The following is a 139776-nucleotide window of genomic DNA, read 5'->3' on the forward strand; positions in this document are numbered from 1 at the left end:
TGTTGTGATATTCTTGAATAACATGGAAAGTCCTACTTAAACTGATAGTTGTGTTTTGGAATATGGTAGCTGCTTTTCAGCTGTTCATTCACTGGTCCAAGTGGGTAGACCATAATGGAACAAACAAGCTGCCAGTATAGGTCATACAAGATTGGAGACAGTCAAGCTGTTTTTTGGATCATTATTGGCTGGTCAACCAGCTAATAACCATGTACCATATTCCAAAATATAGCTACAACGCTATGAGCTAAGGAGACACCAGCTGTTTTAGTTTTATTTTTAGTTTCGGTGGAAGGATTCAGGTGTTGATAGATGTGATCATAAACTAAGAGGACTCAAGGAAGTTGGTGAACTTTAATCATAATCCAGTAACACTGATGTCCCTTAGAGGGATATTAGGTGTTCAGTGTTGGTTGAAAATCACCAGAACTCATATAATAATAAATAGTTACAATGTTATACTATTGTGTGTTATCATTGAGAGCTTCAGTTTTGACCGCCACAATATCTATTGCAGATATTGTTGCACACTTGGGTCATTATTACATTAAAAAAAACATAGGCAGATTTTCAGTCAGTCAGATCATTCTCTGTGCCTTAACCCTTGTGATGCATTAAAAAATGTATACAACTGTTGCATTCCCCAAAAACTAAAACTACCCAATCTTTTTGTAACAAAGCAACAACAAAACATCAATATTACTCTGAAATGTTTTCAAACAAAATATATAAATTTTACTTGCAAAAAACATTTACTTTTAGATGAAAAAAGATGATAAACAATGGTTCATCAATATGTGGCAGCAGAGTTTTTTTAAATTTAGACTTTTTGATCAATGAACTTTTGATCTACAAACAGACATTAATTTAATTAGAATGTGTGCACGTGTTTTTGTGACATATCAGGACACAAATTTGTATAATGACATGGGTATGACATAGGTATTACAAGGAGAGGGTGACTTATGAGGACATTACCCCATGTCCCCATTTTTCAAAAGGCTTTTAAATAATACAGAATTAGTTTTTTTTTTTTTTTTTGAGAAAGTAAAAACGTGCACCATTTCCTGTGATGGTTTAGGTGTAGGGTTGGTGTAGTAGGGCGATAGAAAATACGGTTTGTGCAGTATAAAAACCATTACGCCTATGGAATGTCCTCACAATTCACAAAAACAAGCCTGTGTGTTTGTGAGCATGCATGAACATGTTTATAAACAATGTGCACTCAAAAAAATGAATTGTTGGATTTACTTAAAAAATAAGCGTCAAGTGGTTCCACGCAACAATATTGAGTAATTTGTACAAAAAAACGTTGAATGTTTTAGTTGAATGAACTAAAGAAATTCAAGTAAAGCTGACAAAATTTAAATACAAATCATTTGAATGTCACTGTTACATAACGTTTATATGTGCAGTTTACTTAATAATGTTATGTTGATTACGTAAGGTGAACACATTTTTTTTTTTAATAATCATTTAAAAAAAAGGATACAACGTATCAGAATGCAGCTCCTCACCCCAAAATGCACTCAAAAAATAACTTATTGAACAAACTCAATTGAATTGAGAGCAGGAATTTCATCCTATAATAAAGAATGCATATATGAGTGCGTACAGCCTAAACACAGGCGACACTTTTCTGCATGATGGTAACCACAAAATTCAAAAACATTACAGAAACTACTCTAAATGTCCAACATAACTGAACATTAAACACTAACATAAACTAACAACATCTTTCCCTTTACTGAAAAACACATAAAATAACACTTTAATCCCTAAATTTACTCTCCTAATGCAGTCCCTTGCAAAGCATGCTGGGAACTACGGACACACTGCACAGTTAGTTATGTCAACAATAATGTGTGCGTTTCAAACAGCAATGTTAAGTTGACTGAACAAACACTTACTAAGTAAAGCTGACAATACTCAGTTTTAGTAGAAAGAACGCAGTTAAATTACGTTCATGTAGTTACATGAGTTTTTTAAGTTATGTGAATAAGGCTGGAGTGAAACTAACAACAGTGAAAGTTCATTTTTTTGAGTGTGTGTTTGAGTGTAGGAAAGAAGCTAAATTGATGTTTATTTAATAAAACAGCATAATTTCATGTGTAAAGCCACAGTTCACTTCTGGGCCAAAACTGACCAAACACAAAAGATGTAAGAATCTAGTTTAAATGGTTAAAACAAACAAACAAAAAACGGAAAAATTAATTTTTCAGTCCTAGCACATATCCAAATATTTATCTTTGTACTAAAAACTACAGATTTCATTGGAAATGTGTATTTGCCACATTTGGGTCAAAATGGACCTGAATGCATTAGGTCTGACACACTAGACTGCTAGGGTGTTCTGTATGTGGTTGCTAAGACATTGCTGGTTGAGTGGGTCTCTATGCCTCAAGATCACCAGCTGGATTGCCCCTGGTTGTCCACCAGAGGACACTCCCCTCTTGTTCATTGACATTTACACATGAACTACATTTCCCATAAGTCTCTTCCTGGACTCATCATGCCTGATTGTTTCCACTAGTGGTTCATAAGCTTGTTTGTCTTTGGAACTGTGTTCTCCTTTGCTTTTGTTGCGTAATCTTGGTAATGTTACCACTGCGTTTCTGAGCACTTGTATTCTTGTTCCCTGTTCCAGTGTTTCTTGTTCTCTGCCTGTGTCCTTGGATTCTGCTAGTTTGGAATGCTGTGTGTATTTCACCATTTGCCTATTTTTTGACTACTCTTATAGATTGTCCTAAATAAATGCTGCACTTGGAGCTTCGCTCGAGTCTTGGAGCAGTGAGTTCATAACACTATGACATTTCATCCCCTATATGGCTGTGGGATTTTTTTCTTCTGTTTTACCATCAGGTGAAAATCATGTCCCATCAGCAATAGCACACCTCTTCTCAATAAGCTGCATGATTCAAGACTTTGGTAATACTGATAGTACAAACATGGAACAAGTTATGCTTCCAGGTCTATTAATCATCACTAGGGGTTTGTTCGCAAATATAATAGTAATGCTTGTCTTATATTATTAGTATAGTAGTAGTGGTAGTAATAGATTATGTTTTATTCACACTCTCAAAGAAAGATAAACTATTTCACTCCAAAACTTCCCCTTGGAATTATAAAGTTCTAATAGATAATAGGTCAGATAGAACCTTATAATTCCAAGGGGATGAAACAGCTAAAGGTGAAAATTGTAGCTTTTTATCAGTGATGGACAAAATGAATCAAATATAGTTGCATTCTAGCATATTCTTAATATATTAAAGAAATATGATTTTGTAAGTATGGACATTAAAGAGTCTAATTCTTATGTTCATGTCAGAGCGGGACTGTGGGGCTCATCAGTGGTCATTACACAGGAGTTCAATGCACATGTGAACATTGACCTTTCGGGTGTTTAAATAAATACATTAAATCATGTTTACATTAATGTTACCCTTGTTTTACTTTTGGGCTACAGTACACATTCTACTTAATCACACCCAAAACCAGGGTTTGCATTTTCCAGAGGTTTTTTATTTAGAATGATTCTTGTTTCTTTATGAGGCACACAAAATCACATAATTCCTAATCTATTAATGCTGGACCGGATGTTATTTTTTCCTGCACTAAACAGAACAGTATCAAATACACAGATACAGTATATACATGCAAAAAAAAACTGTACTGACATAATGACTGTGCTGGACACACAGCTGTCAGATAGTTTTAGATTTGGATCCATTATTGAAGCAAAGAAAATGCATGTTTTTTGGGTTGAAGAGTCAGTGGTTGACAAGCAGTGGACTCTAACCATCAGAAGGCAGGACGGTATCCAGCACTGGCTTGATGTTGGTGATTGCTGTGTCCAGGTGTTCGCCAATGTAGGGCCGGAGATAATGGCCATAAGCACCGAGAAGAGCCAAGCGAGCTTTGTCCACGACAGGCTCGAGCTCACCGGCCAGACCGCTGGAAGAAGCACACAAAGCGCAATAGATTTACTCACATGGAATAACTGGTATGAATAATGTGAGAAAGATGCAGTAAGAGCAAGGATGAATAGTTTGAGGAGGCCCTCACCTGATAATTTTGACAGTGCTCTCCACTCTTGGGCTTTTCTTTATTTCTTCAAAAATCTCCTTGGCTCTATCTCCTGTTGGTGAGCCCTCTAGCAGTGGCTGAGCAGCGTCTTTGGCCTTTTCCCAAGCATTGACGACCCTCTTAAGGAAAACTTCCTTCAGCCCAGTATATTTATCAACTAACTCCTTGTCAGGCTCGGGCCAATCCTGTGCCCAGACACACACTGACACTACAAGAGGAAGAAAAGACCTTTAGAATAATATAAAAGAGCACCACGCTCACCTAAAATAGTATTCTCAACCAAATTTATTGAAGAAGAATCCCTGGTTTGTATGTGTCTGAAATCTTGTTTTATCATGGAGATGCAGAGTTTAGACCAGATAAATTCTGCACAAGTACGCGCACCTAGTATCTTAACATGTCTATATGCTGAGTAGCCACTTACAGGTAACATGTCAGTCATTCATTTATACAATTAAATCTGCCTAAATCTTCCTTCAGGGCCATAATCTTGCCTGATGAGCAAATTGAGATGAACAGGCTCCAGGCCTTCTCTTCTAAAATGTCTTTTTCTTTTTCCAGTTGTGCACCAGTTAACAAAGAGATCCAATTTTTCAAGAACTTTACCTTGGAGTGCAAGGATGAGAGCAAATGTCAGCTTCATCTAGGAGAGGAGACAGAAATGTAGATGATACGCTTGGAATATATGTGAATATCACCAATTTTCTCTTAAAGTAGTAGGTTTTATATGCATTGTATTGCATTTGCAAAAAACTTAGATGCATTTAAATTCTCTTGAAAATAATGAGGCATTTTAAGTAGTTTATGCCCATTTTAATGTATGCATGCATGTATAAATAAAAGCAACATAGTGAAGACTCACTTTACCTTGTGCTGGTGAGATTCCTGTAGAGAGAAATAAAGGACTAGAGTCAACTGCACCAGCTGAGTCTGCAGTTATATTGTCTGCCGTCCATCCCTATATCTGCCTGACTGCTTGACCAAACAAACGTCATCACACACACACACACACATACAATCAATCACACACTCTTGCTGCATGCATACACACACACACACACCCACGCGGGTGGACCTACTGTTCCTACAGGGCAAACGTACACCATGGATTGCCCACTCAAAGTTCACTGTTCCCTCTGTGTGTATTAATAAGGCATGAGAAGATACTTATGAAATCACTAATTGAAGATGTTCATGGGTTCTCTGTGTTTAAAGATGCATTAAGGATAAATGTATACACTTAGCAGGCACTTTTATACAAAGCAGCTTAAGGTTCATTCAAAGCATTTTCAAAAGATCACCTTGCAAAAGACCCCCTTCCTAAAAGCTTCTATATTTTTAGGATATAGTATTGTGTATACTATTTTAAACATGACATGTAAATGTGATACTGTTATTATAGTTTTAAGATATCTGAAATATTTCGCTGGTTTTCCATTGACCCCCTAGAAACAACCTCTTGGGTTACAACCATATCCAAGTTTCAAAAAGTCGTTTTTCGTAACAGCTGCAATGATATATTTTAAATTGCACATGATGGCTTTTTTTAATAAAAAGAAATTCATATTAATATATTAAATATTTGAATATTCTTCTCAACACAGAAGTCTCTAAGCAATCTGAAAGGCTCAGTAATGCAGTTTTATAGCTTTTAGACATTTTTCTTACACTTTTTCTTAACCTATTTAGCACTAAATTTACTGATTGTGCTTGGACAGCAGTTGCATTTTTTTATTGAATGAATGCCAGGATCAATATTCCTGACTTTAATGCACATAAACTCATAAGGGTTGAGCAAAGGCTGTCCAAAGGTTGTGAAAAGCTGTCCACATGCCAAAATGACAGCACCAGACCCAGCGAACTTTCCACTTTGGAACATAACGTGTCTAATCTACAACCTGTGGACCTTTTTCTTCCCCCTTTCCTTTTTATTGAATTAATTAGATTAAAGTTTTTGGCAAATCACTTCTCTTCATTTTGCTTTTCCTTTTTTTTCTCATGCAAAGATTCCACAATTCCATCCATACTTCCTTTTATTATCCAGCATGTTTATTAGTTTGGTGTAAAAAGGAAACATTCTTCTTTCGTCTTATTTCTAGTTGCACAGTTTAGTTACACTTTCTCTTTTTAAGTAATGTTTGCATTATTGCAATGGAATGACTAAGTTGGAGGTTTAATTCAGTGTTTTAATTCCACAATATCAGTATACTTAAAACTTATGAGGTTTGATCGTCCTTGAAGGTCTGTTCTGCTTATTTATCTTGGGTTGATCTGAAGGTGGGCACTTTGCTTTTCACTCTCTCCCAAAGTGAACTTGCACTGTCTTTAGCCCACTCCATGTAAGAGTCAGCTACAGGTTTGAGATGTTCCTCATAGTACATGCCAGCAAAACCAGCCACTGTGCTGCCAACATTTAGAACTTTAGTCTTTGTGTCCCTGTATCAGACACACAAGCAAACACAGAAGTAGAACAGCATGTTCACGCACTACATTTAAGCAGTGAATAAACAATATATATTAGCTGTACCTGTACACCTGCTGTGCTCTTTCGAAAATTCCAGCATTGTCTGGAGCAGTAGAAGGCAGTGGGTTGGATGATGTCAAACACACTAGGGGGTCATAGATTTACAGATTTAGAAATAAGTTGCATGATTGACTTTTTTTTTTTTTTTTTTTTTTTTTGAGGGGGATCTATATCATCTTTAGTCTTTCATATCAAAAGCAGCGATAAATTAAAAAAAAATAATATATATATATGCATATGTAACGCCAGACCTTGCAACATCACAACCAGAACAAAGATCACCAATCTGGACATCTGGCAAAACAATCAGTTAAGTTAATCAGCATGTTAATCAACATGATAGATTTGGAATTGCTTACATATACATTATTACAGTCTGATGGTAACTTTATCATATATAATAAATATGTACCTTTAGAGTTAATGTAGTAGAAGTGCAGAAGTAGATGTAGTCTTTTTTTCTTCAGAAGAACTGTAAGCTCACTGTTGTTTTTCTGAGGTTTTTGCAATGAGGTTGTCTTTGGTTCAGTGTTTTCTTTGAAGAGTGCCGACTTGATCCAGCAATGCTGTATTTGTATCAATCAATTCAAATTCTGAGAAACAGATCACACAATTTCTGAGCAGGCACTGTCCACTGTTTACTTAGATGAAGAGCAAAAACAAGCATTTATGGAGTTTCGGGTATATATATATATTTATATATATATATACACTTATTTATATACATTTATACACTCAAGTGAATAAATAAAAATCGCATTAATATTTAAAATAGTTGTTTTTGCTGGGGTGGGGTCGGGGTGTGTACATTAATCTTACCATATTTTAATCAGTTTTGGCCAAAGAAATTGCACAACCAATTGCATTGGTTTTAGTATATGTATGTATATATTCCTGTTATGCACAGCAAAGCCTTCTACAAAAGGTCTATAAATATTAAATTATTATATAAGCATGATTCCTGTTATCAGTTACTATTTTTTTGATCAATGACTGTTAGCACATATGGCTGATGTTTCAACCTTGATCCTTTGAGGCAATGAACAGAAAAACAAGTTTACCTTTGTTGCATTTAGGCCAGAGAAATTCAATAGTGGGATGTAATTCAAAGAAAAGGGGTCAGTAGTCAGTCCTCTTGACTGCTGAACTGCATGGGATGATATCAATCATAGGAGTGTAATGATCATTAACTGAGGACAAACAGTGACTTTAGCCTCATGTGGTCTGATGCTAGAAGTCCTTTGACCTATGATTTGCAACTTTGCATACTGGCTTATATATTTTATATTGATTGACCCTTTATTGATTGATGTCATGTTGATGATGTGACTTCATTTATGTATGCCTGTATTTTGCCCTTTATCTGTTATCGCTTTTAGAAATAATTGATTTATAATTTATGTAGTATATTCCTGTTATCTAGGTTGATACAAATAATTAAAAAAACAAAACAAATTTTATTCAAAATAATTCAATATTTAATTGTTATTGTGAACAAATTTCAAATGATGCAAAAACAAACTGGTTCTTTTTTCACTGTTTATTGTTTTGAAAAAATTCAGAATGCATTTTTAGATTTCAAATTTTTCCATAATATTTAACAGCATCCCACAAAATTGTAAACTATTTTACAGATTACACAAATGACGAGCAGATCATCACAGTTAGAAGTTGTTTTGAACTGTAACAAATGCACCAGTCGGCACAACAGGGTGGGGGTGATATCACATATCACAAAATAATTGCAGGGTTGCAGAGATGAAGGGTATAAGGTCATCGGTTTTTAGTTTAATTGAAGGTTTCAGACAGCTTCTGCTTCATCTTCTCATACTGCTCATTAAACCAGCTCCTGCCAAGACAAAAAACAATTCATGTTAGGAAAAAGCCACAGAAATGTGAAGCCAGCTTCTATGCCAGTACATAAGCATCATGAAAATCTTAATAATGCATTTTTAGTAATGCATTTCAGTGCATAAATATAACATGTAAAGTTAATACATTTCATTTCACAAAAAAAAAAATAAAAAAAAAAAAATGTTGAATTATAATGATCTTACTTGGTTTTAACAGCAAACTCGCTCTTATCAAGCTGTTCAAATGTGGTCTTGGTCTTCTCTGTCAGGTCGTCTGCAATCTCCTTCACCTGAGTCTGGAATTTGGCGAAACGCTCTTCCAGTGTGGGCTCATCTTGGGCCTCTGTTTAAATATCAGGAAAACGTTGTAAATGCATAGATCTTATTTGTACTGATGTGAAATAGCAACTGTTGTTTAACATGTCCTGAAGTTGAGAATATTTTATCTTGAGAATAAAATAACAGTTAGTATATCTAAGTAGATGGATCAGATGGGACTATTTTACCTGTCTGTACAGCAAGTACAAGCATCAGCACGGCTGCAGCCAGGTACAGTTTCATCTTTTCAGTCTTTCCTGAAACACACAGAAAATAAAACTAGTTTAGACAGCCATCGATTACAGACAGTTGTCATTTCATCTGATTTAGGATACAATTATTTGATGAATAGGCTACGTCACAAATGAACGTAACCCATACGTCACAACCAGTGCATAGACGTGTTTTTTTTTTTTTTTTTTTTTCGTTTGATATTGGGAACTGTTCTAAATGTTTTAAGCGAAATATATTTTACAATATAATATATTTATTTATGTTATAATGTTAAGAACCGTCTGCTTCGACGAGAAGAGTTAAATTAGCACGATCATTTATGTGCTGAAGACACGAAGACGTTCGCTTTTGGAAACTAAAGCAATAGTGATACAAATAAAGATAACAATACTACATAAATAATAAAATATATATATATTATCTTTCTTACTTTTATTCCCATGCTTGTTTTCCATAATTTCTAAGCATTGTAATTGTTAAATACTGTTTTTAATTAACTAGGAGCAGATGATGGCACGCAATGACGCCTAGATGTCGCCAATATACTGTTTATTTACTTACTGAACGTAAGAAAAGAACGTCTATTGCTTGACTGAAAAGCTCGCTGGATTCGCTGCCTATTTCTGTTTAGAAGTTTGGGAAGTTGTTACGACAAGAATAAGTTTAATGTAAGTTGTCATACCTTCCTTGCAGTCCTCAAGAGAATTGTGTTGAGATTGTGATGACCCACAGATGGCTTGGCTCTTTATAGCAGAACTGAGCTGACGTATGTGATAACGCCACCTCTGACCTATCAAGACCTCCTGTGATCATTCACTGTTCGCGTACATCTCTTTGTTGTTTCCGTTTTGCCATGTTGCAAATGGCTATAGTAAACATCTTAGAAATGAGTAAACTTCGGCTGCACTCCCAGAGATTGTTCAGTTATTCCTGATACATAACATTAATGACTATCAGTGCCATTTGAAACAGTCACAGATGAAATAACGTTACAAAACAGTGAGTATTTTCTTTATCTGGTACTCTGGTGCCCTGTATGGTACAACGTTCATTCATTATCAGGGATTTTACAATTGGTTATGTGCTCTTCTCAACACTTGCATATTTTCTAAACTCTTCTGAAAGTCAAAACAACAGTGGATGTGGACTAAATTTATTAAATCTTTCATCAGTGTCTACAGCCCCATTTTGCACAAAACTCAAAATATATTCTCAAAAAATAATAGTTAACTAAATTAGTATTGTGCTTCATTGGTATAGTAATTCCTTACTGAATAGCCTACACAATATTTAAAAAAAGGATCTAAAGCTTTAGTTCCCATTGTAGCTGAGAGCAGATATTTTGATATTAGTTTCATTAATATCTATTCAAAGTGGTCAATAATGATCATGTTACTCTATTGTATGTATGCTGAATTTGGAACTAGTGATTTGAGGAACCTCAGATCGGTATTGGGGAATGCACAATTCTTTGTGTCTGTCTGGAGGCTTTGTACCAGGTGCGGAAAGAGAGGAAGTGGGCAAAATGCCACCATTTGGGAAATGAAAACAGATTGAATGTCACGTCATTCTAGCATGGCATACCCTCACCATCCACTTTACTGTCCATTCCCTAATGATCACTGACCATACGATGATGTATCTTCCGGGACATGCTGGAGGTCTGAACAAATCTGCAAAGAGATTCTTCCTGAATGTAAAGCAAACATAGTGCTGTAATCTTAGCCTTAGTTGTTTATCAGCAATTAAAAACTTCTGTCAGTCTAACAGTAGCCTATAGTGTATTTGTATCTGGAGGCGTATATCTTTGTTGTTTGATGTAAGGACACACTGTTTTACTCCATAGCTCTTTAACCTTTTAGCCACATCATAAAATGAGATAGAGAGATTGGATTTGGACTAGAGTAAATTGAAGTTGTTTATCTCAGTGTAGTTGCATAACCTTGCTTCATTCCTGAAGCATAACAAAGATGTAGGATTGCCTGCATTGAAACCACCTTTGGATTTTAGGTCAGCAAGATGATTAGATCTCTTATCTTTATTGATCTAGTTTCATATACTAGCCTTCTTAATTACATTAAATTAAAGTATTGCATGTTTAGTGCTGTAGAGTATTTATGCCATATACCGTGCTTAAATGTCCAAAAACATCACATTCTTATATGCCAAGTTATTGAATAGCCTTCATTTATTTACTACATTTTCATGAAGCTACAGGTCTGGAAATGTATTTTATTTATTTATTTATGCTACATACTTGCATATTACATACTAATGTGTCCCTTTTACTGTGTAATTATAAATATAAGTACTGAGTAATATTAATTAAGTTCATGTACTTACTTTAGGGTTAGGGTAAGATAGGGTTAGTTGCATGTAATTATGCCTAATTTATAGTTATTACTATAGTAAATACATGTAATGTGTAACAAGGGCACATTAAAATAAAGTGTTACCAATACTTTTATTTAAAATGCATTTAATTAATCAAAAGTAACAGTTAAGTCAAAATTGTTGGAAAAAACATAAATGCTGCTAACTTTGTTCATCAAATAATCCTAAAAAATTCTTTTTTTAGTTTCCTCAAAAATATTAAATAATATTTCAACATTTACAATAATAAGAAATGTTTCATGAATGAATCATTTCTGAAAGATCATGTGACACTTTCCATGTTTTATGGGGACTTCCCATAGACATAACGATTTTTATAATGTACAAACTGTGTATTCTATCCCCCTAAACTAACCCTATTCCAAAACCTACCCATCACAGAAAACTTTCTGCATTTTTTATATTTTCAAAACACTTAATTTAGTATGATTTATAAGCTATTTTCCTCATGGGGACCAAAAAAAAAAATGTCTCCATAAGGTCAAAATTTACTGGTATTACTATCCGTATGGGGACATTTGTTCCCCATAACATACCAGGCACACACACACACACACACACACACACACACACACACACACACACACACACACACACACACACACACACACACACACACACACACACACACACAAACTCAGCAGTTCTTGCTGATCAATGGCCAATGACCTGTTTATTTTTTATTCTCTTGGTCAAGAAGATCTATCTGCCCATTTATTGATTTTTTTTTTTTTTTTTTTTTTTTGCGAAATAACATGCTTTCTTGTACTATGGTACATCTATTAAAAGACTTGATCATGATAGAAAATGCTGATGGTGAAAAGTTTACAACATGTAAAGTGTTGAAAGCGTCTAGACTCAAAAGAGGGGAAGTGGGGCTCTGTGCAAATGAGGACATAATGTTTATGCTGGATCACACCAAGAGGCAGTGATCTGCAGTAACCTCTGCTCACATCTGATCAGTCATATAGTCTTTGGAAGGGGAGACTTAAAAGGGTTCTATTGTTAGTGAACCGCAATCTTTGCAGCACCTTTTAGACCAAAGCCACTCAGACACAGTCTTGCTAACTGCTTACAGCTTTCCTTGTCATGCATGCATAATTTGCCACTTCTTTTTCTTTGTTTCACATATTCAATGGACCATAGTCTTTCATTAAATGTGAGAATGGGAGGATTTATCACCGTGTCTAGTCGGCGACATGCTGTGCCATCTCAGGTTCATTGTTTGACTTTTGAGTCAAAAGGTATGTTTCAGAGCTAGTGACTCTTATAATTTAAGAAAGATTGTATTAAACTGCCATGTGGTTTTGCTTGACATGAAAACTCCTCAAAGACTTACATTTAATTGTATAAACCTGAAAAAAAAATTATTTATTAAAAGGGAGTTAGTTGGTGTTTCTAATATACAGGAAACGGAAAGGCCTGGGCTTGGCTTTTTACAGATTGTTCTGATTTTTTTCTTCTTCTGCCAGACTACCTGCATGAAAGCTAAAAGCTTCAGATCAGGACACAGTTTGCAACTTAAGAAATGTTGTGGTATTTCTGTTTCACCACAAGCTAATTAGGAGATCCATCCATCTATAGTGAAGAAAGGGACTTTTTTTCTTTGGAAAAGGGGGAGTAACCAAGATCTTTTCAGGAGTGATGCTGAATGACCTGGTTATGTAATCTTTTCTTTCTTAGTAATTTTATTACTTAAACTGCCTTTGAGGAACAAATTAAGAAAAAATGCAATAACAAAAGTAGGTTACAAAGACTGAAACTGTGAATCTGTCTAAAATTATGATGATATAAATAAAACTGTAAAAAAGAGAAAAAAAAAGATAGAGAGTGAAATGAAGGGGGGAATCTATAATGTACGTCCAACTAGACAGATGAAACTGTTTGGTAGTGCATTGTTTGCAGTCTCAATGCATGTGTTCTGTGTTGCTTATCCAGATGTGAGTACAAGATAGCAGAGATTAAAAAGGAAAGGAAAAACAAAGACAGTGAACATAACCAGGGGCACAGCATGTTCCTTTATGCTGCAGTCCCGCAGGCAAACAAATGGAATTTGGCAACAGATCTCAACATGTCTTTCTTGAGATTCAAAGCAGCAGAAGAGAGAGAGAGAGACAGAGAGATAGAAAGACAGGATAGCGTTTTGAGAACAGACCCTTTGATCATGAGACTCTCAAAGCTGAGAAACTTGCATCTGACAGTGAAAAGTTCTGTGCATGTGCAAGAGTTTATCAGAAAAGAGAAAAAGGGTGACAGAAAAAGTGTTTATAATTTTTGTTTGTATTTCATAAAGGACAATGTAAAACATCAAATTCTTCTGATTAGGTTTGCAGAATTCCATATATTCTAGTCCTAAATATTCCCCTTGGATGCAAATTTAGGGTTTACCTTAGAGTGTTATAAGTTGTGTTCACATTTTAACCCATGTCTACACACACACACACATTTTTTTTTTTAAAGAAATTCAACTAAATAGGAGGATTACAAAATGATTTTGATTCTAATTCTGCACAGACAAAAATGATTTAAAAATCCAACATTAGCAGACCTTTCCTTGAACTCCAGAACTGAGGAATGGTTTAAATCTCCGGTTTCTGTATGAAGAAGGAAAGGTGTGACCAGTAGATTGGTCTTGTCCACACAAGTCCCATTGAAACCCCAGGAGGCGGAAGAGAGATGCGTGACAGTGAGCTGAAGTTAGAAATGGGGAAAGAAGGGGGTGAATAGAATCCAAAGTTTACATCATAATTGCGAACACAGATAAAAAAAAAAAAAGTGGATCAGTCAAGTCTAAACATACAAAACCCTGAAATGTGAGACTTTTTGCAAGGCTAAATGTATGTATGTGCTGTTCTCTGACTCTTGTTACAGGCCTAATAGTTGTGTGCATGTTTTAGCCTGACTGATTTCTTAGCCTGTTATTAAGATTTCAGTAATTCAGATTACAGACCAAAACAATATACTGCAAAACAACCTCAATACATTAGGCACCAGCATTACCCAGTTTTTGTAAGATACACAGGGGTCAGCAAGATTTTTTTAAATGTTTTTGAATATGTTCATCAAGGCTGCTGTAAAAACTGCAATAATGTGAAATATTATTACATTTTAAAATAACTGTTTTCTATTTTATGTATTTTTAAGAATGTAATTTATACCTGTGATGGAATTTTCAGCATCATTACTCCAGTTTTCAGTGTCACATGATCCTTCAGAAATCATTCTAATATGCTGATTTGATCTTATTATTATCAATGTTGAAAACTGTTGCGCTGCTTAATATTTTTATAGAAAAAGTGATATATTTTCATGATTTTTTTTTTTGATGAATAAAAAGAATAGCATTTATTTGAAATATAAATATTTTTTGTAACATTAAAAATGTCTTTTGCCTTTTGTTCAATTTAATGCATCGTTGCTAAATAAAAAATAAATAAATCTTATTGACCCAAACATTTGAATGCTAGTGTTGGGGATGCATGTATTTGTGTGGGGGATTGTTAAGATGAGTGTGGTGGGAACAGAAATGTACTTTGCAATACTCTTAACAAAAATCAAATGAGAAACTAGTTAGTGTAGTAGGTCGCACATTTATTGCAAACAAATTCAAACACAGCAGTGCACAAACATATGGAGTAAACGAGCATTTATATGTGGATTTGTGGCTACCAAAGCTCATCTTTGCATATATTCTGATTTAGTACAGTAGCTGAAGGCACTTTTTTTTACTGTTTATTTTGAGTGGCCCCAATAACTACAAAAAAAATCTCTTAGATAACTTCCATGACAAGTTGATTGATCTTAAAATTGCTCTACTATATGCAAACAAAAGACATTATGGAAAGTATATCCTCAGACAGTGGGTTAATACTGAGAAAGTAAACATGGTGAGTACATGGTATTCTTTTGTCCAATAATGGACAGTGCTAGTCCAATGGAGTCTGGTTGTTAACCACTTATCAACCTCTCACAGAATGAGAAAAGCACATTTCAGTAACACAAAACCTCCCTTCTTGTTTATGTTTGGTGTTAACACTAGATAAGTGTGGAGCTCTTAAACTGGAGTGGGAAGAGCTGCTGAGGCCTCCTTGATCTTATCCATGACAATCTGCAGCTGTTCACGGATCTTCTCGGAGTAAGGGGCGAGGAGGCTGGTCAGCTCATCCACGCGGCCCTCTAGGGAGGTGCGCAGCTCCTCAGCGGTCTGTTCCAGCTTCTCCTTCAGAGCTCCAGCCTGGACCTCCAATTGGTCGCTCACCTCCCGTGCCTGGGACGCCATCAGCTCGGTGATGGCCCCCAATTTCTGGTTGGCACCATCCTTGGCCTGGGTGAGGTATGGCTCTAAACGGTCCTTCACGGCATCAGCGTTTTGGGAAGCACGAGACTGCAGCTCACCCATGTAGGTTGCCACGGTGCTGCAGGGAATGAAAGTAAAGATTAATATCTTTAAAAATGACCTAAATTTTCATTAGTTGAATGCTTTACCCAATTTGTTGAGCTTGCATTTGACTTGCAATTCTTTCAAACCATCCAGACTTACTTGCGGATCTCCTCAGTGTCCTTGTTCAGGCGTTTCTTCAGTTTGCGTGTGTAGGTGTTGACGCGGTTCTTCACTTCATCTGCGTTCTGCTCCACCATGGTCTTCAGCTCTTGCAGGTACTGAGTGGAGCGTTCCTTAGCATCGGTCATGTCAGTTTGCAGTTTGCCCGCCAGGAGCTGGAGATCTTTGCTCAGCTGACCAGCAGCGTCAGAGGCGTATGGTGTCAGCTGGGTTTGAAGACTGTCACTGTATGAGCTCAGCTCAGCCATGGTGTCAGTAATTAGGGTGCTGCAAAAAACAAAAAAACATTGGTCACGTACAATTTTTCAGCAGCACGTGTGCCATTTGATAATGAGAGGATGAGTGCTGTAGATAGATGTTAAAAGGGCTGCTGAACTTACTCAAGCTCTCTGCTGACCTGGGAGTCCTTGATGTTCTGCACCACACCGTCAGCATGTGTGTTAATTTCGGACACATACTGCCAGAAGCGGTCCACCATCTCCTCCCACCTGGGTTGAGGGGCATCAGCCTGGAACAGGGTACGAGCATGGCAGCCTACAAGGGGTGTGAAGAGGCCGTTAACTTTATGCCATATTAAGTTATTCACATAAGAGTGAGCTAGATTATTTACAGTGATTACAAAGCTTAGCAGATGACCTGTATAAATTGTGATGTAGCAGTTGATAAAGATGCATTATAAAACATATCATTGTGCACTGATATTCAAAACAGATAGAAAAACTAAACCATGAGTGAGTTTTTCCCCCTTACCAGTAAAAACTGCCAGAACACAGATCAACACAAGAGACCTCATTTTGATGGACAGACAAGTACACCTGAGGAAAGATCAACACAGAAGAAAAAAAAAATCAATACATCTTAAAACCACTGGCACAAAACGTATAAGATCTTTAAAGAGAAACAAATTAGATCAAAGTTATAAACGTTGGAAATGGGAACTTTAAACTTATTAATTCGCAGGTATTAAAATAATTTAAATCCAAACAGTATTTTTAAAGCCCCTTCTGAAAATGCACCGAAACAAAGCAAAACAGAAAACAGCATCTGAAGGTACGAGTATGCAGGATTTGCTTCACTCATACGCGTTTAATACTAGTGACCGTTAGCTGGAAGTGTAATAAGCAATAGTTTTACTAACAAACTGGTTATTCTGCATATAAACTATATGATAATAAGCTGTTGAATACTTCATGAGTAAAGAGAGAGCGTTACTCACCTGAGAAGTGTGATTTTCCTAAGTGTAGAGGGACTGGGGATGTTAGGTCTTTTATACAGTCCCAGGACGCACCCGCTGTCTTCACAATCACTGCCACGTGATTTTGCCTTTGTTCGGGGCTCGCGCATCATCCCACGCGTCACTGACTGTAGCAAGTGTGCGAAGTCCGCAACTTTTCGCACAGGTGGAGATAAATTGCGCAATTTATATAATTTCTTTTTGCACATCTCCTTTCATATTGTGTTGAGGAATTGCTCATGTATGTTCTGACTATTACAATACAGCAACTTTGCGTCCCCAGCTTAGCCTATATAATTTATTACTCTGTTAAATAGCTTAGCCAGATATTTAAAAAAAGCATATCGCTGGCTATAAATACCGTGAATGTATAATCTTTATGCTTGTCTTTACTAACAAGTATTTAATAATAGCATATTATTGTTTTATTATATTTTTATTTAATTAGCTATGTAGTTTCAGTAGCTATTGCTGCGTAGATCAAAAAGTTGTTATCCTTAAATAGACAGTTTAAAAAGTCAAACAACTGTAAATGTTGCTGTGGGACAAATTCTAAGTGATTAAAGAGACAATTGAGCCTAAAGGAAAACTTTTTTTTTTTTTTTTTTTTTGCTGGCGCCACATTGTTGCTAGAAAGTTTTACTGCAATGGCCTATCAACATGGATGAGCCTATTAGCATGTCTATAGAGGCATATTGGCCATACTATTGCTCACTTTAGCATTCACATATGCAATGGCAATGGTGGTAACAACAACAATAGTGCATTTTATATTATATATAATAAGTAAAAACAAATGTTTCATTATAAAATCTAGTGGATTCCTTGTAATTTTCTTTAGTAAGTTATGTAATAATGTCACAAATTTCAAACTACTGCTGATTGCAGCATGTTTGATCACAATGCCCTTCCACGTTTGAATGGCCATAGTGTTTATCTTTAAAGATAAGACATTCATTAGTATTCCCTGTAAGATTTAACATAATGAATACAGCCCTATATTTGCTTCAGCAATTCTATTCCGAACATAACACCACTAAACAAGATCGCGTTTCTTTTGTAAAACTAATCTTTTTTTTCCGGCCAAAAAGCCTTGGGTAATTATGTTTTTTTCCGTGACAACACAACAAACCCTTATCACCCACAATTTGATTCCACCTATTCAGTGATCTTTAGCCTCTTGTCCCAACTTGTCCTTTTCTCCTGGCTCAGCTCTGTCTGATTCACCCCATGCAGCTGATGAAAACAAACATGGCTTTAGTATGCAGAGGGCCCAGTATGATCACTGCACATGCAGACGTCCACTATTATTTATACTCCTCTGTACGTTCAATTCACTGTTAATCCTTCTGCAAATAGATTTTGAGACATTTATACTAAACCCAAACTTATAAAAAATATTTTATGGTAAATTTTGAAACTATTTTTTGTATTCTTGGATGTTTCTGCCTCCTAAGGATGAATCAGGTTGTCACACCTCATATGACAAAAGCATCTGCTAAATGGATTATTGTAAATGTAAGATAATTTTGAGCAATGACATTTATTCTGTGTACCAAAATGACCACTGACACTGATGAAACGTCTAAGCGTTGACATCAAAATGCTGATGCATTATATCAAAATAGATACTTCCCATTTTTTGAAATAGAGAGTACAGGGCAAGATTTAAATATTGCAAACTACAATGCCCTACAGTGTATACAAAAGACATTTTAACTGACTACAAAAGAAAAACAAAAAAGACAAGATTAAGAAAGAATTATGACTGTTTTGATTGCTTCCCATGCTTTTGTATTACCCTCTTAATGGATTAGATGAAAGCATTGCAAACAGAGCTCTCTCTCTAATTCCTTTTTCTGTTTTTGATAACAGTTCTTTCATAAGGGGAAGATCAGTGCCAATTGTTGGACAAAAAGTGTTGGATCAGTGCCAAGTGTTGGATTTACAATTAGGTAGTGGTGAACACATTTTTTTTGTACTGAATTGTCCTGATGAAGTATTTGACTTGTGGTTTCACCAGAGTGATTATTTAATTATTTGGTGTTGCATCTAATAAATAATGAAACTGGAGAAAATGTGTCTTAAAAATTGACTATACTGTTTAAAAAAACAACAACAAAAATAAATTCAGCGTGATGATTTAATTATAAGCTCATGAAAGGACTTGGTTGTTTATGTCCCATGTGGTTTTTGGATAAATGTGTGAAAGGTGAACAGTAAGTAATGAACGCATGTAACCTCGGCCAACTCATCATTTTGCAGAATAGGGCTGCTAGGTCCAGTGTACCGTGTGAGAGGGTCTATGTGCTGATAGCATCTATTCTTCATCACAGCCACGACTCAAGCAGATATGCACTGACTGGATTTATCCAACACAAACACAGCACAAGTGCTCTACAGTGAGAGCTGATGAACTCTAGTGACTCTGACTCTTTGTTTTTCTCTTCTTGCTTTCTGTGGTGTGTGATTCAGTCCTTAGTTGTGTCATTTGGGAAGGTTGTCTACATTAGTCATTGTTTTCAACAGTCAGGCATTCCAGGTCAAAGGGCTATCAGCTGCTTTGTGTCAGAGAAATCAGTCATCTGCATCTTAATCTGTGTCTCGACCCCCTCGTCTCTGTGCAAAAAGTGATTTGGTCAAACTTTGTATTAGGCCTGGGACACACTAGACGATTTTCAAATCTTAACCGATTTTAAAACTGTGGTCTTAAACTGCATGTTTAATCAGATTTTATTTAATGATTTGTTAGTGCATCATTGTGTCATGACTACTTTGAGGGGCCCAATCAGTACTAACTCATTATTAACTTACATTAACTCATGCTTTGTTAATGCATTACTTTGTAATGACTTTACTTGAGAGGGCCCAATCATAATTAATTCACTGTTAACAATTTACTAAATTCAGCACATTATTTATCATAAACTTACTATCAAATACACATTCAGGCCAGTAAAGTGATATTGTGTGGCTTTTCAAGAAGTCAGAGAGTCAAGGTCCAGTATCATTATACGGCCTGCGTCTGGATAGAGACTGAACTGTACTGATCCCAGCAATGTTCAGTTTGATTGTTTCTTTGGGAACTGTTCCATAAATGTTCTTTGTGGGTTTTGAATTTTATTTTTATTTAGCTGTGCATAAGTTGCAGTAGGGTGAGTTTGAAGGGAAACTGAACAACACAAAACAGATAAAGACCTTTTAAGATCAGTTATTTAGTGTTTTCTACATTTGATGAGGAGGATCAATTCTGTGTTACTCAGTAATGTTTTTGACAAAGTTAAAACTGATAGTATTATTTAAATTTGTTTCAAAGTCAGATTACGTCTTATTCCTTCTTAAAGAGGCTGTTTGATTTGGTTTATCCATAAAAGTTAATTATGCATTAACTATCAAACATGTACTAACATGTAGTTAAGGCTGCCGTTATTAATGCATGAATCCATATGACTCCTGTCGTATTAAGGTTAGTTAAGGTTAGCTCTTCATTAGTTCATGCTGAATTAAGTATTAATTCAGGTATTCATTATTCATGTACCCTTTTTGTAAAGTGTTAACCAATTTTTTTTACTGTGACCTCGGACTGAGCTTGTACACACATGTACATATTCGGTGAAAATAACTCATTGCAATCAAGAGATATAACATTTTATTTAAAGGCAACTGCTACTTCAAACCTTTGGCGGTCTCTAGATGATGTATACCAAGTTTCAGGTGAATTGGACAAACGGCCTCTGATGAGTTTGAAAAAGTAGATTTTTCAGAAAATTCAAAATTGTGGGAACATTTGAATGGCTGAAATGAAATTGTATTTACTTTTTTTGTTCATCTTGAGCCAAGGATTCCAATGATATAAGACACTTGAGTCTACAACAAACTATCTAGGAGTTATGAGCAGTTTTGCACTTGTTGATTGCTGTAATGCCCTCTATTGGCCAATCAGGGTCATACCTTGTCAGGCTCTCCTCAAATTGAGACCTGTTATCTGGTTAAAGGTGCTCTAAGCGATCCTGGGTGGAGTAACTTTCTCTTGATGTTCGAAGTGTTGTCAAACAAAACAGAGGCTAGCTAGACCCCCCCCCCCCCCCCTCCCCTCCGTGCTTCCTGAAACAGTCATGAACGTGCATTTAAAATCATTCTTGTCGGTTATTGGCTGGAGCATGTTTATTATGTTTCGTGGTCCAGGCTGCACCAGGTAGTTTTTATTGCCGTTTTTGGAGCTTGTGGCGACTACAGAGATTGCGTTTTTTTTACAGTGTGTTCAGGGGACAGGCACCTAGCGGATAGTGAGGAGATGTTTGCTGTATGTGACAAAAAATGTTTTGGCCTAAAAATGCGTGACATCGCTTAGAGCACCTTTGAGTTTTAAGCCTTATGGTTTGGTCTGCACAATCAGTTTTACAGCGGAAGAAAAATGATAAATAATTCTTACAATTACAATAGGGTTTCAGATGCAGGTATTTTTAAATAATGTAAAAACATGTATGTGCTAAATAAGTGCAGTGTATCAAATGATTAATTTAAAAGTTAGTACATTACACTTAATATAAAATGGGACCAGTTATTTTGTGCTGCTAAAGTACAAATAACCAGGCCAACATGCAGAAAACAGCAGAACTGGAGCATTCACAAACTTCTACAATCAAGAGAAATCACTTGCATGCTTTTAAAATGAAACATTTTGGCAAATTTGATCATGCTTCCAGTTACCAATAAGAATGCAGTACTCTCAGTCATGTTTAACAATTTATTTTACTATTTTCAAATCAGTTTGTTTCCTCCAACATCAGTGTGGAAAAATGCAAAATTGTGTCTATTCTGCTGTGTAGTTCAGCTGTCTGCAAATAACCCACAAAAATAAGAATACAAGTAAACAGACCACCCTATATCATCAGACTTTGAGTAGAACTACTATTAAAATTCAGTCAACTTAAATGTAAAAGTGAACCAACAGTAATGCAAATGAAACAAGAGTTTTAGTTCACAGTATCAGGTTCCTGTTTTAAGGTCAATTCAGTTTACACATTTAGCAGCTGCATTTTAAAGAGTCCGTGTATGCCTTTTCTGGGAATTAAACCTAAAACCTTGGCGTCGCACCATCTCCGCTGCTGAAAAACACACTTTAAACCATCCTAAGATGCTCAGGCTAGTCTAGTTTTTTGGTTTATTAGTGCACTTGTCAGCTGTGCAGGCTGGGAGACCAGCTTAGGCTGGTTACAGCTGTTTTTCCAGGAAGACAGTGTCTTGATAATGATGACATGCTTGAATGAACTCTTGGAAATGCCAGGATTAGCTTCTGTGTGTATAGGTAAAAGACGAAGGTTGTTTTTTTGTGTTTGTTTTTTTGTTCTGATGGAAGTGTGTGGGAGACTCTTGGAAGTCTTGGCAGAACAGGTACTTTTGCCTGCAAGGACAGCTCCCGACATGTTGCTGCTGGCATTTATGTGGGATTTTCATGTGTTGATCTTGCTGTGGGTGTTAATGAATGTTCTGGCAGCATGTGTTTTCACGCATCCATTAAAAAGGAACCGGCAATCAGTTAATAACAAATGCATTGCCTGACCTGCAAATCTTAATCATCTTATTTTTGTAGTGACTTGAAATAATAGTGGGTGTAGCCAGTTGACTATTGACTATTGTTTTTGTTTTTTTCATTTCCAATGAGAAATGTACAGCAGTTAACTTAAGCAAAACCTGTATTAAATGATATTTTCAATGTTTCCGATCGGGAGTTCCTAATCAATTGTTGTAGGTGGGGCTTTAATTAGTGGGACACTGAAGTGTTCGCTCTCAGATGCACGGTGTATGTATACGAACGGAGCAGCAGAGGTAGTTTTTCTCTCTCATCTTACATTTACTAGTGACGGTAAACCGAGGCTTTCCAAGTGTTTGAGGCTTTCATCAAACTGTGCCGAAAAATGGTTCATTATTTGAAGCTTTTCAACACCGTGCACACTAACGACACCTTGTGGTCAAAAGGTGGAAAAGCTGCCTTTGCGTCCCATAGAGACAGAGCGCATTTAGGCCACGCCCACACTGGGGAAAACAATCCAACTTTCTCCAATGACAATGTGAAGCTGCCTCCTTGTCATTTCTTGCTTGTAACAAAAGACAGAACAATGTCTAAAAGCTGCTGTGTGACAGGCTGTACAGCAAACAAGCTAAAATAAAACAACAACAACAAAAAAAACAGAACTAAGTTTTCATAAAATACCGAACCGTAAAAGCCAGACTTTGAGGCAAAAGTGGATACAGGCAATAAGACGTGAGGCATCAGCAGGAAGAATGGGTAAATTGTGGGATCCTGACACTATGCCTATGCCTATGTGTGCAGTAAACATTTTGTCAGTAAACTTTTTTGTCATTTTTTGGTTAAAAATAATGAATATTTTTAGCATTACCTGTCGGCGATTGCGTTTCCCTCCAGTGGGTGTAGTTTTCAGTGTAATATGCACGCTGCGCTCTGTCTCAATTGCCTGTATTCACTTTTGTGTCCTTAAATGCAGTAACTTAGTGTGATTTCTCCCGAGGGGGACCCCCCAGTGATGAAATCTACGTGTAGGCAGGTATATGCCATATACCCACTAGAAAAGGTCAAGGATTTCCGTATACCCACTTAAATAAAGTATACGGATTTGGCGCTCTTTAATGTGGCGTGACAGATCGCTGTAGCCTCAGTTCAAGAGAAGCAGCAGCCTGCCCTGAAGCCCATGTTTACTGATCCTCTCCTCCGCTTTAATACCAGTTACAGCTCGAAATAAACACAAATGAACATCTAAAGGTATGTTAAAAGATACAGTACAACTTACCGAAATCCGTATCATGTCTCGTGTAATCGCTTAATCAGTGTTTCAACCGTGGAAAGACGTTAAAAAAGTTTGTACACAAATGTCACATTTACCTCAGAACAAACATATTCAGTGATCATAAACTCGTTAGTCAGCTAAAAAAAAATTAACTATAGAGAGGAGCATTTAACTAAATATATGCACCATATTAGTAATTAATTATAATTTTTAATGTTCTTTAATAGCCTATTTAGCCTAATCTTAATGCATGTTTGAATAAATCCATCAAGTTGACAGCCACCATTTAAATGTTTATATTTCAAAAATGAATTGGAGTAGAAATAATTTTAAAGTTAGTAGGCCTATTATAACTTTATTATTATTAAGACATTCCTTAAGTTTGTATACAAATCAGTTAATTTTAACCTTCAATATTAATGTAGTAGGCTACCAAAACTGATTCACATGTATATTATACAGCATTAGTTGAGAGATTTTTTTTTTTCTTCAGAAACTGTGCCATGTACTGTATCTGATATACAGTTTATCCAAAATAACTGATATCGAATCGAAATGCATAAATGATGACAGACTGGCAGGAAATGGTGCAAAACAGAAAACAAACAGGGTGATATTGTGACATACGGATAAGCCTTATCTTTCAATTATTGTTAATAATAGTTGCAACTTGCACTCTTAAATGTGCATTGAAAATTGCCAGCTGATAAAAGTTAGATGGTGATTGACACTAAACAGTAGAAAATTAGTCCAGATCTCCAGCTATAAATGTCATTGGCTGTTAAAGTCTTGTGTTGCTTATAATGAATTGACATGTTAACTTTTACAAATGTTATGTATTTACCATTTACATTTATTATTTGTGCTGTCATGTTATGTGAGATAATTAATCACTGCATTTACTTGTGTTAAATATTATATATTGCTTCTTTATATATCATTCTTAAAGCTTTCACGCTCAGATGCATGGTATATGTGAATGGAGAAGCAGAAGGATGAGAGAGTAGGCCCTCTGATGTCTGTGTATTCTAATCTTGCCTCACTACTTTGTTTAAGGAAAAAAATCTGCATGTCCATCATCCCATTTATGGTGTGGTTGTGTTTCTGTGGTGTCCGGAGGTTACCACTTGAAGTCTGCTACATGGGCATCCACTTGGTGGCATGTGTGATGCACAAAACTAGGACATAATTGCAGCACATTTGTCCACATAATAGCTCAGTGATTGGATAGAAATTAGGTGTCTTGACTAAATTTCTAATGACCCATAGTTCAAGAAGTCCCTCATCAGATATCCAAATTTGTTGAGTTCGGACACAAACTCCCAGAAGCCATCCACCATATCCTCCCACATGGGTTCATCAGCCTGGAACAGGGTATGAGCATGGCAGCCTATACAAGGGATGTGAAGAGACTTTTAACTTTGTGCTATATTAATTGATTCACAAATGAGTGAGCTAGATAATTTACAGTGATTACAAAGCTTAGCAGATGACCTGTATAAACTGTGATGTAGTTAATGAGATACATTATAAAACATATTCAAAACAGAAAAACTAAACCATGAGTGAATGGAGTTTTTTATCCCTTATCAGTAAAAAATGCCAGAACACAGATCAACACAAGAGACCTCATTTTGATGGACAGACAAGTACACCTGAGGAAAGATCAACACAGAAAAGAAAAAAAAATCATTACATCTTAAACCACTGGCACAAAAAGTATAAGATCTTCAAAGAGAAACAAATTAGATCAAAGTCAACAAAAAGTATTAACTTTGGAAATGGGAACTTTAATCTTATTAACTCACAGCATTAAAATAATGTCAATCTAAACAGTATTTTTAAAAGCCCCTTCTGAAAATGCACGGACACAAAGCAAAACAGAAAACGGCATCTGAAGGTTACCCCCAGGGCATCCAAGATGAAGGTGACTATGTTTCTTCAGTTGAACACAAATAATGATTTTTAACTCCAACCGTTGCGGTCTGTCAGTCTTATAATGCATGTCAATGGAAACAAAATCTATGAGAGTAAAAAAAAAACATGCACAGACAAATCCAAATTAAACCCTGCGGCTCGTGAAGACACATTGATGTCCTATGACACGAAACGATTGGTTTGTGTGAGAAACCAAACAGTATTTATATCATTTTTTACCTCTATTACACCACTATGTCCAACTATCTTGAGCGCACACACGGCATCCGGTGCGTGAGGTGTGTACGCACTCTGGCATAGTTTAAAGGATTAGTCCACTTTCAAATAAAATTTTCCTGATAATTTACTCACCCCCATGTCATCCAAGATGTTCATGTCTTTCTTTAGTCGGTCGAAAAAGAAATGAAGGTTTTTGATGAAAACATTGCAGGATTATTCTCCTTATAGTGGACTTCAATGGCCTCCAAACAAAAGAATGTTTACTACAAAAGAAAACCAAAAAAGGCAAGATTAAGTAAGAATTATGACTGTTTTGATTGCTTCGGGCCCTTCCCATGCTTTTGTATACCCTCTTAATGGATTAGTTAGACGAAAGCATTGCAAACAGAGCTCTCTCTCTAATTCCTTTTTCTGTTTTTGATAACAGTTCTTTCATAAGGAGAAGATTAGTGCCAGTTGTTGGACAAAATGTTTTTTGTGGGTTTTCAATTAGGTAGTGGTGAACTTTTTTTTGTACTGAATTTTCCTGATGAAGATTGCATCTAATGAATAATGAAAATGTGGCAGAAAAATTATGACTACACTGTCTTCGAAAACAAACAAAAATAAATTCAGCGTGATGATTTAATTATAAGCTCATGAAAGAACTTGGTTGTTTATGTCCCATGTGGTTTTGGATAAATGTGTGAAAGGTGAACAGTAAGTAATGAACGCATGTAACCTCGGCCAACTCATCATTTTGCAGAATAGGGCTGCTAGGTCCAGTGTACCGTGTGAGAGGGTCTATGTGCTGATAGCATCTATTCTTCATCACAGCCACGACTCAAGCAGATATGCACTGACTGGATTTATCCAACACAAACACAGCACAAGTGCTCTACAGTGAGAGCTGATGAACTCTAGTGACTCTGACTCTTTGTTTTTCTCTTTTTTTGCTTTCTGTGGTGTGTGATTCAGTCCTTAGTTGTGTCATTTGGTTAGGGGAAGGTTGTCTACATTAGTCATTGTTTTAAACAGTCAGGCATTCCAGGTCAAAGGGCTATCAGCTGCTTTGTGTCAGAGAAATCAGTCATCTGCATCTTAATCTGTGTCTCGACCCCCTCGTCTCTGTGCAAAAAGTGATTTGGTCTTTACTATGTACTTACATCAGTGCGGAAAATGCAAATGACCCACAAAAATAAGAAAACAGGTGAACCACCCTATATCCCTAGAAAATGCCCTAGAAAATTCAGTCAACTTAAATGTAAAGGTTGAACAGTAATGCAAATGAAACAAGAGTTTTAGTTCACAGTATCAGGTTCCTGTTTAAGTTCACTTCAGTTTACACATTTAGCAGCTGCATTTAGAATCCGTTTATGCCTTCCCTGGGAGTTAAACCTAAAACATTGGTGTCACACCATCTCTGCTGCTGAAAAACACTCTTTAAACCATCCTAAGATGTTCAGGGTAGTCTAGTTTTCTGGTTTAATTGTGCAGTCGTCAGCTGTGCAGGCTAGGAGACCAGCTAGAGCATCTAGAAACCAGCTTAGGCTGGTTACAGCTGTTTTCCCAGGAAGGCAGTGTCTTGATAATGATGACATGCTTGAATGAACTCTTGGAAATGTCAGGATTAGCTTCTTTGTGTATAGGTAAAAAAATTGTTTTTGTTTTTTTTGTTCTGATGGAAGTGTGTGGGAGACTCTTGGAAGTCTTGGCAGGACAGGTACTTTTGCCTGCAAGGACAGCTCCGACATGTTGCCGCTGGCATTTTTTTGGGGATTTTTATGTGTTGATCTTGCTGTGGGTGTTTATGAATGTTCTGGCAGCACACGTGTCTTCATGAGACACCTGACCTGTAAATCTTAATTATCTTTTTTTTCTTCTTTTTGTTTTTTTGTAGTGAGTTGAAATGATAGTGGGCATCCTCTAGGTGGCATGTGTGATGCACAAAACTAGTACACAGTACATGGCAGCACCTTTGTCCACATAACTCAGTGATTGGATAGAAATTAAGTGTCTGATTAAATGTCCAGCCCTTATTTTATAAATAGGCTATTATTCCAATGACCTATAGTTCCAGAGGTCCATTATCAAATAGGCCAGGGGTGTCCAATCCTGCTCCTGGAGGGTCACTGTCCTCGAGAGTTTAGCTCCAACCCCAATTAAACACACCTGAACCAGCTAATCAAGGTTTTTAGGCATACAGGAAACGTCCAGGCAGGTGTGTTGTGGTAAGTTGGAGCTACAGTAAACTCTGCAGGACAGTGGCCCTCCAGGACAGAGTGAAATAGGCCTTAAAAAATAATTTATTGTGGAATAATGCTTATTGTTTTTTCACTTATTTTGAAAGACTGTATTATTTGACTGTATCATGCATAACTGATTATCTTATGCTATAAAATTATCCAGTCATTTCACTGTTAAGACAAATACTGTCCCATCCTAACTTGACACAACAAATTAAGTACTTTACACTCATGAATTTAAAGGTGCAATGTGTACATTTTAGGTGGATCTATTGATGGAAATGCAATATAATATACATAACTATGTTTTCAGTGGTGTATAAAGACCTTACATAATGAATCGTTATGTTTTTATTACCTTAGAATGAGCCATTTCTATCTACATACACCACGGGTCCCCTTACATGTTAAGGCACCATTTTGCGCCATGTTTCTACAGTAGCTCTAAACAGACAAACTGCTCTACAGAGTGTGTTTGATTGACTAGATACTCTCTGCTGTCTCAGACATTATATTTATATCTTTATATTCATTAAAAAAACTCCATCTTAGTTTCCAAAAATATTAAGCAGCACAGCTGTTTTTAACATTGATAATAATAAGAAAACAGAGCAATGACTACTAATAATTCAGCTTTGCCATGACAGGAATAAATTATGTTTAAATGTAATAATGTAATAATATCTGGCAATATTTACTGTATTTCTGATCAAATAAATGCATCCTTGGTGAGCGTAAGAGGCTTCTTCAAAAAGGTTTAAAATGTTTACCGATCCAAAAGTTTTGAATGGAATAGCATATATATCCAAACCTCAACAAAACTTAAGAAGTTTGTTGCTGTCTTCAAAAGGTAATATCTGAAATACTACTGTATTTGACATCATGAAGAGTTTTCTTATTTTGTGTGGAAATTAAGCAAAAAGTAAAATACATTTAAAAGTATGCATTTAGCATGTATGCATGTTTATAATTTCTCTAAGCATATGCAGGTATAAAAGCAAGCATCAAAAGATTAGACATACCTTGAAACCAAGTTTATTTCTTAACAAATGATATTTGACATCATTTACCTTTCCATATATATTTATTTGAAAATGATAGAGTCAATATAACTGGATATCTGTCACCCTGTAAAGAAACATTTGAGACTCATTTCTGTTAACAAAATATTTATTTCATTTAAATTAAAAGTAATCTTTCAAATATTACATAAAAATCATTGTGTAAATGTGGCTGCGCGTTTTTCATTGGACCTTTGTGTTTTGTTTCATGGCTGTGAATAAATACTTCCATCAGGTCACTGTAATGTCAGCAGCAGTTGTTAATGTTAACCACAGACAGTGAAGAAACCACTTTGACATTGAACTGTATCTAAGATCTAATTACATTAGCAGCAATTGGCAAAAGTCTGTTGGTGGCATCTAATTTCTCTTAATGAAGGATTCGTACAGGGAGGTGAGCTGGTCCTTCAGGTCCTGTGCATAGGGGTCCAGCTTTTCCTTCAGGTCTTCAGCGTAGGGTGTGAGACTCTGCTGGACCATCTGGGCTCTCTCTCTAATCTGGGTCTGAAGATCCTCAGCCAGAGGGCTCACGGTCTTCTGGAACTCCTGCAGACGCTGGTCAACCTTCTCCTTGATTTCAGCAGTGTAGGGCTCCAGCTGAGTCTGCAGCTCCTTCACACTCTGCTCCAGGTTTCCTCTCAGCTCCTCACTCTTCTGGAGCAGAGTGGCCTTCAGGGTCTCAGAATCCAGGGATTCTGCATATGGAGCTATGGCCGTCCTGAGCTCCTCCACTCTCTGCTGGATCTGGCTCTTGAGGTTGTCAGCATAGGGCTCCAGCTGGTCTCTCACAGTGATCAGGTCCTGGCCCAAACGCTCCCTCAACACTTCAGCTTCCTTGGTGATTTTGGTCATCAGCTCTTCAGCCAGAGGATCCATCTGTTTCTTGAGGGTGACAGCATATTCGCTGGCCATGTCGGCACTCTGGGTCAGTCTAGCACTGTTAAATGGAGAAGGATGTTTGAGTTTCATATCAGGACATAAGAACTAGTCTAAATAACAGTGTTCTGCGGGTAAATATTCTTGACTTACTTGACTTCCTGTCCCAGTTGGGAAGACCTGATCATCTTGACGGTTTCCTCTGCGGTTTGTGTTGCCTTGGAAACATAGCTCCAGAATGCATCAGTCAGCTGCTCCAGCTGTGGCTTGGGCTCATCAGCATAGAAAAGGTTGGCCTGGCAACCTGTTGATGGAGCATTTCAGTTTGATCAAATGGTTTTGTTAATAGACTATAAATTTATCAAGCCTTAAAACATTTTCATATTGTAATTTTATGAATTCCTCACCTGTAAATACAGCAAGTGCAAGTACCACAAGAACCTTCATGGTGTTCAGTTTTAGTCTAGAAGTAAAAAACACTTTCAATGAATGTCTCTGTCTTTTACATAAACGTAAAAAGTGTTGTATTTTGAATTTACTAAAAAGTGTGAAAGTTCTTACCTTTGTCAGAGTGTTTTAATTGACGCTGTCCTGTCTGAAGAACCAGTGTGAAGGTGGCTCGTTCACATCTGTATTTATATAGCATGGGGAAATGACTGCTGTAGTGGAAACCCAAAGTCCAGTGGGTAGTGCCTTGCTGTCACTATATCATTATGCCCTGACTGTACTTATTATCACCAAAGAGTCCTGAATTCATTACAGACTATGATAACTCTTGGACAATAAACTGTACTAAATGCCAATATTGTTTTAGATGAACACATAAGACTATTCAGTAAAATAGTCTTCTTAATAAAGGAATGATAGTATTTCTGGAAGTGTTTCTGTAGACTCATAATTGATTTTGTTTTTTAACATGGACAATCTCATTGTAAAATAATTAATTTTAATATAAAGATATTATGAATAATGCCATTTACTTAATCTATAAAACCAGACAGAAGCTGATTTTGAACCTTTGAACTAATAACAGTAACAAATGATACCAGACTTTGTTCGCTTCCTGATAAGATTTGACACATCACTCAAATAGATATGTTTTTTGATCCTGGATGAATTGTTGAGCTCTGTTCTAAGAAGAAGGATATATTTCCTACTCTTATGTCTTAAAAGTCTTTTCAGTTCATTGTATTTTTATTAACCTGTCCAGAGCTGTAAACGGACTTAAATTGATTCTTAGGAGGAGTTATTATCAGAGTCAGGGAGCATACATGTAATAATCTGTCCATGTTATACATGCCTGCTAAACGTCTCGGTTACGTATGTAACCCTCGTTCCCTGAAGGAGGGAACGGAGACGTACGTCAGTAGTGACCGACGAATCGGGATATCGCTTAGAGAGCCCTATCATCTTCGTGTAAACTAAAACAAGCCAATGGAATTGGCGTGCGATATTTGCATAATGCGCACCGCCCCCGACAGGTGTATATAAATAGGAAGCAGATGCAATCGCACTCTGTTTTTCGCTGAGGAGACAACTGGTGTCCGCACTACAGCGAGGGTACAGAAACTGTGGCGACGGGACGTACGTCTCCGTTCCCTCCTTCAGGGAACGAGGGTTACATACGTAACCGAGACGTTCCCCTTCAGTCGGTCACGTTCGACGTACGTCAGTAGTGACCGACGAATTGGGATCCCAACTAAAGCGCCACAGTTACGAAACCCCTTCCAGTGCCCAGCGCAAGCTCAGCCGCCCATAGCACCGGCTGGCGGTGAAGGGGCGAGCTTACACCGAGAGAGTCTACTGCTGTCTACCACTACCCACTAAGTAAACTAGACACACTGGGAAAGCGAACCCGAAGGGACGCTGCGGAGACCACTACCTACCCAATGGGGGAGGAGTTTACGTGGGAATACACATATGGACTGGCCCGGGGGCAGTACGCATATGGAGTCCCTGGGATGGCTCCACCTGGTTAGGGGGAGACTCATCTGACAGGTGACAGCAGAGCTGGCTCTGCTAAGGGAAAGACACGGACTCGGCCCGTAGGGAGTTTTAAACCGTGGAAAATACACATATGGGACCGCTCACGTAGAGGGGTCACGACATATGGGCCCCAGCCAACAGACAGCGTCAGCGACGGATGTAGGCCTGGCATCAGACACTCCGCAATGTCCGAGCCGAAGGGGGAGGCGGAGGAACTCGACAGGGTTCGCCAAGCGGGGAACGCGACTGGAGTGAAAGTATGCACGTATCCGGCCAGAGGCGGGAATGGCATTGCAAGCCGACACTTAGAGTGGGTACAACACGTCTACCGACTAGTGGATGCGAGTACACGCGAGGATACCGGCTCTACACGTAGGCTATAAAACCTAGCGAACGTGTTAGGTGTCGCCCAGCCCGCAGCTCTACAGATATCTGTCAGCGAGGCGCCATGAGCCAGCGCCCAGGAAGAGGCCACCCCTCTGGTGGAGTGGGCTCTCAACCCGAGCGGGCAAGGCACGCCCTGGGATTCGTACGCCAAGGCGATGGCATCCACTATCCAGTGGGCCATCCTCTGCTTGGAGACAGCCTTTCCCTTCTGCTGGCCTCCGTAACAGATGAAGAGCTGATCTGAGGTCCTAAAGCTTCGCGTTCTGTCCACGTAAACGCGCAGAGCGCGGACGGGACAGAGCAAAGCTAGGGCTGGGTCTGCCTCCTCCGAGGGCAGCGCTTGCAGGTTCACTACCTGATCTCTGAAGGGAGTGGTAGGAACCTTGGGCACGTATCCAGGCCGGGGTCTCAGGATGACGTGAGAAGCACCGGGCCCGAATTCTAGGCACGTTTCGTCGACCGAAAATGCATGCAGATCCCCTACCCTCTTCAGGGAAGCCAATGCAACCAGAAGAACCGTCTTAAGAGACATTAGTTTCAGGTCGACTGATTGCAAAGGTTCGAAGGGATGACCCCGGAGAGCTGTGAGAACCAGGGTCAAATCCCAAGAGGGTACGGAGGAAGGGCGAGGAGGATTCAGTCTCCTGGCCCCCTCAGGAATCTGACGATCAGATCGTGTTTCCCCAGGGACTTACCCTCAACTGCATGGTGATGTGCGGCAATGGCGGCAACATACACCTTGAGGGTGGAGGGAGACAGCCTTCGCTCCAACCCATCTTGCAGAAAGGAAAGCACGGATCCGACCGAACATGATCGGGGGTCCTCTCGGCGAGAGGCGCACCATTCGACGAACAGGTTCCACTTCAGCGCGTAGAGATTCCTAGTAGAAGGAGCTCTAGCGGAAGTGATGGTGTCTACGACCGCTTGCGGGAGATCACTCAGAACCTCCGCATCCCGTCCAGGGACCACACGTGGAGGTTCCACAGATCGGGAGGCGGGTGCCACAGGGTGCCCCGTCTCTGAGTCAGGGTGTCCTTCCTCAGAGGAATCGGCCAGGGAGGTGCTGTCACGAGGAGAATGAGGTCTGAGAATCAGGTCAGAGTGGGCCAGTACGGAGCCACTAACAGAACCTGCTCCCCGTCCTCCCTGACCTTGCACATGAATAGTGCGAGAAGGCTCACTGGGGGAAGCGCATGTTTGCGCAGACCCGGGGGCCAGCTGTGTGCCAGGGCATCCGTGCCGAGCGTGCCGCCGGTCAGGGAATAAAACCACTGGCGGAGGGCAGTTTCCGGGGAGGCAAGCAGGACTACCTGGGCCTCGCCGAACCGCTGCCAAATCAGCTGGACCGCCTGGGGTGGAGCCGCCACTCGCCCGCAAGTAGATGCTGCCGTGACAGCTCGTCGGCTGCACGGTTGAGCACACCTGAGACACGAGTGGCCCGAAGGGACCTCAGATCCTTCTGACTCCACAACAAGAGATGGCGGGCGAGTTGCAACATGCGACGGAAGCGTAGACCACCTTGACGGTAGGTGTACGCAACGGCCGCAATGCTTAGTGAGCGGACTAGAACGTGCTTGCCTGACAACAGCTCCTTGAAGCGGGCCAGCGCAAGACGAACCGCTAGCAACTCGAGGCAATTGGTATGCCAATGCAGCTGAGGCCCCGTCCAAAGACCTGTCACTGCATGCCCGTTGTACGTGGCCCCCCATCCCGTGGCAGAGACATCTGTGGAGACCACAGCGTGCCTGGACACTCGTTCGAGGGGTACTCCGGCCCACAGAAACGAAGGGTCCAACCACCGGATAAGGGTGCGACGGCAGCTCGGTGTCACGGGGACACGGAGCGTGCCGCACTGCCACGCCCATCTCGGGACCCGGCCGCGGAGCCAGTGTTGAAGCGGTCTCATATGAAGCAATCCGAGCGGCGTTACCGCGGCTGCAGATGCCATATGCCCCAGGAGCCTCTGAAAATCTTTCAGTGGAGCCGCTGTCCTGCACTTGAGCGAGCTCAGGCAGTTCAACACCGACTGGACGCGCACCTCGGTGAGACGCGCAGTCCGTGCGACCGAGTCTAGCTCGAGACCGAAACAAGAGATCCTCTACCCGGGGGCGAGTTTGCTCTTGTCCCAGTTGACCTGAAGACCCAACCGGTTGGGAGCTACAACCATGTCGGGTAGGACTTTGTACTGACATGCCCGACCCTCGAACGCAGACCGACCTAGGAAGGGTCTGCGTCGAGGCAGAATCGAGACATGAAAGTATGCGTCCTTCAGGTCTATTGCTGCAAACCAATCCTGGGGACGGTCCAGGATTGGCCGTAGCCCACCGCCCTTTTACGGTACAATGAAGTAGGGGCTGTAAAACCCCGACTTCATATCGGCTGGAGGGACCGGCTTGATTGTACCCTTCGCCAGGAGGACAGCAATCTCCACCCGGTGAACAGGAGCACTGTCCAACGACACCGGAGTGAAGTGGACAGCCCTGAAGACCGGGGGACGCCGGGCGAACTGAATCGCATAGCCGAGTCTGATAGTACGAATGAGCCAACTGGACAGGCTGGGGAGCGTGCTCCACGCTTCCAGACACTGAGCCAGCAGGACCAAAGGCACCACAGACGCACCGGGGGTGGGGCAGCAAGGCAGAGAGGGACCCGACCCGGACGGGGTCAGACTCTGCGAGGCAGCAGTGTGCATGGGAGACCGCGCACGGGACGCGGTCTGCACCATCACACTGCCACCTGCTGGCGAATGGGGGGGGAGCTGTCAGCGGCGAGGCGGAGCCTGGCACACTGACAGACACCCCTTGTTGTGACCTGGAGTTTGAGGAAACTGCTCTTTTTGTGAAAAAGTGGGTACCGCTGGACTCCGGAGAGCCAGCGGCGGTAGACAGACAAACACAAATTCCCCCCGGCCCTCCTCCGGGGGTGGGAGAGATGGTGGAAAACTCTCCCGAAGAGCAAGATCCTTCCCCTTCAGGTTGCCCGTCTCAGTGCCGTGTTTTGCTCTTACGCTTACCACCGGGCTTAGCGGAGACGGGCTGGGCACCACGCCCGCGACCGGCACCCTGCTGTCTGGCTGGTGTAGGCTGCTGCTTTGCCGTCTTAGCAGGGGCGGAGGACGATGCAGGCGGGCGCCCTCGGCGACGAGCGGGCTGAGGCTGAGCCACGGGCGGCTGGGTGGAGGCAGCAGCGGACCGCCGTGGCATAACGTGACTGATAGCCTCAGCCTGCTTCTGTGCAGCGGAGAACTGATGGGCGAAGCTCTCCACCGCGTCGCCGAATAGGCCGACCGGGGACACGGGGGAATTTAGGAACCTCTGCTTGTCGGCATCCCGCATGTCCGCCAGGGTCAGCCAGAGATGGCGTTGCTGGACTACCAAGGTAGACATCGCATGACCAACAGCGCGTGCTGTCACCTTCGTCGCTCGGAGGGCGAGGTCGGTGGCAGCGCGCAGCTCCCCCAGCAGCTGTTGGTCAGGACCTTCCTGGGGCATTTCCGACAGCGCTTTTGCCTGGTAGACCTGCAAAAGCGCCATCGCATGCAGGGCAGAGGCAGCCTGCCCACAGGAACTGTAAGCTTTCTCAGTCAGACCGGCTGAGAATTTACAGGCCCGGGACGGGAATCGCGGCTCACCACGCCAGCCAGCGGCCGTTGGACACAGTTGCATCGCAACAGACCGCTCGACTGGCGGGATCCTCCCGTACCCCCTGGCTGCCCCGCCGTCCAGGGAGGTGAAGGCGGACGGGGGGCCAGGCCTCGAACGAACACTATACGGTGTCTGCCAAGACCTGGTCACCTCATCGTGCACCTCCGGGAAGAAAGGCATTGGGGCGGGACGCTGGGGCTGGCCAGCGCGACCCGCCCCCAAATACCAATCATCCAGCCGCGATGGGCCGGGACAGGGTGGAGGGTTCCACTCGAGCCCGACACACAAGGCGGCCCGGGAGAGCACAGCCGAGAGTTCGGGATCCGATTCGGGGACGGCAGCGCGTCCGGATCTTCCTCCCCCGAACACTCAAACTCGCCTTCCGACGCAGCGATCGACATCTGATCCTCCGCCGGCGCACCAAAGGTAACGGCTGGACAGTCCGAAGAGGGCCCAGCGGAAACCAACGGCGGCAGGATGGGTTGCGGTGCTGATGAGGGGGCAGGGGCCCGCGGAGCGTTTCCGCTCGACGGGGGAGCCCTGACCGTTATCCTCAGGTCGCCCTCCCTATACAGCGCCGTACCGTCATTCCGGTTCCCGGGGCCGGAAAAAACGGTCGTACGCGGCATAGGAGAGGGGACTCCCGCTTCCTGAGACTTCAGGAAGGAGAGCCTCGACCTCAGCACCGCGATGGTCATGTTCCCGCAATGGGAACATGAACCATCCACAAACGCTGCTTCAGCGTGCTGAACGCCCAAACACGAGATGCAGCGATTGTGCCCATCAGCAGGGACCAGGGAACGACCGCACCCAGTAACGCACAGACGAAATGACATACTGTCAGGGTTCGTCTGTAAAGCTCTTTTAGAAGGGGAAGTCAACTCACTCGTGCTGAAGCACCCAGGGAGCGACGCGATGTGTCAGGTACACCACTCCCTGACACACCGAGGAACCGGCCCAAATCGCTGCCTCACACACACTCTTTTTTGTGTTGCTGTGAAAACAGCAGTTTAGAGCTTATAGCTCGGCTCCTCAGACACTCGCGACCTCGCTGCACGTGCCCTCTTCACCAGCACCAAAGCTCGCTGCAGATCCTCTTCTGAGGCAGTGTTTTAGTAAGAAAAACACACGAAGAAAGGAGTCTTCTAAATAGGACACCAGTGAATGGCTCCGAAGCGAAAGACAGAGTGCGATTGCATCTGCTTCCTATTTATATACACCTGTCGGGGGCGGTGCGCATTATGCAAATATCGCACGCCAATTCCATTGGCTTGTTTTAGTTTACACGAAGATGATAGGGCTCTCTAAGCGATATCCCGATTCGTCGGTCACTACTGACGTACGTCGAACGTGACCGACTGAAGGGGAACCCCTAGAGATAAGGGTGGTTGTTTGACCTAATCATGCTACTGCTGCTGAAGGATGTCTGACCTTCCTAACATTTAAAAAATGCAGAATACATGGGAGTATTTGCTTCTTTTTTTTTTTTTTTAGGTAAAAGAGAGCACAAACAAAATGAAACACACAGAAGGTTAACATTTTTCAATGCTATTTGAGTAACTTAAAGGTGCCCTAGAATCAGAATTTGAATTTACCTCGGCATAGTTGAATGACAAGAGTTCAGTACATGGAAAAGACAAACATTGAGTTTCAAACCCATTTGTTTCCTCCTTCTTATGTAAATCTCATTTGTTTAAAAGACTTCCGGAAAACACTCGGATCTCAACATAACACCGACTTTTTTACGTAATAGTCGGGATCATTAATATTTATGACCCCAATATTTGCATAATGCCAGCCCATTCGACGCATTAGACAAGGAAAGGCAGTATTAACATCTGGGTCTGTGCACAGACAAGGTAAGCAAGCAAGAACAACAGCGAAAAATGGCAGATGGAGCAATAATAACTGACATGATCCATGATATCATGATATTTTTAGTGATATTTGTAAATTGTCTTTCTAAATGTTTCATTAGCATGTTGCTAATATACTGTTAAATGTGGTTAAAGTTACCATCGTTTCTTACTGTATTCACAGAGACGCGAGTTGTTGCTATTTTCATTTTTAAACACGTGCAGTCTGTATAATTCATAAACACAACTTCATTCTTTATAAATCTCTCCAACAGTGTGTAATGTTAGCTTTAGCCATAGAGCATAGCCTCAAACTCACACAGAATCAAACGTAACCATCTAAAAAAAATACTTTACTCACATGATCCGACGCATGCATGCAGTATGCATGACGAACATATTGTAAAGATCCTTTTGACGGTTATATTAGCTGTGTGAACTGTGTTTATGCGATGTATATATAGTCAAGAGCTGGTGGGGCAGAGGGAACGCATCTCTTAAAGGGGGCCGTGCTGAAAAAATCAGTGCATAGTTAATGATGCCCCAAAATAGGCAGTTAAAAAAAAAAAAAAATCTATGGGGTATTTTGAGCTGAAACTTCACAGACACATTCAGGGGACACCTAGGACTTATATTACATCTTGTAAAAAAACAATCTAGGGCACCTTTAAAGATTATCCCTGAAAGTTGACTCTGATGACTTTCAGGGATAATCTGTTAGGTTTGTCTAAGGTTAATTTCTCCCTAAATGATAAATAAGACCTTATGTCTGATATGGAAAGGAATAAGGCAAAGCAAGGCCATTTTATTTGTATAGCACATTTCATACACAATGGTAATTCAAAGTGCTTTACATAAAGAAGAATAAAAATAGAACATAAGGAATAGAAATAACAGTAAAAACAAAGAATTTTGCTATTTGGATTTAAAATGCATTAAAAGTCAGAATCATGATGATACATAAAAGATATAAAAATACATTAAAAATGAAATAAAAACAGGAAAAGAATTTAAAGAATAAAAAGATAATACGTATAAAATAAAGTGCAAACAGTTCGGACATAGCACAGTGCTCAATCAGCAAACAACAACTAAAAGCAGACTCTCCTTGCTTTGTGTGAGCCCTTGGTATTTCTAAATGACTTGATCCTGATGATCTGAGTGATCTGTTAGGTTTATATTCCATGAGCATATCTGCAATGTATTGAGGTCGTAGGCCATTGAGTGATTTATAAACAAGCAACAGTACTTTAAAATCAATTCTAAATGCAACTGGAAGCCAGTGCAAGGACCTGAGGACTGGTGTTGTCATGGGCACACAAGAACAAGATGTTGAGATCCAGTTGCAGCATAAGTATTTATTGGGGAATCCAGAAGCGTAAATCCAAATGCAGGCAAGGGGTCAAAATCCAGATAATCCACAGTCCATAAAAACAAAAGCCAGAGAAACAAACAGTGCACATAACAATACAACAAACCACAACCAAAGGCAGAAACAACAGAGACTAAATAGGCAGACACTAATGAAGAAACACAAAACAGCTGAGTGCAATGAATGGGATAATGAGTCCAGGGGTGAGTATGGGAATTGTAGTCCAAGGGGTGAAAACAAGAGTCCAGGATGGAGTGCCCTCTAGTGGCTGACTAGGGCACTCTCACTAGTGATCGTGACATTACCCCTCCTCAAAGGAGCGGCTACCAGACGCTCCACCAGAAAACAAAAAAGAAAAACAAAAACTCAGGAGGGAGGTGGACAGGAGGAGGATCAGGGGGAGGGATGGTGGGCCAGGACCAGAGCCCCCAACCAAAGGCCAGGGGGAGCCGGTGGAACGGACCACGGGGGCTCTAAGAGGGTCGGGGTCCTGGCTGAATGCCAGGGCGGCACTGGAGGAACTGACCAGGCGGGTTCCCTGGGGTCTGGAGTCCTGGCTGGTTGCCAGGGCGGCACTGGAGGAACTGACCAGGCGGGTTCCAGCGGTTCCAACGGCCGGGGCAGTGGCAGCAAGGCAGGAAGCCTGGACGACGGTGGCAGGACAGACGGCTTGGTTGACGGCGGCAGAACAGAAGGCTTGGTTGACAGTGGCAGGGCAGACGACCTGGGCGGCGGCGGCAGGACTGGCGGCCTGGATGGCGGCAGCAGGGCAGAAGGCTTGGATGGCGGCGGCGGGGGCGAAGGCTTGGACGGCGGGGGCAGGCCTGACCAAGGGTGCTCTGTGGCCGTATCAGGGAGAGCGGGCAGCTCGGTAACGGTCTCCGTGGCCGTATCAGGGAGAGCGGAGGACTCAGGGAAGGCAGCGGGCTCAGACTGGAACCGCTCAGGGACGGCAACGTGTTCAGGCTGGGGCTGCTCTGGGACGGCAACGTGTTCAGGCTGGGGCTGGGGCTGCTCTGGGACGGCAGCGTGCTCAGGCTGGGGCTGCTCCGGCGGCGCCGGCAGGGCAAGGCGCTTCGGTGGCGCCGGCAGGGCAAGGCGCTTGGAGAACCCACAGACAACCTCTAGAGTGGTCTCCAGGCCTTGTCGGACGGAGGAAGCCCTTTTTACTCCTTCTCTTCCGCTTATGAGGGTGAGGCGGTGGCTCACCCAAAATGGACTCACTGGCTGGAGCGGGCTCTGTAGTGGACTCACTGGCTGGAGCGGATTCCCTGGCTGGAACGGGCTCTGTCGTGGACTCCCTGGCTGGAGCGGGCTCTGTAGTGGACTCCCTGGCTGGAGCTGCCTCCCTGGCTGGAGCTGCCTCCCTGGCTGGAGCTGCCTCCCTGGCTGGAGCTGACTCCCTGGCTGGAGCTGACTCCCTGGCTGGAGCTGACTCCCTGGCTGGAGCTGACTCCCTGGCTGGAGCTGACTCCCTGGCTGGAGCTGACTCACTGGCTGGAGCTGACTCCGGGCCTTGAAGGATGGAAGAAGCCTTCTTCCTTCTCCTCCTCCTCCTCCCTTTACCGGAGTGAAGCCGAGGCTCAGTGCCCACCTCCTCTGAAGACTCTGGAGTGGACTCACAGGCGGGAACGGGCTCTGGCTGAGCGTGGGTTGCCCAACGGCTTCTGTGGGAGAGATAATGGACAAAGCGCCAAAAATCCAGGATCTGGAGCCCCTCCAACTCCCACTGAGGCAGAGGGTCGTCAAGGCATCCATTAAACACCCCTTTAAGCGCCTCATCATTGTACCGCAGCCCTCTCGCCATAGTCCAAAAGAACTGGGCAAAACTCCCTACCTCGCTCCCCTCCTGACGCAGAGCCACCACCGCCCGAAATAAAGCCATCCGCTCCCCATTGGAGGCTGGGGGAATAATCCGAAAACTCATGCCGCTGGATCTGTTAAATGGTGGTTTGTTCTGTCATGGGCACACAAGAACAAGATGTTGAGATCCAGTTGCAGCATAAGTATTTATTGGGGAATCCAGAAGCGTAAATCCAAATGCAGGCAAGGGGTCAAAATCCAGATAATCCACAGTCCATAAAAACAAAAGCCAGAGAAACAAACAGTGCACATAACAATACAACAAACCACAACCAAAGGCAGAAACAACAGAGACTAAATAGGCAGACACTAATGAAGAAACACAAAACAGCTGAGTGCAATGAATGGGATAATGAGTCCAGGGGTGAGTATGGGAATTGTAGTCCAAGGGGTGAAAACAAGAGTCCAGGATGGAGTGCCCTCTAGTGGCTGACTAGGGCACTCTCACTAGTGATCGTGACATTACCCCTCCTCAAAGGAGCGGCTACCAGACGCTCCACCAGAAAACAAAAAAGAAAAACAAAAACTCAGGAGGGAGGTGGACAGGAGGAGGATCAGGGGGAGGGATGGTGGGCCAGGACCAGAGCCCCCAACCGAAGGCCAGGGGGGAGCCGGTGGAACGGACCACGGGGGCTCTAAGAGGGTCGGGGTCCTGGCTGAATGCCAGGGCGGCACTGGAGGAACTGACCAGGCGGGTTCCCTGGGGTCTGGAGTCCTGGCTGGTTGCCAGGGCGGCACTGGAGGAACTGACCAGGCGGGTTCCAGCGGTTCCAACGGCCGGGGCAGTGGCAGCAAGGCAGGAAGCCTGGACGACGGTGGCAGGACAGACGGCTTGGTTGACGGCGGCAGAACAGAAGGCTTGGTTGACAGTGGCAGGGCAGACGACCTGGGCGGCGGCGGCAGGACTGGCGGCCTGGATGGCGGCAGCAGGGCAGAAGGCTTGGATGGCGGCGGCGGGGGCGAAGGCTTGGACGGCGGGGGCAGGCCTGACCAAGGGTGCTCTGTGGCCGTATCAGGGAGAGCGGGCAGCTCGGTAACGGTCTCCGTGGCCGTATCAGGGAGAGCGGAGGACTCAGGGAAGGCAGCGGGCTCAGACTGGAACCGCTCAGGGACGGCAACGTGTTCAGGCTGGGGCTGCTCTGGGACGGCAACGTGTTCAGGCTGGGGCTGGGGCTGCTCTGGGACGGCAGCGTGCTCAGGCTGGGGCTGCTCCGGCGGCGCCGGCAGGGCAAGGCGCTTGGAGAACCCACAGACAACCTCTAGAGTGGTCTCCAGGCCTTGTCGGACGGAGGAAGCCCTTTTTACTCCTTCTCTTCCGCTTATGAGGGTGAGGCGGTGGCTCACCCAAAATGGACTCACTGGCTGGAGCGGGCTCTGTAGTGGACTCACTGGCTGGAGCGGATTCCCTGGCTGGAACGGGCTCTGTCGTGGACTCCCTGGCTGGAGCGGGCTCTGTAGTGGACTCCCTGGCTGGAGCTGCCTCCCTGGCTGGAGCTGCCTCCCTGGCTGGAGCTGACTCCCTGGCTGGAGCTGACTCCCTGGCTGGAGCTGACTCCCTGGCTGGAGCTGACTCACTGGCTGGAGCTGACTCCGGGCCTTGAAGGATGGAAGAAGCCTTCTTCCTTCTCCTACTCCTCCTCCCTTTACCGGAGTGAAGCCGAGGCTCAGTGCCCACCTCCTCTGAAGACTCTGGAGTGGACTCACAGGCGGGAACGGGCTCTGGCTGAGCGTGGGTTGCCCAACGGCTTCTGTGGGAGAGATAATGGACAAAGCGCCAAAAATCCAGGATCTGGAGCCCCTCCAACTCCCACTGAGGCAGAGGGTCGTCAAGGCATCCATTAAACACCCCTTTAAGCGCCTCATCATTGTACCGCAGCCCTCTCGCCATAGTCCAAAAGAACTGGGCAAAACTCCCTACCTCGCTCCCCTCCTGACGCAGAGCCACCACCGCCCGAAATAAAGCCATCCGCTCCCCATTGGAGGCTGGGGGAATAATCCGAAAACTCATGCCGCTGGATCTGTTAAATGGTGGTTTGTTCTGTCATGGGCACACAAGAACAAGATGTTGAGATCCAGTTGCAGCATAAGTATTTATTGGGGAATCCAGAAGCGTAAATCCAAATGCAGGCAAGGGGTCAAAATCCAGATAATCCACAGTCCATAAAAACAAAAGCCAGAGAAACAAACAGTGCACATAACAATACAACAAACCACAACCAAAGGCAGAAACAACAGAGACTAAATAGGCAGACACTAATGAAGAAACACAAAACAGCTGAGTGCAATGAATGGGATAATGAGTCCAGGGGTGAGTATGGGAATTGTAGTCCAAGGGGTGAAAACAAGAGTCCAGGATGGAGTGCCCTCTAGTGGCTGACTAGGGCACTCTCACTAGTGATCGTGACATTACCCCTCCTCAAAGGAGCGGCTACCAGACGCTCCACCAGAAAACAAAAAAGAAAAACAAAAACTCAGGAGGGAGGTGGACAGGAGGAGGATCAGGGGGAGGGATGGTGGGCCAGGACCAGAGCCCCCAACCGAAGGCCAGGGGGGAGCCGGTGGAACGGACCACGGGGGCTCTAAGAGGGTCGGGGTCCTGGCTGAATGCCAGGGCGGCACTGGAGGAACTGACCAGGCGGGTTCCAGCGGTTCCAACGGCCGGGGCAGTGGCAGCAAGGCAGGAAGCCTGGACGACGGTGGCAGGACAGACGGCTTGGTTGACGGCGGCAGAACAGAAGGCTTGGTTGACAGTGGCAGGGCAGACGACCTGGGCGGCGGCGGCAGGACTGGCGGCCTGGATGGCGGCAGCAGGGCAGAAGGCTTGGATGGCGGCGGCGGGGGCGAAGGCTTGGACGGCGGGGGCAGGCCTGACCAAGGGTGCTCTGTGGCCGTATCAGGGAGAGCGGGCAGCTCGGTAACGGTCTCCGTGGCCGTATCAGGGAGAGCGGAGGACTCGGGGAAGGCAGCGGGCTCAGACTGGAACCGCTCAGGGACGGCAACGTGTTCAGGCTGGGGCTGCTCTGGGACGGCAACGTGTTCAGGCTGGGGCTGGGGCTGCTCTGGGACGGCAGCGTGCTCAGGCTGGGGCTGCTCCGGCGGCGCCGGCAGGGCAAGGCGCTTGGAGAACCCACAGACAACCTCTAGAGTGGTCTCCAGGCCTTGTCGGACGGAGGAAGCCCTTTTTACTCCTTCTCTTCCGCTTATGAGGGTGAGGCGGTGGCTCACCCAAAATGGACTCACTGGCTGGAGCGGGCTCTATAGTGGACTCACTGGCTGGAGCGAATTCCCTGGCTGGAACGGGCTCTGTAGTGGACTCCCTGGCTGGAGCGGGCTCTGTAGTGGACTCCCTGGCTGGAGCTGCCTCCCTGGCTGGAGCTGCCTCCCTGGCTGGAGCTGCCTCCCTGGCTGGAGCTGCCTCCCTGGCTGGAGCTGCCTCCCTGGCTGGAGCTGCCTCCCTGGCTGGAGCTGCCTCCCTGGCTGGAGCTGACTCCGGGCCTTGAAGGATGAAAGAAGCCTTCTTCCTTCTCCTCCTCCTCCTCCCTTTACCGGAGTGAAGCCGAGGCTCAGTGCCCACCTCCTCTGAAGACTCTGGAGTGGACTCACAGGCGGGAACGGGCTCTGGCTGAGCGTGGGTTGCCCAACGGCTTCTGTGGGAGAGATAATGGACAAAGCGCCAAAAATCCAGGATCTGGAGCCTCTCCAACTCCCACTGAGGCAGAGGGTCGTCAAGGCATCCATTAAACACCCCTTTAAGCGCCTCATCATTGTACCGCAGCCCTCTCGCCATAGTCCAAAAGAACTGGGCAAAACTCCCTACCTCGCTCCCCTCCTGACGCAGAGCCACCACCGCCCGAAATAAAGCCATCCGCTCCCCAATGGAGGCTGAGGGAATAATCCGAAAACTCATGCCGCTGGATCTGTTAAATGGTGGTTTGTTCTGTCATGGGCACACAAGAACAAGATGTTGAGATCCAGTTGCAGCATAAGTATTTATTGGGGAATCCAGAAGCGTAAATCCAAATGCAGGCAAGGGGTCAAAATCCAGATAATCCACAGTCCATAAAAACAAAAGCCAGAGAAACAAACAGTGCACATAACAATACAACAAACCACAACCAAAGGCAGAAACAACAGAGACTAAATAGGCAGACACTAATGAAGAAACACAAAACAGCTGAGTGCAATGAATGGGATAATGAGTCCAGGGGTGAGTATGGGAATTGTAGTCCAAGGGGTGAAAACAAGAGTCCAGGATGGAGTGCCCTCTAGTGGCTGACTAGGGCACTCTCACTAGTGATCGTGACAGGTGTGATGTGTTCATGTTTTCTGGTTCTGCTCAGAATCCTGGCAGCAGCGTTCTGTACGAGCTGCAGCTGTCTTATGGTCTTTTTGGGAAGACCAGTGAGGAGCCCATTACAATAATCCACCTGCTGGTGATGAAAGCATGAACAAGTTTCTCTAAGTCTTGACTGGAGACAAAGCATCTAATTCTTGCAATATTTTTGAGATGATAATATGCTGATTTAGTTATTGTCTTTACATGGCTACTGAAACTCAGGTCTGACTCCAAAATCACACCAAGATTCCTGACTTGATTTTTAGTTGTTTGACCCCTAGAGTGAAGGTACATGTTCACTTTGAGAACTTCATCTTTGTTTCCAAATACAATGACTTCAGTTTTGTCTTTGTTTAACTGAAGGAAGTTTAGGCACATCCAATTTTTAATTTCATCAATGCATTGACACAGGGAGTCGATGGGGCTGTAGTCGTTGGGTGATAGGGCTTGGTAAATCTGGGTGTCATCTGCATAGCTGTGATATATGAGTAAAGGAGCAGGTTCTAGAGATTGTGTTTGTTCACTAAAAAAAAACGATTATGAGTGGTCCTTAAATAAGCCATTAGCAAAATTGTAAACTTAGAAGATGAAAATTAGATGTAGGTTTAACCAAATAGCCTATTGATTATGCATATATAATTTACCCTTGAAAATTCAAAGAGACTTTAACTTGCCATTATTCATTTGTTTTTACCACTGGTTTGCTGAGATGAGCAAATCAACATTTCATCATTTAAAGAGTTCCTGTTTTTATGGATGTTCAATCAGCGCACAAAGTGAAATATTAATGCTGATTAATGCTGCCTTCACATGCTCTCAGAATTATTATAAATACGAGTTTCTTAGGTAAAACTTGCACATGAACGTCCTCCTATTTCGATGAGCTCGTAATCACGACTTCAGATGTGGGAATTATCAAATTTCCAATGTGAAGGCAGCATAAAAATCATGCCAAGAATCATTTTTCGCGTGGTGTTTATGTTGGCCAATCGAGGGCACTGCTTGCCAAGGAATTTTTAAATCATTTTATTATTCAGCTTCCTAATGAACTGTCCGCACTAGTTTCGCCATTGAAAATTGGATCGAAGGGAACAAACGCAACTTGTATTATCATCGTGTCATTGTTATCAACTTCAAAGTAATAAACTTCCTATTCGTGTCACCTGTAAATGTATTCCACACTGCGAAGGGCTGCTTTACGTTGTTTTCATCCAGCGAGTTCACCCAGGATGCGTTCTTGCACTCCCTTACTTTTTAATCTGCACAGAATGGGATGTCTTATTTTCAGTGTCTTGTTCCATAAGCCGTTTTTAAGAGTGTCAAGTTGAAATTATTTCAAAACGTGCGATGGTGCCCTTGTGTGCTCTTCCCTTGCGCTCCTTTAGCTTGAACTAAAAATGCATTTTGGATGTTCAAAGAGCCCACAAAGTGAAATAATAAGTGCAAAAATGCATTTAAATGTTCTTATATAAAAAAATATTTTTTTGTAGGCCTATTTAAAAAAACAAAAACAAAAAAAAACAACTAACCAAACAAAAAACTAGTGTGTAAATATAAATTGTTATGAATATAAATTATGAAATTTTTTTGTTCTTAAAAGGGGTAAGTCGCTCAAAAATGGAAATTCTGTCATCATTTACTCAAGTAATTCCAAACCTGTATGAATTTCTTTGTTCCGCTGAACTCCTAGGAAGATATTTGGAAGAATGCCAGTAACCAAACAGATCTCGCCCCCCATTTACTTCCATAGTAGGGAAAATAAGTACCATGGTAGTCAATGGGGGGTGGGACCTGTTTGGTTACTGACATTCTTCCAAATATCTTCCGTTGTGATCATCAAAACAAAGAAATTCATACAGGTTTGGGACTACCTTAGGGTGAGTAAATAATGACAGAATTTTCATTTTTGGGTGAACTATCCCTTTATGGGCTGCTGTTGTTTAAGTGCCTGTGATCAAGTTTATCAGTGGTGTCTGATGTTCTTTGTCATGTTGTTTTATAGTTTTCATTTCAAACATCTTGTGACCTTGAAGAATCATGTATAATTTTCTAGAGAATTTATTGTGCTTCCCATTTTGAATATATCTAGGCCTAGCACATCTGATACAGTTTAACATTAAAACATTATTGGTGTCTCGTGGTAACATAACGAAAATGAAAAGCTGTTTCAAGAAATCTCTCTGTCATTACTTTCTAAAACAGATAAATTTTGTACATTCTACAAGTGGAGATGAAAAGAATAATCAATGCAACGGTGAATGTACACGATTCAAAAATAGACATACTATATTAAAACGTTCATGTATTAATGGCAACAATAAAACAAATCAAATCATCCAAATTTCTCAGGTGCTCTTTGATCTTCAGGTCCTGAGTGTAAAGATCCATCTTTTCTCTCAGGTAGAGGGGTCCTGCTTAGCCTGCAGCTCCTTTATGCTCTGCTCCAGGCTCTCTCTTAGCTCCTCGCTCTTCTGGAGCAGTGTGGCCTTCAGGTCCTCAAAATTCAGGTCTCTTATGTAACCCGCTCCCCGTTGAAATGGACTGGTGACATATTCGAGGTAGGGCTTTAGTGCACACCTCACAGTGCTCACTTCCACTTCTATGCGCTCCTTCAGCATGTCAGCACCATTAGTGATTTTGGTCATCAGATCTTTAGCCAAAGGATCCATCTGTTCCTTCAGGTTGGTGGTGTACTGGCTGGATATTGACATTTTTTGTTAGTCTATCATTGTCATTTATTTTCATTAGAAATGCTGAGTTTCCTGCAGGTAAATTTGTAATAACTTACTTGATATCCTCTCCCAGCTGGGAAGTCCTAATCTTCTTGACAGTTTCCTCAGCGGTGCGTGTGGCCTGGTCAACATAGCTCTTGAATGCATCAGTCAGCTTTTCCAGCTGTGTCTTGGGCTCATCAGCATAGAACAGGTTGGCTTGGCAACCTGATGAAAGTGCAGGGAGCATTTCATATCAATAATGTACATGTTCAAGATATATAATGTTTCATAATTATGACTTATACAAACATTTCTGTCATCTTTATAGGGATAGCTCACCCAAAACTAAAAATTCTATAATTCTTAATTGTAATTCTGAAATTTCTTGATTTATTCAGAATTTTTATTTTTTGGTGAACAATCCGTTTTATGCACATATTTTCTGCCTTCCACAAAGAATAGGGTGCGTATAATTTATTTAAAGATGATAGAGATATTTCTGTTCATATTTGTGAAATTTGTTTTTGTAGTATGACTAAATTGTACACAACAGCAATGCAGTGACCAGGAAAACCTGCATCGTTTTCAGTTTTGGACTGTAAGGAAATGACAGATATGAGTTACTTACATTATTTACTTGTTAAGTAAAATAAAAGTAAATATAATTATTAACCTTTATTAATTACCTGTGTCAGTGTGTTAACTGTGTTTATATTCACGCTGTTCAATCCGAAGTGGTATTGTGGAGGTAGTGGTTGCATATCTCCATTTATATACCAGAAAGAAGTGATTGTCGCAATAAAAATCCAAAGTCCAGTGGGTATTGCCTGACTGTCACAATTACTCCATATCAAAATTTCCTGGAACTTTTTGTCACATCAGATCCTCACGTTCAAAGCAAACCATAAAAGCTGCCAGACTGTGTGGCTAAAGCAACTGACACTTAAGAACAAGGCCTTTGATGTCACGTCACAACAACTATGGTATTTTGGCAGAATTTATACCTGTTTACATGTTTAAAGGGCCAATTTACTGTTTAGATTGGAGAAGGTCTATGATTGTGAACACTTATGGAGTATTATATTTAATGTTCTTGTGTTTAATTTAGGGCTGTTGACAAGAATGCCCATGCAATAATGTCCTTTGTTTTAGCAGCCTTGTCAGAGATTTGCTATTTGATTTGCCAATATGGATGTCTCACATACACATTTCTACAAAAGCAACTTTCTGTAAATATATATATATATATATATATATATATATATATATATATATATATATATATATATATATATATATATATATATATATATTATTTTGTTTATTTGTTATTGATATATAATTAAATTAAAATGTGACATTTGTAAACTTGCAAGAAACAGGAACAAAACACATTTTTCTCAGAGATAATGTATTTATTCCAAATAAATAACCACTGTTACACCGAATAAAATAGAGAATTTGCAAATGTAAAGGACATTGGATACTGTAATTTATGAGACTTTATCAAACCTATTTTTTTTTCTAGTATAGATCATGGTAGGATAAATGGAGGAAAACATGGATCAAATAAGTAAAATTTCAAAGATCATGAATAATTATGTAGTTTTGTTAGTGAAAGAAGAAGTCTTTGAAGCATCTAATTTCTCTTAATGAAGGATTCGTACAGGGTGGTGAGCTGGTCCTTCAGGTCCTGTGCGTAGGGGTCCAGCTTTTCCTTCAGGTCTTCGCCGTAAGGTGTGAGACTCTGCTGGACCATCTGGGCTCTCTCTCTAATCTGGGTCTGAAGATCCTCAGCCAGAGGGCTCACGGTCTTCTGGAACTCCTGCAGATGCTGGTCAACCTTCCCCTTGATTTCAGCACTGTAGGGCTCCAGCTGAGCCTGCAGCTCCTTCACACTCTGCTCCAGGTTTCCTCTAAGCTCCTCGCTCTTCTGGAGCAGAGTGGCCTTCAGGGTCTCAGAATCCAGGGATTCTGCATATGGAGCCATGGCCGTCCTGAGCTCCTCCACTCTCTGCTGGATCTGGCTCTTGAGGTTGTCAGCATAGGGCTCCAGCTGGTCTCTCACAGTGATCAGGTCCTGGCCCAAACGCTCCCTCAAAACTTCAGCTTCCTTGGTGATTTTGGTCATCAGCTCTTCAGCCAGAGGATCCATCTGTTTCTTGAGGGTGACGGCATATTCACTGGCCATGTCGGCACTCTGAGTCAGTCTAGCACTGTTAAATGGAGAAGGATGTTTGAGTTTCATATCAGGACATAAGAAATAATCTAAATAACAGTGTCCTGTGGGTAAATATTCTTTACTTACTTGACTTCCTGTCCCAGTTGGGAAGACCTGATCATCTTGACGGTTTCCTCTGCGGTTTGTGTTGCCTTGGAAACATAGCTCCAGAATGCATCAGTCAGCTGCTCCAGCTGTGGCTTGGGCTCATCAGCGTAGAATAAGTTGGCCTGGCAACCTGTTGATGGAGCATTTCAGTTTGATCAAATGGTTTTGTTAATAGACTCTGTAAATTTATCAAGCCTTAAAATATTTTCATATTGTAATTTTCTCTGAATTCCTCACCTGTAAATACAGCAAGTGCAAGTACCACAAGAACCTTCATGGTGTTCAATTTTAGTCTAGAAGTAAAAAAAACCCTTTCAATTAATGTCTCTGTCTTTTACATAAATGTAAAAAGTGTTGTATTTTGAAGTGAGAAAGCTCTTACCTTAGTCAGTGTGTTTTAATTGACGCTGTCCTGTCTGAAGAACCAGTGTGAAGGTGGCTGGTTCACATCTGTATTTATATAGCATGGGGAAATGACTGCTGTAGTGGAAACCCAAAGTCCAGTGGGTAGTGCCTTGCTGTCACTACTCCACATCAACACCCTGACTGTACCTTCAACCACCAGAGACTTTCAGATTCAGTGCAGATAATGATAACAGTGGAACTTTGTCTCTAAAAACAGTAGTGAATATTTTAAGTTTAAATTTGGTCAAAATCAAAATACATAAACTATTTTATTTTTTAATACATAAAATATTTGAGGTCTTAGCACTTAACATTACACAGATGTCATTAAAGGGAATTAAAATATAATCCCCAACTGCCTAAAACAAAAAAGAAAAGTGTACATAAAAATATTTGGAAACATTAAATTAATAAAAATCATGTAAGACTAGAAAAGGAGTCATCCAGATATTGAATTAGTTAAAGTCCATCTTAGGTACTTAAATCAGACAGAGCTCCAAGTTTGAACATTTGACCTAATAAATCAACAAATGATAAAAGATGTTCTGCATTCCCTGATAAGGTCTGACACGTCACTCAAAGCCTCTTGATTCTGTTTGCTGGCATTAAGCATTGTTACTCTTGTTCTTTAGCTTTAAATCTAAGAGTTAACTGTATTAACATTTATAATAATTTGCCATTTAAGTAATATGTAAATAGTTTTAAAGGAAATAGACTCCACTCCACATAAATTGATTGCAAGTATCCCATGATCCCAATCCTGGGTCTGAAAAAACAGAAAGATATTTAATTATTCAATAACAATATTTCTCTGGTTAAGCTACAGTAAGGTTATTCATCATTTCATCATATAATTCCTTTCACCAAAGTTTACAAGAAGTAGGCCTATACATATTATCTAATTTTAATTAGAGATGACTGTTTCTCACCACTGTTGAGCATTATTCCACTACTAGTGACCCCGCTAGAAATTTTACGTTCCCAGAACATTCTCAGAACATCCCCACTGGTGTTAAGGACATTGCCTAGTAACATTCCAAGTACGTTAACAGACGGTCACGATGTGGAGTTCTTTTAAGGTTTGGGGGACGTTATTTGGTGGACCTTCAGGGAACATTCAAAACATTCTCTGAACGTTTAGGGAACCATAGTTTATTTGGAAATGTTCTCAGAACGTCCCTGCTGCCCTTGTCAAAAAAACTGAATTGAAATTAAGAGATAAAATTGATTAACAAAAGTGGCATGTTCAAACAAAAACTATTTTTTCTTAAAGCTGCAATCCGTAACTTTTTTTGGTTAAAAATTATCCAAAATCAATTTTTGAGAAAGTGCATAACCAGCCAGTGTTCAAAACTATCTCATTATCTTATCTCGATTCACAACGGTACATTCTAAAAAATGCTGGGTTAAAAACAACCCAAGTTGGGTTGAAAATGGACAAACCCAGCAATTGGGTTGTTTTAACCCAGTGGTTGGGTTAAATGTTTGCCCAACGTGCTGGGTAGTTTTATTTAACTCAACTCTTGTATAAAAAATACTGTATTGCTTGCTTAAAATTAACCCAAAATATGCTGGAAATTAACATTTATTAATATGTTTAATAAATGAGCATTTATAATAAGATAATGAATAATAAACAATAAACATTTATTAAATTGCTTATTAATAAATGTACACCTTTTGATTATTATTGTTTCCTCTAGTAATTATGTGTCTAATTTTTAATTTCTCACCTATTTTGGATTCATTTTAAGCCAGCCATATAGACATTTTTAATCAGTAGTTGGGTTGAATAAAACTACCCAGCAGGTTGGGCAAACATTTAACCCAATCACTGGGTTAAAACAACCCAATTGCTGGGTTTGTCCATTTTCAAACCAACTTGGATTGTTTTTAACCAAACATTTTTTAGAGTGTATGCTTGTAACAATGTTTTATAATAAGAGCGGCATGGTGGATTTCCGTGGGAAATTCGAGCATGCAGCAGTTCGTCTATGCGTCATTACGTCAAGTCCGTAAACAGAAAGGAAGGAGTCCATCCAGGCTAGTCGGTTTTATCACGTGAGGACGCTGCCGGTAGCGGATCATTTATAGTCTTTTCTCACAGCAGCTGAAATAATTAAACTTATCATTTTGATGGTGGATTGTAATCCAGAAAGATACAAATGACAATCATCAGTGACAACTGGAGATTCACCCTTAGTCAAAAAGCAAAAGACTTTGGACTGTGGAGTGGCTACAGAAATTGAAATCTACAGATAAAGCTAATATACACTAAATACACATAGTCACGTAATGCTGATGTTGTTAACATTAACAATTTGAGAACAATATAACAGTAATCATGCAGTAAAGCATGATTTATTGTAGGCCTAATGCTTTTTCCTCAGTCAGTCAGAACAAAAGTGGCAGAAATGTTACTTACTTGTTCAGATGATATTTTCCAGTGAAAATTCTTATATTGGTCATACTTTCAAGAAGTAGAATCTGTGATTCTGAAATACAGTATCCACACTGTTGCGGTGACTGACAGCAAACATTAGATTCATCCGTGCTGACCTGCAGGTTTCAAACAGAGATGGCGACAAAGAGGAAAAATCACAGACTGCAGCTTTAAATGTCTTACAAAAAACAAAAAAAAGCTCTTTACAGGTATTTTCTGGTTTAATGTTATGAAACCTTTTCTTTAAAATGGAAATCTGTTGCATTAAGTCATTAGCTGATAACAGCACATGCATGAGCTAATGTAACTGCTGTATCACTGCAGCAACTACACAGTTACTGTCTTTAAATAAAGCAACATGCAGCAAAACATTTGTGTTTTTGGATCATCACTGACTGAAGCACAGGCGCTACTCTCCAGCACAATGGTAACCTCACAAAACATCTCGGTTACATATGTAACCCTCGTTCCCTGAAGGAGGGAACGGAGACGTACGTCACTAGTGACCGACGAACTGGGATATCGCTAGAGAGCCCTATCAGCTTCGAGTGAACTAAAACAAGCCAATGGAATTGGCGTGTGATATTTGCATAATGCGCACCGCCTCCAACAGGTGTATATAAATAGGAATCAGATGCAATCGCACTGAGGAGACAACTGGTGTCCGCACAACAGCGAGGGTACAGAAACTGTGGCGACGGGACGTACGTCTCCGTTCCCTCCTTCAGGGAACGAGGGTTACATATGTAACCGAGACGTTCCCTTTCAGTTGGTCACGTTCGACGTACGTCAGTAGTGACCGACGAATTGGGATCCCAAATAAAGCGCCACAGTTACAAACCCCTTCCAGTGCCCAGTGCAAGCTCTAGCCACCCGTCGCACCAACTGGACGGTGAAGGGGGCGAGCTTACACCGAGAGAGTCTACTGCTGTTCCGACATACCCACTAAGTAAACTAGACTACACTGGGGAAGCGAACCCGTAGGGGACGCTGCGGAGGCCACTACCTACACAATGGGGGAGGAGTTTACGTGGAGAATACACATATGGACTGGCCCGGGGGGCAGTACACATATGGAGTCCCTGGGATGGCTCCACCTGGGTAGGGGGAGACACATCTGACAGGTGACAGCAGAGCTGGCTCTGCTAAGGGAAAGACACGGACTCAGCCCGTAGGGGGTTTTAAACCGTGGATGATACACATATGGGACCGCTCACGTAGAGGAGTCACGACATATGGGCCCCAGCCAACAGACAGCGTCAGCGATGGATGTAGGCCTGGCATCAGACACTCCGCAATGTCCGAGCCGAAGGGGGAGGCGGAGGAACTCGACAGGGTTCGCCAAGTGGGGAACACGACTGGAGTCAAAATATGCACGCATCCGGCCCAGGGGGCGGGAATGGCATTGCAAGCCGACACTTAGAGTGGGTTCAACGCGTCTACCGGCTAGTGGAAGCGAGTACACGGGAAGATACCGGCTCTACACGTAGGCTATAGAATCTAGCGAACGTGTTAGGTGTCGCCCAGCCCGCAGCTCTACAGATATCTGTCAGCGAGGCGCCATGAGCCAGCGCCCAGGAAGAGGCCACCCCTCTGGTGGAGTGGGCTCTCAACCCGAGCGGGCAAGGCACGCCCTGGGATTTGTACGCCAAGGCGATGGTATCCACTATCCAGTGGACCATCCTCTGCTTGGAGACAGCCTTTCCCTTCTGCTGGCCTCCGTAACAGACAAAGAGCTGGTCTGAGGTCCTGAAGCTTTGCGTTCTGTCTACGTACACACGCAGAGCGCGGACGGGACAGAGCAAGGCTAGGGCTGGGTCTGCCTCCTCCGAAGGCAGCGCTTGCAGGTTCACTACCTGATCTCTGAAGGGAGTGGTAGGAACCTTGGGCACATATCCGGGCCGGGATCTCAGGATGACGTGAGAGTCGCCGGGCCCGAACTCTGGGCACGATTCGTCGACCGAAAATGCGTGCAGATCCCCTACCCTCTTCAGAGAAGCCAATGCAACCAGGAGGACGGTCTTGAGAGACAGTGCTTTTAACTCGACTGATTGCAAGGTTCGAAGGGCTGACCCCGGAGAGATGTAAGAACCAGGGTCAGATCCCAAGAGGGTATGGAGGAAGGGCGAGAAGGATTCAGTCTCCTCGCCCCCCTCAGGAACCTGATGATCAGATCGTGTTTCCCCAGGGACTTACCCTCAACTGCATGGTGATGTGCAGCGATAGCAGCAACATACACCTTCAGGGTGGAGGGAGACAGCCTTAGCTCCAACCTTTCTTGCAGGAAGGAAAGCACGGATCTGACCGCGCATAATTGGGGGTCCTCTAGGCGAGAGGCGCAGCATTCGACGAATAGGTTCCACTTCAGCGCATAGAGGCTCCTCGCGAAAGGAGCTCCAGCGGAAGTGATGGTGTCTACGATCGCTTGCGGGAGATCACGCAGACCCGTCCATAGACCCGACGCTGCATGCCCGTTGTATGTGGCCCCCCATCCGGTGGCGGAGGCATCTGTGGAGACCACAGTGTGCCTGGACACCTGTTCCAGGGGCACTCCGGCCCGCAGGAACAAGGGGTCCGACCACCGGATGAGAGTGCGTCGGCAGCTCGGTGTCACAGGAACACGGAGCGTACCGCGCTGCCACGCCCATCTCGGGACCCAGCCGCGAAGCCAGTGTTGAAGCGGTCGCATATGGAGCAATCCGAGCAGCGTTACCGCGGCTGCAGATGCCATATGCCCCAGGAGCCTCTGAAATAGTTTCAGTGGAGCCACTGTCCTGCAACTGAGCGTACTCAGGCAGGTCAACACCGATGGGCGACCGAGTCTAGCTCGAGACCGAGATAAGAGATCCTCTGCCCGGGGGAGAGTTTGCTCTTGTCCCAGTTGACCTGAAGCCCCAACCGGCTGAGGTGAGCTAAAACCATATCCCTGTGTTCGCACAACTGCGCTCGCGAGCTGGCCAGGATCAACCAGTCGTCGAGGTAGCTGAGAATACGAACGCCTTGTTCCTTGAGGGGAACAATGGCCGCCTCTGCAATCTTGGTAAAGACGCGGGGTGACAGGGCCAGCCCGAAGGGTAGGACTTTGTACTGACATGCCCGACCCTCGAACGCAAACTGTAGGAAGGGTCTGTGGCTAGGCAGAATCGAGACATGAAAGTACGTGTCCTTCAGGTCGATCGCTGCAAACCAATCCCGGGGACGGACGCATTCGAAAATGCGCTTCTGCGCATCTTGAACAGCAACTTGTGAAGGTACCGGTTCAAGACGCACAGATCCAGGATTGGCCATAGCCCACCGCCCTTTTTGGTACAATGAAGTAGGGGGCTGTAAAACCCCAACTTCATATCGGCTGAAGGGACCGGCTCGATTGCATCCTTCGCCAGGAGGACAGCAATCTCCGCCCGGAGAACAGGTGTGTTGTCCAGTGACACCTGAGTGTAGTGGACACCCCTGAAAACCGGGGGACGTCGGGCGAACTGAATCGCATAGCTGAGTCTGATGGTATGAATGAGCCAGCTGGACAGGCTGGGGAGCGCTATCCACGCTTCCAGACACTGAGCCAGCGGGACCAAAGGCACCACAGACGCACCGGGGGTGGGGCAGTGAGGCAGAGTACGGAGACCCGACTCGGACGGCATGGGAGCGGCCCGGAGTGTGGTCAGACTTTGCGAGGCAGCAGTGCGTATGGGAGACGGAGCACGGGGCGCGGCCTGCGCCATCACACTGCCACCTTCTGGCGATGTGAGGGGGGGCTGCGCGTGACAAGGCAGGGCCTCGCACGCTGACAGCCGCAAGCAGAGTACGGGGACCCGACTCGGACGGCATGGGAGCGGCCCGGAGTGTGGTCAGACTCTGCGAGGTAGCAGTGTGAATGGAAGACGGCACATGGGGTGCGGCCTGAACCACCACACTGGAACCTGCTGGTGAAGTGAGAGAGGGCTGAGAGTGGCAAGGCGGGGCCTTGCACACTACCAGCCACACCCTCTTGGGACCTGGAGGATCAGACAACAGTTCTATTCGTGGGTACCGCTGGACTCCGGAGAGCCAGCGGCGGAACAGACCAGAATTCTCCACCCGGCCCTCCTCCGGGGAAAGAACGCTTTCCTTCAGCTGCAGGTCACCATATCCCCAGGACTGCCTCCTGTTAACCAACTGGGTTGGCTGCGGGGAGAGTGGGCTGGGTTTTAGGCCAGCTTGTGAGATGAGCACATCGACAAAATGTACTTGACGATGACACATCCCAACAAGACTAGCCAGGGGTGTTTCCGGACCACCATGGTGGACATTGTCTGGCCAGAGGCCTGCGCTATGACCTGTATCATGCGTAGCTCAACCCTGACTCAGAACTACCCCCCTAAAGGGTAAGACATCTGATCCTCTGCTGGAGCTCCGACTAAGACGCTAGGTCCCTCATGAGAAGGACCAGCAATCCAAGCAGAAGCTACCAGCCATGTTGGACAGTGAACGTGGCCGTCCAACTGGATGACACACGGCGCACTGGGCGCTGACGTGGCTATGTTTTACTAAACATGAACCACCCACGGACATAGTCACAACATGTTTGTGATGCACTAGAGGAGTGGGGGGCCCACGGAGAATGGCTCGGCGGGTATAGCCCCACTGTGATCCTCTGGTCACCCAGGCTTATTAACCAAAGTAGTATTCTTCTTATTCAGAAAAATAACTAGATCGGGGAATAAGTGAGGGGACTCCACCTCATTAAAGGCGCTCGAGTCTCGACCGTGCATCTAGAGCGCCAGACGGCAGCTCGATGGCACACGGCGCGCTGAACGCTCAAGCCCTTACGAGAAAGGCGAGACAAACAACGCGCCGACGTGGGCATATTCTCATAAGAGAATATGAACCACCCACAAACACAGTCTCAGCACGCTAAGCAGACATGAGAGAAAGTGATTGTGGCCGTCATTGAGGATAGGAAACGACCGCCTCCAGAAACGCATGGACAGAATTACGTCTTGAAAAAGACGCAGTGTCTGTCTGTGAAGCTCTTTTAGAAGGGGAAGAGTCAGCTCTCTCGTGCTGAAGCACACAGGGAGTGACGCGATGTGTTCAGGTACACCACTCCCCGAACACACCGGGAGGAACCGGCCCAAATTGCAACAGACAACTGCGTTTTATATGGGAATTCAGTTGCTGTTAAAACAGCAGTTGAGAGTTTAAGCTCAGGCTCCCTGGGAAGCTCGCGACCTCGCTGTTGTGCCTTAACGCCAACACAAACAGACGCTGAATCTCCAAGGCTGTTTAATTTCACTCTTGTGAAGTCTGAAGCTGGACACCAACTGTTGGCTCCGAAGCGAAAGACAGAGTGCGATTGCATCTGCTTCCTATTTATATACACCTGTCGGAGGCGGTGCGCATTATGCAAATATCGCACGCCAATTCCATTGGCTTGTTTTAGTTCACTCGAAGCTGATAGGGCTCTCTAGCGATATCCCAATTCGTCAGTCACTACTGACGTACGTCGAACGTGACCGACTGAAAGGGAACTCAGAAACAGAACATTAAACACTAACAGATCTCTCTAGATCTCAGCATCCTCACTTATTACAAACCACTCTGACTTTGTTTCTTTCATACGAATCTTCTTAATGAGGTGTTGATGTTTTATCAAAATGTCACCGTTACAGAGGTAAGCGCTTGCTTTAGTTGGGCTCCTGATTCTTGATATTTTGACTTTAGTTTTTTCTGCAATTGTTGTAATTGTGTGTTTCTAAAGCATTTGTTACAAACAAAGGTTGATCACATGGCTTTGGTTGGACTTTGTGGATGATTTTAACATCATGCAGTGATCTTATTCACTGATCTCTGAATAATGTGTTTTCTTTAATATGTTTGTAGTCCTACGATAATGCATAAAACCCTGTCCTGCTTACATAATTTAAAAGCTTTTATCATTATTCAGATAGCATCATGTAGATTCACACAGACATCAAGATTCTGCGTATGATCCTCAACAATGGTGACAGAATTTTCAGATAAACAGATTAACTCTAAGCATCACAACAAGCTACTGAAGTCACAAAAAAAGATTTTTGTTTATGATTCATGATGTCTGTGTGAGTCTAAAAGACACCGCTCAAACTGTTTGTATAATGAATTAAAAAAAAAAAAACTTGTAAAAAAAAAAAAAACATTAATTAATGCTAAACATATTATACACTCATAGTTTAGTCTCTGGAGAAGATCATTGAATCAAGACACTCCATGATGATTGAATCACCAGCACTAAACAACCCAATTCATCCAATCAGAATTTCTCATGTGTTTTTTGCTATAAGATGTCATGATAAGCAGCCAGACAAAATGTAATGTTAAAAATGTCAAGAATCAAGAGCCCATCTATAGCAAACACTCACCTCAGTAACGGTGACTTCAAACTTTATTCTCCATAAAACACCCACATAGAAGGCGACGTTCTCGTGACCTTGCGCAACTTTGCCTAAAAGTTCTCTAAAAATGATGAAAATTCTGAAATTTTACAGACCATTTGGGACATAAAACGTCCTCTTTTGGTAATGAAAGTGCTGCAGTTCAAGGTTCCTTACATGATTTTATGGTCACATAAAAACGTTACAAAGAGGATATTTGGGACATTAAATAAAAAAAAGAACATTGCCACATGGTCCTCTGTTGGTCATTTAATAACGTTCCTGATGAGTTTAGGGGGACGTTCTATTTTGGATATTTTATGGTCGCGTGAGAACGTTACAAAGAGGACATTTGGGAAGTTATCAGAACGTCCTATAGTAATAGTCCCCTAAACATTCCCAGAATGTCCTGAATGTTTCCTGAAGGTCCACCAAATAACGTCCCCCAATTAACATTCTGTTAATGTCCCAAATGTCCTCTTTGTAACATTCTTTTTTCACCATAAAATAACCTAAATGGAACATCCCCCTAAAGTCATATAAGGAACCTTGAACTGCAGCACTTTCATTACCAAAAGAGGACGTTTTAGGAACGTCCCAAATGTGAAAAAGATGTGAATAGCATAAATGTAATATTTAGAATGACAGCTCATCTATGCTGATCTATGCAAATGGACATAAAATTCAGAAACACGTCAATAAATGGCAGATGTTTTATTGTTGACAAATTAGACAAATGATGCACTTGGCATTTATACATTTCCAAGAAACAACACATTTTCTGTCAGAGGTCATAAACTGAAATAAATACACAACAGAAAGAGAGCAAAATTTCTGCATCTGTATAGATGAATGTTTATGGTGTAAACAACAGGATTTTAGCCAAAAATCACCTTTCCTGTATATTAGTGTTTGGTCTATCAACTGTAAGATATAACACCAAAAAAATGTCCAACAGTATGATGGAGGTCATGGTTATGGAGCTAAATGGGAATTTGGAGTCACAATGCTCATGGACAGAAAAACAGTTCTGTTAGTGAAACAGGAAGAAGTCTTTGAAGCATCTAATTTCTCTTGATGAAGGATTCGTACAGGGAGGTGAGCTGGTCCTTCAGGTCCTGTGCGTAGGGGTCCAGCTTTTCCTTCAGGTCTTCAGCGTAGGGTGTGAGACTCTGCTGGACCATCTGGGCTCTCTCTCTAATCTGGGTCTGAAGATCCTCAGCCAGAGGGCTCACGGTCTTCTGGAACTCCTGCAGATGCTGATCAACCTTCTCCTTGATTTCAGCAGTGTAGGGCTCCAGCTGAGCCTGCAGCTCCTTCACGCTCTGCTCCAGGTTTCCTCTCAGCTCCTCACTCTTCTGGAGCAGAGTGGCCTTCAGGGTCTCAGAATCCAGGGATTCTGCATATGGAGCCATGGCCGTCCTGAGCTCCTCCACTCTCTGCTGGATCTGGCTCTTGAGGTTGTCAGCATAGGGCTCCAGCTGGTCTCTCACAGTGATCAGGTCCTGGCCCAAACGCTCCCTCAAAATTTCAGCTTCCTTGGTGATTTTGGTCATCAGCTCTTCAGCCAGAGGATCCATTTGTTTCTTGAGGGTGACGGCATATTCGCTGGCCATGTCGGCACTCTGAGTCAGTCTAGCACTGTTAAATGGAGAAGGATGTTTGAGTTTCATATCAGGGCATAAGAAATAGTCTAAATAACATGTCCTGCAGGTAAATATTCTTGACTTACTTGACTTCCTGTCCCAGTTGGGAAGACCTGATCATCTTGACGGTTTCCTCTGCGGTTTGTGTTGCCTTGGAAACATAGCTCCAGAATGCATCAGTCAGCTGCTCCAGCTGTGGCTTGGGCTCATCAGCATTGAAAAGGTTGGCCTGGCAAACTGTTGATGGAGCATTTCGGTTTGATCAAATGGTTTTGTTAATAAACTTTTAAATTTATCAAGCATTAAAATATTTTCATATTGTAATTTTCTCTGAATTCCTCACCTGTAAATACAGCAAGTGCAAGTACCACAAGAACCTTCATGATGGCATTCAATTTTAGTCTAAAAGTAAAAAACACTTTCAATGAATGTCTCTGTCTTTTACATAAATGTACATAAAAGTGTTGTATTTTGAATTGACTAAAAAGTTTGAAAGTTCTTACCTTTGTCAGAGTTTTTTAATTGACGCTGTCCTGTCTGAAGAACCAGTGTGAAGGTGGCTGGTTCACATCTGTATTTATATAGCATGGGGAAATGACTGCTGTAGTGGAAACCCAAAGTCCAGTGGGTAGTGCCTTGCTGTCACTACTCCACATCAACACCCTGACTGTACCTTCAACCACCACAGACTTTCAGATTCAGTGCAGATAATGATAACAGTGGAACTTTGTCTCTAAAAGCAGTAGTGAGTATTTTAATTAAGTTTTAATTTGGTCAAAATCAAAATGCATATCAAATATTTGAGGTCTTAGCACTTAACATTACACAGATGTCATTAAAGGGAATTAAAATAGAATCCCCAACTGCCTAAAACAAAAAAGAAAAGTGTATGTAAAAAATATTTGGAAACAAATTAATAAAAATCATAAAGCCTAGAAAAGGAGTCATCCAGAATAATCTAATTATTTAAGGTCCATCTTGGATACTTAAATCTGACAGAGCTCCGAGTTTGAACATTTGACCTAATAAATCAACAAATGATAAAAGACGTTCTGCATTCCCTGATAAGGTCTGACACGTCACTCAAAGCCTCTTGATTCTGTTTGCTGGCATTAAGTATTGTTACTCTTGTTCTTTAGCTTTAAATCTAAGAGTTAACTGTATTACCATTTATAATAATTTGCCAGTAATTTGCCATTAAAGTAATATGTAGTTTCAAAGGAAATAGACTGATGTTTAATTATTCAATAGCAATATTTGTCTGGTTGAACTACAGTAGGGTAATTCATCATTTTATCATATAAGTCCTTTCACTAAAGCTGACAAAAGAAGTAGGCATATACATATAATCTAATTTTAATCAGAGATGAGTGTTTCTCACCACTAGAGAGCACTTACTAGTGATGCTATATGGGTTATTTTACCATTTATCAATACATTTTGATTCTGGCCAAGGAGGCAAGGGAGATGTTGATTAAAATTAACTGTATTTGGTCAGTCACTTATTATACGTATTATATTATAATACATAGATGTATTTTTTTTTTTTACATTTCTGCATGCTCATACAGTGCAAGATGACCACAAAGGTCCACAAAAGTCAATATTCTAGTAAAAGACAGTGCAATAGTGCAAGCAAGGATTTATTAAACTCGTGGGTTTTTCTGAATTGAGAGGGCTCAATTTATTTATTTTTTCCGATCAAGAAAGAAATGCTAGAAACATCACTATATATATATATATATATATATATATATATATATATATATATATATATATATATATATATTATATATATATATATAGAAAACAATAACTGTGGATTAAATCTGGGCCTTGAGGTCTTCAGTTGATGAAGCAAAAGATTTTTTCATTCCCTGCAGATTTTGGTGCACATTCTCCTTGAGTTCAGCAGTGTAGGGCTCCAGCTGAGCCTGCAGCTTCTTCACACTCTGCTCCAGGTTTCCTCTCAGCTCCTCGCTCTTCTGGAGCAGAGTGGCCTTCAGGGTCTCAGAATCCAGGGATTCTGTATATGGAGCCATGGCCATCCTGAGCTCCTCCACTCTCTGCTGGATCTGGCCCTTGAGGTTGTCAGCATAGGGCTCCAGTTTGTCTCTCATGGTGTTCAGGTCCTGGCTCAAACGCTCCTTCAACACTTCAGCCTCTTTGGTGATTTTGTTCATCAGATCTTCAGATGGAGGAGTCTGTGTTAGTCTAGTTTGGTGATGTGGAGGGGAAAGGTTTAATTTATGTGTTGAAACAGAAAACATTTCTAATTTGCTAAAACAATACTTCTGGTAATTATGACTTACTTGACTTCCTGTCCCAGCTGAGATGTACTTATCATCTGTGAAGGTTCATCAGTAGTTTGTACTGCTTGGGCAATATAGTTCCAGAATGCATGTATTAAGTGATCCAGATGTGGATTTGGCTTCTCTTCATTAGATAAGTTGGCTTGGCAACCTGTTGTGAGAATTGAACATATCAGATAATTCAAAAATTATTTAGCCATTTTGGAGGTAAAAAAAAAAAAAAAAAAAATCACATTAATATAATATTTTATTTTATATTCTTGTAATTTAGCTTCTTCAAATAATGTGGAAAGAGGATGCTTTTCTTTACTTCCATACCAACTCCATTACAAAATAGTAATTTTAAATGTTCATTTTGTAAAGGAATTCATATAGGCATAATTTATATTTGCCTACAAAACTATTGTCAAGCATCTACACACAAGCCTAGATCAAAAGTATTTTAAGATCACATGAAAAAAAAAATCATGTATCCAAACTTTTGTCTGGTAGAACATGATGTATTATGTCTTATCCAGTAGGAAGAAACATTAATGTAAGTTAAAGGGATAGTTCACCTAAAAATGAAAATTAAATAAAAGGCGATCTTTCGCTGGGATGTGTTATTTTTGAAATAATGCCGAGTGCTCACTGCCGCAGTTATCAGTGGCGCAACAATGTTCTCTTGGCACTCATGCACAAAGCGTAATCTTCACACAGACGAGTGCTTCCATCTATCAGAGAGTCTCTATTTAATACGGTGAAATCACAAAACAAAATGCACATAAACATGTCCCTGATCATGATATACAATCACCGTTGAACATCTTTGGTTTTAATGAGAAGAAAAACAAAAATGACACGAGGGCGGATTAGAACCCAGAACCTCTGGCATGCTGAACAAAAATTTTACCACTAGTCCATCTAGACTATCTAACATTAAGTGCGGATCCATGTATTTATTGACTAATGTAAATACTCTCGAGACCAACAATATATTGTATTATAGAAGATGTAAGGATGAAACTATTATCTTAAACATGATGTCTATGTCAACAAAGTTACGCCACTGCTTCCAAATATCTTTCTTTGTGTACAGCAGAACAAAGAAATTTAAAAAGGTTTGGAACAACTTGAGGGGGAGTAAATGATGAAAGAATTTTAATTTTTGGGTGAACTATCCCTTTAACATGTATAATAATTTTATATTCTGTTTGAAATTTGGAACCCTGTTTTTCTTTCTTTCTTTCTTTCTTTCTTTCTTTCTTTCTTTCTTTCTTTCTTTCTTTCTTTCTTTCTTTCAAGTAATTTATATCAATAGTTATATATCTAACCTGTAAAAACAGCCAATGCAAGAATCACAAGAGCCTTCATAGTTTTCAGTGCTTAGCCTATAAAATAACAACACATTTTGTTAATTTAAACAATTTAATATAATGTAAAATATTTTACATAAAACATATTTTAATCTGGTATTTAGTAAATTCATCTTCTTACCTTTGTCAGTAGGATGTCCAGTGTGAATAGCAAATGCAGTGATGGTTGTTTAATATCTGTATTTAAATACCATTAGGAATATATTTTAATCTCCAGTGGATGTTTTTATCTAGTTATGTTGTGACTACAAACCCTGTGTGACAAGATGTGCAGTTCTGGACGTCATTTGAAAGGAACAGGCCCATGAGTTACTGTGTACACTGTATGAGTCAGCACTGATAATGAAGTAGGGACATTAACATAATGTATGATCTGTCATTAGTACAACCAAAAGTTACTGGAAGTGGTCCATTTTTGGAAAGTTCTCAACTTTATCTAATCTTTATTATGCGTTACAAGAAATCATTTTAGATGACCTTTATCATTTCTGCATGTCGTTTGTCAGAGTTGGTTTATTTAAATAATCCTTTTGACACTCATACAGACTTTTAGAAATATTGTTTAAATCTGTCTGTTATGTATGTATATGTGTTTGTGTGTGTGTGTGTGTATATATATATATTTTTTTTTTTCAGAGGGCTACTTAATTAGATAAAAAAAAAAAGATGTGAATAGCATAAATGTAATATTTAGAATGACAGCTCATCTATGCTGATCTATGCAACTGGACATAGTATTCAGAAACATGTTAATAAATGGCAGATGTTTTATTGTTGATAAATAAGACAAATGATACACGTAGCATTTTAACATTTCCAAGAAACAACACATTTTCTGTCAGAGGTCATAAACTGAAATAAATACACAACAGAAAGAGAGCAAAATTTCTGCATTTTGTATAGATGAATGGTTATGGTGTAAACAACAAGATTTTAGTCAAAAATCACCTTTCCTGTATATTAGTTTGGTCTATCAACTGTAAGATATAACACCAAAAAGATCTTGTTGATTCCCAATAGTGTGATGTAGGTCATGGTTATGGAGATAAATGGGAATTTGGAGTCACAATGCTCATGGACAGAAAAACAGTTCTGTTAGTGAAACAGGAAGAAGTCTTTGAAGCATCTAATTTCTCTTGATGAAGGATTCGTACAGGGAGGTGAGCTGGTCCTTCAGGTCCTGTGCGTAGGGGTCCAGCTTTTCCTTCAGGTCTTCAGCGTAGGGTGTGAGACTCTGCTGGACCATCTGGGCTCTCTCTCTAATCTGGGTCTGAAGATCCTCAGCCAGAGGGCTCACGGTCTTCTGGAACTCCTGCAGACGCTGGTCAACCTTCTCCTTGATTTCAGCAGTGTAGGGCTCCAGCTGAGCCTGCAGCTCCTTCACACTCTGCTCCAGGTTTCCTCTCAGCTCCTCACTCTTCTGGAGCAGAGTGGCCTTCAGGGTCTCAGAATCCAGGGATTCTGCATATGGAGCCATGGCCGTCCTGAGCTCCTCCACTCGCTGCTGGATCTGGCTCTTGAGGTTGTCAGCATAGGGCTCCAGCTGGTCTCTCACAGTGATCAGGTCCTGGCTCAATCGCTCCCTCAACACTTCAGCTTCCTTGGTGATTTTGGTCATCAGCTCTTCAGCCAGAGGATCCATCTGTTTCTTGAGGGTGACGGCATATTCGCTGGCCATGTCGGCACTCTGGGTCAATCTAGCACTGTTAAATGGAGAAGGATGTTTGAGTTTCATATCAGGGCATAAGAACTAGTCTAAATAACAGTGTCCTGCAGGTAAATATTCTTGACTTACTTCACTTCCTGTCCCAGTTGGGAAGACCTGATCATCTTGACGGTTTCCTCTGCGGTTTGTGTTGCCTTGGAAACATAGCTCCAGAATGCATCAGTCAGCTGCTCCAGCTGTGGCTTGGGCTCATCAGCATTGAAAAGGTTGGCCTGGCAAACTGTTGATGGAGCATTTCAGTTTGATCAAATGGTTTTGTTAATAGACTCTGTAAATTTATCAAGCCTTTTTCATATTGTAATTTTCTCTGAATTCCTCACCTGTAAATACAGCAAGTGCAAGTACCACAAGAACCTTCATGGTGTTCAGTTTTAATCTAGAAGTAAAAAACACTTTCAATGAATGTCTCTGTCTTTTACATAAATGTAAAAAGTGTTGTATTTTGAATGTACTAAAAAGTGAGAAAGTTCTTACCTTTGTCAGAGTGTTTTAATTGATGCTGTCCTGTCTGAAGAACCAGTGTGAAGGTGGCTGGTTCACATCTGTATTTATATAGCATGGGGAAATGACTGCTGTAGTGGAAACCCAAAGTCCAGTGGGTAGTGCCTTGCTGTCACTACTCCACATCAACACCCTGACTGTACCTTCAACCACCAGAGACTTTCAGATTCAGTGCAGATAATGATAACAGTGGAACTTTGTCTCTAAAAGCAGTAGTGAGTATTTTAATTAAGTTTTAATTTGGTCAAAATCAAAATGCATATAAAATATTTTAAGTCTTAGCACTTAACATTACACAGATGTCATTAAAGGGAATTAAAATAGAATCCCCAACTGCCTAAATCAAAAATGAAAACTATACATAAAAATATTTGGAAATATTAAATTAATAAAAAATCATGTAAGCCTAGAAAAGGAATCATCCAGAATAATCCAATTATTTAAGGTCCATCTTGGATACTTAAATCAGACAGAGCTCCAAGTTTGAACATTTGACCTAATAAATCAACAAATGATAAAAGACGTTCTGCATTCCCTGATAAGGTCTGACACGTCACTCAAAGCCTCTTGATTCTGTTTGCTGGCATTAAGTATTGTTACTCTTGTTCTTTAGCTTTAAATCTAAGAGTTAACTGTATTAACATTTATAATAATTTGCCATTAATTAATACGTAAATAGTTTAAAAGGAAATAGACTCCACTCCACATAAACTGATTGCAAGTATCCCATGATCCTGACCCCGGGTCTGAAAGAACTGAAAGATGTTTAATTATTCAAAAACAATATTTCTCTGGTTAAACTACAGTAAACTATTTCATCATTTTATAATATAATTCCTTTCACCAAAGTTTACAATAGTAGTAGGCCTATACATATAATCTAATTATAATCAGGAAAAAGGTGTTTCTCACCTCTAGAGAGCACTGCCACTACTAGTGAAGCTATATAGGTTATTTTACCATTTATCAATAAATTTTTATTCTGGTCAAGGAGGAGGCAAGGGAAATGTGATTTAAAATTAACTGTTGTTTTTAATCAGTCTCTTATTATACATATTATATTATAATACATAAATGTGTTTTATTTGAATATTTCTGCATGCTCATACAGTGCAAGATGACTACAATCATCCACAAAACATAGTCTAGCATAAGACAGTGCAAGCAAGGATTTATTAAACTCATGGGTTTTTCTGAATTGGACATATAGCAATCTTCTACATATCAGTGACAAATAACAATATATGGCATATGTTTTATTGTTACAATAACAATAACAAATGCTAGGAACATCACAATATAATATAGAAATATGAAACTCCAAAAAAAAAAAAGTGACTGGAAGAGGTCCATTTTTGTGGAAAGTTCTCAACCTTATCTAATCTATATCCTTTATCATTTATGCATGTCCTTTGTCAGAGTTGGTTTATTTAAATAATCCTTTTGACACTCATACAGACTTTTAGAAATATTGTTTAAATCACACATACACACATTTTATGTAATTATGTTTATGTATAATTGTTTATATTTATGTTTATGTATAATGTGTTGTATATTTTATGCAGTTGAACCTTTCAAACAGTAACTGTTGTATAAAAAAAAAACTTCTCATAAGTTGGTAACAAGACCTCATTCTTTTAAAGAAATAACACCTATTTTGTCTGGTGATTTTATTAAAAAGTATGTAAGCCTTATGCATTTTCAGAGGGCTACTTAAACGTAATTAGATAAAAAAAAAAAAAACGTATGAATAGGATAAATGTAATATTTAGAATGACAGTTCAGGTATGCTGATCTACTCAACTGGATATAATATTCAGAAACATTTTGTTATTAAATCACAGGTTTTATTGTTGATAAATAAGACAAATCATACACTTGGCATTTATACATTTCAAAGAAACAACACATTTTCTGTCAGAGGTAATAAGGAGTTGATAAACTGAAATAAATACACAACAGAAAGAGAGCAAAAGTTCTGTATAAATGAATGGTTATGGTGTAAACAACAGAATTTTAGCACAAAAAAAAAATCACCTTTCCTGTATGTTAGTGTTTGGTCTATCAACTGTAAGATATAACACCAAAAAGATCTTGTTTATTCCCAGTAGTGTGATGTAGGTCATGGTTATGGAGATAAATGGGAATTTGGAGTCACAATGCTCATGGACAGAAAAACAGTTCTGTTAGTGAAACAGGAAGAAGTCTTTGAAGCATCTAATTTCTCTTGATGAAGGATTCGTACAGGGAGGTGAGCTGGTCCTTCAGGTCCTGTGCATAGGGGTCCAGCTTTTCCTTCAGGTCTTCAGCGTAGGGTGTGAGACTCTGCTGGACCATTTGGGCTCTCTCTCTAATCTGGGTCTGAAGATCCTCAGCCAGAGGGCTCACGGTCTTCTGGAACTCCTGCAGATGCTGGTCAACCTTCTCCTTGATTTCAGCAGTGTAGGGCTCCAGCTGAGCCTGCAGCTCCTTCACACTCTGCTCCAGGTTTCCTCTCAGCTCCTCACTCTTCTGGAGCAGAGTGGCCTTCAGGGTCTCAGAATCCAGGGATTCTGCATATGGAGCCATGGCCGTCCTGAGCTCCTCCACTCTCTGCTGGATCTGGCTCTTGAGGTTGTCAGCATAGGGCTCCAGCTGGTCTCTCACAGTGATCAGGTCCTGGCCCAAACGCTCCCTCAACACTTCAGCTTCCTTGGTGATTTTGGTCATCAGCTCTTCAGCCAGAGGATCCATCTGTTTCTTGAGGGTGACGGCATATTCGCTGGCCATGTCGGCACTCTGGGTCAGTCTAGCACTGTTAAATGGAGAAGGATGTTTGAGTTTCATATCAGGACATAAGAACTAGTCTAAATAACAGTGTTCTGCGGGTAAATATTCTTGACTTACTTGACTTCCTGTCCCAGTTGGGAAGACCTGATCATCTTGACGGTTTCCTCTGCGGTTTGTGTTGCCTTGGAAACATAGCTCCAGAATGCATCAGTCAGCTGCTCCAGCTGTGGCTTGGGCTCATCAGCATTGAAAAGGTTAGCCTGGCAACCTGTTGATGAAGCATTTCAGTTTGATCAAATGGTTTTTTTAATAGACTGTAAATTTATCAAGCCTTAAAACATTTTCATATTGTAATTTTCTCTGAGTTCCTCACCTGTAAATGCAGCAAGTGCAAGTACCACAAGAACCTTCATGGTGTTCAGCTTTAGTCTAGAAGTAAAAAACACTTTCAATGAATGTCTCTGTCTTTTACATAAATGTAAAAAGTGCTGTATTTTAAATTTACTAAAAAGTTCAGTCAAAAGTTCTTACCTTTGTCAGAGTGTTTTAATTAACGCTGTCCTGTCTGAAGAACCAGTGTGAAGGTGGCTGGTTCACATCTGTAATTATATACCATGTGGAGGTGATTGCCTTAGTGGAAACCCAAAGTCCAGTGGGTAGTGCCTTGCTGTCACTACTCCACATCAACACCCTGACTGTACCTTCAACCACCACAGACTTTCAGATTCAGTGCAGATAATGATAACATTATCTTTAAAAACAATAATTATTATTTTTTTTTTATTACATTTTTATTGGGTCAAAATATTTTTTTTTTTCCTTAGCACCTCAACACAAATGTCATTAAAGGGAAGTTAAAATTCCCAGCTGCCAAAGCAAACAAGAAAAGTATACATAAAAATATATGGAAACATTAATTTAGTAAAAATCTCAAAGCCTAAAAGGAGACATCAAGAATAATCTAATTATTTAAGGTCCATCTTGGATACTTTATCAGACAGAGCCCCAAGTTTGAACATTTGACCTAATAAAACAATAAATGATAAAAGACGCTCTGCATTCCCTGATAAGGTCTGACACGTCACTCAAAGCTTCTTGATTCCATCTGCTGGCATTTTTCTCGTCTTTTAGCTTTAAATCTAGGAATTAGCTTCATTAACAATTATAATAATTTGACATTTGTTAAGTAATACATAAACAGTTTTAAAGAAAATAGACTCCACTCCACATAAACAGATTCTATAAGTATCCCATGGAATTGTCATGATCTCAACCCCAGGTCTGAAAGAACAGGAAGCTGTTTAATTATTCAATAACCATATTTGTCTGGTTAAACTAGTAATTAGTCATTTTATCATATTATCATACAATTCCTTTCACAAAATCCATTTAACATAAGAAGTAGGCCTATACATCTAATTTGAATCAGACATTAGTGGAAAAATGCATTTCACAACACTAGAGAACACTGCCACTACTAGTGATGCTGTGATGGGGTTAGTTAGTGATACTAGTGATGGGGTTAGTTAAACATTTATTAACAAACTGTTTGTTTTGTTTGTTTGTTTTTTAAATAAATGCTTACATTAATAACAGAAGCAAAACATTTATCATGTGATATGAGTACACCAGTATTTATTAAAAATGTAGTGAAAAATCAATTAGAAGTAAAACTGCTGTAGAACAATATTGATGGAGTCAAAATTATTGAAGGATCACAAAAAAACTAGCTCATAAAATACCACTGGTCAAGGGGGCAAGGGAGGCCAAGCCTCTTCGAATATGTGATGTGATAAAATGAACTGTTTTTAATCAGTCACTATACATATTATAATACATATGAAGCAGTGCCGATGCCACGTGACTGTATCAATGTATTGCAAAAGCAATTCGAGAGCAGTCAGCTGATCAGCCAGCGAAGCTTCTCCAGAGCGGCTGCACAAGCTCTGATGAGGACACAGCTGTATTACGATTAGCTGGATTTGTTGGGAGGTCTCCAGGGCGGGTCCAGGAGCTCTAGGCGCCATGGCGGGTTGGGAGCCTCAGGGAGCCACAGAGGGTCGGGTGCCTCGGTGAGCCATGGTGGGTCGGGTGCCTCGGAGAGCCAAAGTGAGTCAGGAGCCACACAACGCTATGGCGGGTAGGTCTTCGTGGTCTTGGCCACTCCGACCACGGGTATATGCCAGATTACATTTAAATGACACGAGTGGTGGTCTCATTGTCACAAATTAATTTAGATGAGATTACATCAGATTATATAGAACTGATTCAAGTCAAGAGCGATTCCGTATGTCATGGACTTCCGAAGCTTTGGTCACATGCTTTTTCAAACCGTAGATCTGCTCCGCGGTGATATAGATATGGTGGAGAAAACAAGTCTGACCACCAGATGTCACTAATGCGCACTGTTAAAAGCTTCGAGTAATGAACTGTTTTTCAGCACAATTTGATGAAAGCCTCAAATGCTTCAGAAAGCCTCGGTTTCCCATCACTAGTGAGTGCTGTGCTTAAGTATCTGGTGGTGATTGGGTGATGATGAGGATCAGGTGCAGGTGAATACTGAGTGGTGGAGTGAGTGCAGTTGTGGGCCAGGGAGGGTCATGGATGGGAAATGGAGTCCAGAACAGCTGGGAACTGCGACGCTGTGTCTGGTCTCGTTGTTAACTTGTACGGACCCCTTACCTGCTACTTACCTGAGTACTTACCTGATCCTCCGTGTCCTGTCTTCAGACATCCATCTTCTGTCTTCAGATCCAAGTCTGCTGTGTTCCCATTCACCTCTACCAGTGTTCACCTGCAAGGACATTTCGGTGAATTGCCAGCTAAGTTACCATTTGATATTCATATGCAACTATACTCACTGTTTGCTGAATCCAGTTCCAGTGTTTCATACAGACCTGTTGAATAAACTGTTTTCAACTTACCTGTCTGCACTCTTCTGTTCTGTGACAATATTTTTATGTGGAACTTTATTCTTGTACAAACAGTTGCTGTAAGCAGTACATAAAGTATTGAATGAAAAATGTCCCTGAAACATCAGTGTATTTGACAAATATTGCATTTATTTCACTTAAACTGTGATAAATATGCAAACGCAGTGTGAGAAAACTCAGTAAGCAGAGAGTGTTCAACTTCATGTCTCCCCAACTGCATGCAGCAACTGCAGCAGATGTCAAACACACCTATAGTCTAGCATAATCAATATTGTAATCAAGGAATTATTAAACTCGTGGGTTTTTCTGAATTGGACATATAGCAATCTACGACATATCAGTGACAAATAATGATATATGGCGGAAAAAATGCTAGAAATGTCACAATATAATATAGAAATATGAAAATGAAAATTTGAGTACCTCAAATGAGGTGGAGTCCTCTCTGCTATGCCCTGATCTAGTTCCTCCTTCCAGGGGAGGACTACTTCAGCGAACAACCAGGGCCTGGCTAGCGCTCCCCAGACCATTTTGCTGGCTCATTCAGACAATAAGACTCAGCTATGTGAATCATTTCGACCGGTTTCCCCCTAGGCTCGAGGGATGAGTATATCAGTACAAAGTCCTCCTCTTCAGGCTTTCCCTGTCGCCTCTTGTCTTCACAAAAGTCGTGGAGGCGGCCCTTGTTCTTATGAGGGAACACAACGTTCGCATTCTCGATGACTGGCTTATACTGGCACACTTGCGGTTGTGAATACAGGCCCACTCGCGGTGCGAATACAGGGACCTGGTGCTCCAACACCTCAGCCATCTGGGGCTTCGGATCAACTGGTAAAAGAGCAAACTCTCCCTGTGCAGAGGATCTCTTTTCTCAGTATGGAGTTGGACTCGGCTGGGGTGCCTTGTGCACTAGGCATGCAGCATCTGGCTCCTGGACAGACCTTGACTGCATTGGTACATCAGTTGCCTTGAGATGCTAGCTGTATGGCTTGCTCTGCACCGCTTCAAACCGCTGCTGCATGACAAGCACATACTGGTCTGGACGAACAACACTGTGGCCGTTGTGTACATTCACCATCAAGGTGGTCTATGCTCCCGTCACATGTCGTAACTCGCCTGCCATCTCCTTCTTTGGAGTCAGAAGCATCTGAGGTCGCTTTGTGCCATTCACATCATGGGCGAGCTTAATCACGCATTCGGTGAGCTCTCACAACAGCTTTTACTCCTGGGGGAGTGGCGATTCCACCCTGAGACGATCCAGCTGATTTGGAGATGCTTTTGGGAAGCACAGGTAGACTTGTTTGCCTCTCTGGGACACTTCCAGCTGCCAGTTGTTTTATTACCTGACCAATAGGACCCTTGGCACAGATGCGCAGGCACACAGCTGGCTTCGGGACCTACGCATATATGTGTTTCCCATAATGAGCCTTCTCGTACAGACACTGTGCAAAGTCAGGGAGGACAAGGAGCAGGTCTTGCTAGTTGAGCCCTACTGGCCCAACCGGACCTGGTTCCCAGAACTAATGCTGCCCATGACAACCCCTCCTTGGCGCATTCCTGTGAGGAAGAACCTGCTTTCTCAGAGATTAGGCACCCGTGTCCAGACCTTTGGACCCTCCACGTGTAGTCTCTGGACGAGACATGGAGGACTTGGGTAATCTACCTCCAGTGGTGGTAGACACCATCACTTCAGCGAGAGCAACCTCTACAAGGCCTCTACATGCCTACGCTGTGAAGTGGTGGTGTTCTTCCCAACAAGAAGGCCCCCTGGAAATGCCCGATCTTTCTTCCCTGCAGGAAGGGTTGGAGTGAAGGCTGTCTCCCTCCACCCTGAAAAGTGTATGTTGCCACACCTTGCACTTATACCTGGACCATACACAGAGCTTTAGGACCTCAGACCAGCTTTTCGTCTGCTATAGGGACAGAAGGGAAAGGCTGTCTCCAAGCAAAGGCTCGTCCACTGAATGGTGAATGCCATAGTATTGGCTTACCAAGCTCAAGATCAGCAGTACCCTGGGGGTGAGGGCTCACTCTACGAGGAGTGTAGCATCCTCCTGGGTGTTGACACATGGCTCCTCAATAGCAGACATTTGTAGAGCTGTGGGCTGGGAAACACCTAACATGTTTGTGAGAATTTACAAGATGTGGTGGAGCGTCAGACGCTAGGTCTAACACTTGTGTGTGTGCCCAAGGTCAGCCCATGAGTTGTGATTCCCCCTACTGGGTGATCCCACATGTGTATTCTTCCACAGAATGGCTTCCCTCATGGCAAGCACATGTCTTTCCCTGGCAGAGCTGCTCTGCCTTCTCTGCTCTGTATTGTTTTTACCCAGCTAGGCTGAGTCTACCACAGAGACCTTCCATATGTAGCACTGCCTGATTGGCCAGTCCATGTGTGTAATTTCCACATAATATCTCCTATGTGCAGGATGTGGTCTCCGCAGCATTCCCTTACAGCAGTGGTCTCAAACTGCCTGCCCTCCCCCTCTACCCGGCCCGTAACTGATCTCAAAAATAAAACATAATCCGGCCCGCTAAATTATTATTCTTCTCTAGTTGCTACTTTTCTGATATGCAAAGAAAAAGTCGCCGTTCTATGGGGGCATTCACATATCGCGTCACATAAGCGGGCGAGCCGCATTCTCCTTCTTTTCAATGTGCTTTCGCTCCGGTGGCGTCTGTCGTTGCTATGCAACCATGAGCCGCGCTCTCAATCGCTTCTATTATGAGCGCGCTTGTCTAAATTACAGTAAAAGCACTCGACTTTAAGTCACGAGCGTCGATTTAAACCACCGAAACGCGTCTGATGCAGCCATTAAACGTTACCGATGGTCAAACGGCATCTTGGACAAATATATATAAAAGATAAAACGTTATTTATATATATATATATATATATATATATATATATATATATATATATATATATATATATATATATAATATTTATTTATTTATTTATTTATTTATTTATTTATTTATTTATTTATTTCTGACCCTTCCACACAGGTGTTGATGGTTTTGTTCCTAAATTACTTTTTTATTTTTTTTATTCCATGCACCTTGTTGGATGTGAGAAGTTGCACCAGACTATTGCAATTAATATTAGTAGTATTATATTAGTAATAGTATTATATAATTATATTACACTCTGTAACAATGAGAGAGACACTGCTGTTTACATTTAGTATGGTAAATAAAATATTTATAGTATAGGTATAAAGATATTTTAGTAGGCAAATTTGATGTAAATGAGAAATAATGCGAAGGAAAGTAAATTTTCTGAAATGTTGCGCTTTCATGCGCTTGAATGTTAATATGGACCTCCTATGAGGTGTCAATCACAGAAACGGTCCACCGCCAATTTGAGTTTGAGACCCCTGCCTTACAGGGATATGCTTTTCCAGTGTTATGCAATCCCAGACAGCAACATAGTGTTGGTCCAGATTCAGCCCACATCTGGTACATGTGGATTCCACACGGGCCAAATGTGGGCCGGATCTGGGCCAACACTATGTTGCTGTCTGGGATGTCTCATTGTACAGAACATCAGTGATAGACATTTCTCTTTCTAAGCCCTGTCCTTCTTCTGCCCCAGCAAGTGCGGGGGGATTTGGCAGCTTATACACGGCATTGGAAGGGTCAGCAATAGTGGCACTTTGGTATGGATCCCAATTCGTGAGTTCAGTTCTGACATAACATCAGATGTGACTGAATGAAAGAGAATGTCTTGGTTACATATGTAACCCATGTTCTCTGAAGGTGGGTACAGAGACATTACATCTTGTTGCCACAATTGCTGTACCACCACTGAAGGGCTGGGAAGCACTGTCTTGGCTCCTCAGCGAAAACTTAATGTGCGTCTACACTCACTCTTCCTTTATATCTGCTTCGCAGGGGAGGAATGCGCAGTGCAAATCTTGCACACCAATGTCCACTGGCTCATTCAGTTTACACTCAAAGGTGACTGGGCACTCAGACAAGATCCCAATTCGTCAGTTCAGTTAACGTCTTCAGTTAATTTCCTCCCCATTTTTGCAAAGTTCTAAAACTTATCTAATCTTTATTGTGTTAGAAGAAATCCTTTGATATGACCTTTATCATTTCTGCATGTCCTTTGTTAAGAGTTGCTTTATTTAAATAATCTTTTTGTCACTCATACAGACTTTCAGAAATTTTGTATAAATCTGTCTGTTATATATGTATGTAGATAACAATGTGTGTAGATTCTTTGTTAAAGAAATAGGCCTAATTTTTATTTTGTCTGCAAGCCTTATGCATTTTCAGAGGGCTACTGAATTAGACAATAAATTTAATTAAAAAAAACATATGAATAGCATAAATGAACATTTGGAATGACAGTTCAGGTATGCTGATCTACACAATTGGACATAATATTCAGAAACATTGTGGTAATAAATGGCAGGGTGTTTTATTGTTGATAAATAAGACAAATTATACACTTGGCATTTATACATTTCCAAGAAACAACACATTTTCTATCAGAGGTAATAAAGAGTTGCTAAACTGAAATAAATATACAAAAGAAAGAGAGCAAAATGTATTCTGCATCTGTATAAATGAATGGTTATTGTATAAACAACAGGATTTTAGCAAAGAAAAAACAAAAAAAAATCACCTTTCCTGTATATTAGTGTTTGGTCTAACTGTAAGATAGATAAAGACCATAACGATCTTGTTGATGTCTAATAGTATAATGGAGGTCATGGTTATGGAGATAAATGGGAATTTGGAGTCACAATGCTCATGGAAGGAAAAACAGTTCTGTTAGTGAAACAGGAAGAAGTCTTTGAAGCATCTAATTTCTCTTGATGAAGGATTCGTACAGGGAGGTGAGCTGGTCCTTCAGGTCCTGTGCGTAGGGGTCCAGCTTTTCCTTCAGGTCTTCAGCGTAGGGTGTGAGACTCTGATGGACCATCTGGGCTCTCTCTCTAATCTGGGTCTGAAGATCCTCAGCCAGAGGGCTCACGGTCTTCTGGAACTCCTGCAGACGCTGGTCAACCTTCTCCTTGATTTCAGCAGTGTAGGGCTCCAGCTGAGTCTGCAGCTCCTTCACACTCTGCTCCAGGTTTCCTCTCAGCTCCTCACTCTTCTGGAGCAGAGTGGCCTTCAGGGTCTCAGAATCCAGGGATTCTGCATATGGAGCCATGGCCGTCCTGAGCTCCTCCACTCGCTGCTGGATCTGGCTCTTGAGGTTGTCAGCATAGGGCTCCAGCTGGTCTCTCACAGTGATCAGGTCCTGGCTCAATCGCTCCCTCAACACTTCAGCTTCCTTGGTGATTTTGGTCATCAGCTCTTCAGCCAGAGGATCCATCTGTTTCTTGAGGGTGACGGCATATTCACTGGCCATGTCGGCACTCTGGGTCAGTCTAACACTAGGAGGTGAAAAGTTGAAACGTGTATTTACGTTAATGCAGTTTGAGATTTTAGTATTTCAAACATAGTGAGACTTCTGGACATTACTTACTTGACTTCCTGACCCAGTTGAGACTCTCTGATCATTTTCAGGGTGTCCTCTGCTGTGCGTGTGGCCTGTGCAACATAACTCCAGAATGCATCAGTCAACTGCTCCAGCTGTGGCTTGGGCTCATCAGCATAAAAAAGGTTGGCTTGGCAACCTGGAAAAAAATACAAATAATTCTAAGTCCACCAGACAGTTTCCAATCTGCTCAAACAGATAAACATTGCAGTATGTGTACTTGTTCATGTTTGCATTTTTCTGTTTAATTAGTTTCTCTTTTGTTTTTTCCCCCCATATTTTTGAATACTTTTTATTTCTCTTTTAGTATAGTTTTTCAACATGAAATTTAAAAATTAAAAATTCAACTGAAGTTGTTTACAAAAGTTTACAAAATGTGTTGATAAAAAGGTAGGGCATTTCAGCTTCTTGGCCACAAAAGACAACAACATGATTTACCTGTGAATGCCACAAAGGCAAGAATCAGATACAGTTTCATCTTCACAGTTTTTTGCTAAAAAGGAGTAAAAAATAAATTAATTATTTACATTTACAGGTTTAAAACATTTAATATTTATTTATACAATATATTTTACTTTACAATAAATACTATTTGCAAAAGTATTTTAGTAATCTTTATAGTCTGTTAAGCTTAAATTACCTTCAAGTCCTCCAGGTATTGCTTAGTTCAGTAAGCCTCTGTGAGTCCATACAGTCTGAGGCTTTATATATATATATATGTGTGTGTGTGTGTGTGTGTGTGTGTGTGTGTGTGTGTGTGTGCGTGCAGTTGAATAATCTACAGGAAAAAATCAAAGTCCAGCATCCAGTGCCATGCTGTCAGTGCCGCTCCCCCACCATCACTTCAGCCTGCTGTCACATGATGTTGTGCTTTGAACTTACTGATACTGAATCTTTTTATTTTTTTTTATTTAAAAAAAAAAAACTTTCTCTAGAGTCTAGACAGAGCCATGGTGTATTCAGTTGAATTCAATCTCTGTTGTTTGCTTTAGATAATGAGATCTTTAAAAGGAATTTTTGAATTTACAGTTAATTGGTCATTATAATTCACTGATGATCAATGATTGATTAACCTTTATTTAGTTTAATATTACAAATAAATAAGTATACTGTTATAAGCAAGTGGGCAGAAAACGCAGTTTCTCTAAACTTTTTTATTTCATATTTTTAATTAAGCACTATAAAGTTATTACCTTTGTGCCTCCACAGTATTTAGTTCAGATTGGGACGTAAACCTTCAACTGAGGGGGCAGTTTTCTTGTTCATGTGGCCATATCACCTTTTTTTTAATCTTTTATATCAGAAAACATTTTTTATGTAAACGTTTTTTGCAATTTACTTTTACTAGACAAAGAAATTAAGAATAAGAATACATTTAGATTCTGTAGAAAACATAAAAACTTTAAAAACTGTTTCTAAATAATGGGGACTGCTTATGCAAGCTTTTCCAAGTCTCAAGCCATATGATATGTTTATGTGAAAAAGAAAATCACCAAAAAATAATAATTTATTATTGTAATTTTTACTTGTTATTTAATTATTTTTTGAAGCATCATTTTTGAGGTTTGAAAGCCTTAGCGAACATCCATCACAAGAAAGAAAGTCAAATCTCATCCTGATTAGAGGATTGGAATGACATGAGGGTGAGTAAATGATGACAGATTTTTCATTTTTGTGTAAACTATGCCTTTAAAAAAAATAGTGGTTTTGAATAAAAATAGAAACACTGGAGCATTAAATGGGGTCATACTTGTTTTGGTTTACATGTGTCAGATGATTTTTGTGTCATCTGAAAAGTGACTTGAGTGTGGACAGGTGATAAATAGCTCTGCTTATGGACAATGGTGCTTTTGTTGAGTAGATTTTGTTGAAAACATTATATATGAATTTTGAAACTAAATGCTTATTTGATGCAAAAATTCTTTAAATGCTCTTATTAGTACTTAGATTGTATATTTTCCGTGTACATAATTTGATGTGATCATTTGAGTTGAGCTTTGATTTGCAAGTGAGAGTTGTTGTTTTCGCATGAATCAAGCTATAGAGTTTACCCTAAATGACTCATTCAGCATTACGTTCTGTTAAACCCCAAACCAGACACACCTCTCCCGTTATCCAGCCAGCGTGGAGGGGCAGAGTCCGCTTACAACACTTCAACTAGATATCTGATTTCCTCCACACATAAAAAAAACATTTACTGTAGCCTTGGGAATTTAGAGCACAGGGGGAAAAAAATACATGCAATCTGTGTCACTCTCTTATAGGTATGTGCTGTTTTTGTAAAAATATTACTGCAAACCTATTTTCATGAGGATTCAACTTATGTTTGATTTTCCATAAAGAACTAAAAGTAAAACATCTCAAAATAAATCAGACTTTATTAAAGCATGACCAACAAATACATGCAACAGATGCCTGCCTCACTAAGTTGTATGCAACTCCAAGAGCCCAAGTGCGACTCATTTATAAATTTTGATAAAACATCAACATCTCATTAAAAAGATTTTTGAAAGAAATGAGTGGTTTGTAATAAGTGAAGATGCTGAGATCTAAAGAGATCTGTTAGTGTTTAATGTTGCGTTTCTCTTATCTGAGTTTTGTGAGGTTATCATTGTGCTGGAGAGTAGCGCCTGTGCTTCAGTCAGTGATGATCCAGAAACACTGATGTCCTGCTGCCTGTTGCTTTATTTAAAGGATGCCGTAATTGTGTAGTTGCTGATGCAGTGATACAGCAGTTACATTAGCTCATGCATGTGCTGTTGCCATCTGATGATATACTGCAAGAGATTTGCATTTTAAAGAAAAGGTTTCATAATTTTAATTGAGGAATTACCTGTAAAGAGCTTTTTTTGTAAGACATTTAAGAAATAATTGTTTTGTAATTTAGCTAAAAGGTTCAATTAAATTTTTTGACAAGGGAGCAGGGACGTTCTGAGAACATTTCCAAATAAACTATGGTTCCCTAAACATTCAGAGAACGTCTTGAATGTTCAGTGAAGGTCCGCCAAATAACATCCCACAAACCTTAAAGGTGCAAAAGAGGATCTTTTCGTCGACTGAGAAACCATAGACTGTTACTGAGTTTTTGAAATGAGCGCATGCGTAAGAACAACCCCCCTTCTTCACAGCTCATGTCAAGGGAACGTCTCCCAAAACTTGTGCACGAGTATTGGAACACGAGTGTTTACCACCGGCATTCGCTGTGTCGTGTTAGTGGATTCATTATGTTGGACTCACCGCAGGTAACTCATAATCTGCAGTTGTTACTCCTGTCTCCTGACAAAAACATTGCATGCAGCGCCTGTGGAGTGTGGAAAGTTACTGGAGTGCGCAGCCGTGCATCTATCACAAGGAACGTCACAGCAGTGATTGACAAGCCAGAGGGCCAATCGTTTACGCAATGATCGCGTAAAAGATTGGCTGATGTTTTTAAGGCCCTACCTCATTCACAGATAATGTATATTAATATTATTCCTTTCAGTGCACCTAATAAATAGTCTTTTATCAGTTAGTAAAGACAGTTTCAAGTAATATAGCAAAAATGTATAAAACAAAACATCCTCTTTAGCACCTTTAAAAGAACTCCACATCGTGACTGTCTCTGAACATACTGGGAACATTACTAGACAACGTCCTTAACACCAGTGGCGACGTTCTGAGAATGTTCTGGGAACGTAAAATTTGTAGTGGGGTAATGCCAAGTGCAAAGGCAGCATGTTGAAGTGTTCAAAGTGACTAACATTCCAAAAAGAAATAATAATAATAAAAAAATGCACCTAATGGGAACAATGCCGCCTTGAAATTCAGCTACAGTATGTTGCTATGCATACATAACAACATTCACAAGTTACCCATTAAATTGATATACTTTAAACAAAGGATATGTTAAATCATGTAAATTATATATAAATTATATGGTTGGTCATATAATTCAGAGATTCAGAAACTTCAAACTCATGTACAATCACTCTGCCATTAATGTCCTATTATACCAAGCTGGTGCTGGCTGGCAACTTGGAGAAAAAAAAAACAAAACAAACAAACAAAACCCCACAGCAACACACAATTAGCCAAATAGTTAATTTTCAGGCCAAAACAATATTTTGTTAAATAAATACAAACTCTACACATTTCAAAATGCTAAAAACCTTCATTCAGTTTCCTTTTATTGCAGTTTTTGTTAAGTGTTGAATGTGTGCATTCTTGGCAACATACTATCTATGTTACAACAGAGACGGCTCGGAGGCAGATGTAAAAACAAGTTAAGTGATTTATTGATATCAGCAGAGAATCAGGTGAGTAAATGGTAATTCAGAGAGTTGAAGTGTTGATAGAAGAATGATACTGTCCTTTTGTTGATTGTAGGAAGATGGGGAATGCACACGCTGGAGACTGGAGACGAGGAACACTCACACACAGTTGGAGAGGCACACGAGGAAGACTGGAGACACTGGAGACATTGGAGATGGGTAAGTAGCAAGAAGGTGTCCTTGAGGTAAGTACACATAGAGCTGTGGTACAAACAAGACCGGACAGTGACTGTGTGTGATTGCAGTTGGCGGTGATTAGAACTCCGGTGACTGAGTGCGTGGGTATTGGAGGGAGGTGGAACCTGACGTGTCTGTGACAATCTAAAAATGAATGAGTCATTACTTTATAGAATGTACAGTAGAAAAGAAGACGAAAGTAACAGAATTGCTCAGGGCAGACATTGGTCAAATGAGTCCCCTATGCAGAACTTTAGTTGCCCCCTTGGTTGAAATCTCTTTCTGACTACTCCTCTCCTCCTTCAACAATTCCTTTCCCTTAGCACAGACATTTTTTCCTCTGAGTTGTTTTGTATCCACATTGAACAAAACCATTTCGAGGAGTCCTATTTTACTGTATGTCCATGTAATGAAAAGAACTTCAACACCTGAATATGCCTCCAACTGAGATTGCAATCTGCTATTTCTGAATATTTAAATGATCTGCTACTTTAAAAAATGCTTATCAATTGTTTCAGAATTTATATTTTTCAGTACTTTTGACCTGCTGTTGTTGCAGAAGTAGGTTTTATACTATATTTAAAGATTAGAACATTAGGTCTTCATTTCTGACATGCTGTGTTTAAGCATTTGTAAATAAGATCAGAAAGATCCATGATTTTGAGTAAGCTTGTAATAAAAGAAAATTTAAGCATTTTAGAACTGCACTTTGTGTGAAAACGACATGAATTGTCTTAATGGTATGGTTACACCAGACGGATGTTGTGCTAATTGTGTTTATAGTTTTGAAAATGTGACTACAGATTGGACAAAATAATTTACATGATTTACAGTTCTTGTTCAACTGCTAACATAGTAGAAGTTGAACAAGAACTGTAAATCATGTAAATTATATATATAAATAATAAGGTTGGTCATTGTAGCGGTTGTACAGTTATTAATTAAATATGGGTTATATATATGAATTATAATAAATCATAAAGCTTTATGATCAATTATGACGCATATATCAACCCAAGGGGGAATTAAACATATATTGTGAATTAATTACAACGAATTATAATCAATCACATATATGATTAGTTCTTGTTTAATAATTATTTAGAGAAACTACGTTCATCCAGCAAACCTAGCTCCTCCTAGAATGTTATAAGCGGAGTTGTTCTCTGGCCACGAGAACAATTCCTATTATAGCATCAAAGCCTAAAGCTATCGAAAAACGTTAAAGTGACCTGGTTTTGGTTGAAATTAGCAAAAAGGACAATCGAGCATGAATAATGTGTTTAATATATGCAAACTACAACTACAGAGGTTATACATCTAAATACAGAATATACAAATATATACAAAAGGGAACGTAGAGACAGGAAAATAAGGATGGTCAAAGAATGGCAAATTACGACAGTTAACCCTTTTTGAGAGCCAGCACAGAAATCAGTTTAAACAAATTTCAGAGAGATTAATACTTGCATATGTTTCAAGTCGGTGTGCAGCAGAGTTTCAATGCGTTTGGGTTGGTTGGTCCTTTCGAGGTTTTGACTGACGCGTAAGATGACAGAAAAGAAAGAAGAGAGAGTCCAAGGAAATGGTCGTCCCGGAAGGAGCTGAGCGCGTGATGACAGTGCTGTCGCCTGAGGCAGTCGAGAGACAATCAGGAGACAAAGGAAAAATTGTGTGTCGTTGTTTTTATGGAAAACCAAGCTAACACACCTCCTGAATTGTAACGGCCAATAGATGCAAAACAAAGTTCCTTTGTTTGGTCTCCTAGCTGAATTTGCATACTTTATGACTATCAGATGGAGTACTTTCTTCACAGCATCATTAAACAAATCGAATGATGCATTTGACAGCCATGTAATATACATAGATGAATGAGACGTGGAAATAGCTTTAAAATGAATCTAAACTTGATATATAAGAAAAGCATGTAGAAGGAGTTATGGTTTATAGACAAAATTCCATCATTAAAATGAACACTAGCACAAATACACTCATTTAAACTAAGTCTAAACACTAGGAAACATGCATACGCTTGAAATACATGATGGGTACATTTCGGCATTGTTGTATTTTACATATACAGTCAATAATGTATGTTTGTGTGTGTGTGGTGCGTGTTGCAATGCCAATCTGGCCCGTAGCCCCCATGGGGGGGCCCTTTCATGTCCCAAGAGCTAGGAAATTGGGCCCTCTGTTTTACCTCGGAGGGTAACAAACATGCCAAAGTGTCTGTTTTTCTCTAGACCGGCCGGAGCCGAGGTCAGATTACAACACAGTCCAGCAAGCGAGAAGCATCCTGAAGATTCCAGATTTTATTGACTGTCCTGATAAGTGTGCATATGCTACAGTCATATAACTCAGAGATTCAGAAACTCATACTCATGTTCAATCACTTCTGCTATTATTCTCCTACAATCTTGAACAGAGATTCTTCTAGCATAACAGCTTTAGAGAGAAATAACTAATATGAACAGTACAACATCGTAATCAGGTATATCTGGAATGTTGTCATTTGTTCTTTATGAATGTCATTTACCCTTGTTCCTGCATGCGAGGAATGTGTAATTTCAGAAACAAACTTCAGGATGGTTTTATTCCATTTGTGATGGTTTTAAAAGATGTTATCAAGATTGCTTCACTTTGAGTTGAAGTGGATTTATTCCGATTCATAGTTTATTTAGAATCTAGAGCAAAAGAGGAATTAAGCATTTACTCCTCAGTCAATAATATAACTTCTGTAGTTAATGGCAAATTGATGACTGGGGTAGTTCACAATTAGATGATCAAGGACTGCAGTTAATTTTCTACTATAAGAATACCATTAGTCATGATTAGAAAAGGTCTCCAGAAGAAGCCCGAAGGCACATAAATCCTAAATTATATGAGCCTAAGTTAGCACGTGAAGCAGGAACTAGCCTTTTTTTTTTACTTCAGAGTTGGCCAGGGTCTTCCAAAATCTTTTTTAAAATATGATATATTTATTTATATATATATATTTATTATTTACAGTTTTTTTACAATCACTAGGACCCATTTCTCAAAACTTGAGTCATTTTTCAAAACTCTTCACACAGTGAGCACAACAGAAATCTATGTGGGCTAAACTGTGGATCATTTATCATCTTTCAAATTACATTCATTCTTTTCTCACTTCGACACAACAAATGGCAAAACTCAGTGTACCTACAGGCCAGTTTGCACATGCTTACATACTGTTTTCAAAACTGTTAAACTTAAGTTCAAAACAATAACATAATACAAAACTGAATAAGACAGAAATATGCTACATTTCTATAGTAATATTGTAATGAAATTTATTCTGAATCTAAATCAAATACTATCAAAGCAGTTAGATGAACATACACAAGCCTAAGTCTTTCAATTTCATTCAAAGGGGAAAACTTGGGAATAATTTTGTACTGTTATGTAAACATCATGTAACATAAACTGCAGTGAGTTATGAACAATAGAGAGTGTTTTTTCTTGTTTTGTTAAGAAATTTTACCAAAGAAAACATTGTATAATGCTACATGCACATGATGTTAGTGTTTTTTAGGTCAGTGTTTTATGACTGACAAAGTGTGTTGGCTGGGTGATAACCTTTACTAGTCTTCTGAAAGAATTTGAATTTGATTTGAGACATGAATGAAGTGTTTTGGTAGATTTAGTGCATTTTGAATGTGAAATTAACTCCTGTGCCAAGATGAAAGTTGGAACTGTGTCAAGAGTTTTGAAAAAGTGGCCTAAGTATTGAGAAATGTGTCCTAATGATTGTAAAAAAAAAAAAAAAAAAAAAAAAAAAAAAAAAACTGTAATTAGATGTATTATTTAAATGTAATCCATATACGTCCAAAATTGTCCATAGGAGTGTGTGTTAGGGATAGAGGTAGGGGTAGTGAAGGGGAATAGAAAATACAGTTTGTACAGTATAAAAGGATGGAATGTCCCTACAATTCACAAAAACAAACATGTGTGTGTGTGTGTATGTGTGTGCCATTGTTTCCAAGGAGAGCACAGTATAAGGAAGTACAAAACTTTTTAAATAACTTGTCAAACATCCAGACAATCTCACTTGGTTATTACCTGCCAAGCTCGGTGGTCAAGCAGTTATATGTTTTAACTTTAGCCGTTAAAGACTGAAAACTGGTATGTATCCTTCTTTTATTTTTTTAACAACGTATTTTCATGGTAATAAATGTAATTGAGATACTAGTATTTCAAATTTTTAAAATTGTGTATCTCTTGAATTTTGCTTGCAAATTTTAATGCAACTGATAAAACATAATTCATAAATTGTGATCATTATGATTCTCAGTAAAAATGCAGTTATGTGCTTTTCTTCTGCTGAGTTTGGCTTTGGCTCTTTGTCTTGCATCACCAGCGGTAAGTTGGATAGTAGAAGGCTTACTTTATAATACATTGTCATTGAAGGTCTTTTGAAAAACCTCTTTAAGGTTTTTAAAAAATATATATTTTCATAATGTCTGAGTATTGTTTTCATATCTCATGTTCTCAGCTCCCACCAGATATAAATAGTAAGTACAGCACAGTCACTGACATTAATCTGTTGTAAAGTTATTGGAATGTCTCAGTTATGTAGTGTAAAAGATCCTGTTTTGATTTTGCTGTCATTACTGTGTGAAGTTTTCACTGCTCTTTTTTTTCTTATTTAACTTTCTTTTTGACTGTTTCACTAAAATTGTCCTTGTCTAGCACTCAGTTCTATTTTCCAACTTCACCTCTCTGTCTTCTTTTGTTTTCTTCATTATATTTTCCTCAAAGGCGCTGAGGAATGGAAGGACATTCCTGTTATAAACAAAGGTAAAATTACTATATTATCTCAAAAACTCAAATATATTTATATAAGCAGTAAGGTACCTTATATCTATTTTTGTTTCCTAAATCATTATTTGTACTCCTATTTTATTCAAGCATATTTACTTTTTTCTTTTGCTTACAAGCATTGTTCAATTCCAAAACCACATTTTCAAAACTCTTCACACAGTCTGCATTACCAGCATGAATGTGGCCAAACAGTTAATCTCACCTACAAAACTCACTCAGACCAACATAACAGAAAACACACATTTCATTCACAACACACTGACCTGAAAAAAAAACACTAAAAACAGGAAGCATTACATAATTGATCATTTTTGGCTATAAAATTGAGAATATTTTAAAATAATTACTGCATAAATGCTTGGAATTTGTCATCATTCTGTTTTGAATGTGTTTTTACAGTTTTTTACAGATGCTCGGACCCATTTCTCAATACTTAGGTCACTTTTGGCCTAAGTGAGCACAACAAAAGTCTATGTGGGCGAAACTGAGGATCAATTATCATTGCTTTTGCACAAAATGCATTCAATGACTACATCTCTCAAATTTCATGAATTCTTTTCTCACTCAGACACAACAACTGCCAAAACTCTTTGTACGTACAGGCCAATTTGCACATGCTTACATACTGTTTTCAAAACTGTTAAACTTATGTTCAAAACAATAACATCATTGAAGATGAACACCTACACAAACGTTCGTTTTTCCATCCATTCAAAGAGGAAAACTTCGGAATAATTTTGTACTGTTATGTAAACAAGGTTCATGTAACAAACTGCAGTGAATTATAAACAACAGACAGTGTTATTCTTGTTTTGTTAAATTTTACAAAAGAAAACATTGTATAATGATACCTGATGTTAGTGTTTTTAGGTCAGTATTTTACAGTTCCCTTTCACGTTCGACATACGTCAGTAGTGACCGACGAATTGGGATATCGCTAGAGAGCCCCTATCAGCTTCGAGAGAACTAAAACAAGCCAATGGAATTGGCGTGCGATATTTGCATAATGCGCACCTCCCCTAACATGTGGATATAAAAAGGGGGGCAGATGCAATCGCACTCTGTCTTTCGCTTCGGAGCCTACCTGGTGTCCTGCGGCTGTTTGAACTTCAAGCCTCTGAAGAAGTTTCGGCGCTTGTGTTGGTGTGACGACGCCTGCAGCGAGGTCGCGAGTTGGAGTGAGCCGGGTGGAAACATCTACTGTTTTCCCAGCGTTCCGCTGTAATTCCACTGGTTGGTCTGCGATTTGGTCTGGTTCCTCCTGTGTTTTTCTAAACACGTTGTGACGCTCCCTGTGTGTCTCGACACAAAAGAGCTGAAGTTTCCCCTTCTAAAAGAGCTTCACAGACAGACACTGCGTCTTTTTCAAGATGTCATTCTGTCTGTGCGTTTCTGGAGGCGGTCGTTTCCTATCCTCACTGACGGCCACGATCATTTTCTCTCATGTCTGCTTAGCGTGCTGAGACTGTGTTTGTGGGTGGTCATATTTTCTTATGGAAATATGTCCACGTCGGCGCGTTGTTTGCTCGCCTTTCTCGTAAGGGCTTGAGCGCTCAGCGCGCCGTGTGCCGTCGAATTGCCAGCTGACAGCGCGCGTTGCCACAGCAACCCTGCGCGCTGTCTGGCGCTCTAGATGCACGGTCGAGACTCGGCTGCCTTTAATGAGGTGGAGTCCCCTCACTTATTCCCCGATCTAGTTATTTTTCTGAATCAGAAAAGTGCTACTTTGGTTAATAAGCCTGGGTGACCAGAGGATCACAGTGGGGCAATACCCGCCGAGTCATTCTCCGTGGGCCCCCCACTCCTCTAGTGCATCGCAAACATGTTGTGACTATGTTCGTGGGTGGATCATGTTTAGGAACAACATGGCCACGTCGGTGCCCAGGGTGCCGTGTGTCGTCCAGTTGGGCGGCCACGTTCACTGTCCAACATGGCTGGTAGCTTCTGCATGTGTTGCTGGTCCTCCTTAAAATAAATATGGAGGACCTAACATCTTAGTCAGGGCTCCAGCAGAGGATCAGATGTCGACTGCTACATTGGAGAGAGTATTGTTGGGCTCTGAACATGAAGATGAGGCTGAGCGTCCCACGGTTGTGGCGTGCTCATGCCGAATCGGATTCAGACTTGGCAACCATGCTTTCCCGGGCCCCTGGGGGTGTCGTGCGACGCGTACTCGCCTTGCCCCGCCCCCTGGCTTAGCCCGGATGTGCATGAAAAAACTTGGCAGTTTGTGGCCTTTTTTTGCGTTAATATGGAACGCCAAGAGGGTCATAATCTGCACTACAAGTTTTTTCTCTCTCACTACCCCCTAGGGTGGGGTGGCAGTGCTACGGGCACACCACCTCTGCCCTGCATGAGTCTTGGCCCCTGGCAAGTCTGCGGTAGGTCAAAGCACTCATTGCATGTGGGTAGTTCTGAGTCTGGTTCGAGCTACGCAGGATGCAAATCATAGCGCAGGCCCCTGGCCAGACAATGTCCACCATGGTGGTCCAGAAACACCCCTGGCGAGTCTTGCTGGGATGTGCCGTCGTCAAAGTGTGCTTTCTCGATGCGCTCATCTCACAAACTGGCCTTGAACCCAGCCCGCTCAACCCGCAGTCACCTGACTAGCGGGAGACGGTCCTGGAGATATGGCGACCTGGAGCTGACGTAAACGGTTCTTTCGGGGGACGATGCTCGCATCGCTCCCTCCCCCGGAGGAGGGCCGGGTGGAGAATTGGTCTGTTCCGCCGCTGGCTCTCCGGAGTCCAGCGGTACCCACTAAGAACTGTTTTCCGATCCTCTACGTCCCAAGAGTGTGGCTGGCGGTGTGCAGCGCCCCGCGTTGCTACTCCCAGCCCCCTCTCACCTCGCCAGCAGGTGTCAGTGTGCATGCCGCCCGAGTCGGGTCCCCGTACTCTGGTTCGCTGCCCCACCCCCGGTACGTCTGTGGTGCATTTGGTTCTGCTGGCTCGGTGTCTGGAGGCCTGGTTAGTGCCCCCAGCCCGTTCCGCTGGCTCATTCGTACTATCAGACTCGGCTTTGCGATTCAGTTCGCCCGGTGTCCTCCGGCGTCCAGGGGTGTCCACTTCACTTGGGTGTCGTTGGACATTGCACCTGTTCTCCGAGTGGAGATTGCTGTCCTCCTGGCGAGGGATACAATCGAGCCGGTCCCTCCAGCCGATTTGAAGTCAGGTTCAGCCCTACTTCATTGTACCCTAAAGGGCGGTGGGCTATGGCCAATCCTGGATCTGCGCGTCTTGAACCGGTACCTTCAGGCTGCCGTTTAAGGTGCTCATGCAGAAGCACATTTTCGAGTGCGTCCGTCCCGGGGTTTGGTTTGCAGCATTCGACCTGAAGGATGCATACTTTCATGTCTCGATTCTGCGCTCGGGTCGAGCATGTCAGTACAAACTCCTACCCTTCGGGCTGGCCCTGTCGCTCCACGCCTTACATGGTTGTGGAGGTGGCCATTGTTCCCCTCAAGGAACAGGGCGTTCGCATTCTCGACTGCCTCGGCGACTGGTTGTTCCTGGCCAGCTCGCGAAGCAGTTGTGCGTACACAGGGAGATGGTTTAGCTCACCTCAGCCTGTTGGGTCTTTGGGTCAGCTGGGACAAGAGCAAACTCGCCCCCGGGCAGAGGATCTCTTTTCTCAGTCTCGAGCTAGACTCGGTCGCCCGGATTGTGCGCCTCTCTGAGGAGCGCGTCCAGTCGGTGTTGAACTGCCTGAGTTCGCTCAAGCGCAGGACGGCGGCCCCACTGAAAGACTTCAGAGGCTCCTGGGGCATGTGGCATCTGCAGCCGCGTTCACGCCGCTCAGGTTGCTCCATATGAGGCCGCTTCAACACCGGCTCCGCGACTGGGTCCCGAGATGGCCGTGGCAGCGCAGCACGCTCAGTGTCCTCGTGACACGGAGCTGCCGCCCTACCCTCATCCGGTGGTCGGACCCTTTGTTCCTGCAGGCGGGAGTGCCCCTTGGACGCTGTGGTCCACACAGATGCCTCTACCACCGGATGGGGGGCCATGTACAACGGGCATGCGGTTTCGGGTCTTGGACGGGGCCTCGACTGCATTGGCATATCAATTGCCTCGAGTTGCTAGCAGTATGTCTTGCACTGGGCCGCTTCAAGGAGCTGCTGTCAGACAAGCACGTACTGGTCCGCTCGGACAAGCACTGCGGCCGTTGCGTACATCAACCATCAGGCTGGTCTACGCTCCCGTCGCATATCGCAACTCGCCTGCCATCTCTTGCTTGGAGTCAGAAGCATCTGAGGTCGCTTCAGGCCACTCATGTCCCAGGTGTGCTTAACCGTGCAGCCTACGAGCTCTTACGGCAGCCTCCACTTGCGGGCAAGTGGCGGCTCCATCCCCAGGCGGTCCAGCTGATCTGGCACTACTTCGGCGAGGCCCAGGTAGTCCTGTTGCCTCCCCAGGAACTGCCCTCGGCCAGTGGTTTTCCCTGACCGGCGAGTCGCTCGGCACGGATGCCCTGGCACTCAGCTGGCCTCGGGGCCTACGCAATATGCGTTTTCCCCCAGTGAGCCTTCTCGCACAGCTCCTGTGCTAGGTCAGGGAGGATGAGGAGCAGGTCTTGTTAGTGGCTCCATATTAGTCACTCGGACCCGGGTTTCGGACCTAATGCTCCTCACGACAGCCCCTCCTTGGCCGATTCCTCTGAGGAAGGACCTCCAGACTCAGAGATGGGGCTTCCTATGGCACCCGCGTCCCGACCTGTGGAACCTCCACGTGTGGTCCCTGGACGGGATGCGGAGGTTCTGGGTGATGTCCCGCAGGCGGTCGTAGACACCATCACTTCCGCTAGAGCTCCTTCACGAGGAGCCTCTATGCGTTGAAGTGGAACCTATTCGTTGAATGGTGCTCCTCTCGCAAGACGAGAGGACCCCCGATCATGCTCGGTCAGATCTGTGCTTTCCTTCCTGCAAGAGGGCTTGGAGCGAAGGCTGTCTCCCTCCACCCTCAAGGTGTATGTTGCCGCTTCGCTGCACATCTCCATGCAGTTGATGGCAAGCCCTGGGGAAACACGGTCTGATCATCAGGTTCCTGAGGGGGGCGAGGGGACTGAATCCTCCTCGCCCACCCTCCTTACCCTCTAGGGATCTCACCTTAGTTCTTAGCTAACTTTGGCATCATCCCTTGAGCCTTTGCAATTAGTCAAGTTAAAAGTACTGTCTCTTAGACCGTCCTCCTGGTTGCATTGGCCTCATGTTAAGAGGGTAGGGGACCTGCACGCATTTTCGGTCGACGAATCGTGCCTGGAATTTGGGCCTGGGGATTCTCACGTCTTCCTGAGACCCCGGCCTGGATATGTGCCCAAGGTTCCTACCACTCCCTTCAGAGATCAGGTAGTGAACCTGCAAGCGCTGCCTTCGGAGGAGGCAGACCCAGCCCTAGCTTCGCTCTTTCCAGTTCGCGCCCTGCGTGTTTACGTGGATAGAACTTGAAGCTTAGGACCTCAGATCAGCTCTTTGTCTGTTAAGGAGACCAGCAGAAGGGAAAGGCTGTCTCCAAGCAGAGGATGGCCCACTGGTTAGTGGATGCCATCGCCCTGGCTTATGTTCCCAGGGCGTGCCTTGCCCGTTCGGGTTGAGAGCCCACTCCACCTGAGGGGTGGCCTCTTCCTGGGCGCTGGCTCATGGCGCCTTGCTGACAGATTGTAGAGCTGTGGGCTGGGCGATACCCAACACGTTTGCTAGGGTTTTTAGCTTACGTGTAAGCTGGTTCTTCCCGTGTACTCGCTTCCACCAGCCGGTAGACGCGTTGAACCTGTGCTCGTGTCGGCTTGCAATGCCACTCCCGCCCAGATGCACCGGATATGTGCATCTGTTGACTCCAGTCGTGTTCCCCGTTCGGTGAACCCTGTCGAGTTCCTCCACCTCCACCTTCGGCTCGGGCATTGCGGAGTGTCTGATGCCAGACCAACATCCATCTTCGATGTTGGGGTTCCATATGTTGCAATCCCTCTACGTGAGCGATTCCATATGTGTATTGTCCACGGTTACTCCCTACGGTGAGCCCGTGTCTTTCCCTTAGCAGAGCTTCTGCTTTCTCCTGTCAGATGAGTCTCCCCCTACTCAGGTGGAGCCATCCCAGGGACTCATATGCGTTCTGCCCTGCGGGCCAGTCCATATGTTTCCATGTAAATTCCTTCCCCTCTGGGTAGGTAGTGGTTTCCGCAGCGTTCCTTACGGGTTCGCTTCCCCAGTGTCATCTAGTTTACTTAGTGGGTATATCGGAACAGCAGTTGACTTCCCGGCGTAAGCTCGCCCCCTTCTCCGTCCCCTTGGTGCGAGGGGCGGCTAGAGCCTGCGCTGGGCACTGGAAGGGGTTTCGTAACTGTGGCGTTTTAGTTGGGATCCCAATTCGTCGGTCACTACTGACGTACGTCGAACGTGACCGACTGAAAGGGAACGTCTCGGTTACGTATGTAACCCTCGTTCCCTGAAGGAGGGAACGGAAACGTACGTCCCGTCGCCACAGTTTCTGTACCCTCGCTGCAGTGCGGACACCGGTTGTCTCCTCAGCGAAAAACAGAGTGCGATTGCATCTGCCCCCCTTTTTATATCCACCTGTTAGGGGAGGTGCGCATTATGCAAATATCGCACGCCAATTCCATTGGCTTGTTTTAGTTCTCTCGAAGCTGATAGGGGCTCTCTAGCGATATCCCAATACGTCGGTCACTACTGACGTACTCCTTCAGGGAACAAGGGTTACATACGTAACCGAGACGTTTTTTTTATTTGCTTTGATACTATTTTCACAAGTAAGGTGTACATTTTCAAAACTCTTAGTACAAAAATCCAAACTGATCACACTTGTAACACAGCTATTCATTGTTTCAAAACTTGATCTCATGCTTTCATTCTAGCTGTACAAGTTTTATTTTACAGTCTTTTGATTCGGCAATGCACAAGTGTTTGCTGTGAAACACTATTGCAATTGCTCAAACACAAATTATTGTAAAAACATAAAAAGGTCAAGAGCCAAACTAAAACAAACCCTGACCACCACGATGGTGGCATAATTTATTGACCAATAAAACACCAACATTTAAACCTCTGTTAATTCTCAATAAGAAATTATTTAGACGTGACAAAAATAAAGTCAATATGGTTAGTAATAAGTAAATCAGATCTTTTACTCAGATCTTGAGAGATTTAATGTCTTTTACCTTCAGTTGATTTCAATGAAATGGTTTTGGCTGAAGTCAGTTGTAGTTCTTGTGTTTCTCTTTTCTTCAGTGATTCTGCTTGTTAACAGCAGGTGTTCATCATTAATCTTCAATCACCCCTGAATTAATAGCTTAATTATCTCATTAACTTTAACTCTGCTTCAGTGTTATTTTAACACTATTCAGAGAGGGACCATATGTTATCTGAGCAGAGTTGATTTAACTCTGTGGATTTTACTGTGTATAGAAATCTATAGGTCTGCCAAATGATTCATTGATTAACCATTAAGTTCAGTTGGATTAAATAATAGACAGATGTATTAAACTAAATGAAAAGAGATGCAAATCAAAAGTTTGATAGTAATAGCATTATGAAAGACAGTTACTTCAAATTAAACGTTAGAGTTTGAAACACTTATTTTGCTAGTGTTCTGAAAGAATGAGTTGATTTGAGACATGAATGAAGTGTTTTGGTAGATTTAGTGCATTTTGAATGTGAAATTAACTGCTGTGCCAAGATGAAAGTTGTTAGGAGAACTGTGTGAAGAGTTTTGAAAAAGTAGCCTAAGTATTGAGAAATGTGTCCTAACGATTGTAAAAAAAAAATAAATAAAATAAAAAAATGCAGTTTGTTATCATTAGAAAAATGTGCTGAAATAGTATTTTGCATGTTGTGGAGTATGAATGGAAAAGAGTTCCTGAATTTTGAAAAGTGTGGTCACTGAATGCATTTTGTCTGAAAGCAGTGAAAAATAGTTCACAGTTTGGTCTGCATTTACTTCTGTTTCGCTGACTGTGTGAAGAGTTTTGAAAATGTGGTTTCGGTATTGAACAATGCTTGTTAGCAACTGAAAAAAAAACTGTAAACTGAACACAAGCATATTTACTTTAAACTGAATGCTATAGGTTTAAATCTCAGAGAAGGAGACATCGTGATGGTGAGTTCTGTTCTAAGAAATTCTAAAAGTACATTGAATACTGGATAATTCAGAAATCAGTCAATATCATATTTATATGTAAAACAATGTGCTTTAAAGCCTAATCAAAGGAGCGCCATTCTTGGGAATCGGTGGGATATTCCCGTCCCATATGAGCTGAGTGTGAATCTAAGTAAGAAAAGATGGATTTCTCACTTACAGTTTACTGAATCAACTTTTAAATTAGTTTCACTTTTATATGTTTTTCATCCATCATGTATTTTTGATTGTGATTATAGATATGAACTATAAAGGAGTCATTTTGAGAGCCTTTGAACAATTCAGACTGAAATCATGTATTGACTTTAAACCAAGAGCAGCAGAAATGTATTACGTCTCTGTGGAGAGTCATGAAGGGTACAGTATGGTTCCAGTTAGTAATGCACAATTTTAGTAATATATGGTATTATAGTCTATTCTGATACAGCCTAAACTATGCTAAACTGAATCAACAGTATAAAGGCCTTTTACACTGCCAGGCAAAATATTAATGCACATACATTATCTGCTACGTGAATGTGCTGTTATATCTCACTTATTTTGCAGGTGTTGGTCATATGTTGGGCGCATATATTCTGGAGGTCAGCCTCTTTCCATTGGAAATGGCTGTGGAATAAAAGGCATTGTTGAGCATGAGTTTCTCCACGCACTAGGATTTTGGCATGAGCAGTCAAGATATGACAGAGATGATTATGTGACCATCAAATTTGAAAACATCATTAAAGGTTGCCCTGCACTTTTATTTTTTGGGAAAATAGTAAAACAGTTAAATACAGACGTACACTGGCATACTGTTTGCAGTGCTCATTTAACTAATCAGCTCTTAAGTAAGCCATTCTGTATGAACAATCACCTTAATAACTGTAATGGTCCATATTTTCAGGGAGGGAGAGCAATTTCGATAAATGTAGTGAGAATGAGACCACCACCCAAGGCACCCCATATGACTATTACTCTGTGATGCATTATGATAAAAATGCCTTCAGTAACGGTAATGGATCCACGATCATCACCAAGTTTCCTGAGTTCCAAAATGTGATTGGTCAACGCCTGGACATCAGTGAATATGATGCGATTGAGCTCAACAAACTCTATAAATGCAGTGAGTGTTTTACACATTTTGTTTTCATTTTTCACTTTCACTTAAAGACTGATATAAGGGAGACCAGGGAAAACATGTCATGAATGGGAAGTTGTAAGGAATTGATTTTGCCTCAGTGTTTGTCTGTTTGCATTACAGGTTCCTCCATCTCTTTTCTTGACCACTGCAGTTTTGATGATGAATCTCTGTGTCAGATGAGCGTCTGTTCTGCTGCTGATCATGGCTGGCAGAGAGTGAAGTCAGTGAGTGGCATCAGTGTGACTGACCACAGCTACTTGAGCAAAGAACAGAATGGTGAGATCTGTTACAGTCAGTCAGTCAATGGAAAGTGTCTGTTTTGACATCACAAGAAGTGACTTTACGTATACTTATACCCAGTTCCACACATCTACCCGTTTTCATTCCTACAGGGACGTCTTTTTTCATGCACTTCAGCACTGAGGGCAGAAATGAAGGGGACACAGCCAGAATGGAGAGCAAGACAATGACCCCTAAAAGAGACTGCAAAGTCCAGTGTCTGCAGTTCTACTACTATCACAGTGGTAATGAGTCTGACCAGCTCAACATCTGGATCCGAGAGTACCAGAATGAAGAAGACAACAGAGGAACTCTCAGACTTATGGATCAGATCACAGGTCTGTCTCTTCCTCAAATACTGTACATATTACAAAACATATAGGTCTGTTTATCAAGATGTTCCTAAGAAGTTTAATGTTACATTTTAATTTCTTGAAGAACGCCCTGGTAATTACTGGAAGCTGCATCATGTGTCACTGAATGTAAATAAAACCTTCCAAGTTGTATTCGAAGCCCGTAAAGGAGCTGGAAACTCCAGTGGAGGCTTTTCACTGGATGATATCAATATTTCAGAGACTGAGTGTCCCCACACATGGCAGATAAGGGACTTTAAAATAATGGAAACTTCAACACATTACAGTCCATTGTATTACTCTAGTGATGGCTATCGCTTTCAGGCTGCATTAGCAGTGTATCCGACTTTTCTTGCCATGTTTGTTCATCTGGTATCTGGAGCATATGATGACCAGTTGCAGTGGCCTTGTCCATGGAGACAAATAACCTTCCAGATGCTTGACCAGAATCCACACATACAGAAGCGCATGTCCTCTGAACAAAGCATCACCACTGACCCTACTTCGATTTCTTCCAGTGAGAATCCTATTTTTTTCTGTCGCATCACATGTTTATATGCAAGATTTTATTTAGCTAAAGATCAAATACATAGTTTGATCTCTAACTTTAAAGGGCTTTTTTAAAAGATATTTTGTTGTAACAGATGGCATATATTACTGGGACAATCCTCGAAAAAATGGAACTCGAGTCACCATTGGCAGTGAGACCGTATATGTGGGTCTTTTTTCGGCTTATACATATTTCATTATGAAAGATGATCTGATCAGTAGAGAGTTCATCAAGGGTGGTGACATCATATTTCTCTTCAACATGCAAGGTAGGTTTTGTGAAGTAACCTCAGAAAAACCCTGTTTTTCGGAGTAAAACATGGGAAGAATACTGGCCAGAGCACATAAAACGCTTTTTGTTTTTGTTTTTTAATGGAAACGTGCTAGACAAATGCCTGTGACCGCTGTTTCATTACTTTTTCCACATCTCACACATTAATGCCACGCAATGTGAAATACAACTTCCTAAAATTGGTCATTGAACGCTGTATTTTTGGTAGTTCTCATTCAGCTAAATGTTGTTTACTAATCCTGAATACTTTTTCATAGATATCTCAGGGCTACTTCAGAATCACTCTCTACCCTGCTCTAAAGTGACAGTGAAGAATTTCAACATTTCTCCTGATGCGAGTGCCCCGCAGGGACCATGTGCCCCAAGGTGAATATCCTTTTAACTTGTTAAATGTAAAAAAAAAAAAAAAATTAAAAAGGTCTAATGAAAAATTAAACACTATATTTAAGAAATAAGGTATGAGAGAATGTGCTATATTTGTGTACTCTTGCAAATGTTGCTTTGCATTTGCTCACAAGACCTGTGTATTCCCTCCCAAAAGCATTTGCGTTCTCGTTGGAATGCAAAACATTTGCGAGAAAATACAAAAGCACTGACTTATTTTTCCTGACATCATTTTTTTTTTTTCTTCCCATCTCTTCCCAAAACATGTTTTTTCCCTTACGGAACAAAAATATGGAAATATAATGCAAAATATAATGCAATATATTACATAATACATAATTAAAATTTATTACATAATTATTACATAATACACAAAATTAAGTGCCATTTCATGTGTTTTGCTCAATATAGTGGGAGATCTGTTAGTGTTTAAAGTTGTACTATCTTGGAATTTAAAAGATATGTGTGAGTTTTTGGGGTTACCATTGTGCTGAAGAGTAGAGCCTGAGGTTAGGTTTATGATTGGCTGTACACCATTAATACTGTAATAACTTTATTTAAGAAGTAACGGTTGTGCGCACTATAGTACATTCATAGTCTCTTTGGTAGAAACGTTAGTACATGCAGGTGTGCTTAGTTTGTCAATTAACTTGAAAATATGGAACATATAAAATGTAAATTATAAAAAATAAAAGGGGTTGTATTATATATTTTACCATATGTTTATATTGCGTGAGTAAATATATCTGCAATATATTATGCATGCAGTAACATATCTGATCGCATATAAATCTATATAATATGAAGTATATTACTGAATATAAAATTGCATACATTATGATATATTAGTAAATATATTATCACATATTTTTCAATATATGAAAAGTGGCAATTCCTTATGTATTTTTCAATATATTTTTCTGTATATTTTCAAATATACTGTTAAATCGTGTAATATATTGATCATTCATATATAGGGAAATATATTTTCATTCCATAAGGGTTAAGGGCTCTGTAAAGTTCTCTTAAGTGATACTGTAAAAATGCAAGTGCGAAGCACCGTGCAGAAGTCTCTCTTGAGAACACACATTTCACTGGAGAACACAACAGGTTTTGCGAGAGAATGCAAAAGTTTCTCTGGGGAATGCAAAAGTTTTTCAAAAGAACACATACTTTTTCCTCCTATCCCATATTTTTTCCACCACCATGTCACTTTAGGATCACTGTATCAAATTGTATTAAGTGAAGACATGGTTTGGAAAATGTTTTTTGCACTCCCTCATTAATAATATTTTGGGGCATTTTAAATAATAATAAAAAAAAAAAAAAACTACATAGCATATCTTCAAAAAAACATTACACTTATTAATCATATTTATTAAGTGATATTCTTAGGAAATTGTTTCTTGAATAGATTGTCAGAGCTTTGTAATTTTGAATAATCATTGTTTAAAACACTCTAAACAGTGCACTGTAAAAAATGAATGCGATTTGAATGGTAAAATATTGTAAAAATGTTATGGGGAAAAAAAAAAAAATTGTAAATAAGTTAACAGTAAGTTCCCGTATTATATACAGGGAAAAAAAAAAAAAAAAAAAAAAAAAACTGTAAATGCCCCCTGTAAATTACCAGACATTTTATGTAATCTTCAGTCAAATGCTGTAATTTTACTATTTTTATAAGTAAAAAAGACAAAATCAATGTATAATTTACAGTCAAAAACTGTAAACTGATATTCCCATAATTTCCTGTGTGACACTCCACTTAAAAAAATAAATATTTAATGTATTTTTTTATTGTCTTTTGACAAACAGGGAACGTTATGACACTGAATATGTTATGCAGTTGTCAAATCAAGGTATTGTATACTGCCGTTATTAGAGATTAATATACTTGTGCACAAAGTGAACAACTAAATAATCAACTAACTACATAAGACATAAATGTTCTGTAATCGGGTTCATCAAGACGGATAGTGTCATCATCTAGTCCATCCAGAAACAGGGAGATCAAACATGCTTCAGGCCAGTCAGACAAAAAAGCGATCACCAGTCGACAGTTGAGTGGGAGGTGTTGGAGGAGTAGGAGCCAGGGAGCTGGGGAAAGTCTCCATCTTTGATAGTGGAAATCCAACTTTTAGGGTCCGTTCTTCTGTTAAGGTTGCTGGTGTAGAGATGAGGCAGATACAGAATTCCACTATAACAAGAGGTACTTTAATAAACAAAGTCAGGTAACACCAAATACAAGCATAAAACAACAGAGAACAGACAGGGAGTGAAGGGAGTGAGTGCCATATAAAGGGAGTGATGATAATAGAGTCCAGGTGCAGGTGATGAGTGAAGATGAGGAGCTGACGAGGGAAGTGAGTGCAGGTGAAGAAACAGGAGGATCATGGGAAATTGAGTCCGGGGAACAAGGGATCTGTGACACCTTTATGGATCTTGAGAGAGGAAATGTAATTGCTCCCTATAAAGGCCTCACAGAGCCATCGGATTTCAACTAAAATATCTTCATTTGTGTTCCGAAGATTAACAAGGGTCTTACGGGTGTGGAATTGCATGAGAGTAAGTAATTAATGACATAATTTTCATTTTTGGGTGAAATAACCCTTTAAGAACTTGGATGGAAAAAAATAAATATAAACATTGAGGGAGAGTTACCATTTTAATTGCATTGATCTTTCCTGCCATTTTTGGTTTAGCATATAAAATATTAATCCATTGAATGAATTTGGCAAACATTGCAAACATATACGGCCAAGATCAATATTAGATAAGAATTTATTTATTTCATTAATTTCGTTAAATTTGGTTAAGTTGTTTAGCAATTTTTTTTAGCAAGAATACTATTATATTCACTTCTCAATGCTACAATTTTCTTGAACAGTAATTACATTTATAACTTTTCTCTAATTCTGTAATTAGGCTATCTATTTCATTTCATCTCTTTTTATCTTCTTTATTTTTCATTATTTGAAATTTAATTATATTGGCCCTAATGACAGCTTTCATCGAGTCCCATAGCACCGAGTCAGTCACATTACCAATGTCGTTTTCAGACAAAAAGTACCCAATTATTTCTTTTATGTAATCACAGAATTTTATAACACTCAAAAGAGAGTTGTCAAATCTCCAATTATACGTCCCCTTTTCCAACTTCAATTTTAGGTCCAGTGATATTGGGGCATGATCTGACATTAATCTGTTATGATATTGAGTGGACCTAACCATTTTTAACAAATTTGAATCTATAATAAAAAAATCAATTCTGGAATAAGACTTATGCACTGATGAGTAAAAAGAATATTCTCGAGCTGATGGGTTTAAATGCAGACACTCCACATTTTAAAGTATTTTGTTTAAATAATCATGTTGTGGGTTACCATGATGATGTTTTGCATTTGTGTGAATGACTCTGTGCACCTTCTTTAAATTAGTATATACTTCAACTCGTGGAAAAGCTATTTGTGATGAACTCTGATTCTTCATGTGGCTTTCTCTTTTACCACTTGCATTCTTATGGTCGTTGTCAGTATATATTGAAGGTACAAAACAGATTTTAGTAGTAGTGAGCATTGTTGAATTTATCGGTTTACATTCAGATTTTCTTGTTTGTAAATTATAGTTTTATACGGTAAAATGTACAGTTTGTTCTGTAAATGGGTTTACAGTTTTTCTGTATTTTTTACAAAATTATTCTGGCAACCACAGCTGCCAAAATTATTTTGTAAAAACTACAGAATTTATTTTTGCAGTGTGGTCAGTTTACTGAAATTTGATATTCATTTAGTATCGGTTGAAATAAACCTAACAGTGTCTTCCCTCCTAGAGCTCTTCCCACACCTCATCAGACAACTTCTACACCAGAACCTACTAAGCGGTAAGTCACAATCTCACATGGTTAGATTTTTTTATGTGAATGGAAAATGTTGAAAAAAATCAATAGCTGCTTTTTTATTACCCTGCAATTCTTAAGAAATAAGATTCGGGAGGCTGTGCTATAATGTGTAAACTATGTAATCATCATAAATAAACATTGTGAGGATTGATTCACAGTAGCATATATTCACAAGTTATTACAAATGTTAAAACTACACATTTTTACAAAATGATACATTTAGTAAAATGAAACAGTTACTTATTGCATGGTCTCTGTAAAATGTGATGAAATTAATATTTTTCCATTGAGGGGCCATTGAACAGGCAGACAGTGTTTTAAGTTTTTGTATTCATCATCACATCTGTATTTCTCTCCTCTTTTAGTGAATGTCTGGACATATTTTGCAATTCCAGTGCCAAGACCGTTTCTTCTCTGATCCTCTTGGTGGTTTGCTTCCTTTTGCTGGTGAATTAAACACGGGAAGACACTTTTAATCAATATCCAGTGTCTGACTAGAGTTTTAATCATTGTCAAAGTTTTAATCATTGTCAAAGCACTGCATCTATCTACGAATCCATTAATTCCACTGATTAATTTTCCAAGGCAACTGTCCTTTTCATGATTGCACAGCCTATCCCTTTGTAGCCTATCCAAGCATCTCAGGTCAAAGGCAGGGAAACACCCTGGAAGGATGGCCAGTCCATCACAGGGCTAACACACACTTACTCGCATTCACTCTTTCACCCATGCCTATGGACAATTTATTGTCTTCAATTCAAGTATGCTAGATGTCTTGTGGAGGAAACCGAAACACCCGGAGGAAACCCATGCTAAGATGGGGAGAGCATGTAAAGTTCCTGTGCTTGCTAGCATTGAATGTGCAATTTAATTAAGCTCTTTACACATACTGTATCTATATTCACTTGCCTGCGATAAAGAAATCAATCATGCTAATCTTAACTGTAATTCCAATGATTACAAATGTATATCTCTTCAATGTTTGATTAAAATTTTGATTTTAAGACTTTGCAAAGTGCCAAATTATTGAATCATTTGGTGACATCTAGTGGTATCATATGGTAGAACTGTAAATCAATTGGGCAGCAGGATGATTTCACTGAGAACAGCAACAACATTTCATAATAGAGTTTACATGCTGTGTTCTATACTGGAGAAGTAACCTTATTACAGTTTTTTCCAGACGCTAGGACACATTTATCAATACTTAGGTCACTTTTGCAAAACTCTTCACACAGTTCTCATAACCAACTTTCAGCTTGGCAAAGCAGTTCATTTCACACTCAAATTGCACTACAACTACCAAAACACTTTATTCAGGTCTCAAATCAACTCATTCTTCCAGAACACTAGCAAAGGTTGACAGCCGACAAACACACTCTGTCACCCACAAAACAATGACCTAAAAAACACTAACAACATGTAGCATTATAAAACGTTTTCTTGTGTAAAACAATGACACATCTCTGTTTATAATTCACTGCAATATATGTTACTGGAATGAATCAGACATGATGCAGAATTCATCAATATTTTATGTCGTTTATTTATTTTTATAATTTTTCATAATTCCAAAATACAAGAATTTGTATACACACCATCCACTGATACAGATACAATTCAATTGTTTTTATAGCATTTAATTTTCAGATTTAAAATATATTTCATTAAAATATTACTGTAGGAATGTAGCAAATTGCTGTCTTATTCAGTTTTGTATTATGTTATTGTTTTGAACATAAGTTTAACAGTTTTGAAAACAGTATGTAAGCATGTGCAAATTTGCCTGTACGTACAAAGAGTTTTGGCAGTTGTTGTGTCTGAGTGAGAAAAGAATTCATGAAATTTGAGAGATGTAGTCATTGAATGCATTTTGTGCAAAAGCAATGATAATTGATCCTCAGTTTAGCCCACATAGACTTGTGTTGGGCTCACTGTGTGAAGAGTTTTGCAAAAGTGACCTAAGTATTGAGAAATGTGTCCTAGCGTCTGTAAAAAAACTGTAAGCCTACTCAAATCTAAGTTTTTCATGTATACTTATTTAAAGTGAGATTTAAATCAAATATTAATCGTGTTTTAACATTTGGTATGGTAACTTATGTATTGGTGCCACTGGCACATGACATTGGAAGTTGTGGCACATCCTGTGACATACCTGATTTTGAGAGGCACATGCCACTGGAAGTTACAGCACAATAGTGATGTGACAACTGAAAGTATAGAAATGTTCAATATCAATATTCAATATGTTAGTTCATTCACTTGAATTAAAAAACAACTGTAAGAATAAACACATAATATCAAGTGAACTGTTTCACTTGATATTATGTTCTTATTATTTTGAACTCTCCTGTCCATGCAGTTCCCATTCAGTCGGTCACGTTCGACGTACGTCGGACAGACCGACGTATAGGAATCTCGCTAAAGAGGCCAATCTACTTCGAGTGTAACTAAACGAGCCAATGCACATTGGCATGCAATCATATGCATCAGCTGCTTGCCTCGCAGTGCGGGTATATAATGAGCAGCAGGTGCGTTGCATCTTCAGCTATTCGCTTCGGAGCCAAACCTTCTCAACACTGAAGAAGATAGCTACTGAAAGCACGAGTGTGAACGAGTCTGCTCTTCGAGACGTCTCTTGGTTGCGGTGCAGGCGGACAGCGCAGCAGCGGGGCCGATTTCTCCTTTGTTTTTCTTTGCCTTTTTTATTTGAGCAAAAGCTGTAATCAGCGTGAAGGCCGTTCTCACGGCTGGTGAAACGGTGCGCCTAGAGCGCTAAAAAGCTGTTATTACAGCTGGTAAGAGAGCGCCTTCAAGGAGATTGCACACGACAGGCTGCACATTTCCCTGTCTGTGCTGCAGCGGCTTTTCCCCTGCGTGCTTCAGCACCTAATAGAGTCAGTCCTTGAAAGAGCTTACATGAGTAGTTCGCGTCTTTTTAAAGATCTCGTTCTACTTGTGTGTTTCTGGATGCGGTCGTTACCTGGCGCCTCGGGATGGTCACCAGCGCTGTATCGCGTGCTTGGGCTTAAGGCACGCTGAGGCGGCGTTTGTGGACGAGTCATGTACCCATTGTGGGAAGATGACCGTCGCGGAGCTGCGGTCGAGACTCCACTCAAAGGGGTGGAGTCCCGGTCCCGACGCCTTGTTCCAATCCTCCTCAGAGGGTTGCTTCGGGCGGCGGGGCTGGTGACTTGAGGATCACGGTGAGCGCGTTTCCTTCGGGGAACCAACCCCCTAGGAACCCTCACCCCTCTTGCGCTCCGCAGCCAGTAGAGCTGCCGGGGGAACGCGGTGGACCACCCCAGAGGTGTGTACCATCCGTATCCTTCGGAGCTCCCCAAGACGACCGGATGTCGATCGCTGCATCGGAGGGTGAGCCTGACGCTTCTGGGGATGCCGATTCGGCACAGCTGCCTCCCTCGGGAGTGACGACTGTGCCCGATTCAGACCCGGAAATGATGGCTATGCTTTCCCGGGCCGCCAACAGGGTCGGCTCGTGTGGAACCCTCCACCGTGTCCCGAGCCCTCGAGGTTGGATGATTGGTATCTCGGGGTGGCAAGGGCTGGTTATCAGCCCCCCACCCCAGTGCCTTTCTTCCCGGAGGTGCATGAAGAGCTCACTGGCACGTGGACGGCACCTTTTACTGCCCGAAGCCGTGTCGGTGGGTCCTCCTCCCTCACCACCCTTGATGGTGAAGCGGCTAAGGGTTATACGCGCATACCCCCTGTGGAACGGGCCGTTGCTATGCAACTGTGCCCTAACTCCACCTGGCGGGGGGAGCCGTCTCTCCCTTCCCGGGCCTGTAAGTACTCGTCGGATCTTACCAGCAAGGCTTATCAGGCCTGTGGGGAAGCTGCTTCCGCCTTACACGCTATGGCGTTGTTGCAGGTCCATCAGGCCAAGGCACTGAAGGACCTGCACGAGGGTGGTCACGATCCGCAAGTTCTACAAGAACTTCGTGCCGCGACGGACCTCGCGCTTCGAGCGACGAAGGTTGCGGCGCGGTCAGTGGGTCGTGCGATGTCCACCATGGTGGTCCAGGAACGCCATCTCTGGCTGTGTCTTGCGGACATGAGGGATACCGACAAAGTCAGGTTTCTTAATTCCCCCGTGTCCCAGACCGGCCTCTTCGGCGACGCGGTCGAGAACTTTGCCCAACAGTTCTCGGCTGTACAAAAGCAATCAGAGGCCATCAGTCACATCCTGCCGAGGCGGTCAGCTGCTGCACCTCCACTGCCGGCGGAACCTCAGACTGCCCGTCGCCGAGGGCGCCCCCCTGCAGCCGCCCCCGCTCCCACGCCCCAGCAGCAGCAGCCTCCATCCAAGCGGCGTCGTGGAGCCGGTCGCGGGCGGGGTGCCCAGCCCGTCCAGCCACCCCCTAAGAAGAAGGGTTTGCAGCGATCGACCTGAAGGACGCGTACTTCCATGTTTCGATTCTTCCGCGACACAGGCCATTCCTGAGATTCGCGTTCGAAGGTCGAGCATATCAGTACAGAGTCCTACCCTTCGGGCTGGCCCTGTCTCCCCGCGTCTTCACGAAAGTCGTGGAGGGAGCCCTTGTTCCCATGAGAGAACAGGGTGTTCGCATTCTCAACTATCTAGACGACTGGCTCATCCTAGCACAGTCTCGGGATCAGTTGTGCGAACACAGGGATTTGGTGCTCAGTCACCTCAGCCAGTTGGGGCTTCGGGTCAACTGGGAAAAGAGCAAACTCGCCCCAGTGCAGAGGATCTCTTTTCTCGGAATGGAGTTGGATTCGGTCGAACAGATAGCACGCCTCACAGAGGAACGTGCTCGGTCGGTGTTGAACTGCCTGAATACGTTCAATGGCAGGACAGCGGTCCCACTGAAGTTCTTTCAGAGGCTCCTGGGGCATATGGCGGCTGCAGCGGCTGTAACACCGCTCGGTCTGCTTCATATGAGACTGCTTCAGCACTGGCTTCACGGCCGAGTCCCGAGATGGGCGTGGCAATGCGGCACGTTCCGGGTGCCAATCACTCAGGAGTGCCGCCGTACCTTCAGTCCGTGGTCGGACCCGTTGTTTCTTCGGGCAGGAGTGCCCCTAGAACAAGTGTCCCGGCATGCTGTGGTTTTCACAGATGCTTCTGCCACCGGCTGGGGTGCCACGTACAACGGGCATGCAGTCTCAGGGGTTTGGACGGGACCCCATCTGCATTGGCACATCAATTGCCTCGAGTTGCTGGCAGTACGCCTTGCTCTGAGCCGCCTCAAAGGCCTGCTTCAGGGCAAGCATGTACTGGTCCGTACGGACAACACTGCGACCGTTGCGTACATCAACCGTCAAGGTGGTCTACGCTCCCGTCGCATGTCGCAACTCGCCCGCCATCTCCTCCTGTGGAGTCGGAAGCATCTGAGGTCGCTTCGCGCCATTCATGTCCCCGGTGTGCTCAACCGTGTGGCCGACGAGCTATCACGAGCTGCGCTGCCAGGAGAGTGGCGACTCCACCCCCAGGTGGTTCAGCTGATCTGGAGAGAGTTCGGAGAGGCTCAGGTAGACCTGTTTGCCTCACCAGAAACCTCCCACTGCCAGTTGTTTTACTCTCTGACCGAGGGGACACTCGGGACAGATGCACTGGCTCACAGCTGGCCCCGGGGCCTGCGCAAATATGCGTCTCCCCCAGTGAGCCTACTTGCACCGACCCTGTGCAAAGTCAGGGAGGACGAGGAGCAGGTCTTGTTAGTTGCGCCTTACTGGCCCAACCGGACCTGGTTCCCAGAACTCTCACTCCTCGCGACAGCCCCTCCCTGGCCCATCCCTCTGAGGAAGGACCTCCTCTCTCAGAGACGGGGCACTCTTTGGCACCCGCGTCCAGACCTCTGGAAACTCCATGTCTGGTCCCTGGACGGGACGCGGAGGTTCTAGGTGACTTACCCCCTGAGGTACTTAACACCGTCACTTCGGCACGTGCACTGTCTACGAGACGTGCTTACGCCTCGAAGTGGAACCTGTTCGTCGAGTGGTGTTCTTCTCGCCGAGAAGACCCCCGAAGATGCTCGATCGGAGTCGTGCTTTCCTTCTTGCAGCAAGGGTTGGAGCGTAGGCTGTCCCCCTCCACCCTCAAAGTCCATACTGCTGCCATATCCGCTTACCACGACCACATAGATGGCAAATCTGTTGGTCAGCACGACCTGGTCATCAGGTTCCTTAGGGGGGCGAAACGGTTAAATCCTCCTCGTCCCCCCTCCATACCCTCTTGGGACCTTACTCTGGTGCTCAGAGCACTCCAGATTGCTCCCTTTGAGTCTTTGCTGTCAGCAGACTTAAAGATTCTCTCTATGAAGACTTTGCTGCTGGTGGCATTGGCCTCCATCAAGAGGGTAGGGGACCTGCAGTCATTTTCGGTTGACGAATCGTGCCTAGAGTTCGGGCCAGGTGACAGCCACGTGGTACTGAGACCCCGGCCTGGCTATGTGCCCAAGGTTCCTACCGCTCCCTTCAGGGACCAGGTAGTGAGCCTGCAAGCGCTGCCCTCGGAGGAGGCAGACCCAGCCCTGGCTTTGCTCTGTCCAGTTCGCGCCTTGCGACTGTACATAGACAGAACTCGAAGCTTCAGGACCTCAGACCAGCTCTTTGTCTGTTATGGAGGCCAGCAGAAGGGAAAGGCTGTCTCCAAGCAGAGGATGGCCCACTGGATTGTGGATGCCATCGCCCTGGCTTACCAAGCTCAGGGCGTGCCCTGCCCGCTCAGGTTGCATGCCCACTCCACGAGAGGTGTGGCTTCCTCCTGGGCGCTGGCTCATGGCGCCCCGCTAACAGACATTTGTAGAGCTGCGGGCTGGACGACACCTAACACGTTCGCTAGATACTATAGCCTCCGTGTCGAGCCGGTCTCCTCCCGTGTTCTCGCCTCAGGTCAGAGGCACGGAGAGGCCCCGGCTTAGTGTCGGCTTGCTGCGCTACATGCGCATTCTATTCTCCAGAGAGTCCCTACGGGCAGACCCTGTTGAGTCCTCCGGTTACCCTTCGGCAGCCGACGTGGCGGAGCGTCTGGCGCCAGGCCTATACTCTGTTGTATCCTTGAGAACCGGATTTAGGCTGGGTTCCATATGTGTGACCCTACGGGGATCCCATATGGCTTTTTCCACGGCTGCTCCTAAACAAAGCCAGTGTCTTTCCCTCTGGGAGAACCCATCTCTCACCGAGTGGAGTCACCCCAGTTCTTCCATATGTTGTACAACCTACAAGGTTAGTCCATATGTACTTATCCATATAACTCCTTCGGGGAAGGATATGGCTTCCGCAGCGTTCCTTATCGCATGTAAGGCTACGCTTTCCCAGTGTTATCCAATTGTCGCACTGAGTGGGTTTTGGGAACAACAGTGATCGACCCTCTCTGCGTGAGCCTGGTCCCACCGTCCTTAGGCAAGGGGGTTCAGGTGGCTCACGACAGAGCGCTGGAAGAGGGCAGCTCCTGTGGCGCTTTGGTAGGGATTCCTATTCGTCGGTCTGTCCGACGTACGTCGAACGTGACCGACTGAATGGGAACGTCTCGGTTACATAGGTAACCCTCGTTCCCTGAAGGAGGGAACGGAAACGTACGTCCCGTCGCCACAGGCGTTGTCCTGCTGATGCTGCCGCCTGCTGGGTTCGGCTCCTCAGCGAAAACCTGAAGATGCAACGCACCTGCTGCTCATTATATACCCGCGCTGCGAGGCAAGCAGCTGATGCATATGATTGCATGCCAATGTGCATTGGCTCGTTTAGTTACACTCGAAGTAGATTGGCCTCTTTAGCGAGATTCCTATACGTCGGTCTGTCCGACGTACGTCTCCGTTCCCTCCTTCAGGGAACGAGGGTTACCTATGTAACCGAGATGTTTTTACACTTTAAGGAGGGTATAATGCTATTTCATGTATTCTGACTTATTTACACTGTTAAAGAGTTGGATTCTCATGCTAAACATGGCCAAAGTTTCAAATCATGAGTTGGACGTATGACAGAGTATTTCTGTGCCAAAAATACTCTTCCAAATCCTCATAAACTTAGCAATCTTTTTTTTGAGTATGGGCCTTTGTAACGTCATAGGGTTCGGAATTCCTTGTACGGGCGTTCGGCTTTACAGAAGTCGTCGGCAGCCCTGCACAGGACTTGCTCAAGAAAGATTTATCACTTTGTTTTTAGACCACAAATTCAACAATGTCACCAAAGAAGTTTGTTTTTGGTTGTGAGGGAAAGATAACCTTGCTTCCCAAAGAACCCAGTGGAGTTGAGAGATTTGTGCTCACGCATTACATTGATGCGCTCTCTGTATTTGTTATTAAAATAACCATACAAAATGATTGCAATTCTATTCATTTAAAATGAAAATAAAATATCTCCTGTATTTTCGTGGCTGCCCGAGCCCTCAGGATTGGTGCTTATGGTTTCATAAACAAGGATTTACATTTGTCAAGTCAAATGTCAAGTGTCCCCAACTAAGCAAGCCAAAGGCGACAGCGGCAAGGAACCCAAACTCCAACAGGTGACATCAGGTGGGAAACAAGTGGTAAATAGGTGTTAAAATGGAGAAAAAAACCTTGGGAGAAACCAGGCCTAGTCTCGAACAGTGCTTTGTTATGACTCAGGTTGCTATCATAAATCCGATAGGATAGCAACATTCAAAGTATTTATTTCAGTTCCATCCAGTTGAGGATCGTATTCATCACGCCGGTATGGACGGGTGTTGAGGAGCTGTGCCACTGGTTGTCGTGTTGATGAGGCCTTCACAGTGGATGATCTAGTTGACTTCAAGGCTGCGTTGTGGTTGTGTCAAGGCGCAGGTCCTTGGTCTCACCTGGATACGGCCTGGATCCGGTTGACTATGGTAAACCTCTGGATAAACTGAAAGACTAATATTAGCGTAGATGCCATTCTTCTTCCGATATAACGAGTACATCTGGTGTTATAGGAAGTGTTCCCGGTTCCGGCTGACCTAATTTATGCAGGCTAATAATTTAAAAATATAAATTGATAATGTGTTATGTGTATGCCAGGTTAAAGAGATTAATTTTTAGTCTAGATTTAAACTGACAGAGTGTGTCTGCTTCCTGAACAATGCTAGGAAGATTATTCCAGAGTTTAGGTGCCAAATAGGAGAAGGATCTATCACCTGCGGTTGATTTTGATATTCTAGGTATTATCAGCTGGCCTGAATTCTGAGATCGCAATAGACGTGAAGGACTATAATACTTTAAGAGCTCGCTCAGGTCCTGGGGAGCTAAACCATTTAGTGTTTTGTAATTAATTAGCTAGATTTTAAAATCTATACAATGTTTAACAGGAAGCCAATGCAGTGATGACAGAACTGGGCTAATATGGTCATACTTCTTAGTTCTAGTAAGAACTCTAGCTGCTGCATTTTGTACGAGCAGTAGTTTATTTATATTACACATTCATTTTCTCATGGTAACCACCACCTTAGGTTACAGTTTTTTATAATCGTTAGGACACGTTTCTCAATACTCAGGCCACTTTTTCAAAACTCTTCACACAGTTCTCCTAACCAACTTTCATCTTGGCACAGCAGTTAATTTCACATTCAAAATGCACTAAATCTACCAAAACACTTCATTCATGTCTCAAATCAACTCATTCTTCCAGAACACTAGCAAAGGTTTTCACCCAGCAAACACACTTTGTCAGTCATAAAATACTGACCTAAAAAACACTACAGTTTTTTACAGATCCTAGGACACATTTCTCATTTGTGATTTTTTTAGATTCAGAATATATTTCATATCTATATTACTGTAGAAATGTAGCCAATTTCTGTCTTATTCAGTTTGGTATTATGTTATTGTTTTGAAGATAAGTTTAACAGTTTTGAAAACAGTATGTGCATGTATGAGCATGTGCAAATTGGCCTGTACAAGAGTTTTGGCAGTTGTTGTGTCTGAGTGAGAACAGAATTCATAAAATTTGAGAGATGTAGTCATTTTGTGCCAAAGCAATGATAATTGATCCTCAGTTTAGCCCACATAGACTTCTGTTGTACTCACTGTGTGAAGAGTTTTGCAAAAGTAAGTATTGTCTCAATATAAGTATTGAGAAATGTGTCCTAGCGTCTGTAAAAAACTGTAAAAGCACTTGATCTCAATGTAAAATCCTGTCTGCTGCTTTATTGTTCTAAATCACAAAATGTGCCTTACATGCATAAAATGTTTTTATCTAATGTTTCATGTAGATAATGAGGTTATAAGATGTGACAGCATCTGAAATATACAACTGAGTTTAGAGTTACAGTGCCAAAATCAACAAAAATGGACAGTTTGTGAACCCTTTACAATGTTAAAAGGGAACATGATATAAAGTCATGAGATAGCTTCAAATGTAAGAGTGAAAGCGACATGTGAAGTCACTTAAGTAAATGTAACCCATACTCTGAATTTTTTCTCTGCATTTAACCCACCCAAGTTAGTGGACACACATTAGGAGAGTAGTGAGTAGTGAACACACACACAGCAAGCTGTGGACGGGATTGGGAGTTAGGTGCCTTGCTCAAGGACACCTGTCATTTTCATGTGTCCCCCATACTTTTAATAAAGCATAAATTTGTCTCCCCCACTTTTTCGGGCGTGTTCACATAGAGGGCAATAAATTAATAAATATTGGTTTAAATTCAAAGAGACAAGATAGTCTATGCATGACTTCTTGTTTTATTCTTATCTAAAATGAGGAGATTATTATGGAGCGCTCATTCTCATCAAAGAATATACACTAACAAGAAGTGACACTCAATAGAACATTCCATTGCGACACCGGCGCCCAGCATGCGTTTTCGCCATTTTTGGGCGAAAGCGATTCGACAGTCCACTAGTTTCTATGGCAATATCAGCTGCTTTGTAAAAAAAAAAAAAAAAAGTACATTAAGGCTGAAATTCAACCTGAATGATGAAAACACAGAATCACTAGTGATCACCAAATCCTTTTTACTGTTTATTTTTACACACTTTGTGTTTGTCTTCCACTTTTTTCACAAAACCTTTACTCTCTAGAAACTCAGTCAGTTTGGGTTAAAATTCTTTATAAGGCTTATAAACACTGAATTATTACCAACATATGAAATTAAATTAAAGATATGCATCAGAAAAATTGGGAATGTTTGACAATAAATAACAGCTTGATTTTGCAGTCTTGTCTAATGTCCATTGAAGCAAAAGTGGGAATTGTGCGATAAAGGACACAGCAATGCATCATGTATTATACGATCATTATGTTTGTAGCGTGATCCATTCAAATGTATAGCAAATTTCAGCAACAACAACAACATTTATTTATAAAGCACATTTAAACACATTGTAGATTGTTCCAAAGTGCTATACAAAGTACAAAACAGATCTACACGAGTAACGCTAAGAATAAAATACGATTTAAGAGAAGATTTAAAAATGTCCAATGAAGGAGCAGACCTCACATGATAGGGGAGACCATTCCAAAGCTTGGGCCCAACCACAGAAAAGGCCCAATCACCCTTTGATTTATAGCGAAACCGAGGCACAGTTAAGAGCAGGTGAGTAGAAGATCTAAGTGCCCTAGCGGGTGTTACGGATGCTGTTTGATTCCACAATCAAACAATACTTTAATGAACACAAAGGCAGAGTACATCCAACATACGGTAACATAAACAGAGAACGGACGAGGAGTGAAGGGAGTGAGTGCAATATATGGGGAGTGCTGACAATAGAGTCCAGGTGCAGGTGATGAGTGACGATGAGGAGCTGACGAGGGAAGTGAGTGCAGGTGTGGAGAACAGGAGGATACTGGGAAATGGAGTCCAGGGAAACAAGGGATCTGTAACAGTACCTCCCCCTCCCGGTAGGCGCGTCCTCGCGCCGTAGATGTAACAACCGGGAGGGGGGCGGGCGCCCTGGAGACCTCAAACCGGAGCAGGGGGAGGAGTAAACTGGAGTGGAGGTCTCCAGGGCAGGTCCAAAAACCATGGCGGGTCAGGAGCCGTGGGCAGCCATGGGGGGTCAGGAGCCGTGGGCAGCCATGGCGGGTCAGGAGCCGTGGGCAGCCATGGCGGGTCAGGGGCTGAAGGCAGCCATGGCGGGTCAGGTGCAGCGGGCAGCCATGGCGGGTCAGGTGCAGCGGGCAGACATGCAGCGGGAAGACATGGCGGGTCAGGTGCAGCGGGAAGACATGGCGGGTCAGGTGCAGCAGGCCGCCATGGCGGGTCAGGGACCGAAGGCTTCATGCCGTAGTGCCCAGGCGGCGCTGAAGGACCGGCGGGAGATGGCGGAACCAGCGGGTTCTCCAGAAGGCCGCAGTGTAAGACAGACGACATACAACAAAGTGAACACTGGGGAGAGTGAGGAGGCCAACTGGAGCTGAGGGACGGAGTGACGGAGCGAAGACGGAGGAGTGCAGTCCAGAAGTGAGGGCAGGCCGACGAAGGAACAAGGTGTGAACGGGGGCAGGATGGAGACTGGTGACACTGGTGGACTGCTGGACAACGGTGGAGCAGAGGAAGGTTGGAGCCGGGGTGAAGGTAATCGCCCAGAGGTCCGAGGTGGAGATCTGGGCGAGGGGGCTTGAGGTGAAGGTTCAGTGCTGAGACATATGGACGGAGGCGGGAGAGGGAGGCAGGGAGGGGAAACAGTCTTTGGGCTGGAGGTTTCAAAAACACAGTTCATAGGAGTAGTTGGTTCGGCGGCGGCGGCTGGCTCGGCGGCGGCGGCTGGAGCGGCTGGCTCGGCGGCGGCGGCTGGAGCGGCTGGCTCGGCGGCGGCGGCTGGAGCGGCTGGCTCGGCGGCGGCGGCTGGAGCGGCTGGCTCGGCGGCGGCGGCTGGAGCGGCTGGCTCGGCGGCGTCGGAGACTGGAGAACTTTGCTCGGCGTCGGAGACTGGAGAACTTTGCTCGGCGGCGGAGACTGGAGAACTTTGCTCGGCGGCGGAGACTGGGGAACTTTGCTCGGCGGCGGAGACTGGGGAACTTTGCTCGGCGGCGGAGACTGGGGAACTTTGCTCGGCGGCGGAGTCTGGGGAACTTTGCTCGGCGGCGGAGACTGGGGAACTTTGCTCGGCGGCGGAGACTGGGGAACTTTGCTCGGCGGCGGAGACTGGGGAACTTTGCTCGGCGGCGGAGACTGGGGAACTTTGCTCGGCGGCGGAGACTGGAGAACTTTGCTCGGCGGCGGAGACTGGCGCTGCTTGCTCGGCGGAGACTGGCGCTGCTTGCTCGGCGGAGACTGGCGCTGCTTGCTCGGCGGAGACTGGCGCTGCTTGCTCGGCGGAGACTGGCGCTGCTTGCTCGGCGGAGACTGGCGCTGCTTGCTCGGCGGAGACTGGAGAACTTGGCTCGGAGGAGACTGGAGAACTTGGCTCGGAGGAGACTGGGGTTGAGGGCCATTTCATCCCCTCAAATACAATTAAAATCCCCACAGGCACTGGAGCTGGCTCTGTGGGGACTGGAGCTGGCTCTGGAGATACTGGAGCGGGCTCTGGAGATACTGGAGCGGGCTCTGGAGATACTGGAGCGGGCTCTGGAGATACTGGAGCGGGCTCTGGAGACACTGGAGCGGGCTCTGGAGACACTGGAGCGGGCTCTGGAGACACTGGAGCGGGCTCTGGAGACACTGGAGCGGGCTCTGGAGACACTGGAGCGGGCTCTGGAGATACTGGAGCGGGCTCTGGAGATACTGGAGCGGGCTCTGGAGATACTGGAGCGGGCTCTGGAGATACTGGAACGGGCTCTGGAGACACTGAAGCGGGCTCTGGAGACACTGGAGCGGGCTCTGGAGATACTGGAGCGGGCTCTGGAGACATTGGGGCCGCTTTCTTCCTCCTCCTCCGCTTACTGGGCCCAGTAGCGGAATATGGGTCCAGCCTGGGGCAGGTAGGGAGTTCGCTGGAAAGGTGTGCGGAGGAAGCCGGAGGTTGACTGACTGGCCCGGCCAACCGTGTTTCTGGATGGACTGGACGACAACACTGATCCTGAACCTCTTCTACTAAGAATTTGGAGCCATTCAACCACAAAATTAAATTGATAGTATCGCTTAAGGAGAAACGAAAAACAGGTTCATCAAAACGGATAGTGTCGTCATCCAATCCATCCAAAAACAGGGAGATCAACTGAGCGTCGGGCCAGTTAGACAAGTAAGCAAGCTCAATGAACTCCTCCACATACCTCTCCAGCGAACGTCCTACCTGCAGGAGCCCGATAATGCGTTCGCTGGCTGTTAGGGTGAGAGGCGATGGAGGAGCTGGATCCAGGGAGCAGGGGAAAGTCTCCATTTTTTTTCTCTGTGGAAATCCCAAGTTTTGGTCCGTTCTTCTGTTACGGATGCTGGTGTAGAGATGAGGCTGATACGGATTTCCACAATCAAACAATACTTTAATGAACACAAAGGCAGAGTACATCCAACATACGGTAACATAAACAGAGAACGGACGAGGAGTGAAGGGAGTGAGTGCAATATATGGGGAGTGCTGACAATAGAGTCCAGGTGCAGGTGATGAGTGACGATGAGGAGCTGACGAGGGAAGTGAGTGCAGGTGTGGAGAACAGGAGGATACTGGGAAATGGAGTCCAGGGAAACAAGGGATCTGTAACAGCGGGACAGTATGGTACAAGAAGATCACTTATATATCTTGGTGCACAGCCAAACAACGCCTTATAAACAAACATAAGGATCTTAAAATCAACTCTAAATTTAATGGGAAGCCAGTGAAGGGATGCTAAAATGGGTGAGATGTGGTCCCTCTTTTTAGACCCAGTCAGAAGTCTTGCGGCTGCATTTTGAACAACTTGCAATCGTGATAATGAAGACTGAGGGAGACCAGAATAAAGAGAGTTGCAATAATCTAAACGTGATTTCAATTCAGACCTAGATATTATTACTATTACTCCAGTAGGTCTAAAATATATATTGTTCGCTGCAAACATGATAATCTTAAATTCATTAAATATTAATTTTCTATTAATAAAGTAAAATTGCATAATATGCATAAAAAGCAGGCTAACTACATTACCTCAGATGGTTGAATGTTTGGATTCCACAACTGGTAAAATAAAACATATATAAGACAATACAACATTTACTGTGGGAGCCATAAAATTTACTGGTGACTTAATTTAAAAAACTATTCTATTGCACTTCTGATTTGGCAGTGAAATTCGACAATTTTGGGCGCGTAAGATGTGAAGGATTCAATGGTCCAGTTAGTATTTTCAGCCCATTATGGCCACCGTGCTACTGGAGCGCCATCTAGTGGCTGTTACCCAAAAAGTATCAAAATGTCGCCTCTTGGGTTCTAAGCTCTTTGCTTTAACTTTACTTTAACTGATCAAATGTGAAGAAAATGAGCACACCATTGCGACAAGATATGCGGTGTGTTCAAACGGGATATATCGCCATCCGAAGGGCACTTCAAGGTGAAAATAATCATGGCCGCCATATTAAGGGTCGTTTCAAGCCGAAGTGCTCAAAACTGGCAACTTCAACGGGCCCTTCGGAATGAAGGATTTCGAAGGGTAGCTACAACTTATGAACAGGTCCCCATGATCCTTTGCACAGGGAAGTCACAGAATGGGTACAGGAGGTTAGGAGTTCGATTTTACCTATTTTTCTATACTACTGTAATATTTATACGAGTTATTATGGTCAAAATGACATTGTACTTCAACAAAAATACTTTACAGCTCCCTTTATCAGTCCATTCAAATGTTTCAAATACATAGACACAATAGACAATATGGTGCGATAAATCAAAAATAAATAAACTACATTACACAAAGAGCACAGACTGCTTCTCGTTAAGATGACGTAGAAGTGTGTTCCAAAAAAAAAAAAGTTTTTTTGAATCCTACACCCTTCATCCCTTCGAAACTCTCACTCCGGAGAGCAAACACTTTGAAGGGATTAGGGCATAGGGATGAGCCCTTCCAAATGGAACGCAGGGATGTTTTATGTGTATCTATCAAGCCATCTCAAGGTATTTAGTGACAAAGTAATGCAGTGCTAATTTACAACTTTTTTAATGTCTCAGCATAAGTCATATATCTCTTATGCTTGTCAAGGCTGCATTTAAAAAAATAAAAAATAAAAAAAAAAACATTAAAAGCAGTAATATTGTGAAATATTACAAATTAAAATAGCTGTTTTCTTTGTGAATATATAGTAAACTGTAATTTATTCCTGTGATCAAAGTTGAATTTTCAGCATCATTACTCCAGTCTTCAGTGTCACATTATCCTTCAGAAATCATTCTAATATGATAATTTGATGATCAAGAAACATTTCTGAATATTATGTGTTGAAAACAGTAGCTTAAAATTATTATACATTTAATTTTTCTGGATTCTTTGATAAATAGAAAGTTCAATGAACATAATTTATTTGCATTTGTCACTTTTGATAAATTTTATGCATCCCTGATGGATAAAAGTATTTCTCACTTTTGTTTTAATCTTACCAAAAATGTTGAATGGTATTATGGTTTCCACAAAAATATGAAGCAGCACAAGTGTTTTCAACATTGATAATAATCAGAAATGTTTCCGCAAATCAGCATATTCATCACATCAGCATATAAGAATGATTTCTGAAGGATCATGTGACACTGAAGACTGGAGTAATAATGGTGAAAATTCAGCTTTGATCACATTTATTGTACATTTTACAATATATTTATATAGAATATAGCAATTTTAAATTGTACTATTTCACAATATTACTGTTTTTACTGCATTTTTTGATTAAATAAATCCAGCCTATTTGAGCAGAAGAGACATATTTCTGTTGTAATATCTTGGGGCCTCTCCTGATAGGATAATTTTTGACCCTACAGAGCACCATGTTTTTGTGCTTTTACATATAAAATTTCCAAATGTAAAAAGTTACATGGACTGTTCTCACTTTAAATTTCACAATGGCATACTATAGGGACCAGGGGCCATATTCACAAAACATTTTATCTTACCACTAACAGTTCTCCTAAATAGCAGTAAAAGTTCTTAGCTAAGAGTTTCCTATTCACAAAGCTGCTGAGACCAACTTTGACTAAGGAATAAAGTCTTGACTTAAGTCTTAAGCTAAGAGTAAGGGCGGGGTTGACCTCGTTGCTATGGAGTATACACACAGTGATTGGCTGATGGGGGAGGAGTCAGCGAATTAATCATAGAAATATTGTAGAATGATGTGTCATGTTTCCAAATTAAAATAAAGGTTTTAAAATACAAAAAATGTTGCCCTATTCAAATAAATATTTTTTTAATAAAAATGTTGCCATAGTTAAAATAAAATTTTGCCATATTGTTGCCATAAAGGTTTTTAAATGTAGGCTAAGTGTCACTAATTAAACTATACAGTTGATTGTGGACAGCCTCTTGGATGTCTGCATCGCAAGAGAATGCAGAATTCAAGTGACAAATTATGTTTTATACACAAAGTTTGGGAGGAACACATTCAAACATTCTTTGTAATCAGCTCGAGAAGAGGAATATATACACAGAGGAGATCCGACTCACCTATAGTTACTTTGACAGTTTTCTGCATCCCTCCGCCACCCCGCTCCTCACTCTCGGATGGGGATACGGGGAGAACTTGGGGTTTGGGCTATGGACAGCACACCAAATACACTTATTTTATATATATATATATATATATATATATATATATATATATATATATATATTTATATTTTTTATTTATTTATTTATTTATTTTACTCTATTCAATCATTTGTAAGTGTGAACTCGTGAAAACCACTGCCACAGGTAATCAGACAATATTTATTTATTTGTTAAAGATTTATTTTTGGCATCTCATCGTGGATTCAAATCTATAAATCAAAATGTATTGCATTTATGAAGAAAAGGTTCAGCACCTAAGGCTTTATCGCTATTGCCTCAATGGTGTAGACTACAGTGTCTTTGGGTGAATTAGGAGTGTTTTTGATTTGGTCTTAGTGATTTAGGAGTCCTCTTGAATACTCCTAACATTTCACAGAATTAGGAGCTAGTTTTAGCACTAAAATGCGTTGTGAAATACTCTTAGAGCAAAAATTTAGGACTCCTAAAATTAGGACTGACACGCCCATTATTTTTAAGAGTTTCTCCTAAATCGGCAAGTTAGGAGCTACTTTTAGCCTTAAGATGTTTTGTGAATAGGGCCCCAGATTTGCTAGCATCTTGCACAGGCGCAAACCTTCCTTTGGCATTAAAGGGGACCTATTATACCAATCTTTACAAGATTACCAAGATTTACAGATCATTTATAAATCCATGTTGTAAATACCCATTTCTGACTACAGTCAAGAACAGGGTGTTTTCGTGCATGTGCCTTTAAATGCAAATGAGCTGCTGTGGTCTGGCCTCTCTCTACGATCACAGTTCCTAACTTGCTGCATGACTGGATTTAATAGGGGAAACTGCGAAAATGCGAGTAAAATACACTAAAGGTTGGAATTGAATGTGTTCCTTACAACTTGTCAAATAAACCTAATTCATGGATATTGACATGCAGCCAGGAGTCGTGTTTCCTGACATTTATATGTGCCTGATTTCGACACCGGGGAAATACATAAAAAAATCTGCCTGTGAATATTTTATATAACTACAATATAGGTAGGTCTAAGTCCGAGTTATCACTTATATCAGTGTTATATCGTCATATTGTCCAGCCCTAAAACATATAGTTTTATAGTATAGTTTTTGTCAGTGTTGTTTATTGACAAACACCCAACTGCAGAATATAAGATGGAAAATATTAAATTAATGAGTTGTCAACATAATATATAACAATACAATCGACATAATATATAACAATACAATATATACGATATGATTAGGGCTGCACGATATATCGCATGCGATTGTCATGTGCATTTCGTCAGTAAAGCCGGTTCCCTGATTACCGCTAAATTGCCATCACCTGCTTTCAAATGGAGTGGCATTTAATAGACAGAGCCGTAGATCACTGATAAGCCACGCAATATCGCGTTCATATCGCAGATGTATCGCTTTGATAATGAACGCGATATTTGTTTCTGCAGCTGTTCTGACAGCTGTTTCTGTGAATTGCAGTGATCCATTGCTTAGTTTTTCTGTAGCTTTCTGCAGTTTTTAAATATATACCTCAGGTTTTGTGTCAAATCTATTTGTACAGTCAATCACAAAGCTCTTTCACGTTTTGGATGTGTTTTGTGTGTTTTTCGCAACATTCACGCTGACTCAGCGTGAATGTTGCAAAAAACACAAATACTGACCAATGCTGCTGCTCAGTCTTTTGCCACTTAGCGGGCGTGACCGCAGTCGTAACGGTCGGCGGTGACGTCACGTGCATACCCTCTATTCCCAGGTCACATGACATAGTCTGCCAGGGGTGGAGCTAAGTCTCCTCAGGTGCACTGATCATTATTTAGCTCCCATTGTTTGGTGTGTGTGAAGCATGCAGCTGAACCTGACATTCCTTGTCCTTCTCCTCATAGAGAGCTTCTAGTAGAGTTGATGTGTTTCTGACCATACACCATACAACTCTGTCTGAAACTCATGTTGCCATGGCTCGATTCTTATGCCTCCAAATGTCAAATAAAGATCATGGATTGAGTACTAGATTCACTGTGTTTTAGTGGACACACCATCCTGGTAGCACATTCCTGAACCAACCCATTCCAAACTTAACATGGTCCTTTGAGCCGGAGCGGCTGCTAGGATGGAGAAGGATGATGATTCTAGGAGACCTAAACGTGTATCAAAACCCCCTAGATGGCATCAGGATTATTTATTGACTCAGCCAAGCAAAGCAGTTTGCACACAGAGACAAATCACTTCTGAGCATTCTGTGCCTCTGGAATTATCAAAGGTTGCTGCCATATCTGAGACTCAAGCTGAGGTGAGAGGTCTTGCTGTAGATGTACAGCAAATAAAAGGAATGTTGTCAGAACTGTGTCAGACAATGAGAACAATGCATATAAGAAGTAGAAGTTCTTCTTTTTCAATCAGTTCTGACCAGAGTTCTAATCAATCATCTCTTGTTGTTAAACAATCAAGAGGATGGCAATACCAGAGCTTCTCTCATCCTTGAATTGGGTGAATGCGTAAGACAGCATGAGGCAAAAAACGAGATACTGACCCACCTACATCACCTCCTAGACTCAGCAGACAAAGTACTCTCCCTCCTCCACCATGATCTATGCTGCCTACACAATTGCCACAAGAAGGGAAAGGGTCATTAGAACCATATTCTCTACAGTTTCCTGATTCACAAATGTCAACTGAACCTGTTGCTACACAGCGTATTCATTTACAGTCTCAGTCTTCAGAAAATCTTCCTGTAATGAGTTTGAATCCAACTCAGTTTGGCAATGTTCCTCCTTGGTTATCATCATCTGTACAACACCCATTATATCCAGTCTATCCATCCAATGATCAGCATGTAACACGAAGCATTGGGCCTGTTTCCAGTCAGATGCAGGGTATGCATTCTTTCCATGGATGTTTCCAAATTATCCAGTGCCCTTTCCTACTCCTGCAATATATCCACCTTATGGTCCAATCGTTCATCCAAGCCCTCTCTTTCCAATGGCAGTACCATCATCAATTAGTCAAGTTCCTTTGATACCTCCAGTTTCGATTAGACCAGTAGGGCCTCTCACTAGACAATCAGATGTGACTGCTATGAGTAATGTTCCTGTGTCTGTACCTCAGACATCATTTGGCCCTCCATCAGTGATCCCGAATAGAGATTCAACTTGTGGATTTTGCTAAATGGCTGGAAGAGGAAGCAGAATGTCAAAGTTTAGTAGTTCAAGTATTTGATCAGTCAAAAGGGGCACCCAAGATTCAAATGAGAGAAGGGAAACCTATGATGTCTTCTTTTCCTACAGCTACTTTCATGCAGGGTGTAAATCAAGATGAGAACTGTAACCAATAAGGAAGGTTTCCATCTAATAGTTCATATCGCAAACGACGAGTAGAAACCAAACCATTCTGTTCCTTCTGTGGAAATCAAGCTCATCACCTGAGTCAGTGTCCAGAATTCCAACAGTTCGATGTAGGTGCTAAGAGATAATGGTCGTTGTTGGAGATGTGGTCGGACACATCGTTCATCTAAGTGTGATTTGAAGAGGCATTGTCCATCCTGCAAAGGCTGCCATCTAGGAATCCTGCACGAAGTCAATGTTCGTAAACCTGATGCTGGGATTTTCTACTTGATTAGACCAAGTAGTCTTAATTCTGTGTTTCTGAAAGTGGTGAAAGTTATTCTGAATTATCAAGGAAGGACTGTGGAAACCTATGCCATTCTCGATGATGGTTCAGAAAGAACTATGCTCCTTTCCCCTGCGGCGGAAATGCTGGGTTTGAATGGGGCGACGGAGTCCCTGAGGTTATGAACAATTCTGAGGAGATTGAAGGCACGTTACATTTTCGATCTCTCCAGTGTCTCCACTGTCTCCTGTTTGTAATCTCCAATGATGTTTCCAGCATCTTCGAGGTATTCCTCTTGAAGAATTCCATCAAGTTAAGCCTCTGTTTTTAATAGAAGCGGATCATCCCCACTTGCTATGCTCTACTGAACGACTAGTATTCGTATCCAGCCGCCCTGCGTTCTCGCCTTGGATGAGCACTGCAGGGTCCTGTGTCAATCCTCAGTGGTGGATCCTCAGCTTCCATGGGGACTCTGGCCTATAGGAACTGTCACAAAGATCTTGCCAAGTTCTGATGGCAGGATAAGGATTGTGGAAGTTATTATTGATGGGAAAACTCAAAATAATAGTATAGAATTCTCTAAGTGTAAATATGTTCCCATATTTGAGGGCAGCTGTTGAGAATTCCCAGGTCACATGACATAGTCTGCCAGGGGTGAGAGCTTAGTCTCCTCAGGTGCACTGATCATTATTTAGCTACCATTGTTTGGTGTGTGTGAAGCATGCAGCTGAACCTGACATTTCTTGTCTCTGTCTGAAACTCATGTTGCTATGGCTCGATTCCTATGCCTCCAAAGGTCAAATAAAGATCATGGACTGAGTACTCGATCCACTGTGTTTTAATGGACACACCATCCTGGTTGCACATTCCTGAACCAACCCATTCCAAATTTAATACACAAGGTTCTGTCAAATCCACACACAGTTCACATAAACATTTATGTCTGTGAAAGTAAACTGCAGGTAACCTTACAGATATCGTATGTGTATATTAGATCTGTGGTGCATTCCCTTCAAAAATAAAACTAATCAACTGCGTTCAGCAGCTCAGATACTTTTTCAGTGAAAATTATGTAGTTTGGTAACAGCCCTGTAGTGCCTTATTTTTTTTATTTATCAAATGTAAGAATTTGAAATAAAACATGAAACTTAAATGTACAAACTCAATTCCCAAAAAGTTGGGACACTGTACAAATTGTGAATAAAAAAGGAATGCAATAATTTACAAATCTCATAAACTTATATTTTATTCATAATAGAATATAGATAACTTATGAAATGTTGAAAGTGAGACATTTTGAAATTTCATGCCAAATATTGGCTCATTTTGGATTTCATGACAGCTACACATTCCAAAAAAGTTGGGACAGGTAGCAATAAGAGGCTGGAAAAGTATAGGCTGATTTGATTTTTTACTTAAAAAGAAATAAAGAGAAATAAGAAAGAGTTTGATTTTGTGTGTGTGTGTTTGTGTTTGTGTGTGTAAAAAAACTGAAAACTGAAAAATAAAGCTAGATTTTTCGTAATTTTATTCATGGGTAAAAATTTGATTATTCTTTAATATTTGTTTCGCATGAGTGGCGCCCTGAAACGCCATTCAACTTTCCGTTTCTGACACGCGCTTGTCACTGAAAAGAAAGAAAGCAAACAGAGACTTAATTTGAAATCACATTGCTCCTATTTCTGTTAAAGTATATGCTTTGGTATATAGCCTAATAGTCACTATAATATGCTCTTATGCGATTTGCATTTGCAGCCGTTCAGTGTCATTCATTTCAATGCAATCAATGTCTAATATTTATAAAGCGAGGCAGCACAAATGAAACTTTTATCGGCACAAACGATTGCGACTGTTTGTGGTGAATTTGGAGCATGTGGGGGCTGAGTGACCTGAGATTTTATAAATATTATTTTAATAAACATATCTAAAATAAAAGATGGAAGCAGCACAAACGAAGCACAAACGTTTAAGACTATTTTGGGCAAATTTGGAGCATGTGGGGGGCTGAGTGACCTGAGAATGAATAGCCAATTCTTTTAATATATTAAAAACCGAAGCAGTCCAAACGAAAATTTCACCAGCACAAACCAGCACAAACGAAGCACAAACAAACGAGACTATTTTGGGGTGAATTTGGAGCATGTGGGGGGGCTGGTGACGTCATCGCCTACAATTCAAAGTGTAATATTTTAAAATCGAAAGCAGCACAAACGAAACTTTTACCGGCACAAACCAGCACAAACGAAGCACAAATGTTTGAGACTATTTTGGGCGAATTTGGAGCATGTGGGGGGCTGAGTGACCTGAGAATGACCTATACAAGTTATTTTAATATTTTAAAATCGAAAGCAGCACAAACGAAACTTTTACTGGCACAAACCAGTACAAACGAAGCACAAACGTTTGAGACTATTTTGGGGTGAATTTGGAGCATTTGGGGGGCTGGTGACGTCATCGCCTATAATTCAAAGTTTAATATTTTAAAATCGAAAGCAGCACAAACTAAACTTTTACCGGCACAAACCAGTACAAACGAAGCACAAACGTTTGAGACTATTTTGGGGTGAATTTGGAGCATTTGGGGGGCTGGTGACGTCATCGCCTATAATTCAAAGTTTAATATTTTAAAATCGAAAGCAGCACAAACGAAACTTTTACCGGCACAAACCAGTACAAACGAAGCACAAACAAACGAGACTATTTTGGGGTGAATTTGGAGCATGTGGGGGGCTGGTGACGTCATCGCCTATAATTCAAAGTGTAATATTTTAAAATCGAAAGCAGCACAAACGAAACTTTTACCGGCACAAACCAGCACAAACGAAGCACAAACGTTTGAGACTATTTTGGGCGAATTTGGAGCATATGGGGGGCTGAGTGACCTGAGAATGACCTATACAAGTTATTTTAATATTTTAAAATCGAAAGCAGCACAAAAAAAACTTTTACCGGCACAAACCAGTACAAACGAAGCACAAACGTTTGAGACTATTTTGGGGTGAATTTGGAGCATGTGGGGGGCTGGTGACGTCATCGCCTATAATTCAAAGTTTAATATTTTAAAATCGAAAGCAGCACAAACGAAACTTTTACCGGCACAAACCAGCACAAACGAAGCACAAACAAACAAGACTATTTTGGGGTGAATTTGGAGCATGTTGGGGGGCTGAGTGACCTGAGAATGACCTATACAAGTTATTTTAATATTTTAAAATCGAAAGCAGCACAAAAAAAACTTTTACCGGCACAAACCAGTACAAACGAAGCACAAACGTTTGAGACTATTTTGGGGTGAATTTGGAGCATGTGGGGGGCTGGTGACGTCATCGCCTATAATTCAAAGTTTAATATTTTAAAATCGAAAGCAGCACAAACGAAACTTTTACCGGCACAAACCAGTACAAACGAAGCACAAACAAACGAGACTATTTTGGGGTGAATTTGGAGCATGTGGGGGGCTGGTGACGTCATCGCCTATAATTCAAAGTCTAATATTTTAAAATCGAAAGCAGCACAAACGAAACTTTTACCAGCACAAACCAGCACAAACGAAGCACAAACGTTTAAGACAATTTTCGGTGAATTTGGAGCATGTGGGGGGGCTGGGTGACCTCAGAATGACCTATAAATATTCTTTTAATATCTAAAAAACCAAAGCAGCACAAACAAAATTTTTTACGGCACAAACCAGCACAAACAGAGCACAAACGATTGGGACTATTTTGCAGACGTTTTGCGTTGGGTGGGGGGCCAACTTCACGCAGGTCAGCTGGAGGACCAATTTGCAACTTATTAGGTCAATTGGCAACATGATTGGGTATAAAAAGAACCTCTCAGAGTGGCAGTGTCTCTCAGAAGTCAAGATGGGCAGAGGATCACCAATTCCCCCAATACTGTAGCGGAAAATAGAGGAGCAATATCAGAAAGGAGTTTCTCAGAGAAAAATTGCAAAGAGTTTGAAGTTATCATCATCTACAGTGCATAATATCAGTCAAAGATTCAGAAAATCTGAATACTCTGTGCGTAAGGGTCAAGGCCAGAAAACCATACTGGATGTCTGTGATCTTTGGGCCCTTAGACGGCACTGCATCACATACAAGAATTCTGCTGTAATGGAAATCACAACATGGGCTCAGGAATACTTCCAGAAAACATTGTTGGTGAACACAATCCACTGTGCCATTAGCTGTTGCCGGCTAAAACTTTATAGGTCAAAAAAGAAGCCATATCTAAACATGATCCAGAAGCGCAGGCGTTTTCTCTGGGCCAATGCTCATTTAAAATGGACTGTGGCAAAGTGTAAAACTGTTCTGTGGTCAGACAAATCAAAATTTGAAGTTCTTTTTGGAAAACTGGGACACCATGTCATCCGGACTAAAGAGGACAAGGACAACCCAAGTTGTTATCAGCGCTCAGTTCAGAAGCCTGCATGTCTGATGGTATGGGGTTGCATGAGTGTATGTGGCATGGGCAGCTTACACATCTGGAAAGGCACCATCAATGCTGAAAGGTATATCCAAGTTCTAGAACAACATATGCTCCCATCCAGACGTCTCTTTCAGGGGAAGACCTCGCATTTTCCAAAAAGACAATGCCAGACCACATACTACATCAATTACAACATCATGGCTGCATAGAAGGAGGATCCAGGTACTGAAATGGCCAGCCTGCAGTCCAGATCTTTCACCCATAGAAAACATTTGGCCCATCATAAAGAGGAAGATGTGACAAAGAAGATGTAAGACAGTTGAGCAACTAGAAACCTGTATTAGACAAGATTGGGACAACATTCCTATTCCTAAACTTGAGCAACTTGTCTCCTCAGTCCCCAGATGTCTGCAGTCTGTTATAAAAAGAAGAGGGGATGCTTAAAATGATACATTTTCTCAGTTTAAACATTTGATATGTCATCTATGTTGTATTCTGAATAAAATATTGAAATCAGGTTTAATATTTCACTGCTGATAAAACACTGATGAGAATATTGCTTGTTTCAGAATAACTTTTATTTACAACACACACAAACACAAACACACACACACAGACACACAAAAAATCCTTTTTTTCCCCCAGACAAGCTACTTTTTTACTGACAAGTAAATGACCAATTTAGTTGTCCAAAGGACAAGCACAAAACAAGGCTTAATGTCGAGCACTGTATTTTGTATTTATATTCTCTCCTTTAATGGTAGCATCACTCTTATATTTGATACTGACACAAAGGAGAAGCCACAGGTCTACAGAAAGATTTTATTGTCATCAGATGTGGCTTTGCACACTACCAGCATCTATAGAATTATTTTGATCAGTATTTTATTGTTCATACCAGAGGGCTCTCTCAACTTGTTATATTTTACAGTTTGTCAAATGATACGATTTTGTAGTCTTTGCATACACATGCACCCCTCGAAAGCCTGAAACCACAGAGCCTGCCCACATAACAAATCCCAATTTAACCCCTGTGCACAACTAAAATGAAAGCATGAGATCAAGTTTTGAAACAATGAATAGCTGTGTTACAAGTGTGATCAGTTTGGATTTTTGTACTAAGAGTTTTGAAAATGTAACTATACCAGACATCTATCATCCACAGGCATTGTGTTAAAGTATGCACGCAAGCATGTACCAGTTTGGCCTCTGCTGGCCAAGATTGTGTTTCCTCCTCTGATGAACAGATTACATATCGGAGGTTTTGATAAATAGATGTCAGCACAAGCACACAAAGACTTGTTTGTGTACATGTAACACAGACAACTGGAGCATGTGTGTGGATGTGTGAGACATTCATTTATGATGTTGACTCTGGTTAACAAACCCTTTTTATTCATTTTGCAAGTACATATAAGATAAAATGTGATATAAATGATAAACAGTTTGACATATTTAAACAGAAGTGGATGTGTATACAGTGGATAACCACATTAAAGACTAATTTAGTTATGGCCCTAGAACAAATTACAGTTTTTTACAGACGCTACACATTTCTCAATACTTAGGTCACTTTTGCAAAACTCTTCACACAGTGAGCCCAACACAAGTCTATGTGGGCTAAACTGAGGATCAATTATCATTGCTTTTGCACAAAATGCATTCAATGACTACATCTCTCAAATTTCATGAATTCTTTTCTCACTCAGACACAACAACTGCCAAAACTCTTTGTACGTACAGGCAAATTTGCACATGCTTACATACTGTTTTCAAAACTGTTAAACTTATGTTCAAAACAATAACATAATACAAAACTGAATAAGACAGCAATTTGCTACATTCCTACAGTAATATTTTAATGAAATATATTTTAAATCTGAAAATTAAATGCTATAAAAACAATTGAATTGTATCTGTATCAGTGGATGGTGTGTATACAAATTCTTGTATTTTGGAATTATAAAAAATTATAAAAATAAATAAACGACATAAAATATTGACGAATTCTGCATCATGTCTGATTCATTCCAGTAACATATATTGCAGTGAATTATAAACAGAGATGTGTCATTGTTTTACACAAGAAAACGTTTTATAATGCTACATGTTGTTAGTGTTTTTTAGGTCATTGTTTTGTGGGTGACAGAGTGTGTTTGTCGGCTGTCAACCTTTGCTAGTGTTCTGGAAGAATGAGTTGATTTGAGACCTGAATAAAGTGTTTTGGTAGTTGTAGTGCAATTTGAGTGTGAAATGAACTGCTTTGCCAAGCTGAAAGTTGGTTATGAGAACTGTGTGAAGAGTTTTGCAAAAGTGACCTAAGTATTGATAAATGTGTCCTAGCGTCTGGAAAAAACTGTAATCTTATTTATATTAAATTTTATCAAAACAGAAACTGTTTTAAATGTCAAACATAACTTTACACACTAAAAGATGTTGCTTTTTATTAAAAAAACAAAACAAAACAAAACAAAAAAAACATGTATTTTCCTTATCGAGTCCACTGCAAAGCATGCTGGGAACTAGAAAGCCACTGCCCCGTTTTCAAAATTATCAAGCAGTTTCATTAAAAACAGAAATTTGAGTTTAAATTACACAAAATGTGAAAAGAACACATCAAAATAATGCTTGCAACTTAAAAGATTTAATGCTTTTGATGGACTGTACAAAAGTCACAAAAACTCATGCTATGGGCACTGCCATTGATACACTAAATTGAAAGTTGTTGTACGCTAATGTTTAAAGCTTCCGGCTTTGAATGCATGTGATCTAACTAGGCTAATTTAAACTTTGTGTGTGAAACAAAAATCTGATCACTTATGCTTCATTGGCTCATGGTGATCACATTCTGGGTGCCATGAAAGCTATGTGAAAATGATTTTTTTTTTTTTTAAAGGGAAAAAAAGCTATTGCTAGCTGGCAACTAAAAAAATAAATAAATAAAAAAGAGAAAGGAAAAAGAAAACCTCTATTGGGGTAAAAGTTAATTTACACAAATGTATATGCCTACTTTAAACAAAGGCTGCATATTAGAGTTTTTTCAATTGTTAACAAGCTTTTACCAATACTTAAATGACCTTGTCTAAACTCTTAACACAGCATTTTTAATCTTCAGCCCAAACCATATTTTGTTAAATAAATACAATCTCTACATTTCAAAATGCTAAAAAAAACTTTTCTACATAATACTAACTCTATCAATGCATTCTTGACAACATCTAAAAGTGAATGAGTCATTACTTTATAGAATGTACAGTAGAAAAAAAGAAGAAGAAAGTAACAGAATTGCTCAGGGCAGTCATTGGTCAAATGAGTCCACTATGCAGAACTTCAGTTGCCCTCTTGGTTGAAATCTCTTTCTGGGAGTCACTTTCTGCTATTATTCTCCTATTACAATCTTGAACAGAGATTCTTCTAGCATAACAGCTTTAGAGAGAAATAGCTAACATGAACTGTAATATGTATATCTGGAATGTTGCCATGTGTTCTTTATGAACGTCATTCACCCTTGTTCTTGTATGCGAGGAATGATGAAGAGATGCTGGTTCATGTGTAATTTCAGAAACAAAAACTTCAGGATTGTTTTATTCCATTTGTGTTGGAATAAAACAATTTAAATCCACTTCAACTCAAAGTGAAGCAATCTTGATAACATCTTATAAAACTGATTCATAGTTTATGTAGAAACTATTATAGAGCAAAAGAAGAATTACTCCTCAGTCAATAATATAACTATTCTGTAGTTAATGGCAAATTGATGACTGGGGTAGTTCACAATTAGATAATCAGTAATTTTCACCAGTAAGGACAGCAGTTCATTTTCTATAAGAATAGTCATGATTAGAAAAGGTCTCCGGAAGAAGCCAGAAGGCACATAAAAGACTAAATTATATGAGTCTAATTTAGCATGTGTGTGTGTGTGTGTGTGTCATTGTTTCCAATGAGAGCTCAGTATAAGGAAGTACTAAACTTTTTAAATAACTTGTCAAATGTCCAGACAATCTCACTTGGTTTTTACCTGCCAAGCTCGGTGGTCAAGCAGTTATATGTTTTAACTTTAGCCGTTAAAGACTGAAAACTGGTATGTATCCTCCTTTTATTTTTTTAATAACATATTTTCAAATTTAATTGAGATACTAGTATTTCAAAATTATTAAATACTTTGTGTATCCCTTGAATTTTGCTTGCAACTTTTAATGCAACTGATAATCATTCATAAAATGTGATCATTAGGATTCTCAGTAAAAATGCAGTTATGTGCTTTTCTTCTGCTGAGTTTGGCTTTGGCTCTTTGTCTTGCATCACCAACGGTAAGTTGGATAGTAGAAGGCTTACTTTATAATACATTGTCACTGAAGGTGATATATAGCTGTTGATTTTTAAAAAATATATATTTTCATAATGTCTGAGTATTGTTTTCATATCTCATGTTCTCAGCTCCCACCAGATATAAATGGTAAGTACAGCACAGTCACTGACATTAATCTGTTGTAAAGTTTTTATCACTTTTATTTCTCTTTAACTTCACCTCTCTGTCTTCTTTTGTTTTCTTCATTATATTTTCCTCAAAGGCACTGAGGAATGGAAGGACATTCCTGATATAAACAAAGGTAAAATTACTATATTATCTCAAGAAGTAGATTTATATAAGCAGTAAGGTACTGTGTATATATGTTTTTGTTCATAAATCATTATTTTTATATATTTTATTCCTATTTTATTCAAGCATATTTACTTTAAACTGAATGCTATAGGTTTAAATCTCAGAGAAGGAGACATCGTGATGGTGAGTTCTGTTCTAAGAAATTCTAAAAGCACATTGAATACTGGATAATTCAGAAATCAGTCAATATCATATTTATATGTAAAACAATCTGCTTTAAAGCCTAATCAAAGGAGCGCCATTCTTGGGAATCGATGGGATATTCCTGTCCCATATGAGCTGAGTGTGAATCTAAGTAAGAAAAGATGGATTTCTCACTTACAGTTTACTAAACTTTTAAATTAGTTTTACTTTTATATGTTTTTCATCCATCATGTATTTTTGATTGTGATTATAGATATGAACTATAAAGGAGTCATTTTGAGAGCCTTTGAACAATTCAGACTGAAATCATGTATTGACTTTAAACCAAGAGCAGCAGAAATGTATTACGTCTCTGTGGAGAGTCATGAAGGGTACAGTATGGTTCCAGTTAGTAATGCACAATTTTAGTAATATATGGTATTATAGTCTATTCTGATACAGCCTAAACTATGCTAAACTGAATCAACAGTATAAAGGCCTTTTACACTGCCAGGCAAAATATTAATGCACATACATTATCTGCTACGTGAATGTGCTGTTATCTCTCACTTATTTTGCAGGTGTTGGTCATATGTTGGGCGCATATATTCTGGAGGTCAGCCTCTTTCCATTGGAGATGGCTGTGGAATAAAAGGCATTGTTGAGCATGAGTTTCTCCACGCACTAGGATTTTGGCATGAGCAGTCAAGATATGACAGAGATGATTATGTGACCATCAAATTTGAAAACATCATAAAAGGTTGCCTTGTAGTTTTATTATTTAGTTTTTAACATTATTTGTTTTTTAGGAAAAGAGTAAAACAGTTAAATACAGACGTACACTGGCATACTGTTTGCAGTGCTCATTTAACTAATCAGCTCTTAAGTAAGCCATTCTGTATGAACAATCACCTTAATAACTCAACTGGTCTTTATTTTCAGGGAAGGAGAGCAATTTCGATAAATATAGTGAGAATGAGACCACCACCCAAGGCACCCCATATGACTATTATTCTGTAATGCATTATGATAAAAATGCCTTCAGTAACGGTAATGCATCCACGATCATTACCAAGCTTTCCGAGTTCCAAGACGTGATTGGTCAACGCCTGGACATCAGTGAATATGATGCGATTGAGCTCAACAAACTCTATAAATGCAGTGAGTGTTTTACACATATTGTTTTCATTTTTCACTTTCACTTAAAGACTGATGGTAACACTTTAGTATAGGAAACACATATAAACTATTAACTACGACTTTTCCCTCAATAAACTCCTAAATTACTGCTTATTAATAGTTAGTAAGGTAGTTGTTAAGTTTAGGTATTGATTAAGAATGTAAAATAAGGTCATGCAGAATAAGGCATTAATGTGTGCTTAATATTAATAAATAGCCAATATTCTATTAATATGCATGCTAATAAGAACCTAGTTAAAAGACCCTAAAATAAAGTGTTACCAGACTGATGTAAGGGAGACTATGGAAAACATGTCTTGAATGGGGAATTTTAAGGAATTGATTTTGCCTCGTGTTTGTCTGTTTGCATTACAGGTTCCTCCATCTCTTTTCTTGACCACTGCAGTTTTGATGATGAATCTCTGTGTCAGATGAGCGTCTGTTCTGCTGCTGATCATGGCTGGCAGAGAGTGAAGTCAGTGAGTGGCATCAGTGTGACTGACCACAGCTACTTGAGCAAAGAACAGAATGGTGAGATCTGTTACAGTCAGTCAGACAATGGAAAGCATCTGTTCTGACATCACAGGAAGTGACCTTACTTATACTATATTATATAACTGCCCAAAAAGAAATGCTTCACTTTCATCCACAGTTGCAGTCACAGTTGCAGTCACTGTACCCCCCCACACATCTACCTGTTTTCATTCCTACAGGGACGTCTTTTTTCATGCACTTCAGCACAGAGGGCAGAAATGAAGGGGACACAGCCAGAATGGAGAGCAAGACAATGACCCCTAAAAGAGACTGCAAAGTCCAGTGTCTGCAGTTCTACTACTATCACAGTGGTAATGAGTCTGACCAGCTCAACATCTGGATCCGAGAGTACCAGAATGAAGAAGACAACAGAGGAACTCTCAGACTTATGGATCAGATCACAGGTCTGTCTCTTCCTCAAATACTGTACATATTACAAAACATATAGGTCTGTTTATCAAGATGTTCCTAAGAAGTTTAATGTTACATTTTAATTTCTTGAAGAACACCCTGGTAATTACTGGAAGCTGCATCATGTGTCACTGAATGTAAATAAAACCTTCCAAGTTGTATTCGAAGCCCGTAAAGGAGCTGGAAACTCCAGTGGAGGCTTTTCACTGGATGATATCAATATTTCAGAGACTGAGTGTCCCCACACATGGCAGATAAGGGACTTTAAAATAATGGAAACTTCAACACATTACAGTCCATTGTATTACTCTAGTGATGACTATCGCTTTCAGGCTGCATTAGCAGTGTATCCGACTTTTCTTGCCATGTTTGTTCATCTGGTATCTGGAGCATATGATGACCAGTTGCAGTGGCCTTGTCCATGGAGACAAATAACCTTCCAGATGCTTGACCAGAATCCACACATACAGAAGCGCATGTCCTCTGAACAAAGCATCACCACTGACCCTACTTCGATTTCTTCCAGTGAGAATCCTATTTTTTTCTGTCGCATCACATGTTTATATGCAGGATTTTATTTAGCTAAAGATCAAATACATAGTTTGATCTCTAACTTTAAAGGGCTTTTTTAAAAGACATATTTTGTTGTAACAGATGGCATATATTACTGGGACAATCCTCGAAAAAATGGAACTCGAGTCACCATTGGCAATGAGACCGTATATGTGGGTCTTTTTTCGGCTTATACATATTTCATTATGAAAGATGATCTGATCAGAAGAGAGTTCATCAAGGGTGGTGACATCATATTTCTCTTCAACATGCAAGGTAGGTTTTGTGAAGTAACCTCAGAAAAACCCTGTTTTAAGTACAAAATGGGTAGAATATGGGGCACTTTTTGTTTTGTTTTTATGGAAACGTTAATGCTACGCTATGAGAAATTCAACTTACTAAATTTGGTGATGGAACACTGTATTTTATCCATCCCTTTCAAGTTCTGAGAATATTCAGCTAAATGTTGTTTACTAATCCTGAATACTTTTTCATAGATATCTCAGGGCTACTTCAGAATCACTCTCTACCCTGCTCTAAAGTGACAGTGAAGAATTTCAACATTTCTCCTGATGCGAGTGCCCCGCAGGGACCATGTGCCCCAAGGTGAATATCCTTTTAACTTTTGTTGTACTTGTAAAAAAAAAAAAAACGTTTTAAAGGTAGGCCTAATAAAAAATTAAACACTCTGGCCCGGTTTCACAGACAGAGTTTAAGCCAGGATTAGGCCTTAGTTTAATTAGGATATTTAGGTAAAATGTACACTTGAAAAAACATTACTGGTGTGCATCCTGAGACAAAGCAATGGCAGTGACATATTTTAAGATATGTCAGTGCAAGTTGCTTTCAGTTAAAATAGCTCAAACATACATTTTAGTCTAGAACTAGCTTAAAGGAACACTCCACTTTTTTTGAAAATAGGCTCATTTTCCAACTCCTCTAGAGTTAAACAGTTGAGTTTTACCATTTTCAAATCCATTCAGCTGATCTCCGGTTCTGGCGGTACCACTTTTAGCATAGCTTAGCATAGTTCATTGAATCCGACTAGACCGTTAGCATCTCGCTCAAAAATGACCAAAGAGTTTAGATATTTTTCCTATTTAAAACTTGACTCTTCTGTAGTTACATCGAGTACTAAGACCAGCGGAAAATGAAAAGTTGCTATTTTCTAGGCCTATATGGCTTGGAACTATACTCTCATTCCTGCGTAATAATCAAGGAAATTTGCTGCCGTACCATGGGTGCTGCAGGCACAATGATATTACACAGCGTCTCTCACAAATGACTCCATGGTTGCAAGGCACGCTCCCTGTGCAAGCAGGGGGTCACAGACGCTGCGTAATATCATTGCGCCTGCTGCAGCCATGGTACGGCAGCAAAGTTCTTTGATTATTAAGCTGGAATGAGAGTTCCTATCGAAACTCTTTGGTTATTTTCGATGCTAACGGTCTATGATATTCTTGAATAGAAGGTCGGAGCTTTGTAATTTTGAATAATCATTGTTTAAAACACTCTAAAACAGTGGTCAAAGTTTACTGAAGGAAATTTGATACATTCATTTAGTATCTGTTGAAATAAACCTAACAGTATCTTCCCTCCTAGAGCTCTTCCCACACCTCATCAGACAACAACTTTTACAAATACAACTTCAACACCAGAACCTACTGAGGGGTAAGCCACAATCTCATATGGTTAGATTTTTTTTTATGTGGATGGAAAATGTTGAAAAAAGTCCTACATAATAGCTGCTTTATTATTTGCCTGCAATTCTTAAGATTTGGAAGGCTGCTTTATAGTCATCAAAAATAAACTGTGTTGTGAGGATTGATTCACAGTATATATTCACAAGTTCAACAGATACCAAATGTTAAAACTACATATTTTTACTAAAACATTTTAATAAGCATACATGTTTAAGTTGCATTCTTCTGCTAGAAGATATAATGAAACTTATTTATTGCACAAACTCTCCAAAATGTGATGAAATTAATATGAATTTCACATCTGTATTTCTCTCCTCTTTTAGTGAATGTCTGGACATATTTTGCAATTCCAGTGCCAAGACTGTTTCTTCTCTGATCCTCTTGGTGGTTTGCTTCCTTATGCTGGTGAATTAAACATGGGAAGACACTTTTAATCAATATCCAGTGTCTGACTAGAGTTTTAATCATTGTCAAAGCACTGCATCTATCTACGATTCCATTAAATCCACTGATTCATTTTCCAAGGCAACTGTCCTTTTCATGATTGCACAGCCTATCCCTTTGTAGCCTATCCAAGCATCTCAGGTCAAAGGCAGGGAAACACCCTGGAAGGATGGCCAGTCCATCACAGGGCTAACACACACTTACTCGCATTCACTCTTTCACCCATGCCTATGGACAATTTATTGTCTCCAATTCAAGTATGCTAGATGTCTTGTGGAGGAAACCGTAACACCCAGAGGAAACCCATGCTAAGATGGGGAGAGCATGTAAAGTTCCTGTGCTTGCTAGCATTGAATGTGCAATTTAACCCTAAATCAGGCAACATGGGGCATAAGAACAATTTTTTTATTAAATCCTTTTATCATTTATCAATGCCTGGTCTGTCTCAAGTATGCTGGTCACATGATTTGCTTCAAGTTTTCAGTGATCTATTTGAAAGCCTGATCTAAATCCAACATGGCTGCCAGTGGTGGAGAACATTCAGATTTTTAAGTAGATAATTATATATTAAACTTACTTTTCTTTTGGAAAAAAAATTATATTACTGCTAACATTAATTCTGAACATTGTCTTAGGGTGCTGAAGAAAAAAAAAAAGTCATATGTTGTTATTTAGCATGTTTTGAAATGTATGTGACTCCTGAGTCACGTTGCCTGTTTAGGGTATAAAAAAGGGATTAACCCTAAGAGGGGAAAAGTCTAAGGTAACCATATTAAAAAAACTGTTGCTCCCTTTTTTGAGAATATACGTAACACTACACTAAATTTAAATGGTTGTAATTTAAGAATGTTTTAGACATAAGTTTGGTCTTGTTTTTTTGTTTTTTTTTAAAGAAAAGGTAACTTCAAAAAATGATTATATTTACTGTAAATCAAATGTACTCTACAGTACAGTCCAAAAGTTTGGAACCACTAAGATTTTTAATGTTTTTAAAAGAAGTTTCGTCTGCTCACCAAGGCTACATTTATTTAATTAAAAATACAGTAAAAAACAGTAATATTGTGAAATATTATAACAATTTAAAATAACTGTTTTCTATTTGAATATATTTGACAAAGTAATTTATTCCTGTGATGGCAAAGCTGAATTTTCAGCATCATTACTCCAGTCTTCAGTGTCACATGATCCTTCAGAAATCATTCTAATATGATGATTTGATGCTCAAGAAACATTTAATGTGTACAATTGTACAAAATATTTGTGTACAATATTTTTTTTCAGGATTATTTGATGAATAGAAAGTTGAAAAGAACAGTGTTTATCTGAAATCTAATCTTTTGTAACATTATAAATGTCTTTACTGCCACTTTTGATTGATTTAATGCATTCTTGCTGAATAAAAGTATTCATTTCTTTAATTTCTTTTCAAAA

The 139776-nt window shown here is 41.4% G+C and overlaps 14 protein-coding genes across 17 annotated transcripts in view; 2 read left to right on the forward strand and 12 right to left on the reverse strand.

The window, feature by feature from the left end:
• Nucleotides 1-3500: 3500 nt before the first annotated feature.
• apoa2 (apolipoprotein A-II) lies at nt 3501-5073 on the reverse strand. 2 transcript variants are annotated; one of them, XM_067395778.1, is made up of 4 exons: nt 4954-5073; nt 4693-4729; nt 4066-4294; nt 3501-3954 (listed from the first exon to the last, which is right to left on the reverse strand). In XM_067395778.1, the coding sequence occupies exons 2-4, from the start codon at nt 4727-4729 to the stop codon at nt 3795-3797; spliced, it is 426 nt and encodes a 141-aa protein (XP_067251879.1). In that variant the 5' UTR covers nt 4954-5073; the 3' UTR covers nt 3501-3794. The 2 variants fall into 2 exon arrangements, with proteins under 2 accessions (XP_067251879.1, XP_067251888.1); XM_067395787.1 differs by having other exon boundaries at nt 4949-5054.
• A 482-nt stretch (nt 5074-5555) lies between these two features.
• apoc4 (apolipoprotein C-IV) lies at nt 5556-7736 on the reverse strand. The gene is made up of 5 exons (XM_067395801.1): nt 7672-7736; nt 7023-7203; nt 6862-6904; nt 6614-6695; nt 5556-6522 (listed from the first exon to the last, which is right to left on the reverse strand). Exons 3-5 carry the CDS (start codon nt 6902-6904, stop codon nt 6339-6341), a joined length of 309 nt encoding a protein of 102 aa, XP_067251902.1. The 5' UTR covers nt 7023-7203; nt 7672-7736; the 3' UTR covers nt 5556-6338.
• A 399-nt stretch (nt 7737-8135) lies between these two features.
• Nucleotides 8136-9787, reverse strand: apoc1 (apolipoprotein C-I). Its single transcript, XM_067395814.1, has 4 exons — nt 9698-9787; nt 8970-9038; nt 8668-8806; nt 8136-8459 (listed from the first exon to the last, which is right to left on the reverse strand). Exons 2-4 carry the CDS (start codon nt 9022-9024, stop codon nt 8399-8401), a joined length of 255 nt encoding a protein of 84 aa, XP_067251915.1. The 5' UTR covers nt 9025-9038; nt 9698-9787; the 3' UTR covers nt 8136-8398.
• Nucleotides 9788-14985: 5198 nt separating this feature from the next.
• apoeb (apolipoprotein Eb) lies at nt 14986-17262 on the reverse strand. Its single transcript, XM_067395826.1, has 5 exons — nt 17187-17262; nt 16721-16785; nt 16351-16504; nt 15950-16237; nt 14986-15824 (listed from the first exon to the last, which is right to left on the reverse strand). The coding sequence occupies exons 2-5, from the start codon at nt 16761-16763 to the stop codon at nt 15464-15466; spliced, it is 846 nt and encodes a 281-aa protein (XP_067251927.1). The 5' UTR covers nt 16764-16785; nt 17187-17262; the 3' UTR covers nt 14986-15463.
• Nucleotides 17263-29430: 12168 nt separating this feature from the next.
• On the reverse strand, nt 29431-30981 carry LOC137027605 (apolipoprotein A-I-like). The gene is made up of 4 exons (XM_067395837.1): nt 30891-30981; nt 30737-30792; nt 30483-30633; nt 29431-30390 (listed from the first exon to the last, which is right to left on the reverse strand). Exons 2-4 carry the CDS (start codon nt 30774-30776, stop codon nt 29814-29816), a joined length of 768 nt encoding a protein of 255 aa, XP_067251938.1. The 5' UTR covers nt 30777-30792; nt 30891-30981; the 3' UTR covers nt 29431-29813.
• Nucleotides 30982-47651: 16670 nt separating this feature from the next.
• si:dkey-7f3.14 (apolipoprotein A-I-like) lies at nt 47652-49221 on the reverse strand. Its single transcript, XM_067395863.1, has 4 exons — nt 49174-49221; nt 49034-49083; nt 48562-48712; nt 47652-48470 (listed from the first exon to the last, which is right to left on the reverse strand). Exons 2-4 carry the CDS (start codon nt 49065-49067, stop codon nt 48170-48172), a joined length of 486 nt encoding a protein of 161 aa, XP_067251964.1. The 5' UTR covers nt 49068-49083; nt 49174-49221; the 3' UTR covers nt 47652-48169.
• A 660-nt stretch (nt 49222-49881) lies between these two features.
• On the reverse strand, nt 49882-51296 carry LOC137027613 (apolipoprotein A-I-like). The gene is made up of 4 exons (XM_067395850.1): nt 51199-51296; nt 51054-51109; nt 50796-50946; nt 49882-50703 (listed from the first exon to the last, which is right to left on the reverse strand). Exons 2-4 carry the CDS (start codon nt 51091-51093, stop codon nt 50127-50129), a joined length of 768 nt encoding a protein of 255 aa, XP_067251951.1. The 5' UTR covers nt 51094-51109; nt 51199-51296; the 3' UTR covers nt 49882-50126.
• Nucleotides 51297-60761: 9465 nt separating this feature from the next.
• Nucleotides 60762-63360, reverse strand: LOC137035703 (apolipoprotein A-I-like). The gene is made up of 4 exons (XM_067409239.1): nt 62203-63360; nt 62043-62101; nt 61786-61936; nt 60762-61694 (listed from the first exon to the last, which is right to left on the reverse strand). Exons 2-4 carry the CDS (start codon nt 62080-62082, stop codon nt 61118-61120), a joined length of 768 nt encoding a protein of 255 aa, XP_067265340.1. The 5' UTR covers nt 62083-62101; nt 62203-63360; the 3' UTR covers nt 60762-61117.
• A 126-nt stretch (nt 63361-63486) lies between these two features.
• LOC137035710 (apolipoprotein Eb-like) lies at nt 63487-65642 on the reverse strand. Its single transcript, XM_067409252.1, has 4 exons — nt 65488-65642; nt 65325-65381; nt 64012-64162; nt 63487-63913 (listed from the first exon to the last, which is right to left on the reverse strand). The coding sequence occupies exons 2-4, from the start codon at nt 65362-65364 to the stop codon at nt 63523-63525; spliced, it is 582 nt and encodes a 193-aa protein (XP_067265353.1). The 5' UTR covers nt 65365-65381; nt 65488-65642; the 3' UTR covers nt 63487-63522.
• A 463-nt stretch (nt 65643-66105) lies between these two features.
• LOC137027626 (apolipoprotein A-I-like) lies at nt 66106-67669 on the reverse strand. The gene is made up of 4 exons (XM_067395875.1): nt 67567-67669; nt 67413-67468; nt 67162-67312; nt 66106-67069 (listed from the first exon to the last, which is right to left on the reverse strand). Exons 2-4 carry the CDS (start codon nt 67450-67452, stop codon nt 66493-66495), a joined length of 768 nt encoding a protein of 255 aa, XP_067251976.1. The 5' UTR covers nt 67453-67468; nt 67567-67669; the 3' UTR covers nt 66106-66492.
• Nucleotides 67670-69337: 1668 nt separating this feature from the next.
• Nucleotides 69338-70956, reverse strand: LOC137027631 (apolipoprotein A-I-like). The gene is made up of 4 exons (XM_067395892.1): nt 70897-70956; nt 70739-70794; nt 70483-70633; nt 69338-70390 (listed from the first exon to the last, which is right to left on the reverse strand). The coding sequence occupies exons 2-4, from the start codon at nt 70776-70778 to the stop codon at nt 69814-69816; spliced, it is 768 nt and encodes a 255-aa protein (XP_067251993.1). The 5' UTR covers nt 70779-70794; nt 70897-70956; the 3' UTR covers nt 69338-69813.
• Nucleotides 70957-77700: 6744 nt separating this feature from the next.
• LOC137027633 (apolipoprotein A-I-like) lies at nt 77701-79528 on the reverse strand. The gene is made up of 4 exons (XM_067395906.1): nt 79439-79528; nt 79237-79291; nt 78787-78937; nt 77701-78694 (listed from the first exon to the last, which is right to left on the reverse strand). The coding sequence occupies exons 2-4, from the start codon at nt 79274-79276 to the stop codon at nt 78118-78120; spliced, it is 768 nt and encodes a 255-aa protein (XP_067252007.1). The 5' UTR covers nt 79277-79291; nt 79439-79528; the 3' UTR covers nt 77701-78117.
• A 7557-nt stretch (nt 79529-87085) lies between these two features.
• Nucleotides 87086-105583, forward strand: LOC137035716 (meprin A subunit beta-like). 3 transcript variants are annotated; one of them, XM_067409281.1, is made up of 16 exons: nt 87087-87431; nt 87601-87668; nt 87802-87820; nt 88068-88106; nt 96207-96238; nt 96338-96410; nt 96517-96634; nt 96824-97002; nt 97161-97379; nt 97518-97673; nt 97790-98014; nt 98115-98546; nt 98674-98847; nt 99128-99236; nt 101070-101113; nt 101783-101804. In XM_067409281.1, the coding sequence occupies exons 2-16, from the start codon at nt 87606-87608 to the stop codon at nt 101785-101787; spliced, it is 1887 nt and encodes a 628-aa protein (XP_067265382.1). In that variant the 5' UTR covers nt 87087-87431; nt 87601-87605; the 3' UTR covers nt 101788-101804. The 3 variants fall into 3 exon arrangements, with proteins under 3 accessions (XP_067265374.1, XP_067265382.1, XP_067265364.1); XM_067409263.1 differs by lacking the exons at nt 101070-101113; nt 101783-101804 and adding exons at nt 103084-103134; nt 103518-105583 and having other exon boundaries at nt 87090-87431; XM_067409273.1 differs by having other exon boundaries at nt 87086-87431; nt 101070-103077.
• Nucleotides 105584-133787: 28204 nt separating this feature from the next.
• LOC137029428 (meprin A subunit beta-like) overlaps nt 133788-139776 on the forward strand; it is a 9072-nt gene continuing 3083 nt past the window's right edge. The window contains exons 1-10 of the mRNA XM_067399034.1: nt 133788-133914; nt 134104-134282; nt 134465-134683; nt 135077-135232; nt 135415-135639; nt 135740-136171; nt 136301-136474; nt 136696-136804; nt 137801-137869; nt 138225-138306. Coding sequence (XP_067255135.1) covers nt 133799-133914; nt 134104-134282; nt 134465-134683; nt 135077-135232; nt 135415-135639; nt 135740-136171; nt 136301-136474; nt 136696-136804; nt 137801-137869; nt 138225-138306 — 1761 coding nt within the window. The 5' untranslated portion in view covers nt 133788-133798. The remainder of the gene's footprint in view (nt 133915-134103; nt 134283-134464; nt 134684-135076; nt 135233-135414; nt 135640-135739; nt 136172-136300; nt 136475-136695; nt 136805-137800; nt 137870-138224; nt 138307-139776) is intronic.

This window comes from Chanodichthys erythropterus, chromosome 2, assembly GCF_024489055.1.
Source record: "Chanodichthys erythropterus isolate Z2021 chromosome 2, ASM2448905v1, whole genome shotgun sequence".
NCBI classification, from domain to species: Eukaryota; Metazoa; Chordata; class Actinopteri; order Cypriniformes; family Xenocyprididae; genus Chanodichthys; species Chanodichthys erythropterus.

Excerpts from the sequence above, each read along its gene's own strand:
- apoa2 (XM_067395778.1), bottom strand. The coding sequence starts at position 4,729 with ATGAAGCTGACATTTGCTCTCATCCTTGCACTCCAAG. Across the intron at positions 4,295-4,692 it reads TCTCATCCTTGCACTCCAAG|TGTCAGTGTGTGTCTGGGCA; the intron begins GTAAAGTTCTTG and ends TTCCTCTTGTAG. Across the intron at positions 3,955-4,065 it reads AGCACTGTCAAAATTATCAG|CGGTCTGGCCGGTGAGCTCG; the intron begins GTGAGGGCCTCC and ends TGCTTCTTCCAG.
- apoc4 (XM_067395801.1), bottom strand. The coding sequence starts at position 6,904 with ATGTCCAGATTGGTGATCTTTGTTCTGGTTGTGATGTTGCAAG. Across the intron at positions 6,696-6,861 it reads TCTGGTTGTGATGTTGCAAG|TGTGTTTGACATCATCCAAC; the intron begins GTCTGGCGTTAC and ends ATGACCCCCTAG. Across the intron at positions 6,523-6,613 it reads AGAGCACAGCAGGTGTACAG|GGACACAAAGACTAAAGTTC; the intron begins GTACAGCTAATA and ends TGTCTGATACAG.
- apoc1 (XM_067395814.1), bottom strand. The coding sequence starts at position 9,024 with ATGAAACTGTACCTGGCTGCAGCCGTGCTGATGCTTGTACTTGCTGTA. Across the intron at positions 8,807-8,969 it reads TGTACTTGCTGTACAGACAG|AGGCCCAAGATGAGCCCACA; the intron begins GTAAAATAGTCC and ends ATATTTAAACAG. Across the intron at positions 8,460-8,667 it reads GAGTTTGCTGTTAAAACCAA|GAGCTGGTTTAATGAGCAGT; the intron begins GTAAGATCATTA and ends TTGTCTTGGCAG.
- apoeb (XM_067395826.1), bottom strand. The coding sequence starts at position 16,763 with ATGAGGTCTCTTGTGTTGATCTGTGTTCTGGCAGTTTTTACTG. Across the intron at positions 16,505-16,720 it reads TGTTCTGGCAGTTTTTACTG|GCTGCCATGCTCGTACCCTG; the intron begins GTAAGGGGGAAA and ends CACCCCTTGTAG. Across the intron at positions 16,238-16,350 it reads CAGGTCAGCAGAGAGCTTGA|CACCCTAATTACTGACACCA; the intron begins GTAAGTTCAGCA and ends TGTTTTTTGCAG.
- LOC137027605 (XM_067395837.1), bottom strand. The coding sequence starts at position 30,776 with ATGAAGGTTCTTGTGGTACTTGCACTTGCTGTATTTACAG. Across the intron at positions 30,634-30,736 it reads TGCACTTGCTGTATTTACAG|GTTGCCAGGCCAACCTTTTC; the intron begins GTGAGGAATTCA and ends CTCCATCAACAG. Across the intron at positions 30,391-30,482 it reads CAACTGGGACAGGAAGTCAA|TGCTAGACTGACCCAGAGTG; the intron begins GTAAGTCAAGAA and ends TCCATTTAACAG.
- si:dkey-7f3.14 (XM_067395863.1), bottom strand. The coding sequence starts at position 49,067 with ATGCAGGTTTTCCTGGTCACTGCATTGCTGTTGT. Across the intron at positions 48,713-49,033 it reads GGTCACTGCATTGCTGTTGT|GTTGCCAAGCCAACCTGTTC; the intron begins GTACAATTTAGT and ends CACTTTCATCAG. Across the intron at positions 48,471-48,561 it reads CAGCTGGGAGAGGATATCAA|CCAGTACACCACCAACCTGA; the intron begins GTAAGTTATTAC and ends GTCAATATCCAG.
- LOC137027613 (XM_067395850.1), bottom strand. The coding sequence starts at position 51,093 with ATGAAGGTTCTTGTGGTACTTGCACTTGCTGTATTTACAG. Across the intron at positions 50,947-51,053 it reads TGCACTTGCTGTATTTACAG|GTTGCCAGGCCAACTTATTC; the intron begins GTGAGGAATTCA and ends CTCCATCAACAG. Across the intron at positions 50,704-50,795 it reads CAACTGGGACAGGAAGTCAA|TGCTAGACTGACTCAGAGTG; the intron begins GTAAGTAAAGAA and ends TCCATTTAACAG.
- LOC137035703 (XM_067409239.1), bottom strand. The coding sequence starts at position 62,082 with ATGAAGGTTCTTGTGGTACTTGCACTTGCTGTATTTACAG. Across the intron at positions 61,937-62,042 it reads TGCACTTGCTGTATTTACAG|TTTGCCAGGCCAACCTTTTC; the intron begins GTGAGGAATTCA and ends CTCCATCAACAG. Across the intron at positions 61,695-61,785 it reads CAACTGGGACAGGAAGTCAA|TGCTAGACTGACTCAGAGTG; the intron begins GTAAGTCAAGAA and ends TCCATTTAACAG.
- LOC137035710 (XM_067409252.1), bottom strand. The coding sequence starts at position 65,364 with ATGAAGGCTCTTGTGATTCTTGCATTGGCTGTTTTTACAG. Across the intron at positions 64,163-65,324 it reads TGCATTGGCTGTTTTTACAG|GTTGCCAAGCCAACTTATCT; the intron begins GTTAGATATATA and ends TTCTCACAACAG. Across the intron at positions 63,914-64,011 it reads CAGCTGGGACAGGAAGTCAA|ACTAACACAGACTCCTCCAT; the intron begins GTAAGTCATAAT and ends TCACCAAACTAG.
- LOC137027626 (XM_067395875.1), bottom strand. The coding sequence starts at position 67,452 with ATGAAGGTTCTTGTGGTACTTGCACTTGCTGTATTTACAG. Across the intron at positions 67,313-67,412 it reads TGCACTTGCTGTATTTACAG|TTTGCCAGGCCAACCTTTTC; the intron begins GTGAGGAATTCA and ends CTCCATCAACAG. Across the intron at positions 67,070-67,161 it reads CAACTGGGACAGGAAGTGAA|TGCTAGATTGACCCAGAGTG; the intron begins GTAAGTCAAGAA and ends TCCATTTAACAG.
- LOC137027631 (XM_067395892.1), bottom strand. The coding sequence starts at position 70,778 with ATGAAGGTTCTTGTGGTACTTGCACTTGCTGCATTTACAG. Across the intron at positions 70,634-70,738 it reads TGCACTTGCTGCATTTACAG|GTTGCCAGGCTAACCTTTTC; the intron begins GTGAGGAACTCA and ends CTTCATCAACAG. Across the intron at positions 70,391-70,482 it reads CAACTGGGACAGGAAGTCAA|TGCTAGACTGACCCAGAGTG; the intron begins GTAAGTCAAGAA and ends TCCATTTAACAG.
- LOC137027633 (XM_067395906.1), bottom strand. The coding sequence starts at position 79,276 with ATGAAACTGTATCTGATTCTTGCCTTTGTGGCATTCACAG. Across the intron at positions 78,938-79,236 it reads TGCCTTTGTGGCATTCACAG|GTTGCCAAGCCAACCTTTTT; the intron begins GTAAATCATGTT and ends ATTTTTTTCCAG. Across the intron at positions 78,695-78,786 it reads CAACTGGGTCAGGAAGTCAA|TGTTAGACTGACCCAGAGTG; the intron begins GTAAGTAATGTC and ends TTCACCTCCTAG.
- LOC137035716 (XM_067409263.1), top strand. The coding sequence starts at position 87,606 with ATGCAGTTATGTGCTTTTCTTCTGCTGAGTTTGGCTTTGGCTCTTTGT. Across the intron at positions 99,237-103,083 it reads CAGGGACCATGTGCCCCAAG|AGCTCTTCCCACACCTCATC; the intron begins GTGAATATCCTT and ends CTTCCCTCCTAG. Across the intron at positions 103,135-103,517 it reads ACACCAGAACCTACTAAGCG|TGAATGTCTGGACATATTTT; the intron begins GTAAGTCACAAT and ends CTCCTCTTTTAG.